The following is a 144,179-nucleotide window of genomic DNA, read 5'->3' as shown; positions in this document are numbered from 1 at the left end:
CTTCAGCATTACTGATCAGGGCATAGACTTGGATTACTGTGATATTGAATGGTTTACCTTGGAAATGAACAGACATCATTCTGTTGTTTTTGAGATTGCATCCAAGTATTGTGTTTTGGACTCTCATTGACTATGAAGGCTAGTCCATTTCTTCAAGGGATTTCTGCCCAGAGTAGTAGATATAATGGTCATCTGAGTTAAATTCACCAAGTCCAGTCCATTTTAGTTCACTGACTCCTAGAAAGTTGACGTTCACTCTTGCCATCTCCTGTGAGTTGCTTCAGTTGTGTCCAACTCTTTGCAATCCCATGAACTGTAGCCTGTCAGGCTCCTCTCTGTCCCCAGATTCAATGGTCTGCAGGAAATCTAAATATTTATATGTGAATTCATTGACCATCAGATCAGATCAGATCAGTTGCTCAGTCGTGTCCGACTCTTTGTGACCCCATGAATCGCAGCACGCCAGGCCTCCCTGTCCATCACCAACTCCCGGAGTTCACCCAGACTCACGTCCATTGAGTCAGTGATGCCATCCAGCCATCTCATCCTCTGTCATCCCCTTCTCCTCCTGCCCCCAATCCCTCCCAGCATCAGAGTCTTTTCCAATGAGTCAACTCTTCGCATGAGGTGACCAAAGTAATGGAGTTTCAGCTTTAGTATCATTCCTTCCAAAGAAATTCCAGGGCTGATCTCCTTCAGAATGGACTGGTTGGATCTCCTTACAGTCCAAGGGACTCTCAAGAGTCTTCTCCAACACCACACTTCAAAAGCATCAATTCTTCGGTGCTCAGCCTTCTTCACAGTCCAGCTGTCACATCCATACATGACCACAGGAAAAACCATAGCCTTGACAAGACAAACCTTTGTTGGCAAAGTAATGTTTCTGCTTCTGAATTATGCTATCTAGGTTGGTCATAACTTTCCTTCCAAGGAGTAAGCGTCTTTTAATTTCATGGCTGCAGTCACCATTTGCAGTGATTTTGGAGCCCCAAAAAATAAAGTCTGACACTGTGTCCACTGTTTCCCCATATATTTCCCATGAAGTGGTGGGACCAGATGCCATGATCTTCGTTTTCTGAATGTTGAGCTTTAAGGCAACTTTTTCAGTCTCCTCTTTCACTTTCATCAAGAGGCTTTTGAGTTCCTCTTCACTTTCTGCCATAAGGGTGGTGTCATCTGCATATCTGAGGTTATTGATGTTTCTCCCGGCAATCTTGATTCCAGCTTGTGTTTCTTCCAGTCCAGCGTTTCTCATTGACCACAGGGGGCTGTTTTTCCCTCAGCTTTAGTCCAGCTTCTCCTGATAAATTCACCAAAATATGAAATTCTTAAAGAAGTGTTTGAAATATAAAATGAGGCTTGTCCAAGCTCCTAGTATTATTAAAATAAAATAAAGCTAGAAAAAGATAAATGACCAAGGAAAATTATGGGCAAATATCTTGAACAGAAAAGAAGATACACAAATGTTCAATAAGCATGTAAAACGGTGATTAGAGAAATTTAAGATGACCCTCCACACATATACAGAATGGTTGAACTCAACACACTGAGAATCCCAAGTGTTAACGAAGTTATGAAGCAATGGAAACTCTGGAAGAAATATAAATTAGAATAATCACTTTGCAAAACTGTGGCATTATCTACTAAATTTTAATGTAATTAGTCTCAGTGATTAGCTATTCCATGGCTAGGTATCAACTGATTATAAATGTAACAAAGTCAAAACCTGAAAATAAGAATAGATAATTAAAACAGTGGTGTATTCATATAGTGGTAAGCTATTCATCGATAAAGGTAAACAGATTACAATGGATAAAGATCAGAAACTGAATACTGGCTAAAAAGAGCCACACCTACAGAAGAAGACATACTGTATTTTTCCTTTTTGTAAATTTCAAAAACTTCCCAAGTAACTTTTATGTTAGCAGTCAGGATCATGTTGTATGTGAGGAGGAAGAGGTAGTGAGTTAGTGCAAGGGGCCTTTTGGGCACATGCAATATCTTTTCAAGTTGTGGTTACAGGGTGTTCATCTTGTGATAGATCACTGAGATGAATATTCATTTTGAACACATTTTCTATGTGTTTGTTATACTTAAGTAGATTTAAAAGGAATACTATTAAGGCAAAATCTCTTTCTGATAAATGTGCATGTACACAAAAAAACAGGCTGGGAGTGTATATTTTGAACAAAGTATGCTGTATGGTAAAATTACCTGATTTTTATATTCTTCATTGTTTTTTATTTTGCATGTTTTTTATACCTTTTTTTTTTTTTTTTGCAATTTTAAAGAAAACTATTAAAAAAATAGAAACAAATACTTCAACTTTGTGTCAGGAAACAAAACTCCTTTTAAAATTTGCTTAAACTTTAATATCTCCTTTCACTTGTTCTTCTTTTCCAGAAGAATGACGTTTAATATATACTATTTTAAAGATGGATATCTGCATTTCTGTTTTATTTAACTACTATGGTTTTAACACTAGTTTTTTTTTAAGTTTTAGTGTGTCTTCAGTGATTTTATTTTGAATTTATTTAAAAAATAGAAGACTTGGCTGGGAACTATCTTTATTAGTCTCTATTAGAAAGTACATTCTAAATTATTAAGAGCAACATGAATGAACTTTTAAAACATAAAATGTTTCATATATTGAAGCCTTTACTTTTTATAAAGTCTCCCACAATCTATGTCACAGAAGGACAATTGTGTTAAATGCATATAAATGATTAATAAAATTTTGTATCCCCTCTCCATTAGTTAGGGGCTTCCCAGGTTGCACAAATGATAGAGAGTCTTCCTGCCAATGCAAGAAATACAAGAGACCTGAGTTAGATCCCTGGGTTAGGAAGATCCCCTGGAGAAGGAAATGGCAACTCACTCATTTTTGCCTGGAAAAGTCCATGGACAGGGGAGTCTGGTGGGTTACAGTCGATAGGGTAGCAAAGAGTCAAACATGACCTACCACACAATACTACATTAGTGTGAGTGTGTGTGTGTGTGTCTATGTGCATGTGTGTGTGTACTTGGTTATTTCTATTGCCTTAGGACAAAGTTTTGTCATAGAAGGCCATAACTAAGGTAGTATTTTTCAAAATATATTTTGTGGGGAGCAAATATTAATCTCAGTGATGTAAACTGAAAGCATTTCCTCTAAAATCAGGAACAAGGCAAGGGTGCCCGTTCTCCTCTCATCACTATTATTCAACATGGTTTTGGAAGTCCTAGCCACAGCAATCAGAGACGAATAAGGAATAAAAGGAATCCAGATTGGATAAGAAGAACTAAGGCTCTCACTGTTCGCAGATAACATGATTCTTTACATAGAAAACCTTAAAGATGCCACCAGAAAATTACTAGTGCTAAGCAATGAATATAGTAAAGTTGCAAGATACAGAATTAATGCACATAAATCCCTTGCACTCCTATACACTAACAATGAAAAATCAGACAGAAAAAGTAAGGACACAATGCCATTTAGCATTGCAACAAAAAAATAAAATACTTAGGAATAATTTTACCTGAAGAGACAAAACACCTATATGCAGAAAACTATTAGACAGTGATGAAAGAAATTAAGACAACACAAACAGATGGAGAGATATACCATGTTCTTGCATTGAAGAAGTCAATACTGTGAAAATGACTACACTACCAAAGCAATCTATAGATTCAATGCAATCCCTGTAAAACCATTGATGGTATTTTTCACAGAACTAGAACAAATAATTGTATGAAAATACAAAATACCCTGGATAGCCAAAGAAATCTTGAGAAAGGAGAATGAAGCTGGAGGTATCAGTCTTCCTGACTTCAGACTATACTACAAAGCTACACTTATCAAGACAGTATGGCACTGGCACAAAAACAAAAATATGAACCAATGGAAGAAAATATAAAGCCTGGAGGTAAGTCCATGCACCTAGGAGCACCTGTCTTTGACAAAGGAAGGAAAAACATGCAATGGAGAAAAGACAGTCTCTTCAATAAGCGGCGCTGGGAAAATTGGGCAGCTATGTGTAAAATAATGAAATTAGAACACTTCCTAACACCATACACAAAAATAAACTCAAAATGGATTAAAGACCTAAATGTAAGACCAGAAACTATAAAACTCTTAGAGGAAAGCATAAGCAAGACAGTCTTTGACATAAATAACAGAAAGATCCTCTATGACCAACCTTCTAGAGTAATGGAAATAAAAACAGAAATAAGCAAATGAGACCTACTTAAGCTTAAAGTCTTTTGTACAATGAAGAAAACTGTAAACAAGGGAAAAAGAAAACTCTCAGAATAGGAGTAAATAATAGCAAATGAAATAACTGGCAAAGGATTAATCTCCAAATTATACAAACAGCTCAATACCAGAAAAACAAGCAATTCAATAAAAAAGTAGGCAGAAGACCTAAACAGATTTCTCCAAAGAAGACATAGAGATGGCTAATAAACACATGAAAAGATGCTCAGCATCGCTCATTATTTGAGAAATGCATATCAAAACTACAATGAGGTATCCTCTCACGCCAGTCAGAATGGCCATCATCAAAAAGTCTACAAATAATAAATGCTGGAAAAGGTGTGGAGAAAAGTGAACCCTCTTGCACTGTTGGTGGGAATGCAAAATGATACAGCCATTGTGGAGAATAGTGTGGAGATTCCTTAAAAAACTAGGAATAAAACTACCTTATGACCCAGCAATCCCACTACTAGACATATACCCTCAGGAAACCATAACTGAAAAAGACACATGTATCCCAGTGTTCATTGCAGCACTATTTACAATAGCTAGACATGGAAACAACTGAGACAAGAACACAAGAGAAGACTCTGCACATGGACATCACCAGATGGTCAAAACCGAAATCAGATTGATTATATTCTTTGCAGCCAAAAATGGAAAAGCTCTATACAGTCAGCAAAAACAAGACTTGAAGCTGACTGTGGCTCAGATCATAAACTCCTTATTACCAAATTCAGACTTAAATTGAAGAAAGTAGGGAAACCCACTAGACCGTTCAAGTATGACCTAAATCAAATCCCTTATAATTATACAGTAGAAGTGAGAAATAGATTTAAGGCACTAGATCTGATAGACAGAATACCTGATGAACTATGGATGGAGGTTCATGACATTGTGCAGGAGACAGGGATCAAGACCATCCCCATGGAAAAGAAGTGCAAAAAAGCAAAATGGGTGTCTAGGGAGGCCTTACAAATAGCTGTGAAAAGAAGAGAACTGAAAAGCAAAGGAGAAAAGGAAAGATATAAGCATCTGAATGCAGAGTTCCAAAGAATAGCAAGAGAGATAAAAAAAGCCTTCCTCAGTGATCATTGCAAAGAAAAAGAGGAAAACAACAGAATGGAAAAGACTAGAGATCTCTTCAAGAAAATTAGAGATACCAAGGGAACATTTCATGCAAAGATGGGCTCAATAAAGAACAGAAATGGTATGGACCTAACAGAAGCAGAAGATATTAAGAAGAGGTGGCAAGAATACACAGAAGCACTGTGCAAAAAAATCTTCACGACCAAGATAATCACGATGGTGTGATCACTCACCTAGAGCCAGACATCATGGAATGTGAAGTCAAGTGGGCCTTAGAAAGCATCACTATGAACAAAGGTAGTGGAGGTGATGGAATTCCAGTGGAGCTATTTCAAATCCTGAAAGATGATGCTGTGAAAGTGCTGCACTCAATATGCCAGCAAATTTGGAAAACTCAGCAGTGGCCACAGGACTAGAAAAGGTCAGTTTTCATTCCAATCCCAAGGAAAGGCAATGCCAAAGAATGCTCAAACTACTGGAGAATTGCATTCATCTCAAAATTAAGTAATGTAATGCTCAAAATTCTCCAACCCAGGCTTCAGCAATACCTGAACTGTGAACTTCCAGATGTTCAAGCTGGTTTTAGAAAAGGCAGAGGAACCAGAGATCAAATTGCCAACATCTGCTGGATCATCGAAAAAGCAAGAGAGTTCCAGAAAAACATCTATTTCTGCTTTATTGACTACGCCAAAGCCTTTAACTGTGTGGATCACAATAAACTGTGGGAAATTCTGAAAGAGATGGATTACCAGACCACCTAACCTGCCTCTTGAGAAACCTGTATGCAGGTCAGGAAGCAACAGTGAGAACTGGACATGGAACAACAGATTGGTTCCAAATAGGAAAAGGAGTACATCAAGGCTATATATTGTCACCCTGTTTATTTAAATTATATGCAGAGAAACGCTGGGCTGGAAGAAGAACAAGCTGGAATCAAGATTGCTGGGAGAAATATCAATAACTTCAGATATGCAGATGACACCACCCTTATGGCACAAAGTGAAGAGGAACTAAAAAGTCTCTTGATGAAAGTGAAAGAGGAGAGTGAAAAAGTTGGCTTAAAGCTCAACATTCAGAAAATGAAGATCATGGCATCTGGTCCAATCACTTCATGGGAAATAGATGGGGAAACATTCGAAACAATGTCAGAATTGATTTTTTGGGGCTCCAAAATCACTGTAGATGGGGATTTCAGCCATGAAATTAAAAGACGCTTTCTCCTTGGAAGGAAAGTTATGACCAATCTAGATAGCATATTCAAGAGCAGAGACATTACTTTGCCAACAAATGTCCGTCTAGTCAAGGCTATGGTTTTTCCAGTGGTTATGTATGGATGTGCGAGTTGGACTGTGAAGAAAGCTGAGCACTGAAGAATTGATGCTTTTGAACTATGGTGTTGGAGAAGACTCTTGAGAGTCTCTTGGACTGCAAGGAGATCCAAGCAGTCCATTCTAAAGGATATCAGTCCTGGGTGTTCTTTGGAAGAAGTGATGCTAAGCTGAAACTCCAGTACTTTGGCCACCGCATGTGAAGGTTGACTCATTGGAAAAGACTCTGATGCTGGGAGGGATTGAGGGCAGGAGGAGAAGGGGACGACAGAGGATGAGATGGCTGGATGGCATCACTGACTCGATGGACTTGAGTCTGAGTGAACTCCGGGAGTTGGTGATGGACAGGGAGGCCTGGTGTGCTGCAATTCATGGGGTTGCAAAGAGTTGGACACAACTGAACAACTAAACTGACTGAACTGATAAGAAGGAATGCATCTGAATCAGTTGTAATGATGTGGATGAACCCCAAGCCTATTATATAGAATGAAGTAAGTCAGAAAGAGAAAGAAAAATATTGCATATTAATGCATATATATAGAATCTAGAAAGATCGTACTGATGATCCTATTTGCAGAGCATCTAAGGAGATGCACACATAAAGAACAGACTTTTGTCACAGTTGGAGATGTAGAGGGGCCAACTATTAATATATTGCTTTATCTCGTTTCTTGTCACACTTCCAGAGTCAACATCACCTCCCTTGCACTGTCTCTCCTTGCCTGGTGTACACTGGACCCTCAGAGCCCACATACCTTTCTCAGCAGTGGTCTCTTATCTAAGAGGTGGCTTTCCTACTTTCTTTTACCCCATTACAATTTCCATTTTCTGGGTACAGCTGTTAGGAGAAAATTATTTTCACAATTCCACACAGTGAGAGAGAGCACACCCTGATGCATTTCCCTACTTTAGAATCCTAGTTGTTTTATTTATTTATTTACTGTAAACAATGAGACTACTGAGTATAGGAGAGATGGAAAAGTAATCATGTCTTTTACTAGGAAAGAATGTAGGGAGATAATATTTTTCTAGATCCACATATCATGCCATGTAGGAGTGATGACCTCCCATCTTGTGTGCCTTCTGCACTGGACTCTCCTGGGTCCCAAAGGCTTTGGTTTGGGCAGTTCAGTTTAGTTCAGTCACTCAGCCGTGTCTGACTCTTTGTGACCCCATGGATCACAGTACGCCAGGCCTCCCTGTCCATCACCAACTCCCGGAGTTCACTCAGACTCATGTCCATCGAGTCAGTGATGCCATCCAGCCATCTCATCCTCTGTCGTCCCCTTCTCCTCCTGCCCCCAATCCCTCCCAGCATCAGGGTCTTTTCCAATGAGTCAACTCTTTGCATGAGGTGGCCAAAGTACTGGAGTTTCAGCTTTAGTATCATTCCTTCCAAAGAAATCCCAGGTATACCTGTGTGTGGCAGATTCATTTCAATATTTGGCGAAACTAATATTGTAAAGTTTAAAAATAAAATAAAATTAAAAAAAAACAAAACAAAGAAATCCCAGGGCTGATCTCCTTCAGAATGGACTGGCTGGATCTCCTTGCAGTCCAAGAGACTCTCAAGAGTCTTCTCCAACACCACAGTTCGAAAGCATCAATTCTTCAGCGCTCAGCCTTCTTCACAGTCCAACTCTCACATCCATACATGACCACAGGAAAAACCATAGCCTTGACTAGACGAACCTTTGTTGGCAAAGTAATGTCTCTGCTTTTGAATATGCTATCTAGGTTGGTCATAACTTTCCTTCTAAGAAGTAAGCGTCTTTTAATTTCATGGCTGCAGTCACCATCTGCAGTGATTTTGGAGCCCAAAAAAATAAAGTCTGACACTGTTTTCACTATTTCACCATCTATTTCCCATGAAGTGGTGGGACCGGATGCCATGATCTTTGTTTTCTGAATGTTGAGCTTTAAGCCAACTTTTCACTCTCCACTTTCACTTTCATCAAGAGGCTTTTGAGTTCCTCTTCACTTTCTGTCATAAGGGTGGTGTCATCTGCATATCTGAGGTTATTGATATTTCTCCTGGCAATCTTGATTCCAGTTTGTGTTTCTTCCAGTCCAGCGTTTCTCATGATGTACTCTGCATATAAGTTAAATAAACAGGGTGACGATATACAGCCTTGACGAACTCCTTTTCCTGTTTGGAACCAGTCTGTTGTTCCATGTCCAGTTCTAACTGTTGCTTCCTGACCTGCATACAAATTTCTCAAGAGGCAGATCAGGTGGTCTGGTATTCCCATCTCTTTCAGAATTTCCCACGGTTTATTTTGATCCACACAGTCAAAGGCTTTGGCATAGTCAATAAAGCAGAAATAGATGTTTTTCTGGAACTCTCTTGCTTTTTCCATGATCCAGTGGATGTTGGCAATTTGATCTCTGGTTCCTCTGCCTTTTCTAAAACCAGCTTGAACATCAGGAAGTTCACAGTTCACATATTTCTGAAGCCTGGCTTGGAGAATTTTGAGCATTACTTTACTAGCGTGTGAGATGAGTGCAATTGTGCGGTAGTTTGAACATTCTTTGGAATTGCCTCTCAGAGATAAAGTTAAATAAATACACAAATGAAAAAGAAATAGGAATAAGCAAAGAAAAACTAATTCAATATTTCTAGGCACATGGATCTTGCTAATGTAAGTTTAGGTGCTTTCAAAGAGTTTACTTTCTTGAGTTGGTTTGCATTCTTTCTTTCCACCCATAATCTAGTTTAGTCTATATTTGACATTGTTTTTGGAACATAATGTAGTATGCACAATAATAAAGTTCTATAGTTAAAATTAAGAATGCTTTAGGTTTAATTGTACATATACAGTGGCTTTGAACAAATTCAGAAAACATCATGAATTGATGGTATGGCTGTATTTTCTAGTTTACCTGAGAAAGGCAATATTATGTTAGTATTAACATTATAATATTAATCTGAATATTAAATTGATCTGAATATATTTTAGGCCTGACCCAGCAATGTATTCATGAGGTATACATATATGAAGAAACTATTTGTTGTTCATCTGAAATTCAAATTTGATGAGGTCCCCTATATTTTGATTTGCTAAATCTGATAACTCTGTGCATAATACCATTATTAAAGTGGTTTCTTCAGAGCAAAATTGCTAAACCTGATTCCAGGTACATGATGAATATCTGATACATGTTATTAAGTGAAATTAAAAATGATAAATTGCAGTACACTGACAAAATATGGAGACTTCTCCAGTGTGCATAATATATATGAAATAGAAGGGTAAAAAAAAAATAGTACCCCAAACACTATTGAAAATAATATTGATTCTCAAGGACTAATCTCAAGCTAGAGGTGTATACTTTATTGCTTAGGTGTCTGTGAAGAAAGGTTATTCAAGAATCAATAAAAGGCAAAAATTTTCATAAAACAGATGAAAATAGAAAATACTGTGGAATCCAGCCATGTCAATAGGTATAGCCAGCTAATTAAGGTGCTTTATACTGTGTTATTTCTTTAGGCACATTAAGAGAATGTTTAAAAGAGAGCTATGAAATGCAATTTAAGGATTTATGGTAAACAAATTTTGCTAATTATATATCTTGTAATTTTTTTAGGTAGTAATTAATGTTAAGTATTGGGGGCAGGAGGAGAAGGGGACGACAGAGGATGAGATGGCATCACCGATTCGATGGACGTGAGTCTCAGTGAACTCCAGGAGTTGGTGATGGACAGGGAGGACTGGCATGCTGCGATTCATGGGGTTGCAAAGAGTGAGACACAACTAAGCGACTGAACTGAACTGAACTGAAGGTTAAGTATTGCAAACTTGAGCTTACTGGTCTGCTTCCAAGTTGCCCTCTTAGAGTGTAAACACATAAGCTTAAAAAAATAAAATCAAAATGCTCCCTTGTAAGATCATTTCAAACCTACTCTCATAAATAAGCACATAACTTGAGAAATGTCATTCATCTATCTAGCTAACAGAATTTCTAGGACTCAGTTTCAGTTTATCTGAACTCAAAACTTAAGGTTTTTTAAATAATAAAATGATAAATAAGATATAGAAAAGATTCAAATTCAGGGATAACTTAGTGTTCAAGAGTTTATTAAAAACATTAAAACCTGATGTTTCATATCTTCTATGCTATCACTTCTTGTTCCCATCCATCTGAAGGCTCCAGCTAAAAGTTGTGTTGAGGAATTAGCTAATCAGCTGCAGGAAAGCTGGTGCCAATGAGTTGTCTAGTTTGTTCTTGAGAGATAGATAGGAAATAATATTTACTAGGAATCCCAAGTCCAGAAAGAATGAGATTGTCATGTCCTGTACCAGTAGCTGGAAGGGAACTATTCATTCAGAATTTCATTTTTTTGCCCATTTATTTGATAAACATCAACTCAGTTTTCACTTGTGCCTGGTTTTCAGTACATAGCTTTGCTAAGCTTATTGCTCTTCATGATTTAATGATCAAATTTTGGTGTCCTATACTGCTATCTCTTTTCATTCTTTATATGACATATCTAATTCTTAAGTCTGTTTCTGTCAGCCTAACTAACTGTTTGAGGCTTTCAGTCAGCTAAGAATTGCTGGATGATTTTCCATTTGCTACCACATTATAGCACAAAGATAAACTGCAAAGAAAATTAACAGTATTTCTCGTATATTAGCTCTTCTGAGTGGGCCTCCTAGGTGGCGCTAGTGGTAAAGAACCCACCTGCCAATGCAGGAGAGGTAAGAGACATGGGTTCAGTCCCTGGGGTGGGAGGATCCCTTGGAGGAGGGCATGACAACTGACTCCAGTATTATTGCCTGGAAATCCCATAGACAGAGGGGCCTGGTGAGCTACAGTTCATTCGGTCTCAGAGTCGAACATGATCAAAGTGTCTGAGCGCACACAGAAAGTCTTCTTGTTGTGAGAAGGGAACTTGAAGAGAGAGAACTTGAAGAAGAAAGATCCCTGATCTTGGAGAGATCTAATCCATATAATTGGAGAAGGAAATGGCAACCCACTCCAATATTCTTGCCTGGGCAATCCCATGGACAGAGGAGCCTGGTGGGCTACAGTCCGTGGGGTCACAAAGAGTCAGACACGACTGAGCAACTAAACAACAAAACAAGACAGAGTCTTTGTAGCAGCTCACTGCAAATTTCACCGTTAAGACCTTAAATTAGAATTTCAGCCTTGTAAGGGAAATCACTTTAAGAATATCTATTTAAATCTTTTGTATCATGCTCTTATTACTGCAATGTATACCACATGGTCTTTCATCACAGGTGTGGGCACATTCAGCCTCAGGAAACCCTAATCACTGGAGGCTCAGTCTACCACCTGCCAACTCTGACCGTTTACACTCCCACTTAAACTTGGCTCATAACTTCTATTTTTGTGACCTTCACTCTTTCATAATAATTCCTTTAATAATTGAAGCCATCAGGTCCTCTTGACTCTTCTTTCCAGCGTGAATACTCTAAACTCATCCAAAAATTCTGTGTGACTTGGTTTCCAGGCTCAGCACCCATCTGTTTGCTCTCCAGGTTGCTGTAGTTTTTGTAAGTCTGCTCTAAAGATGGAATATAATTATTCAGGTTAGTCTCATCAGTACATAGTAAATATGATATCTTCTTCATGTCTGGAAATTATGCATTTATTATAGGATTATACTTGATTTTTTATTGTTCTCATATTTTTGGCACATATTCATTTTAATGTATGAAAAAATAAACGGAATTGGTTTCATGTAAGCTACCGCTAAGTCAAAATAGCTCAAAACTAGGATTTAAATAGTTGTTTTATTTGGATATGAATACAGTCCTATATAATTACATCAATTAAATTCAAGCATGTTAGACATTTGTCAATTATTTCAGCCTTGAAAACTTCTTTTTTGATATGAATTATTTTCTTCAACTGATTCCCTACTTCTGTCATTTCTCTTCATCAACATATTTGATAAATATTTTATTTATACTTTACTTTATTTCAAGCCCACTTCAGTGAAGTGAAAACCATAGAAATTTAACATTTCAATTACTCACTCATTCATCAAATATTTATCTAGCTTTTACTATGTACCAGGCTTGGTCATACATCAGAGAATAACAGAAGTGAACAAAATGGACTTGCGTTTGTAGAACAGAAAGATTATCTCTAGGCAAAACTTGGAGCAAGATTATTTCTGGTAAAATGATCAGCAAGAACAAAAGACTTAAAGGCAGAAAATCCTGGTCTTGGAGTGGAGATCTATATCATTCTCAAATGCAATAATGAAGGTGTTTTGTAACAACAGTTCTTATAGAGTACTTCTTAAGACAAATCACCAACAGAAATGCAATTCTGATGTTCAACTGGATGACCATTCATAAATTTAATTTCTATTAGGTAAGATAGGGAAGTATCTTTACAAATACATCTGTACTCATCCAACTCCATCTTGACTTCTGTACATGGTTTATGTTGACCAGTAGCTTCCATGTTGGCTAGTTCTCATCAAACTCATAGTAAAAAAGTTTGTGTTGTGGTTTTGATGGATGTTTATTTATTTTTCATTTATTATGAAGTATAGTTGATTTACAATGTGTCAGTTTCAGGTGTGTAACAAAGTGATTCAATTTTACATGTATACATATTCTTTTTCAGATTCTTTTCCCATGTAGGTTATCACAACATATTGAGTATAGTCCCCTGTGCTATACAGTAGGTCCTTGTTTATCTATTTTATATGTAGTAGGAAGGCAATGGCACCCCACTCCAGTACTCTTGCCTGGAAAATCCCATGGATGGAGGAGTCTGGTGGCCTGCAGACCATGGGGTCGTGAAGAGTTGGACATGACTGAGCGACTTCACTTTCACTTTTCACTTTCATGCATTGGAGAAGGAAATGGCAACCCACTCCAGTGTTCTTGCCTGGAGAATCCCAGGGACGGGGGAGCCTGGTGGGCTGCCATCTATGGGGTCGCACAAAGTCGGACACGACTGAAGTGACTTAGCAGCAGCAGCAGCAGTATGACTACATTACTTCCAAATTCCTCATTTATCCCTTCTCCCATCTTTCCTCTTCAGAAAATTCGTTTTCTATATCTGTGAAAATGTTTCTATTTTGTAAATAAGTTCATTTGTATCATATTTTTAGATTCCACATATAAGTGATATATAATATTTGTCTTTCGGTGTCTGACTTACTTCACTTAGTATGATAATGTCTAGGTCCATCCACGGTGCTACATGAAACGGCATGATTTCATTCTTTTTGTGGCTGAGTAGTATTCCATTGTGTGTGTGTGTGTGTGTGTGTGTGTGTGTCTTAAATCTTCTTTATCCAGTCTCTGTCAATGGACATTCAAGTTACATTCAGGTGTTGGCTATTGTAAATAGTGCTGCAGTGAACACTGAGGCACATGTATCTTTTCGAATTACGGTTTTCTCTGGATATATGCCCAGGAGTGGGATTGCAGGATTATATGGTAGCTGGTTTGAAAGGATAGCTCATATTAATGCCCCTATTATTTTTACTTTATTTAGGATTCAGACATGGTTTTGTGCATTTGAAAACATGGGAATCTTTGGTATGTGGCTCATCAGAACGAGGTGCAATTTTTTTTGTAATTTATCAGTTGAAACATTATGATGTCTTTACTTCTTGCTTTTATTCCCAGAATATCTGGTGCTGGCATAAGGCACTTATTTTTATATACTTTTTAAATGTTGTATGTATTCATTGTAAAAATATTAAAAAATAAAATAAAAATTATTTATAATACCATCATCAGAGATATCTATAGTTATCATTTTGATATATTTTAAAAAGTGGATTGTGGTATAATCACCTTTCATTTGCTTAACATATTTTCTAAGTATATTTATAAGTTGCCAAACGCACTTCTGTATTATGGCATTAAGGCTGAATTATGTCCACTGTAAGGATATTTCATCAGCATTTTAACCAATAGTCACTATTTTACATATATCTTTGCATAAAACTCTTATGGTTTTATTAGAGCAATTTTCAAGAAATAAGATCATGTTAAGAATTGGTGAAACTTATTCTAAATAACCTATATAATTCTTTCATATTTTTCCTTTTCATTATATATATATAACATATTACAATACAAAGTTGAAAAGTTTATGTTCATTATAGTAGTTAATTATTATTTGATATTGCAGCATACTAATAATTACTGTTGCAAAAAAAAATACTAAACAAAACTCCTTAAAGGCAGAAACTATATATGACTCAATTTTGTAGCCTAAATACTCAGCCAAAGTCTGAAGAGTGGTAGGTCTACTTTTTTGCTTAATGATTGAACATGAATGATTGAAAGCTTAAATTTGAGAAAATAAGCTGAAATTAGAATTTCTAAATCACTGATTCTATATTTAACATAAAAACTAATACAAAGGAAAATTATCAGGAGCATTTATTGAAGTGGACATTTATTTGAGATCTTTTTTTTCGTAACGGACTTCTTAGTGAGGAATGTAATCAGTGTTGAAAATTATCTACTGATGTATAGAACAGTCTTATGGACTCTGTGGGAGAGGGAGAGGGTGGGAAGATTTGGGAGAATGACATTGAAACATGTAAAATATCATGTAAGAAACGAGTTGCCAGTCCAGGTTCGATGCACGATACTGGATGCTTGGGGCTAGTGCACTGGGACGACCCAGAGGGATGGTATGGGGAGGAAGGAGGGAGGAGGGTTCAGGATGGGGAACACATGTATACCTGTGGCGGATTCATTTTGATATTTGGCAAAACTAATACAATTATGTAAAGTTTAAAAATAAAATAAAATTAAAAAAAAAAAGAAAAGTATCGTCTGCTATTTTCTCATGATGAGGACAGAAGAGAAATGGACATGGCACATGACATCATCATGATGCTGAAAAGCTAACAAAAACAATCCCCAGCTGTTTTTAAGAGTTGTAGCTCATTATCATCATGAGGAGACACTTCCTAGTTCTCCTCCATTAGCATCACAAAAGTCAAACATAGGGAATATAGTCTATATTTTATAATAACTGCAAATGGGGTATAACATTTAAAAATTGTGAACCGCCATAAAGAAGGCTAAGTGCTGAAGGATTGATGCTTTTAAATTGTGGGGCTGGAGAAGACTCTACAGTTCCTTGGACTGCAAGGAGATCAAACCAGTCAATCCTAAAGGACATCAAACCTGAATATTCATTGGAAAGACTGATGTGAAACTGTAGCTCCAATACTTTGGCCACCTGCTGCGAAGAGCCGACCCATTGGAAAAGACCCTGATGCTGGGAGAGACTGAAGGTGAAAGGTAAAGGGGGCAACAGAGGATGAGATGGTTAGATAGCACCACTGATTCAATGGACGTAAGTTTGAGCAAACTCTAGGAGACTGTGGAGGACAGAGGAGTCTGGTGTGCTACAGTCTATTAGGTTGCAAAGAGTCAGATATGACAGTGATGGAACAACAGCAAAAACTTACATAATATTGTATAGCAACTATACTTCAATTAAAAAAAAATTCAAATCCACAATTGGAAGAGGATGCTATTTCTAACAGGCCTAATACCAATTTGGGGAAATTACTCAACAGAAATTACAAATTAGGCAGTTAAATATATATTTTTTAATACAGCTTTGTTTTTACTTCCTTTTACAAAACTAACATTGAAGATGTTACATCACATAACATATTGCTTCAAATTTCCATCTTCTTTCCTAAGATATTTACATAGAGGGGATACAGTATCATTTTAATCTTTAAATGGATTTTATAAAATATAATACATTAGGAAGGTAATTTTCATAGTTACTATTTCTTTTCTCTTTAGGTAATAGTGATGCCAGAGACATTTGCCTTATTACGAAAGTCACTGTATTCTCATTGGAGAATATAATGAAATAAGTAAATGTCAATGAATATGACTTAGTCAATATATGTTCTTTTGTCATAGACAATTGGAGCACAAGTGTGCACTGTTTGGTTAAGAACATCGTGTTCCCCTCTAGGGGGACAGATGGGTAGAGAAGCAGTAATGCTTCTTGCATAGAAGAGACAGTCTGTGTCTAAACAGAGACATGAAAGAAAAAGTAATATTTTTCACCCTCTGAGTGTATGAAGTTATGTAAAGAACCAGGCGTCAAGTTTACATACCAAGAACAAGGGTTTGTTCCCGAGTCCACCCAAATATTATTTGCAGGAATTTCTATCTCTCCTATCATTTTTACTATTTCCATTTCTCTCAGACATTGCAAAGTTCTGAGTCTGTTGAGCACTTGGCACACTTGTAATGCCTAATGAAAGGTCTCCAGTGATAAGTCTACTGCTTATTTATTCAGGAACCTGTCCGAATAAATTGGTTGAGTGAAGTATTGCATCTGCTGATTTTTGAAGCTCCTGAACAACGCAACAGAAAGTATGACCTGTAGTGACAATTTTAGATCCAGCAAGAGTTATCACCTGGCAGTCCCCTGAAAAGCCAGAGAAACTATGGTGACACCACATGCCAAGAACTTGAGAACTTTGGAAATCCTTTAAAGGGTCAACCTCAACTGCTATGTGCAATTTGAGAGATGAAAATGAACTGGCTCAAATCCACGTGGGGAATAATGCTTGTTACTTTTGTAATACATTCTTGGTTCCACGTTCCATTTTTTTCTTTGAAGAAGAAAGGAGTCAATTTGCATCTAGTTGTTTTCTCCTAATAATTGCTGTTTCTGAAAAGTGTGTTAGCAGAAAGTGTTTCTGATTTTCATTAGTTTGGCACAGTGTTAATCTCCATGTCATAGCAATTTTCCCCATCTAAACAGCTTGGGAAAAGCATGCAGAGCTTAAAGCAGGGAATGTCAATACTGTACAGCACTGTGTTCCACATACATGGGTATTATATGTAGGATATTACCACTTCAAGTGATTCCATTTCAGTCAGAGATCTGGACACTGATTTACATATGACAAGGGAGACAGGGATAACAAAGAAGAAGAGGAGGAATTCTAGATGCATCTGAAGAGTTCCTCTATTGCTATGGAAACAGAAATATCCTAGCAACAGCTGCTGTGTACGTAGCTGACATGCAGAGCTTAAACCCTTAAACAAGAGCAAAATGAACCATGAAGAAATCTCTAGTATCTATAGCATTTATGCTTTTAAAGGTTTGAAAGGGATAGTGGAAAATTCATATATAAATATGTCAAAAAATATAAAGTTACAGAATCCAACTTTATTTCCCTTCTATCATAGAATCCAGAATATTACTTAACGCATTGTAATAGATACTATTATCCTGATTGCAAGACAAAAATGCCACCTATCAGATAACCAGTACTAATTGAACATCTTTTGGTAAGTTTGGAAGATAATATTCAATCATACTTTAGTATGCATTCTTTGTTCTCAACAATTCTTAGAATATCATCAGTGTAAAATATTTGGAAATATCCCTCTGTAAAAGGAGAAAATTCAGAAAATGACTTAGGGTTTTATTAAAACTTGAAAAACATAATTGTGTCTCTCTTATTTTAGTGAACAGAATAGTTTTCTGTGCTTTAAACATCTGGGTAAGTGCTTCAATTGTTCATTTTACCTGTTTAAATAAATTTTTATTTGTATAAAATGAAAATAACCAAAAATATTTATCATAATTTCATATCACTTTGTATAAGTGGTGTGTTTGTCTATGTGCATGTGTCTATAGTTAATAGTTTTTAGGAAGTAGAGAATATTTTTGTGTAACTTTGAATTATGATGTAAAAGGTAATGAAATTAACATGAATTAAGGGACTTTTTGGAGAAGGCAATAGCACCCCACTCCAGTCCTCTTGCCTGGAAATCCCAGGGGTGGAGGAGCTTGAAAGGCTGCAGTCCATGGGGTTGCTGAGAGTCAGACACGACTGAGCGACTTCACTTTTCACTTTCATGCATTGGTGAAGGAAATGGCAACCCCCTCCAGTGTTCTTGCCTGGAGAGTCCCAGGGACGGGGCAGCCTGGTGGGCTGCCGTCTTTGGGGTCGCACAGAGTCGGACACGACTGAAGTGACTTAGCAGCAGCAAGGGACTTTTAAAGCTGTACTATCAAATTTCCTGGATCACAAGTTACATCTAGAGTAGATCAAATTCTTATTCTGAAGGAAGTCAATACTCAGGAGGGGAGTGGTGAACATGTTTAGTGCATAGCTAACATTTTCTGCTGTAGTTTTTCTTTTCCAAAGGATATATAATACTTCCTCCTTCCCTAGATGTTGGACTGTACTTTCAAAGATTCTTATGTCAAATTCTCATCAAGCGTAATTATAAAGCAAAGAATCCCCTTAGGATTAATCACTTGCTAAAGTCAATACCTCAAAGAGAGTGGGAGAAAGATACTTTATACATAAACTGTAAGAAAAAGGAAGTTTTGAGGCCTTCTCATTAAGATACGTTTATCACTTTTAAGATCTCTTTTTTTTTTCTAATTTTATTTTATTTTTAAACTTTACATAATTGTATTAGTTTTGCCAAATATCAAAATGAATCCGCCACAGGTATACATGTGTTCCCCATCCCGAACCCTCCTCCCTCCTCCCTCCCCATACCATCCCTCTGGGCCGTCCAGTGCACCAGCCCCAAGCATCCAGCATCGTGCATCGAACCTGGACTGGCAACTCGTTTCCTACATGATATTTTACATGTTTCAATGCCATTCTCCCAAATCTTCCCACCCTCTCCCTCTCCCACAGAGTCCATAAGACTGTTCTATACATCAGTGTCTCTTTTGCTGTCTCGTATACAGAGTTATTGTTACCATCTTTCTAAATTCCATATATATGTGTTAGTATACTGTATTTATGTTTTTCCTTCTGGCTTACTTCACTCTGTATAATAGGCTCCAGTTTCATCCACCTCATTAGAACTGATTCAAATGTATTCTTTTTAATGGCTGAGTAATACTCCATTGTGTATATGTACCACAGCTTTCTTATCCATTCATCTGCTAATGGACATCTAGGTTGCTTCCATGTCCTGGCTATTATAAACAGTGCTGCGATGAACATTGGGGTACACGTGTCTCTTTCCCTTCTGGTTTCCTCAGTGTGTATGCCTAGCAGTGGGATTGCTGGATCATGAGGCAGTTCTATTTCCAGTTTTTTAAGGAATCTCCACACTGTTCTCCATAGTGGCTGTACTAGGTTGCATTCCCACCAACAGTGTAAGAGGGTTCCCTTTTCTCCACACCCTCTCCAGCATTTATTATTTGTAGACTTTTGGATTGCAGCCATTCTGACTGGTGTGAAATGGTACCTCATAGTGGTTTTGATTTGCATTTCTCTGATAATGAGTGATGTTGAAGGGTAAAATAACTGGGAGCATGAGTCATTTTAGGCATCTGGTCATGAGCTGTGAAGGTTTGTGAATGTCTTTGATTTGCATTGTGTCATTTCATCAAGAATATTTTTTGTTCTTTGTACTATCTGTAACAGGGAACCAGAGAAGGTGTCAAATACTTTTTGCCCTCTGCAAAAATTCTCTTCCATGTGATAGATACCAATGGAGAGAAATCAGAGCTTATTGCAGTGTTTATATTACATATGCCTCTAAGGAAAAAAAAAGAATATCAATCAGTTCACTAAACTAACTTAAAAGCTTCAGATTAGTCCACTACTGTGAACTGCACTGACCCTTAGGGAGTGGATGCAGCTGACTCTGACCAGGTGGGCCTCACGCCCCCCAGGCTTGCAGTCATGTGCACTGTGGTTTTGCACAAGCTATGACACCTTGGTTGGAAACTACCTAGCAAGAGTGCCAGCTCTCTGTCTCCTTGGCTTTAATGAATTGAGGCAAATGGGCGTCTTGAACTTAAAGACCTTCCCTGGTGACTAATGACAGAAGCAAATTTTAGCTGGGTTTTAAGTTCTCTCAGTTACCACCAGTTCCTAACACCACTGCAAATGAGCATCTGTTCAATTACAAGCATCACACTTTATACCTGACTGTAACTTCCAAATATGTCCTCCTCTGGACTTCCTCTTCCCTGGTGTGTGGGGCCATCAATGTTAGAGACCCCCTCCTTTCGCCCCCGCCCCCAAGGAATCAACCCCATTGCTATAGCCTTCTTCAGAAACTTATGCTGCTTTACTGTCTCACTTATCTCTTGTAACTTCCAGAATCATAATTTTAATATTTAAAATATACTTTCATACTAATCTCAAAGGAACAGACCAGAAGACAGCTATTTAAAACCTATCTTTTACAGAGAGCAACTCAGAAAATTATAGTAAATGGGTGAAAAAATTTTAATACAAAAGAACCTAAACTTTTTTTGTATGTCTTTGCTGGATGATTGGGAAGCAAATATTCTTTTTTTTTTAATTTATTTTTAATTGGAGGATAATTGCTTTACAATGTTGTTGATTTCTGCTGTGCGACAATGTGAATCAGCTCTAAGTTTATATATATTCCCTCCCTGTTGAGTCTGCCTCCCTCCCACCGCATCTCACTCCTCTAGGTCATCATAGAGCACTTGATCTGAGTTTCCTGTGTTACACAGAAGCTCCCTGCTAGCTATCTATTTTACACATGGAAGTGTATATATGTCAGTGCAAATCTCTAAATTCCTTCCTGCTCTTCTTCCCTTGCTGTGTCCACAAGTCCGTTCCCTTCATCTGCCTCTCTATGGAGGCAAATATTCTTTAGCTGCACTGGGAAAATGGCCAGACTGTGGCTCAGAACACTTAAATGTCTATTTGCCATCATGTAGAGGATCATTTGCATGATTCAAAGAACTGTGTTACGTACCTGTCAGTTTTCATATTCAGTGGACACTTGTGTCAGAATTGGAGAAGGAAACGGCAACCCACTCCAGTATTCATGCCTGGAAAATCCCATGGACAGAGGAGCCTGGTGGGCTACAATCCATGGGGTCGCAAAGAGTCAGACACGACTGAGCGACTTCTGTGTGTGTGTGTGTCGGAATTGCCTCTCAGCTGTGATTTGCAGCTCTTACTTTGTAATACCCAGATAACTCATTAGCTCAAGATATATTAGCTCTGGAAGTCTCCAGAACCCTGAAAAATTGTTCTATTTTATTTTAATTTAATGATATCCCCATCCATTACAGGTCACAAAACCAAATCTCTAGGACTCATTGTAGACATTTTCTTTATTTCTGATCTCTTATATCCAGTGACTAAGTCCTGTCAATTTTATCTCCATTAAAACATGTTTTCTCCTGAAGTCCTCTAACAACCTGCTCTGCTACTGTCTGCTCTCCCTTCATCACTTGTCACAGGTGCTACCTGCTGGTTCTAAATCCAATTCTAGGGATGCTCTATCCCGCTTAAAAAATTTTAATGGTCCCTTTACTCCTTGGAAGGAAAGTTATGTCCGACCTAGATAGCATATTCAAAAGCAGAGACATTACTTTGCCAACAAAGGTCCGTCTAGTCAAGGCTATGGTTTTTCCTGTGGTCATGTATGGATGTGAGAGTTGGACTGTGTAGAAAGCTGAGCACCGAAGAATTGATGCTTTTGAACTGTGATGTTGGAGAAGACTCTTGAGAGTCCCTTGGACTGCAAGGAGATCCAACCAGTCCATTCTGAAGGAGATCAGCCCTGGGATTTCTTTGGAAGGAATGATGCTAAAGCTGAAACTCCAGTACTTTGGCCACCTCATGCGAAGAGTTGACTCATTGGAAAAGACTCTGATGCTGGGAGGGATTGGGGGCAGGAGGAGAAGGGGACGACAGAGGATGAGATGGCTGGATGGCATCACTGACTCGATGGACATGAGTCTGAGTGAACTCCGGGAGTTGGTGATGGACAGGGAGGCCTTGCATGCTGCAATTCATGGGGTCGCAAAGAGTCAGACATGACTGAGCGACTGAACTGAACTGAACTGATGTCCCTCATAATACAGCACGTAAGATAGAAAGTACCTGACTTCTGCCTACCATTCCAACCTCCAACCTCATATTTCCCCTCCTTTTTAAATTCTAGGTATTCTTACAGATGAAGTCTGTTTCCTGAACGGTACTTGCTTCACCTCTACCGTTTGTTATTCTAGCTGAGAATCCTCTTTCTTAATCTCTAGTTAGTTTCATTTGTACTTCAAGTGCACCAGTCATATTGTTCTAACTTTTTTTTTTTAGGTGAGTATTGTAAACATATATAAAACTGGACAAAAGAGTACAATGAAATTTCATGTAACAATTACTCATGTTCAGCTCTTAATTCATGGCCAATATTTTTGATATACTTTTTCTTTCCTTCATTATTTTGAAGCAATTTCATTAGTCATATTATGTCTTCTGTAAATGTTTCAGTATACAACTCTTAAAGATAACTCTTTTCAACCAGGTCACTACTTCATCATATAGAATAGCTACTAATAATTCTTTAATATTATAAAATATCCAGTAAGAGTTCAGTTTCCAACTTTGCATGTGTTATCAGATTTAGAAAATTTCTAATTTTTATATGTTCTGTGGTTTGCTTTTTGGATCTGGACTGAAATAAGATTCAAACAGTGCAAATGTCTTATGTATCAATTATCTACAGATTGTCTCTCCAACCTTTTTCCTCTGAAAATTTATTTGTGGAAACAGTTATACTATTTATCCAGGCAAGTTTCCAACTGTCAAGATACTGGTGATTATATCAGTGTTCTCCAATGTTCTGAAATCTCTTTTGTCTGTATTGATAGCTGGATCTAGAAACTTAATACTATTCAAGTTCAATTTTTTGACAAGACTGCTTAAGAAGTTGTATGTTTTTTTTTAATATAAATTTATTTATTTTAATTGGAGGCTAATTACTTTGTAAAGTATTGTAATATTGTATTGGTTTTGCCATACATCAACATGAATCCGTCACGGGTGTACAGGTGTTCCCCATCTTGAACCCCCCTCCCACCGCCCTCCCTGTACCATTCCTCCGGGTCATCCCAGTGCACCAGCCCCAAGCATCTTGTATCATGCATCGAACCTGGACTGGTGATTAATTTCTTATATGATATATACATTTCAATGCCATTCTCCCAAATCATCCCACCCTCTCTCTCTCCCACAGAGTCCAAAAGACTGTTCTATACATCTGTGTCTCTTTTGCTATCTCGCATATAGGGTTATCGTTACCATCTTTCTAAATTCCATATATATGCATTAGTATACTGTATTGGTGTTTTTCTTTCTGGCTTACTTCACTCTGTATAATAGGCTCCAGTTTCATCCACCTCCTTAGAACTGACTCAAATGTATTCTTTTTAATGGCTGAGTAATATTCCATTGTATATATATATACCACAACTTTCTTATCCATTCATCTGCTGATGGACATCTAGGTTGCTTCCATGTCCTGGCTATTATAAACAGTGCTGCAATGAACATTGGGGTACACGTGTCTCTTTCAATTCTGGTTTCCTTGGTGTGTATGCCCAGCAGTGTGACTGTTGGGTCGTAAGGCAGTTTTATTTCCAGTTTTTTAAGGAATCTCCACACTGTTCTCCATAGTGGTTGTACTAGTTTGCATTCCCACCAACAGCGTAAGAGGGTTCCCTTTTCTCCACACCCTCTCCAGCATTTATTGCTTGTAGACTTTTGGATCGCAGCCATTCTGACTGGTGTGAAATGGTACCCCATTGTGGTTTTGATTTGCATTTCTCTGATAATGAGTGATGTTGAGCATCTTTTCATGTGTTTGTTAGCCATCTGTATGTCTTCTTTGGAGAAATGTCTGTTTAGTTCTTTGGCCCATTTTTTGATTGGGTCGTTTATTTTTCTGGAATTGAGCTGCAGGAGTTGCTTCTATATTTTTGAGATTAGTTGTTTGTCATTTGCTTCATTTGCTGTTATTTTCTCCCAGTCGGAAGGCTGTCTTTTCACCTTGCTTATAGTTTCCTTTGTTGTGCGGAAGCTTTTAATTTTAATTAGGTCCCATTTGTTCACTTTTGCTTTTATTTCCAATATTCTGGGAGGTGGGTCATAGAGGATCCCGCTGTGATTTATGTTGGAGAGTGTTTTGCCTATGTTCTCCTCTAGGAGTTGTATAGTTTCTGGTCTTATGTTTAGATCTTTAATCCATTTTGAGTTTATTTTTGTGGATGGTGTTAGAAAGTGCTCTAGTTTCATTCTTTTACAAGTGGTTGACCAGTTTTCCCAGCATCACTTGTTAAAGAGATTGTCCTTAATCCATTGTATATTCTTGCCTCCTTTGTCAAAGATAAGGTGTCCATAGGTGTGTGGATTTATCTCTGGGCTTTCTATTTTGTTCCATTGATCTATATGTCTGTCTTTGTGCCAGTACCATACTATCTTGATGACTGTGGCTTTGTAGTAGAGCCTGAAGTCAGGTAGGTTGATTCCTCCAGTTCCATTCTTCTTTCTCAAGATTGATTTGGCTATTCGAGGTTTTTTTGTATTTCCATACAAATTGTGAAATTATTTGTTCTAGTTCTGTGAAAAATACCGTTGGTAGCTTGATAGGGATTGAATTGAATCTATAAATTGCTTTGGGTAGTATATTCATTTTCACTATATTGATTCTGCCAATCCATGAAACGGTATATTTCTCCATCTATTAGTGTCCTCTTTGATTTCTTTCACCAGTGTTTTATAGTTTCTATATATAGGTCTTTAGTTTCTTTAGGTATTTATATTCCTAAATATTTTATTCTTTTCATTGCAATGGTGAATGGAATTGTTTCCTTAATTTCTCTTTCTATTTTCTCATTATTAGTGTATAGGAATGCAAGGCATTTCTGTGTGTTGATTTTATATCCTGCAACTTTATTATATTCATTGATTAGCTCTAGTAATTTTCTGGTGGAGTCTTTAGGGTTTTCTATGTAGAGGATCATGTCATCTGCAAACAGTGAGAGTTTTATTTCTTTCCCAATTTGGATTCCTTTTATTTCTTTTTCTTCTCTGATTGCTGTGGCCTGAAGTTGTATCGTTTTTATTCCATCAGAGTACTTACTGTTTGATTGCCTCTTTTATGATGCAAGGACCTGTTTACAATCTTGATTCATTAATCCATTGCTGCTGCTGCTGCTAAGTCGCTTCAGTTGTGTCCGACTCTGTGCGACCCCATAGACAGCAGCCCACTAGGCTCCGCCATCCCTGGGATTCTCCAGTCAAGAACACTGGAATGGGTTGCCATTTCCTTCTCCAATGCATGAAAGTGAAAAGTGAAAGTGAAGTTGCTCAGTCGTGTCCATTAATCCATTCAGTTCAGTTCAGTTCAGTCGCTCAGTAGTGTCCGACTCTTTGCAATCCCATGAATTGCAGCACGCCAGACCTCCCTATCCATCACCAACTCCCGGAGTTGGGGCTGCCAAATGGTGCTATCACAATTTTATTAATGCTTCTTTATTTAATAGATTACTTTGGCTCAGACGGTAAAGTGTCTGCCTACAGTGCGGGAGACCTGGGTTCGATCCCTGGGTCTATTCCCTGGGTCAGGAAGATCCTCTGGAGAAGGAAATGGCAACCCACTCCAGTACTCTTGCCTGGAAAATCCCATGGATGGAGACTGTAGGCTACAGTCCGTTGTAGGCTACAGTGCATGGGGTCTCAAAGAGTTGGACATGACTGAGGGACTTCACTTCACTTCACTTTTGATAAATAGAAGTATCTCTTCATCTACAATTTGGCTATCAGTGAGATACAACTTATGTACCTTTATGACAAGTTTCAATTATTTACCATTTTTCAAAAAATAATTGAGCTTCCCTGATGGCTCAGTGATTAAAGAATCCCCCTGCAGTGCAGGAGACACAGTTTTGATCCCTGAGTCAGGAAGATCCCCTGGAGAAGGAAATGGCAACCCACTCCAGTATTCTTGCTTGAAAAATATATGGACTGAGGAGCCTGTTGGGCTACAGCCATGGGGTTGGAAAGAGTCAGACATGATTGAGCAACTAAACACAAAGCAATAATTGACCAGCAATTTAAAAGCATTTTTGTTTGGAATCTTTATGAACTGATGACTGGACACACAGTTTATGCTTTTCAATTCACTTTAGTTATTTTTCTTATTGATGCTCACGTTGGTCAACGGGCATTTCCTTAAGTTGGGTTATGAGCTCTTTTGATTAACATACAAGTCTTTTCTCTTCTTTACATCTGATATAACAAAATGTTACAGGATCAGCTTTATTCATTGCCTGCCCAGAGCTGCTTAATGAGCTATTTTACTTCTCTGAATAAAAGATAAGGAATATCATTTGCCACATTTATACTCCCAAATCAAATTTATGACCACAGAGATTGTACTTAGTTCTTCCATCTTCTCTCTGTATGTTATTATTCCTGCACTGACAATCCCGGTTCTAAAGGATATGACTATGTTAGAATAATTGCTATTTATTTATCTCATAATATAAATGCGATTGTATTAGAATTACAATATAAGCACTAGTACAAACAATGTGATTTCTTAAAAAAGCTTATTTTATTTTTCTAGTTCTTTTATTTTGTCCTTCAGTTCAGTTCAGTTCAGTCACTCAGTTGTCTCTGACTCTTTGCGACCCCATGAATCACAGCACACCAGGCCTCCCTGTCCATCACCAACTCCAGGAGTTCATTCAGATTCATGTCCATCGTGTCGGTGATGCCATCCAGACATCTCATCCTCTGTCGTCCCCTTCTCCTCCTGCCCTCAATCCCTCCCAGGATCAGAGTCTTTTCCAATGAGTCAACTCTTCGCATGAGGTGGCCAAAGTACTGGAGTTTTTGCCCTTAGGGTACATGTATTGATGGTAAATTCCTAATATATTTTAAAGCCTCTTAGTTCAGTTTCTTTCTGTGTGAATATATCACCACCAACTGCACATATAGTTAGGGTTTATTTATTTCATTTTCCTAAGTTTCCTTAAGATATTTTGAGATTTTGAATTTTTAAAATTATAAAATGTTTTCACAATTTAATAATCAAAGCAAAATCTATTTAACAAATCTATTGTCCACCACTATGTGTTCATTTTCTTTCAGTATTTGTTATTAAACATGCACATGCCTATATAATTACCCTAGTTTTTTTTTTTTTAAGATAAATTGTAGCATATTATGCCAACTTTTTTTCCCCTGGCTTTTTTCATTGAAAAATATTTCCATGAAATCTATTCTTAGAATATATATTTCACATTAATTTTTATAGCTTCATGGTAATCCATTGAGTGGCAGTATCATGTAATTCAATCAGATCCCCAGTGATGTACATCTAGATTTCTCTACAGATGCTCCTGCAATGCAGCGTCTAATGCAGAAGACTTTTTTTGTTTTTGCAGTATAACTATCTGTAAGACAGATTCAAGCAAGTGAGCAAGTGAGATATTGCTGGGTCAAAAGATAATCACTGTGTAATTTTGCCAGATATTTCCCCATTATTTTCCATAGAGATTGTTCCATGTTGCATTCTCTCTGAAGAGAAATGAAAGTGCCTCTTTGTCTACAGTCTTGCTAACAGAGTATGTATTTTGATTTTGAACCAAAGGAATAAGTGAAAAGGGCTCTTTGGTGTAGTTTTAACTTGCATATTTTCTTATTCTGACCAAGACTGAATACTTATTCACATGGGTGAAGCCATTTGAATTTCTTATTTTTGTGAATTGACTGCAAATTTCTACAGCCCATTTTATAGGCTCATTGTCCATCTTTTCTTTTAGAAGCACATAATATATGAGTGATATTAATTATTTCTCTATGGTTTAAGTTGAAAACTAGTAACATTACTTTGCTTATGGTGTTTTTAACCATTCAAAATTTTAAATCAAATTTTTGTGTACTTTTTCTTACCTCTGGATTTTGAATCTTTAAACTCACCTTAGTGGCTCAGATGGTGAAGAAATTGCCTGCAATGCTGGAGACTCAAGTTTGATCGCTGGATTGGGAAGAGCCCTTGGAGAAGGAAGTGGCAACCCACTCCAGTATTCTTGCCTGGAGCATCCCATAGTCAGAAGAGCCTGGAGGGCTACACTCCATAGGGTTGCAAAGAGTTGGACACAACCTCATGAGTAACATTTTCTAACACTGTGAATCTTAAATGGGTAGGTTATTTTCATTGCAAATTATTGAGTACTTCATCCAATTTTCTTCTAATACTCATATGACTTCACTTCACTTTTAATTTATCTAATCCCCTTGAAACATCCTATTGTATGGTGTGAGTAATGGAATTTTTTACTTATATACTATCCAGCTATCTCAACATCACATATTAAAAAAGCAACATTCAAAAATCTAAAATAGTTGTTTTATCATATTCTATTTAAGTATATATTTCAGAGTATTTATCTTTTGTAATGGTTCTGTCTGAAAACGCATGAATCACACAGAGTTTTAAGATAGGTGCTTTATAGATTGAATTATTTTAATATCTGGTGAACTTAGTCCTTTCCCTCCCTCTTCTTAAGTTCTTCAGGATTGTCAGGTTTTACAGTTCACTGGTGGGTGTCTTTAACCTGACTGGCAAGACAGGTGTTAGTCATTAACTTTCTACCAGCTCTAAGCATGGAGCTATGATGATGCCGATCTATCTTGAAATTCTGAGTTTTTTTGTTGTATTTTTTTTTTTTTTGGTTTTTGTTGTATTTTTTAATTAAATTCCAAAAAATAAATTTGTAAATCAAGAATTCTGCTAATTTCTAATTTCATTCATTGACCATTGAAGTAGAGGGTATGTTCCTGCAAATTCCTTATTTCCTGGATCCTTAACCTGGTACAGAGAAATAGGCTTTATCTTTATCATTTTATGTTATGAAAACATATCTACAATTTATTTTTGTTCTTAATACATTTTTATAGTGATCAAGCATATTTCTGCTTAGAATTTATGCCATTGCTTAACATGAGAATTTTTTTTGGTCAGCTTTAAAATATACATCTAGATATCAGAACCTTAACTGATAAAATATAACCTACAGTTATATCATGGAAGTAGTCATCAAGTTCTTTGACAATGACAGACCATATTCCAGATAGATAATTTGGATAATCAGTATTCCTCTAGATTAAAAACAATTCTGGAAAAGCACTAATAATTAATAAAGTGTTAAAAAATTAAATTCCTAAATTTTTCAAAAGTGGTTGTGCAGACATTATCTCTACCATCCGTTCAGTTCAGTTCAGTCACTCAGTTGTGTGTGACTCTGTGACACCATGGACTGCAGCATGCCAGTATCTATCACCAACTCGCAGAGCCTGCTCAAATTCATGTCCATAGAGTTGGTGATGCCATTAAACATTCTCATCCTCTGTCATCCCCTTTTCCTCCTGCCTTCAATCTTTCTCAGCATCAGGATCTTTTCCAATAAGTCAGTTCTTTGCATCAGGTGGCCAAAGGACTAGAGCTTCAGCTTCAGCATCAGTCCTTCCAATGAATATTCAGAACCAATTTCCTTTAGGATTGACTGGTTGGATCTCATTGCAGTCCAAGGGACTCTCAAGAGTCTTCTCCAACACCACAGTTCAAAAGCATCAATTGTTTGATGCTCAGCTTTCTTTATGGTCCAACTCCCACATCCATACATGACTACTGGAAAAACCATAGCCTTGACTAGATGGACCTTTGTTGTCAAAGTAATTTCTCTGCTTTTTAATATTCTGTCTAGGTTGGTCATAGCTTTTCTTCAAAAGAGCAAGCTTATTTTAATTTCATGGCTGCAATCACCATCTGCAGTGATTTTGGAGCCCAAGAAAATAAAGTCTGTCACTGTTTCCATTGTTTCCCCATCTATTTACCACGGAGTGATGGGACGAGATTCCATGATCTCAGTTTTTTGAATGTTGAGTTTTAAGCCCACTGTTTCACTCCTCTTCCACTTTCATCAAGAGACCCTTTAGTTCTTCATTTTCTGCCATAAGGGTGGTGTCATCTGCATACTTGAGGTTATTGATATTTCTCCTGGCAGTCTTGATTCCAGCTTGTGCTTCTTCCAGCCCAGCGTTTCTCATGATGTACTCTGCATATAAGTTAAATAAGCAGGGTTACAATATACAGCCTTGATGATTATTTTAACTTAGAAATTATTTAATAACTATGTGGAATGTCTGTATACCAACTCATGTTAGCATAGCTCTGACTTTGTATTTTATAGCTATAGAAAAATTAAATTTCATAGCTATATCCAATTGACTAACCTTTTTTGCAGCCAAAATAACAATGCAAAAGAGAAAGTTTTATAATATGGATTGAAGAATTCTACAATCTTTTCTAACCCCAAAATATTTTCCTTTACCACCTGAAATGGGGGTAAATGGTTTCAGAAGACACATTTCTTTACATGAGACCATAAAAGACTTAGTTAAAACTTCATAGCTGTTTAAATGGCAAAATATAGTGATTCATCATTTTAAATAATAACGGCTTAGCTTGAAAATTAAGCTATCTTGTGCAGTCAGACCGTGAAAATGAAGATATTGGGATAAACAAGTTATAATCAGTCAGAAAAGCAATCAAAATGAAGTACCCGTCTTTAAAATGTGTAGTCATGGTTTATCCACACAAGAGGAAGGAAAAAAGAAGAGGACTGTAGAGAAAGGGGAAAGATAGAAAGATGGGGAGAAAGAAGTCAAGAAAGACTGAACATGATGTCAGACAAAATTAAAATGCATGTCTGAAACACACAAAATGAAAACTTGAGGCAATTATTTCCATAACTGCATATTTACTGAAGCCCTGCAAAGTGAATATACTTAAAATATCCCAATAATTGAGGATATTTTCTGGGGATATAAAAACAAAACATATTTCAAGGTTTCACCTTGAAATGCAGCCTAGCCCCCAACTCATTGAATTGGTTCTTAGTTAAAACTTGGCACTTTGTTAAGTTATAAATTAATTAGCTTGGCTTTCGATACTCTAAGATTAGACAGTGTGACAGCAAGCCATTGCCAAGTTCTTCAGCAGATATGGGGATAAAAATACAGCCCAGAACGCATTAGAGAGCACTGCTGGGCTTAAGAATGACACCTGATTTTTTCTGGCTTGCAGTTCCAGATCATGACCAGAGATGGCGCTGAGTGTACGGGGAACGAAAGGCCAATCCCAATAGGAAATAGGAAACGGGACTGAAGTCCGTGAGCAGGGATCCTTATTTAACCTCGACAGCACATCCAAGATAGTGACTCTGGAGAAGGGACAGAAAAGTATGAAGAACAAATAAAGAACTTGTGTTAGGGGAGTCACATGTTAGAAAGGAGCTAGGAATGAAAATCCTGACAGCTTAATGTGGGAAGAACCTTATGACGCCGGAATACAGATCAAAACACTCAGAGAATTGAGATATGAGCTCTATTTTCTTAGGTTGAATAACCCGTTAGATAAGTTTTTCTAAAGTTTAATAAATTTTTATTTAACAGAAAGACTATAGAAGTGTTCACGCTTTTATATTTTAAAGACACGTGGACAGGTTGTACTTTTTCTGTTTTTAACAAAGAGGAATTCAAAAGCAGTTTGATGTAGTCATAGAGTACTCCCCCCAGAGTCTAGCTTAATTTATTTTAAATTTCCTTCTGGTTAACAAATATTTGGTAAACAAAGATATCCATCTTAAGTGAGAAAGGCTTAAACTACTTACTTTCAGCACCAGGGTGAACTGCTCTTTATGTCCCTTCACTTGTATTTGAAAAAATAGAATTGAAGATTCCAAATAAAAGTGAAGAGAAAAAGTTACTCAGGGGTCTACCAATAAGTGCAGCAACCCTTTAAAATTGTTTTTATTTTTAAGCTTTTGTATTGCTTGGTTGTTGTTCAGTCACTAAATCATGACCAACTCTTTATGACCCCATGGACTGCAGCATGCCAGGCTTACCTGTCCTTCACTATCTCCCAGAGTTTGTTCAAACTCATGTCCATTGAGTCGATGATGCCTTCCAACAATCCCATCCTCTGTCACCTCCTTCTCCTCCTTCCCTCGATCTTTCCCAGCATCAGGGTCTTTTCTGAGTTGGCTCTTCACATTAGGTGGCCAAAGTATTGGAGCTTCAGCTTAAGCATCAGTCCTTCCAATGAATGTTCAGGGTTGATTTCCTTTAGGATTGATTGGCTTGATCTCCTTGCAGTCCAAGAGACTTTCAAGAGTATTCTCCAGTGCCACAGTTCAAAAGCATCAATTCTTTGGCATTCGCCCTTCTATTGCTTAAATCTGTGCTTTCTAAAATTTTTTTTTTTAAAGAAAGTGAAAAAAATTGCTATTAGTTAATACTAGAAACTTAAAAAGTATTAACAATCTAAAAGTTGGGAGTTATGTTTTATTCGGTGGTAATTTTTAGGGCTTCAAGTCCAAGAGGCAGCATCTCAATAGCCCTGAGAGAAATGCTCTGAGGAAGCAAGGGAATATATTGCTGTTGTATGTTATAGAACTCTTACAACAAAGGGCTGGTAGTCAGAACATCAAAAGATTATTATTAATTAAAGAAGCCAGATTTCTCTAGCTAAGGAATTTAGTGCTTTTCTATGTATGGGAAGATACAAGACTGTGGGCTCACTAAAATCATTCCTTTCATCTCAGCTATCTGGTGCCAGTATCCTGTGTTTTGCCCATCCTGAACTTCTCTGGGGCTCACCATAGGGAGTGGCTGCAGTCCTGATGCTGCCAATCACAGGTATTCTTCTCCTTCCTGAGTGTCCTTAGGACTTACCAGCTCGCATTGGAGGGCCACAATCACTGACGACTGTGACATCCTTATTTATTGGTCAGTTCAGTTCAGTTCAGTCACTCAGTCATGTCTGACTCTTTGCGACCACATGGACTGCAGCACGCCAGGCTTCCTGTCCATCACCAATCCCTGGAGTTTGCTCAAACTTGTGTCCATTGAGTCAGTGATGCCATCCAACCATCTCATCTTCTGTCATCCCCTTCTCCTCCTGCCTTCAATCTTTCTCAGCATGAGGGTCTTTTCCAATGAATCAGCTCTTTGCATCAGGTTGCCAAAGTGTTGGAGTTTCAGCTTCAAAATCAGTCCTACCAATGAACACCCAGGACTGATCTCCTTTAGGATGGACTGGTTGGATCTCCTTGCAGTCCAAGGGACTCTCAAGAGTCTTCTCCAACACCACAGTTCAAAAGCATCAATTCTTCAGCCCTCAGCTTCCTTTATAGTCCAACTCTCACATCCATACATGACCACTGGAAAAACCATAGCTTTAACTAGGTGGACCTTTGTTGGCAAAATAATGTCTCTGCTTTTCAATACGCTGTCTAGGTTGGTCATAGCTTTTCTTCCAAGGAGCAAGTGTCTTTTAATTTCATGGCTACAGTCACCATGTGCAGTAATTTTGGAGCCCCCCAAAATAAAGTCAGACACTGTTTCCATTGCTTCCCCATCTATTTGCCATGAAGAGATGGGACCAGATGCCATGATCTTAGTTTTATGAATATTGAGTTTTAGGCCTACTTTTTCACTCTCCTCTTTCACTTTCACTCTCCTTTTTAACTTTCATTAAGTATTTACTGATATGGGAGGAAATACTCTATTTCTCAATATAAAAAGGATTTTAAATGGAAAAGTATCTTTTCCCGCCTTGTCTGTGTACATCCTTCTCCCATCTTTTCTTAGAATTAATAGCTAAGAGCATGCACAATCATGGCCAAAAAGTTACTAAGTGGTCTATCTCTGCTGTGTAATGTGTGGCCTGTCAATCAGCTGCATCATCATCACCTGGGAGCTTGTTAGAAATGCAGAATCTCATGCCTCCTCACAGACTTAATGGATCAAGATCTGTAATTTAACAACTTCCTCAAGTGATATACATGCACCGTGAAGTCTGAAAGACTCTGCTCCAGATTCCAAAGATAGAACTACTAAGGGCAAATCCTTTCTCTTGCAGTTCCACAAGAGGGCTGCTGAAATGGTCTAACTATATTCAATGCCCTTACCCTTAGCTCATATAGAGAGAGAACAAGAGAGGAGGCTGGGTCTAAATCGGTCATCATGAGAGACATTGAGAAGTAGTGTTTACAGTGAGAGACTTTCTCCTTTCTAAGGATGTAAGAGGAGCTCCAAGAGAATCTGTAATAGATATGTATGTTGACAATAAAGGAACACCTTCAGCTCAATCCAAGGCTGGATATTTGTCGATTTGCATGCTCTACACAGCCACACTGGTCCTGCCCTTGGAGTGCAAGGGAGCATGTAAGTTCGTGGACGAGTTTGTCAATTTCCCCCCAGAGTTTAGGGACATATGCAGCACATAGAGACTGTGCCCATTTATGGCCTTCTGATTTTGTACTATGGGAGGCTTCTTCAGGTGATCTGTGATAATAGTGTGAGACAAGATTGTGGTGAATTATGGGAAGAAGGTGGGAGCAACAGTTTCCCAAACCATCTCAGTTCTCTGTAACCTTGGGAGGGCTGCAAATCAGGATGTGTGCAATTTCTGTGGCTCCATGGGGGAGGGGCATAGAGGTCTGATGAGGGAGTATGAGCTCAGGTGACTGATAAGCCTAGCAAGGTTTTGTCCCTTCCAGAGAAGGGATTCTGGGCACGAACCACTGTCATAGCTAACAGGGGACATACAGCTATCTGTGAATGTAGTGTTGCTGACAGAGAGAACTGTGTATCAGGTGAACACTGCTTTATGAAAAACACTCTTACTACCCCCTTGTGGACTGCTTCCACAGCGGTGGTCACCTGAAGCAAGGACAATGAACTCAAGCCAAACCTGGTGGTCACCGTCAGCATTCAGTTAACTATCTTAGATGAGCTTCGTCATTACACTGTCTGTTTTTGCAAGTCTTCCTCTAAAAAGATCTAAACAGAGAAAATGGAGAGAAGAAAGTCCGAGACCATTACATTTTCCTCCATCATGATGAGCAACTGAGTGTGTAGCTCAAATCTGGTTTAGAAAATGGACATGGAAAAGGAAAAGAAGAGCTAAGGTTTAAATTGAGTTTGAGATTGCTGCTTTAAATTAGATTGGACTTTAGTAACTCAAAGCGGCCAGAAAGTTGCAGAATCCTCCCAAGACATAATTAAGGGACAAGAAAGAAGGACTGAGTTTAGCCGAGCTGCAAGTGATGTTAGGAAACATAAAACCGTCTACTGGCATCCACCTACTCTTCTTTAAAGAAAGCTCAAATGCAAATCATAAACATCTTTACATTTCATGGTAAGTCATCGTCTGCTGTTTTTTCCATAGTAGGCAAGATGAGGAAAGTACAACTTTACCACCTACCATCTCTCCTACACTCATATCTCTTGATTTAGAGCAGTTACATTATTGCTTTCTTTTTTTCAACTTATGTGTGTGTGTGTGCTTAGTCACAGACTCCTTGTGACCCCATGGACGGTAGCCCATCAGGATTGTCTGTCCATGGGGATTCTCCAGGCAAGAATACTGGAGTGGGTTGCCATGCTCTCCTCCAGGGGATCTTCCCACCCCAGGGATCGAACTGGGGTCTCCTGCAATGCAAGCAGATTCTTTACCATCTGAGCCACCATTTTTTTCAACTTAGGGGGTACATTTTTAACTTTCCTAAAAGCAATGTAATATTTACTTTTTGTTTAGGAAAAAATGTCTGACTTTGCAAACAAATTGCAAAAAAAGAAAAATGAGTGCCTTTAACCTCTGTCCATGTTTTCTCTTAGCAGCCATTCATTTTTATTCTTTAGTATGGGGCTTTATGCCTTGTCCCGATCACCCAAGAGCTCACTTTCCAGTACCTGGTGATGAAGTCCTGCTGCAAGCATCTGACTCTGCCTGTGGGAATGGTTGGAAAAGCTGGGGAGAAGATGCTTCCAGGACAGTCCTCAGCCAATGACTGACAATAACCAGAGGATAAATTCCCAGCTTCCCTTTCCTTATTTCTCAAGGAAGAAACAAATCTGAGATATATCTGACACCATTTCCCAGAAGTTTCCAATGAGAAAATGGGAAATTTCAAAAAAATAAAACTACAATGAAAATATATATCTAACCCACTCATTCCTACATGAATCTGAGTCTAAAAGTCAGAAGAGTTAATTTGCATAATGGAAAGAAGGTCTTTTCTTTGACTTGCAAAATAGGATAAACAAAAAGTATAAAAGAATTCAGGGAAGTTCACAGTGATCATGAAATTGTGTTGTGAGTTACTATAAATAGAATCATTGCAAGTAAAGGAATTTTTTAAGTCTATTTAGAGCATTTTGAAGGAATTGCTTTTTCAGTTTATGCTTTTAGTCTCTTTTATTTTTGTTCTTCTTTCCTGAAAGCTGGATTTTAAGATATGTTATTGCATTTAAGTTTTAAATAAGTAACACAGGAGACATAAGAGATAAAGTGCAAATGAAGTTTGTTTACTCTTTCTAAAGCACTTTTTAAGAAAGACAAGAAGGAAGGATTTGGAAACACTTATCTAAAACATCTGGCTTCCCAGGTGTATCTAGTGGTAAAGAACCCCCCCTGCCAATGCAGGAGACATAAGGGATGCAGGTTCGATTCCTGGGTTGGGAAGATCCCCTGGAAGAGGGCATGGCAACCCACTCCAGTATTCTTGCCTGGAAAATCCCATGGACAGAGGAGCCTGGCAGGCAACAATCCACTGGGTCGCAGGGTCGCACACGACTGAAGCAATTTAGCAAGCATGCATCTAAAACATCTCTCGGATCACTTATGGATTTTAATTTTTTTCAGATAGTTTTAGTGTGTCAGGTATGCCACAGATTGGTAAGAAGAGACCTCCCACACATACACAAACACTCCCATTTTCCCTTCTATTGTTAAGATTAGACTATGTTCACAATTTCACTCACCAGGCTACAGAAATGTTACTGAGAGGAATGTGATCATGAAGGAAAAAAAGCATATTGGCCTAGAAATCCAAAAAGTACACACAGTTGCAAGTGAAACTGCCAGCAATTTCAGCAAAAGGTCAATTTGTGTTCTGCAGAGCTTTGATTTGGGGCCATAAATTATCACTCAGGTAAAGTCTATACTAGTTATCTGTGTGCTTCCACTGAAGGCAGTATTTCTCAACCTCTGAACTCCTAACTTGGACCAGATAATTTTTTGTTGTCAGGGGCTGCCCTGTGAATTGCAGGATATTGTGACAACCAAAAATGCCTACAGACATTGCTGAATATACCTGGGGAATACATAGTTGAATTAAGGTGGTAGTGTTTTTTGGTCTCCCAGTTGTGTCTGACTCTTCGTGACTCCATGAACTGCAGCACACCAGGCTTCCCTGTCCCTCACCATCTTCCAGAGTTTGCCCAAGTTCATGTCCATTGCATTGGTGATGCCATCCAGTCATCTCATCCTCTGACTCCCTCTTCTTCTGCCCTTAATCTTTCCCAGCATCAGGGTCTTTTCCAATGAGTCAGCCATTTGCATCAGGTAACCAAAACATTGGAGCTTCGGCTTCAGCATCAGTGCTTCCCATGAGTATTCAAGGTTGAGTTTCTTTAATGTATTTAAGGTCTTGTTAAAAACATCAGTAGTTGCCTCTCCTGGTTCTTGCTCTAGAGTGAGAATCATTAAGATGACATCATCCTGCCAGGGGACAAGTGGAATCACTGCCCAGGAACTTCTGAGTTATAGCTGCCTACAGCTCCTTAGAAGAAAAGTTATGACCAACCTAGATAGCATTTTAAAAAGCAGAGACATTACTTTACCAACAAAGGTCCGTCTAGTCAAGGCTATGTTTTTTTCCAGGAGTCATATATGGATGTGAGAGTTGGACCATAAAGAAAGCTGAGTGCCAAAGAATTGATGCTTTTGAACTGTGGTGTTGGAGAAAACTCTTGAGAGTCCCTTGGACTGCAAGGAGATACAACCAGTCCATCCTAAAGGAGATCAGTCCTGAATATTCATTAGAAGAACTGATGCTGAAGCTGAAACTCCAACACTTTGGCCACCTGCTGTGAAGAACTGACTCATTGGAAAAGACCCTGATGCTGGGAAAGATATAAGGCAGGATGAGAAGGGGATGAAAGAGGATAAATTGGTTGGATGGCATCACTGACTCAATGGACATGAGTTTGAGTAAACTCTGGGAGTTGGTAATGGACAATGAGGCCTGGTGTGCTGCAGTCCATGGAGTTGCAAAGAGTTGGACATGACTGAGCAACTGAACTGAACTGAACTGAACTGAACAGCTCCCTTTTGGGGCTTCCCTGGTAGCTCAGCTGGTAAAGAATCTGCCTGCAATGCAGGAGACCCCGGTTTGATTTCTGGGTTGGGAAGATCCCCAGGCGAAGGGAGAGGCTACCCACTCCAGTATTCTTGGGCTTCCTGGTGGCTTGGGTGGTAAAGAATTCACCTGCAATGAGGGAGACATGGGTTCCATACTTGGGTTGGGAAAATCTCCTAGAGTATAGCATGGCAACCCACTCCACTATTCTTGCCTGGAGAATCCCCATGCGGGCTACAGTCCATGGGGTCTCTAAGAGTCTGACATGACTGAACAACTAAGCACTCCTTGTACCCCCAGAAAGGTCATTCCTGCGATACTTCTCCCTTACTACCAAAACTAATCACTTTGATAGTGCTTTGCAGCATGAATTGTATGAAATTAAATACTTGTTTATACCATATGTAAATCACACAATATAATCCTAATCTCTTTTCTATCTTCCCTTTTTGCATACTTTTTCTGCTTCCCATGTTTTTCTCACTTCCCACTTTCCCATTTATTGTGCATGGTAGTTTTTGTAATCGGGAAGATATTCCTGCTGCTGCTGCTGCTGCTAAGTAGCTTCAGTCGTGTCCAAATCTGTGCGACCCCATAGACGGAAGCCCACCAGGCTCCCCCTTCCCTGGGATTCTCCAGGCAAGAACACTGGAGCGGGTTGCCATTTCCTTCCCTAATGCATGAAAGTGAAGAGTGAAAGGGAAGTTGCTCAGTCGTGTCCAACTCTTAGCGACCCCATGGACTACAGCCTACCAAGTCCTCCATCTATGGGATTTTCCAGGCAAGAGTACTGGAGTGGGGTGCCATTGCCTTCTCCAAAGATATTCCTACTATACATTTAAGTTAAATCTGTAGGTCAACTAGCCAATCAAATTACTATGTTTTACAGTGTTTTGCAGTATACAATGAAATCTTCGACCATTTTTCTAAATGCAGTATATATTTCAAATTTACGTCCCTTTGCTATAATTTCTGCTTGTATTTTACCCACTCCACTTTGTTTACAGTTTCTTTTAGTAAATATGTGCAATTTTACAGAAAAATAGCATTATGCCTGCCACTGGAGAGATAAATAGATGTGACAGTCATTTGAAGAACAATAGTAATGCATTTGGTATTCTCCAGTGATAATTGCAAGTAACAGGTCTAAGCTATAAAAGTTTCAAAAGAAAAGAATAATCAGAGTAAGATCTCTCCTCTTGAGTAAAGGCAGGGACAGAGCATCTCTTACTGAATTTATATTCTTTGTATATCTCTTACATCACCTTAATAGTGATAGCCCTTTACCAGTGCAGTATAGTTACACATTTGAAAAACAAATAAGAAATCACTTCTTACCCACTAAAATGGGTATAGTAAAAACTGCAGATAATAACAAAAGTTGACAAAGGCATGTAGCAACTGGGACCCTCACACTTTGTCAGGAGGAAGTTAACTGCAAAATGTTACAGCCACTTGGAAAACAGCTTTACAGTTTCTTAAACAGTTAAATTTATCATGAAATCTGATAATTCCATGCCTGGATATCTACCCAATAAAAATATAAGCAAATCAAAGATTTGTTCTTAGTAGCAACATTTTTCATAATTATAAGAAATGAAAGCAATCCAAAGAGCCATAAGTCAATGGACAAGTAAACAAGAAATCGGTTATATCCTTACAATGGAATACAATAATATCTCAATGCTATGCTATGCTAAGTCACTTCAGTCGTGTCCAACTCTGTGCGACCCCATAGATGGCAGCCCACCACGCTCCCCCGTCCCTGGGATTCTCCAGGCAAGAACACTGGAGCGGGTTGCCATTTCCTTCTCCAATGCATGAAAGTGAAAAGAGAAAGTGAAATCGCTCAGTCGTGTCCGACTCTTAGCAACCCCATGGACCGCAGCCTACCAGGCTCCTCCATCCATGGGATTTTCCAGGCAAGAGTACTGGAGTGGGGTGCCATTGCCTTCGCCGAATATCTCAATAATCTCAGCCAAAAAAAAAAAAAAAAGACTAAATCACTGATTCATGCTACAACCTAAATTCATCTCAAAAGTATTATGCTAAGAAGTCCAATGCAAAAGACATTGTGTGTCTCCAATCCATGCAATATTCAGTAAAGCCAAGTCTATAGAGACAGAAAGCATGTCAGAAATTCCTAGGGTTGGGAGTGAAAGTAGAGTTTGATTATAGACTTACACAGGGCATCCTTCTGGGGTGATGGAAATGTTCCAGAATGAGTTCTGTGATGGTTTCACAGCTCTGAAAGCTTCATAAAGGTGGTTGAGTTGTACAATTAAAATGGGCCAATTTTATGTTATGTAAATTATACCTCAATAAAACTATCTAAACAAATTAGTGGGAGGACAGACTGCAAACAGAAGGACTTGGGTGTGTTTTTCTTAGATTATCTTGGTTCATTTTTGTACCTCTGCATACATCATATGGAATGAATCAGACTGTTTTTTTGAGGGAATCTTTACCAGGCACCTTATTTTTGTACTTGTATTTTTTTTTTCTAAATCATGAAAGTATGATAACACATTTACAAGAGACTCAGAAAATACGAAACAAACTTGCATACATTTCTACTATATATTACAATTATTTTTTTAAGCAGATAAACTAAGATTTTTAGTTGGAATTTTAATATCAAAGTCTCAAAAATTAATGGAATGAATATGTAGAAAAGCAGAAGGATATGGTAGACCTGACAAGCACCATGAACCAATTCAACATAATTAAGATTTATACAAATTTCACACAGCAGTAGGATATAATTTCTATTCAAATTCCCATAGACTATAAACTAGGAAATACTGGAACATATCCAGGGACATAAAACAAGGTGCAAATAGTTCATGGTCTAAAGGTATTGAAATCATGCAGAGTCTGTTCTCTTCTCACTATGGAATTATGTTAGAAATCAATATCAAAAGATATTCAAAAATAACCCACATATTTTCAAGTCCAAGCACGTTATTTTTGAGGACTGACCACAAGTTATTCAGAGTCAAATGTTACATACACAGAACTAAATGAATTAAAAGTTAAATTTATGCATGTTTATATCACATATATTATTTTACTATAGAGATTTCAGAACACTTTTACATAAATGATCTCAGATCATGATCACAAAAATCTTGTGAGGTTGGGGTGGAAAGCTTAAAGATATTAAGTGATCTGTGCAGATTTCCATAATCACTGAGAGGTCTCATTAGGTATCAGGTCATGGTCCTTGTAAATAAAAGTTCCTTATCCAAATTCCTTGCTATGAAGACCAAATGACTTTCCTGTTAGTAGCTGATTAGGTCAAAAGTAGGCATCTGGTCCAAAGGCCAGCTAGAAATTTGTGCCATGGAAGAATATGAAAAGATGAGAAGGACTGATCAGATCATCTCTCCTGGGGATGTGAATTGTGACATAGAGTTGCTGGCTTGGAAGTTGAAGATGAAAAGAGGCTATGAGGTAGAGCAGGGTCTTGTGGATTCCTGGCAAGTCAAAATCATAGGGAAGACAAACTATAGGTGAACCAGAAATCAAGAGGAAAAACAGAGAATGTCACTTGAAGTCATTTGACAAAGGTTAGAAATAAGCAGATATACAGAGGTAGTGTACCACTCCAGTAATGGACATGGGCATGGAATATGCACCTGTATGCTGAGGGCTCTAGATGGCCTTCTGGGCACCTGGATGTTGGACTAAACCTGGGTACTTATTCATTTGTATCCTTACCTTCACCTCACTATATCATCACCATCATCATTAATATAAAGTCTAGCTTTATTTTTTAAACTATACATCTTTTTACACTCAAACATACAGAGCTGAATTATTCATAACTTGAATCGGATGTGGCTTATTGCTTCCATTCTTCTCAGAAAAAAATTACAAGTTAAAATGAAATATTTCCTGCAAATATGCATCTCACATATTTACTCAGCTTTGTTTTGAAATTCGTGCCTCATTAATATTTTAACATAGCTATTGGAGAGAGCACTTCAGTGATTTAGCTGCATGTTGCTTTAATTTTGGAAGTTTTACTTGTGCTACTTCTGTGTTCTACTACAGAATCTAAATCTTAAAAAAAAGATAAATTCAACTTACCTGAGTTTTTAGAAAAGGTCACTAGAAACTTACTGTGCAAAGAAGGTATACAAGCCTGTGAACATGCTCTATTGACTTGTTTGTACTTGATCTTCCTAGGTGTTAGGCTGAGAAATAGCTCATACACAAAGTATTCATTGTTTATTTCTGAATATGAAAAAAATACCTTGACCCATTTTGATGTCCTTGAAAAATGACACTGGTTTTTACTGGTTTAGATTTCTAAAGGTGACTTTATAACTTGTCTGGATAGTTTTCATAGAAACCTTTTTTCTTGTTGTTGTTCTTTACAAATGGCAGCCATTGTTAGCCTTTCTGTATAGTTTATTTTTACCTTTAACATTTTCTCATCTCTTTCTGCATCTGAAGCTGCTTCATTTTTTCCATCTTTTTTTTTTTTTTTTTTGGCATGCCAGAAGTTTAATTTAGGTGTTGTTGGAGAACATTATTTCTCATTTTATAAGGGAGGAAACTGAGTCTTAAAGAGAAGGCACTTGTCTAATAACACATGTTATTAGGCTGCACAGTCTCTACTGGAAGCTGCGACTATTTGACAATAAACTTGTGCCAATGATTTCTCTACTATTTATTGCAAGTTCTTGCAGCCCAACCTGCCAAAATGAATACCAAGCGATGAAGTACAGAATCTTAAATTGAACCCAAATCTCCTAACTGTGGTGTCTATGTTATTTGCAGTACACCCAGCTACTTCCTAGAAATAATTCCATTTTACTTCACTTTGGCTTCACCTAGTGTTTTCATTATTTTAACTTGACCTCTGAGATGGAAAGGGCAGGTACATACTCTACAAATAAGTAAAGCTAGGTTAAGAGAAGTTTAAATGACACACCAAAGATCACAGAGCTAGTAAAAGCTTACTTTCAAAAACACCCAGTATGCTTAAGACATTTTATTCACATGACATCATATATTTAAAAAATCAGAGCAGATTTAGACTCAGATAGAATCTTTGTTCATACCAACACAAGGAGCAGCTTCATTTCAAATCTTTTGTTTAATTAAGCCAGATTTCTTGCTCCTCCTCCATTCCTCTTTGCTGATCCCATGGCGAACAATGGCAAAGAAATCAGAAGAGGAGTCTGTCAGTGGGGATGTACCCCCAGGGGCTCGGGCAGCTCTTTAACAGTGATTGTCAGCAAATCTACATTCTGGGCCCGGGCTTCTCTTCATTTCTTGGGTGTGAGCAAAAAGGACTTCTTCCAAGAAAACCACAAGTATAATATTCACAGTTCAGTTCAGTTGCTCAGTTGTGTCTGACTCTTTGCGACCCCATGGGCTGCAGCACGCCAGGCCTCCCTGTCCATCACCAACTCCAAGAGTTTGCCCAAACTCATGTCCATTGATTCGGTGATGCCATCCAACCATCTCATCCTCTGTCATCCCCTTCTCCTCCTGCCTTCAATCTTTCCCAGCATCAGGGTCTTTTCCAATGAGTCAGTTCTTCTTATCAGGTGGCCAAATTATTGGAGTTTCAGTTACAGCATCAGTCCTTCCAAAGAACATTCAGAATTAATTTCTTTTAGGATAGACTGGTTATATCTCCTTGCAGTCCAAGGGACTCTCAAGAGTTGTTTCCAACACCACAGTTCAAAAGCATCAGTTCTTTGGTAATATTCACAAGGATGCCTATAAGCTGAGTGTCTCATGGGGCAGCTCTCCCAGTGGGTCAGGTGGGTGCTCAGTTTACCAGTGCTCAGTTCCATGATAAGACCATGGAACATCTACCAAAATGTTCTGCATCCCATGGCTACATTTTAGTCCTATTTTTTTTTTTTTTGGTTTAAATTAGTTCCCTTTCTTTCTTTCTTTTTTATTTTATTTTTTTAAATGAATTTTTTAAATTATGAAAGTATGATACACATTTAAAGGAAACTTGGAAAATACAGAACAGGGTTACATATAGTTCCACTGTATATTACAATTATTTAAGTAGATAAATCAAGATTTTTAGTTGAAATTTCAACATCAAACTCTCAAAAATCAATAGAATGAATATACAGAGAAATAGAAAGATACAGAAGACCTGAAAAGCACCATTAACCAATTCAGCATAATTAAGACTTGTGCATGGGCTTCCCCTGTGGCTCAAGCAGTAGGAGAATCTTCCTGCAATGCTGGATGCTGGGTTTCAATCCCTGGATTGGGAAGGTCCCCTGGAGAAGAGACTGGATATCCACTCCAGTAGTCTTGTCTGGGAAATCCCATGCATAGAGGAGCCTGGCAAGTTACAGTCCATGGGGTCACAAAGAGTCAGACACAACTGAGTGACAAACACTTTCAATTTTTTTCACTTAACAGCAGGATACAAATTCTATTCAAGTTCCCATAGACTATAAACTAGGAGACACTGGATTGTATCCAGGGACATAAAATGAGGAGCAAAAATTTGATGGTCTAACCTTATCTTTGACAAAGGAGGCAAGAATATACAATGGATTAAAGACAATCTCTTTAACAAGTGGTGCTAGGAAAACTGGTCAACCACTTGTAAAAGAATGAAACTAGAACACTTTCTAACACCATACACAAAAATAAACTCAAAATGGATTAAAGATCTAAACATAAGACCAGAAATTATAAAACTCCTAGAGGAGAACATAGGCAAAACACTCTCTGACATACATCACAGCAGGATCCTCTATGACCCACCTCCCAGAATATTGGAAATAAAAGCAAAAATAAACAAATGGGACCTAATTAAACTTAAAAGCTTCTGCACAACAAAGGAAACTATAAGCAAGGTGAAAAGACAGCCTTCAGAATGGGAGAAAATAACAGCAAATGAAGCAACTGACAACTAATCTCAAAAATATAGAAGCAACTCCTACAGCTCAATTCCAGAAAAATAAATGACCCAATCAAAAAATGGGCCAAAGAAGTAAATAGACATTTCTCCAAAGAAGACATACAGATGGCTAACAAACACATGAAAAGATGCTCAACATCACTTATTATCAGAGAAATGCAAATCAAAACCACTATGAGGTACCATTTCACACCAGTCAGAATGGCTGCAATCCAAAAGTCTACAAGCAATAAATGCTGGAGAGGGTGTGGAGAAAAGGGAACCCTCTTACACTGTTGGTGGGAATGCAAACTAGTACAACCACTATGGAGAATAGTGTGGAGATTCCTTAAAAAACTGGAAATAGAACTGCCTTATGACCCAGCAATCCCACTGCTGGGCATACACACTGAGGAAACCAGAATTGAAAGAGACACATGTACCCCAATGTTCATCGCAGCACTGTTTATAATAGCCAGGACATGGAAGCAACCTAGATGTCCATCAGCAGATGAATGGATAAGAAAGCTGTGGTACATATATACAATGGAGTATTACTCCGCCACTAAAAAGAATACATTTGAATCAGTTCTAAGGAGGTGGATGAAACTGGAGCCTATTATACAGAGTGAAGTAAGCCAGAAAGAAAAACACCCATACAGTATACTAACGCGTATATATGGAATTTAGAAAGATGGTAACAATAACCCTGTATGCTGGTAAATAGCTTCAGTCGTATCCGACTCTGTGCGACCCCACAGACGGCAGCCCACCAGGCTCCCCCGTCCCTGGGATTCTCCAGGCAAGAACAATGGAGTGGGTTGCCATTTCCTTCTCCAATGCATGAAAGTGAAAAAATAAAGTGAAGTCGCTCAGTCGTGTTTGACTCTTAACGACCCCATGGACTGCAGCCTACCAGGCTCCTCCATCCATGGGATTTTCCAGGCAAGAGTACTGGAGTGGGTTGCCATTACGAGACAGCAAAAGAGACACTGATGTATAGAACAGTCTTTGGACTCTGTGGGAGAGGGAGAGGGTGGGATGATTTGGGAGAATGGCATTGAAACATGTATAATATCATATATGAAATGAGTCGCCAGTCCAGGTTTGATGCACGATACTGGATGCTTGGGGCTCGTGCACTGGGATGACCCAGAGGGATGGTACGGGGAGGGAGGAGGGAGGAGGGTTCAGGATGGGGAACACATGTATACCTGTGGCGGATTCATTTCGATATTTGGCAAAACCAATACAATATTGTAAAGTTTAAAAAAAAAATTCATGGTCTAAAGATATCGAGATCATACAGAATCTGTTTTCTTATTACTGTAGGATTCTGTTAGAATCAATATCAAAAGATATTTCTAGTGCTATTTTTTAAAAATAATAAAAATTAAATGGGAATTAAATCCTCAAGAAACCATGGGAATAAATCAAACCTGGTTTATACTCTTCAGTCCTTATAATCAAATTTCAGGTTACTGAAGCAAAGCAAAGTAGTTATTTGTGTGTGGATACTTTGGGGACACAGTTTGCACAAATGTCCTTTGCAGCCTCCACATCTTTTCTCACTGAGATGGCAGAATAGAGCTAGGCCTCTGCAAGCACATTTCTTTCCAGCATGACAGCCCCTTAATTCTAGAACGGGATTCTGCCACAATAAGACAGAGCTCCTTCTATGAGGGATTTTCTACTTAGCATGACTATGGTAACTTTCTTTCTTTGAAAATAATTCTCTACCTTGTTCTGTTTTGCATATCCTGCTCTATCTATTGCAAACTCTAGCTAATAAATTACCAAGACTGCTTTTCCCTGGGGAAATTAGGTACTTTTTTTTTTTAACAAACTGCCATTTTTTTGAGTCATTTATAAAAAATGTATGTATATGTCTAGATTGTTTGTTTGCAGACGGACAAGGAAAATGTTGGGGAAGTAAAAAGAGTCAATGTTCTCTAACAAATCCAAACAATAAAGCACTCTTTCAGATGATGAAGATGATTTTTCAGGCAGCCTTGATTCCTCCTGTTTTGTTAGGTTGACAGCAGGCAGCTCCCCATGAGCAAAGCTCAGAGGGTGACAGTCTCTGTTATCAGTGGTTTCTGTTGATGATCATGAGATGTGCTGTTTTCACTAGTCCAGATTTTTTTTCCTTTTTTTTCCTGGTACCTGTGATCTGAGCTCCTTTGAAAAAAGGAACTTCCTCTTCTACTATAAGCAGTTTCTTCCAGCACTTCCAGATTGCTGAAAGTTTTTGTTTATAAATAGATACTAGTTTTCATTAAAAGCATTTTGACTTCTGATTATTTTAATGTTTTTCTTTTTCAGCTTTGAAGAAGAATATCACATTGCTAGATATTTAAAAGTGGGATTAATCTTTCATTTCTGGAATCTACTCTAATTATATTGCTTTTGTAATGTAGTCAGGATTTTTGAAACTAACTTTATAAGTAAAATTAATCTATTTTTCTTTGCACTTGCTTATGAGGTCTTGATATTGAGTTGGATCTTGCAGAGTTGGAGCTTGCAGAGTGGACAGAGGGAAGGGAGAATTCTGAGTTCATTCATGCAATGTGTGTGATCTACCTTTGATGCTTGCCAAACATATTGTTGTTGTTCAGTCATGTCTGACACTTTGCAACCCCATGAACTGCAGCACTCCAGGTTTTCCTGTCCTACACTATTTCCTGGAGTTTACTTAAACTCATGTCCTTTGAGTCAGTGATGCCATCCAACCATCTCATCCTCTGTTGCCCCCTTCTCTAGCTGTCAATCTTTCCCAGCATCAGGGTCTTTTCCAATGAGTCAGATCATGATATACGCCAAATGTGTAGTTGAAACTGGTTCTCCCAGAGGGCTTTAGTGGTACCTTCATAGTCCATCCTAATGTCAGGAATCACTCACAGAGCAATTCCTTTGACAAGGTTAAATGTCCCTCTCTTCCTGCTGATCATTATCTCCTTCTCAGTTCCTGTTCATCTAGTGTTACCTCTAGATACTGGACTCTGTTTATTCCCCCAGCTGATCTCACTGAAAAAGACTTAAGCCCTCTTTTGCATGGGGCTTAAGACAAACCCTCTTTTGCATGTTTGATTGTAGGAAATACTAATTTCACTGTCTCAACAGATATTTAAAAAAAGTTCAGGATGCTCACTGCAGCAACTTCTATTTATTCTAAAATTAAAACAGCTAACCACTCTCTTAGATTTGCCAGCTAAATCAGAACGGGGTTTCTTCCATGTTACCTCCAAAGGATTAAGCTGCACAGGAGTGAAATCAAGCTCCAAGAAATCTTAACAAAGTATGAGGCCACCATCACCCTAATACCAAAACCTGACAAAGATCCCACAAAAAAAGAAAACTACAGGCCAATATCACTGATGAACATAGATGCAAAAATCCTTAACAAAATTCTAGCAATCAGAATCCAACAACACATTAAAAAGATCATACACCATGACCAAGTGGGCTTTATCCCAGGGATGCAAGGATTCTTCAATATCCGCAAATCAATCAATGTAATATACCACATTAACAAATTGAAAAATAAAAACCATATGATTATCTCAATAGATGCAGAGAAAGCCTTTGACAAAATTCAACATCCATTTATGATAAAAACTCTCCAGAAAGCAGGAATAGAAGGAACATACCTCAACATAATAAGCACTATATATGACAACCCACAGCAAACATTATCCTCAATGGTGAAAAATTGAAAGCATTTCCTCTAAAGTCAGGAACAAGACAAGGGTGCCCACTTTCACCATTACTATTCAACATAGTTTTGGAAGTTTTGGCCACAGCAATCAGAGCAGAAAAAGAAATAAAAAGAATCCAAATTGGAAAAGAAGAAGTAAAACTCTCACTGTTTGCAGATGACATGATCCTCTACATAGAAAACACTAAAGACTCCACCAGAAAATTACCAGAACTAATCAATGATTATAGTAAAGTTGCAGGATATAAAATCAACACACAGAAATCCCTTGCATTCCTATACACTAACAATGAGAAAACAGAAAGAGAAATTAAGGAAACAATTCCATTCATCATTGCAACAAAAAGAATAAAATACTTAAGAATATATCTACCTAAAGAAACTAAATACCTGTATATAGAAAACTATAAAACACTGGTGAAAGAAATCAAAGAGGACACTAATAGATGGAGAAATATACCATGTTCATGGATTGGCAGAATCAATATAGTGAAAATGAGTATATTACCCAAAGCAATTTATAGATTCAATGCAATCCCTATCAAGCTACCAACAGTATTCTTCACAGAGCTAGAACAAATAATTTCACAATTTGTATGGAAATACAAAAAACCTCAAATAGCCAAAGCAATCTTGAGAAAGAAGAATGGAACTGGAGGAATCAACCTCCATGACTTCAGGCTCTACTACAAAGCCACAGTCATCAAGACAGTATGGTACTGGCACAAAGACAAAAATATAGATCAATGGAACAAAATAGAAAGCCCAGAGATAAATCCATGCACATATGGACACCTTATCTTTGACAAAGGAGGCAAGAATATACAATAGATTAAAGACAATCTCTTTAACAAGTGGTGCTGGGAAAACTGGTCAACCACTTGTAAAAAAATGAAACTAGAGCACTTTCTAACACCATCCACAAAAATAAACTCAAAATGGATTAAAGATCTAAACATAAGACCAGAAACTATAAAACTCCTAGAGGAGAACATAGGCAAAACACTCTCCAACATACATCACAGCAGGATCCTCTATGACCCACCTCCCAGAATATTGGAAATAAAAGCAAAAAGAAACAAATGGGACTTAATTAAACTCTCCTATGCTAAGGGAAGGAAGTATCCCATGCCTGCAGCTGTCTAGACAGAAATGCTCTTCAAAAATCCCTCTCTGACCTCCCGTCTTTGACTGTGCTATACCTTCAAGGAGTGAGGGAGGTTTAAGTGTCTCAAAGTGTTAGTCACTTAGTCTTGTCTGACCCTTTGCAACCCTATGGGCTGTATCCTCTGTCCGTGGGATTCTCCAGGCAAGAATACTAGAGTGGGTAACCATTTCCTTCTCTAGGGGATCTTCCCGACCCAGGGATCCAATCCAGGTCTCTTGTGTTGCAGGCAGGTTCTTTACTACCTGAGCCACCAGGGAAGCCCAATTGTCTCCAACCAGATGTCTAATCATTTACCACTGTAAAGCATCTTGCTTTAGAATGTATTGTCTGTTTTATTGGATTGTTGATTTGAAAGTTCTCTTAAATTCTTTTATATGCATCCTCATAATTGTTTTGCAATCCCTTCACCCTCATAATTGTTTTTAAATATCAGCACATTACTATCAGAAAGTATCATTTTTTAATGATGAGGGTGAAACAGGTGGTTGACCCTGGGGACTTTGCCTTCCCTGAGTGGACTGTGGCTCATGTCTGGAGAGACTATCTAGGACTTGATTTGGCAGATATTTAGTGGTTGTGTGAATTATTTGAAATTGTAGAATGTAGTGTGCATGTGAATAAAATATTGATTTGTATGCATACATATTTCCTGAGGGTGCATAAAGGGTATCTAAGTTTTAAACACAATAAATAGACCAAGAAACAACAAGGAGTGAAGGCAATTCCAGAAACTTCTGGTGAGAATTTTTACAATATTTAATATAGAACTGACTGTGGTCTTTTATGAATATGTCCTAGGATTTTCTTTGTACCCACATAGGGTACTTAGTGACACATATAAATGTCATGGAGGTTCGTGACATTGTACAGGACACAGGGATCATGACCATCCCCATGGAAAAGAAATGCAAAAAAGCAAAATGGCTGTCCGAGGAGGCCTTACAAATAGCTGTGAAAAGAAGAGAAGTGAAAAGCAAAGGAGAAAAGGAAAGATATAAGCATCTGAATGCAGAGTTCCAAAGAATATCAAGGAGAGATAAGAAAGCCTTCTTCACCAATCAGTGCAAAGAAATAGAGGAAAACAACAGAATGGGAAAGACTAGAGATCTCTTCAAGAAAACTGGAGATACCAAGGGAATATTCCGTGCAAAGATGGGCTCAATATAGGACAGAAATGGTATGGACCTAACAGAAGCAGAAGATATTAAGAAGAGGTGGCAAGAATATACAGAAGAACTGTACAAAAAAGATCTTCATGACCCAGATAATCACGGTGGCATGATCACTCACCTAGAGCCAGACATCCTGGAATGTGAAGTCAACTGGGCCTTAGAAAGCCTCACTACAAACAAAGCTAGTGGAGGTGTTGGAATTCCAGTTGAGCAATTTCAAATCTGAAAGATGATGCTGTGAAAGTGCTGCACTCAATATGCCAGCAAATTTGGAAAACTCAGCAGTGACCGCAGGACTGGAAAAGATCAGTTTTCATTCCAATCCCAAAGAAAGGCAATGCCAAAGAATGCTCAAACTACTGCACAATTGCACACATCTCACACGCTAGTAAAGTAATGCTCAAAATTCTCCAAGCCAGGCTTCAGCAATATGTAAACCATGAACTTCCAGATGTTCAAATTGGTTTTAGAAAAGGCAGAGGAACCAGAGATCAAATTGCCAACATCCGCTGGATCATGGAAAAAGCAAGAGAGTTCCAGAAAAACATCTATTTCTGCTTTCTTGACTGTGCCAAAGCCTTTGACCCTGTGGATCACAATAAACTGTGGGAAATTCTGAAAGAGATGGGAATACCAGACCACCTGACCTGCCTCTTGAGAAATCTGTATGCAGGTCAGGAAGCAACAGTTAGAACTGGACATGGAACAACAGACTGGTTCCAAATAGGAAAAGGAGTATGTCAAGGCTGTATATTGTCACCCTGCTTATTGAACTTCTATGCAGAGTACATCATGAGAAACGCTGGGCTGAAAGAAGCACAAGCTGGAATCAAGATTGCCGGGAGAAATATCAATAATCTCAGATATGCAGGTGATACCACCCTTATGGCAGAAAGTGAAGAGGAACTAAAAAGCCTCTTGATGAAAGTGAAAGAGGAGAGTGAAAAAATGGCTTAAAGCTTAACACTCAGAAAATGAAGATCATGGCATCTTGTCCCATCACTTCATGGCAAATAGATGGGGAAACAGTGGACACAGTGGCTGACTTTATTTTTCTGGGTTCCAAAATCACTGCAGATGGTGACTGCAGCCATGAAATTAAAAGACGCTTACTTCTTGGAAGGAAAATTATGACCAACCTAGATAGCAAATTAAAAAGCAGAGACATTACTTTGCCAACAAAGGTCTGTCTAGTCAAGGCTATGTTTTTTCCAGTGGTCATGTATGGATGTGAGAGTTGGACTGTGAAGAAAGCTGAGTGCTGAAGAATCTATGCTTTTGAACTGTGGTGTTGGAGAAGACTCTTGAGAGTCCCTTGGACTGCAAGGAGATACAACCAGTCCATCCTAAAGGAAATCAGTCCTGGGTGTTCATTGGAAGGACTGATGCTGAAGCTGAAACTCCAGTACTTTGGCCACCTCATGCGAAGAGTTGACTCATTGCAAAAGACCCTGATGCTGGGAGGGATTGGGGGCAGGAGGAGAAGGGGATGACAGAGGATGAGATGGCTGGATGGCATCACTGACTCGATGGAGGTGAGTTTGAGTGAATTCTTGGAGTTGGTGATGGACAGAGAGGCCTGGCGTGCTGCAATTCATGGGGTCGCAAAGAGTCAGACACAACTGAGAGACTGGACTGAACTGAACTGAATAACATTTTCAAATATTGTTTATTTATTTGTTTACTTTTGGCTGTTGCTCAATAGAGGATTTTGATACATATCAGTTAAAAATTTTAAGACAACTAAAAGTAATATTAAATATACAAGAAAATATTAATAAAAACAGTAATAATAAAAATAATAAAAATGGCTGAACACCTTCTAGACTATGGAGCAGACACTGTTGGTGCCCTGCACGTACCCCCTTGCACTCACTGTTCTTGTGTGCAAAGATTGTGTCTCACTACAGGCACATTCAGTCCTTGGCTTTGGGCTCCTTCCAATGGTTGTAATCAGCTGAGCCCACTTTAGGCTGAAAAGAGACTTGAAGTGCCAGAAGTTAATAACCTTAGAAACAGCCTTCAGTTGATGACAAATGGGAGTTCTTGGATAAATAATTGTTTCTTTGCTCTGAGCGGAGACATCTCTGTATGTTCTCCCAGTAGAACCCTGATGAGATGGAGTCCCCTTTGCCCTAGAGCCCTAATCCATTTAATAACACATCTTATATTGACTTCCTGTCTCTGTCTCGTTTCCCTGCAATACATACTGGTTCTTCTCTGGGATCATCTCTCAAACCACTTGCACTAAAAAAGCAAAAACAAAAATAGCAACCCACCAACCAATGAAACCAAGACACTTGTTTACCAACATAGCAATTGGGATGTTTAAGAAAGCAAAATAGAAATTCCAAATCCTCTAATAAGTTCACAGCTAAAAACAAATGAGATTTAGAATCTTCAGCATATATTTAGCACATTACATGAACATGTAATCATTTGAACAGTATTTATCCTCTTAAGTAAATTTGAATCTGCTGTTGTATCTCTGCATGGAAAAAAAATGAAGGCACAAGGGTTTGGGTTTCTATGGAAACCTGTACTTTGATTACTGATGGATTTCAAGTGTATAATTTTTTGTCCCACTGGTATAATGTTCGGGGGAAATAAAGGGAAAGAAGACTGCAAAATTATCAGGAATATTTCCTCAGATGCTAATATTTTCAGAACCATAGATTGAAAGATGCTGGAAGACACTTCAAATTAATTTTTAACTTTAATCAATAAATAGTTATTGAGTTCCTATTAGATGCCAAGAACTGTCCCAGTGGCTATTGCAGTTAATAAAAGAGATAAAATTTCATAAAAAAGCTTTAGATATAACTTTACCAAGAAACTTGAGCAATAATTAGGTGTTTGAGTTTTGAGTTATTTGAATTTTGTTATTTTTTCTTACCTGTATTCATAAACTTTTAATAAATGAATTCTTGAGATAGACTTTGAAAAGTATGTGTTTTCTTGGAAAATAATTTTTTAATTAAGCAAGTAGAGAGTTTGTTTCTGTGTTCATCCTTTGCTGAAGGGGATCCTTTGTTCTTTTTGTTGGTCTCCTGACAAAGGTTTTAGGACACAGTCCTCAGTGGTTTCAATAACATCATTTGCAGTGTGACATGTTGAGCCAGTGCTTCTAAGAAGGAATGACAACTTAGAAAACAATACTTTTTGGTTCATTTACCTAATTTCTATTTAGCATAAAATGTCTGATGGTTTCCATGGAAAAGACAAGCAAAGACCAGTATTAACATAGGATCTGGTACAAATAACACGCAATAGCTGAAACTACTACTTACTAGTAGCATATAAATACATGTTTGTTCAATTTTAAATCCAAATGCTATTTTAAAGTTAGACAGTAAAATGTTTTAGACATCAAAAATAACCAATTTTATGGGTTTCTAGTATTTTTTTTACCAGTAGTTTTCAATTTGGTAATTTCAATTCAATTCTTATTCATTCTTTGAATTTCAGTTCAGTTGACACTTTATTGAGAAGTATTCCATAATTTTTATGACTAGGTTAAATGTCCCTTTGTCTGCATACCGCAACTATCATAGATATTCATTTTACATTTACTTGTAAGCTTCATGTGTCTGACATTTGCATAATAATGAATTAATTAATGGATAAATGGATGAATGACCACCTGCTTAACTGAAAGCATTACTCTCTTCACGTCCCTTGTTCCAGCTTATTAAAAAAAGTCACCGTGTTACTAGAGAATTTCTTCTGCTTTTTTCTGCTCACTGATCCATTATATGATTGAGAAATTTCCCTCATGAATTTTCTGAGATCAAAGGAACGTCAACAGGATTCTTAGGTGCATATCAGAAAGTGCTCTTACCTAAAGGATGGGATCAATTGCAGTGAATTACTTTAGCATATGATTTTCTCTAGTAGTAGCTGAGCTTTTAAGTACACAGGATAAGCCTTCCCACCCCCAACCCTGCCCTGTACTCTTAGCATATCTCTTAGTGCCTGGATATTAAATAGGTTACATCAGTTAGCATGTTTTCATTTGCAGTAATAGAAAATTAATGGTTCAAATACTTGGAACATGCATAGGGATTTGTTGGATAACATAATTATAAATATCCAGGTGTTGGGCAAGCTTGAATCTCAGTTTGAACAAGGCTCTGGCTCCATTTCTCAGTCATTCTCTGAGCTATAAACTCCTCTGTTGTATTAGTATCATCTTTATCCTCTTTCGTGTTAGTGAAATGTCTGCAGTGATTCCAGGCTTTACATCTGAACACCATGTAATTTTATTTTATTTTTTTAATCTTTTTTTTGGAAAATCTAATTTTAATTGGAGGCTAATTTTAAAAGAACATAGAGCTTTTGAACGAAAGTCTTGAACTCCACTCTAATTGAAGAAAAATAAAAAGATCAAGTGTGTACTTGATAAACGCTATGAGTTAGAAGAATTGTCATTCATCCACTAATTGGTGTAGGTCACTTATTATGTGTCCCCTCCTTATCCAAGAACAGGGGGTAATTTTAGGTCAATCAGAGCCTTGTCCTAGAGCTGAGGATGTAGCAAATTTTGCTCAAACTAAATGACAGTCAATAGCAGAAGTGTGAAATGCTATTGAAAAGGCAATGAAAAATTCTCACCATTTATTTATAAAAGTAGGAGAGATAAGACATTAAATTGGCTCAAGATATCTTTTCTGACCTAGTGTTCACCATGAAACAAAGTTGTTCTCAAGAAGTTGAATAGTAGGTAGAAAGTTAAAACTTGTTTAGGTATGTTTTTTTATAATTCCAATGGATAATTGTAGATACTGAGTTTAGTAAAAGTCTCTATTTTCTTGCATGTTTCCTGCATCAGGTAAACATAGAAGATTATATAATGATCAGTACTTCAGAGATTCTAGGTTCATTGACAATTATTGTTTAACAAAGTGGAAGTAAATACTACTACAAATGATTGTAGGTTATAGAAAAACTGAGTTGAAGCTAAGTATTCATGTATAAATATAGGCAGCAAGTTAAAATAAATACTTATATTTTATGTACATTTGTAAAATATGTACATTTCAATACATTGTAATAAATTTCTATAAAATGGCACTTTTAGAGAATACCTTTGGTAATACCTAGAAATACCTTTCACATATATAGTAAATGACAAGAAAAGTATCAATAATTGATCACCCTAACAACATACATTTTTTGGCTAAATCAGGAAGACATAAAGGAAAACACAATACTCAGAAATAGGTCAGCAGGAAGTATTATGGAGGGTCTGGGGTTGAGGAAGCGACAGGTATTTCTGGCAGTGAAAATCTAAGATCTAGGAGGGCTGGAAGGATAAAGAATCAAAAAAATTGGAGAAGCTGTAGCTCATAAGTCAACACACTCACTTAGATCGGCAGGTTAGTGAAGTTGCACCTGATCCAGCAATAGCGGAAGATTAGAAACCAACAAATAATATGCTCTCTCTTTTGAGAGAGACCTGCAGAAGAAGCCTAAGTTGGAAGTAGACTAAGATCATGGCTATACTGAAGTATTCAAATGATGATCTTTCTGTGGTGGAGAAGTCCCAAACTGCTCTAAATCCACACACCTGCACTCACCAATTGTATGTGTTGTGCATCCTCGTTTATACTCACCATATTTAGTAAAGTGATTTTGGTTTCGTCAAGGGTGCTGCAACTTCTCTGCATATAGAGATTTAAATAGAGAGAAAGTGGATCATCTGTTCCTAAAATCTCAGGGTTGAGCCCCAATCCCTTGAAAGTAGCAGCGAAAGCAGGGAGTCAGCCTGTGAGACCATGACTATAGTACAGGGAGATTAAAACAGAAATGGGAATTCATTCCCTCCAAGTTGAATAGTGTCTTAATGACAGCCAAAGAGACCACCAAATATAAAAGCACAGTGGAAGATGAAATTCTGGCAAAACTTATTAGCATATAGTGGAGTAGACAAAGGTCAGCAGCTGCAGTATTGGCTGTGGGTGAACTAGTTTTATATCTAAAGCATTCTGCACAAGATTCCCAAATTCCTTATGCTTCACTCTCCTCAGTGTAAATTGAAATTAAGATTACTTCCTTATAAAATCAGTCCTGAGGTTTGAGACCAGGTGTACTGTATACCTAACACCAAGTAAGGACTTCAAATTTAAAGTTATTTATTGTAATAGTACAAACATAAGACTTAAGTACTAATTATTAATCCACTCATGAGTTTGGAAAGTATTTAATGATAACATCAAAATAATTCTGTCATTTTCTGTAGATTTTAGTGAACATCATTTCTTTTTTTTTCATTTTAAAAATTATTGTTTTGGTCATTTACTCTTTGGTTCCATGATTACATTTCATAATGTGGTTTTAAACATTAGTTGTGGAACATAATTTCTGGTCCTGCCATTGCTTTGCTGTGTATACTAGAGAAAGTCATTTAAAATTTATACATTCTTTCCTCATTCATAGACTAATGGCTCAAGCTAAGTGATTGTCAAAATCCTTTCCAGCTGAAGTATTCCGTGTGCCTGTTTTTTTTCCCCTTAATATTTCCCTATTATCAAACTAAGAGAAATAACGTAAGTATCTGAAGCAAACATACACCATTTTATTTCTGATGGATTCCCATTAAAAACAGGCTGATGGATTGATTAAAAATTGTGAGCATATGTTTTCTTTCTTTTTAGATCTGAGCTACTTCTTCATACATTTGGGCAATTGATTAGAGATTATTTTCATGGCTGACTGAATGGTAATAAAGTTACCTGTGGTTCCTGGGATGAATGATTTCCATTCTTATGATTTTAAGACAGGCACCTATATAGGAAATGGCAAACTCTGGAGAGTCTGAATATCAATTAAATGAATGAATACTTGTAGAATTCTTAATAAAAAGTGCCAGGAAGCCCATGACTTCAACACAAGACAAAAAATGATTTAGGAGAGCTAGAGCACAGGGAAAACCTCAGAGAGCCATCTTAGAATATGTTGTACTCTCTGGATAATTTTTTTTCCTCCAAATGCCCAGGGCTTACAAAACTGTTTCTTTTTACTGATGGCACAAGATATCTAAATACAGTAACACTAAAATTCCTGGAGAGGTTAAAAAAAAAAAAAATAGCAAGACAGATTTGTTCCAGGAAGTACAGGTATTATAATTAAAGCCAGATATCAGGTTGAATGGATGAAGACATGTGTATATATGTACTTCTGACTTGGAGGTCTACCCTGTAACAAAGCACATTTTTAAAATTTCAAAATCAAATTGTCATCACTAATATATGGGGAAGTAACTGTTTTTTGTGTCCTGTCAAACTTACATGCTGTAATCCTGACATAGTCACTTGTTAGTTGTAGGAGGATTTTTTTTTTCTATTGTAATCTGATATGGATAACTTTTAATACTTTTTCTTATACTGTTGCATTGTTAAGATTTCTGTTACAATATTAAATGGAGGTAATTGGAAGGAAAGTTATGACCAACCTAGATAGCATATTCAAAAGCAGAGACATTACTTGGCCAACAAAGGTCCGTCTAGTCAAGGCTATGGTTTTTCCAGTAGTCATGTATGGATGTGAGAGTTGGACTGTGAAGAAAGCTGAGCACTGAAGAATTGATGCTTTTGAACTGTGGTGTTGGAGACGACTCTTGAGAGTCCCTTGGACTGCAGGGAGATCCAACCAGTCTATTCTACAGGAGATCAGCCCTGTGTGTTCTTTGGAAGGAGTGACGCTAAAGTTGAAACTCCAGTACTTTGGCCAACAGATGTAAAGAGTTGATTCATTGGAAAAGACTCTGATGCTGGGAGGGATTGGGGGCAGGAGGAGAAGGGGACGACAGAGGATGAGATGTCTGGATGGCATCACCAACTCGATGGATGTGAGTTTGAGTGAAGTCCGGGAGTGGGTGATGGACAGGGAGGCCTGGTGTGCTGCAATTCATGGGGTCGCAAAGAGTCAGACACGACTGGGCGACTGAACTGATCTGAACTGAACTGAATGAGAGAGAACATTCATACCTTGTTGTCGATCTTAGAAAAAGGGTTCAGTCTCTCACCATTAAACGTGATGTTAGTTTAAGGTTTAAGTCGAGGAATTCCTTTCCTTTCCTAGATTTTTTGGGTTTTTATCATAAATTAATAATGACTTTTGTGAGCTTCTTTTCTATATTTATTGATCTTATTGTATAGTTTTTCTGTTCAGTCTATTACTATTGGCCAACCCAAGATGGTATGGAAAAACCTGAATGAACTTTATGGCCAACCAAATATGATAAATTATACTGATTGACTGGTTTATAAGTGTAGAATGATTTTTGTGTTTCTAGAATGAACTCCACTTGGTCATAACATATTATCTGCTTTATATATTACTTGATGAGATTGGTTGATATTTTGTTAAATATTTATAAACATTTATAAAATATATTGGTCATTGTTTTTCTTTTAATGTCCTTGTCTAGTCTTAGTGTTAGGTTACTTATAGAGTGGTTAAGAAGTGTTCCCTCTTCTTCTATACTTTTTATTTTATTTTATTTTTTTTTTAAGAAGAGACTACAGAGAATCTGACAGAATGTGGTCCACTGGAGAAGGGAATGACAAACCACTTCAGTATTCTTGCCTTAAGAACCCCATGAACAGTATGAAAAGGCAAAATTATAGGATACTGAAAGAGGAACTCCCCAGGTCAGTAGGTGCCCAATATGCTACTGGAGATCAGTGGAGAAATGACTTCACAAAGAATGAAGGGATGGAGCAAAAGCAAAAACAATACCTAGCTGTGGATGTGACTGGTGATAGAAGCAAGGTCCAATGCTGTAAAGAGCAATATTGCATAAATTGAAAGTGGTCAAGCAAGAGATGGCAAGAGTGAAAGTCGACATTCTAGGAATCAACAAACTGAAATGGACTGGAATGGATGAATTTAACTCAGATGACCATTATATCTATACTGCAGGAAGGAATCCCTCAGAAGAAATGGAGTAACCATCATGGTCAACAAAAGAGTCCAAAATGCAGTACTTGGATGCAATCTCAAAAACAATAGAATGATCTCTGTTCGTTTCCAAGGCAAACCATTCAATATCACAGTAATCCAAGTCTATGCCCCAAGCAGTAATGCTGAAGAAGCTGAAGTTGAATGATTCTATGAAGACCTACGAGACCTTTCAGAACTAACACCCAAAAAATATGTCCTTTTCATGATAGGGGACTGGAATGCAAAAGTAGGAAGTCAAGAAACACCTGGAGTAACAGGAAAATTTGGCCTTGGAATATGGAATGAAGCAGGGCAAAGGCTAATAGATTTGCCAAGAGAATGCACTGGTCATAGCAAACACCCTCTTCCAACAACACAAGAGAAGACTCTTCACATAGACATCACCAGATGGTCAACACCGAAATCAGATTGATTATGTTCTTTGCAGCCAAAATGGAGAAGCTCTATACAGTCAACAAAAATAAGACCGGGAGCTGACTGTAGCTCAGATAATGAACAACTTATTACCAAATTCAGACTTAAATTGAAGAAAGTAGGGAAAACCACTAGACCATTCAGATATGACCTAAATCATCTCCCTTATGATTATACAGTGGGAATGAGAAATAGATTTAAGGGCCTAGATCTGATAGATAGAGTGACTGATGAACTATGGAATGAGGTTCATGACATTGTACAGGAGACAGGGATCAAGACCATCCCCATGGAAAAGAAATGCAAAAAAGCAAAATGGCTGTCTGGGGAGGCCTTACAAATAGCTGTGAAAAGAAGGGAAGCAAAAAGCAAAGGAGAAAAGGAAAGAGTTAAGCATCTGAATGCAGAGTTCCAAAGAATAGCAAAAAGAGATAAGAAAGCCTTCTCAGCAATCAATGCAAAGAAATAGAGGAAAACAACAGAATGGGAAAGACTAGGGATCTCTTCAAGATATTTAGAGATACCAAGGGAACATTTCATGCAAAGATGGGCTTGATAAAGGACAGAAATGCTATGGACATAACAGAAGCAGAAGATATTAAGAAGAGGTGGCAAGAATACACAGAATAACTGTACAAAAAAGACCTTCATGACCCAGATAATCACGATGATGTGATCACTGACCTAGAGCCAGACATCCTGGAATGTGAAGTCAAGTGGGCCTTAGAAAGCATCATTATGAACAAAGCTAGTGGAGATGATGGAATTCCAGTTGAGCTATTTCAAATCCTGAAAGATGATGCTGTGAAAGTGCTGCACTCAATATGCCAGCAAATTTGGAAAACTCAGCAGTGGCCACAGGACTGGAAAAGGTCAGTTTTCATACCAATCCCAAAGAAAGGCGATGTCAAAGAATGCTCAAACTACTACACAATTGCACTCATCTCACATGTTAGTAAAGTAATGCTCAAAATTCTCCAAGCCAGGCTTCAGCAATACATGAACCGTGAACTTCCAGATGTTCAAATTGGTTTTAGAAAAGGCAGAGGAACCAGAGATCAAATTGCAGCATCCGCTGGATCATGGAAAAAGCAAGAGAGTTCCAGAAAACCATCTATTTTTGCTTTCTTGACTATGCCAAAGCCTTTGACTGTGTGGATCACAATAAACTGTGGGAAATTCTGAAAGAGATGGGAATACCAGACCACCTGACCTGCCTCCTGAGAAATCTGTATGCAGGTCAGGAAGCAACAGTTAGAACTGGACATGGAACAACAGACTGGTTCCAAATAGGAAAAGGAGTACATCAAGGCTGTATATTGTCACCCTGCTTATTTAACATATATGAAGAGTACATCATGAGAAATGCTGGGCTGAAAGAAGCACAAGCTGGAATCAAGATTGCCGGGAGAAATATCAATCACCTCAAATATGCAGATGACACCACCCTTATGGCAGAAAGTGAAGAGGAACTAAAAAGCCTCTTGATGAAAGTGAAGGAGGAGAGTGAAAAAGTTGGCTTGAAGCGAAACATTCAGAAAATGAAGATCATGGCATCCAGTCCCATCACTTCATGGGAAATAGATGGGGAAACAGTGGACATAGTGTCAGGCTTTATTTTTGGGGGCTCCAAAATCACTGCAGACGGTGACTGCAGCCATGAAATTAAAAGACGCTTACTCCTTAGAAGGAAAGTTATGACCAACCTAGACAGCATATTCGAAAGCAGAGACATTACTTTACCAACAAAGGTCCATCTAGTCAAGACTATGGTTTTTCCCATGGTCATGTATGGATGTGAGAGTTGGACTGTGAAGAAGGCTGAGTGCCGAAGAATTGATGCTTTTGAACTGTGGTGTTGGAGAAGACTCTTGAGAGTCTCTTGGACTGCAAGGAGATCCAACCAGTCCATTCTGAAGGAGATCAGCCCTGGGATTTCTTTGGAGGGAATGATGCTAAAGCTGAAACCCAGTACATTGGCCACCTGATGCGAAGTGTTGACTCATTGGAGAAGACTCTGATGCTGGGAGGGATTGGGGGTAGGAGGAGAAGGGGACCACAGAGGATGAGATGGCTGGATGGCATCACTGACTCGATGGACGTGAGTCTGAGTGAAGTCCGGTAGTTGGTGATGGACAGGGAGGCCTGGCTTGCTGCAATTCATGGAGTCACAAAGAGTCGGACATGACTGAGCGACTCAACTGAACTGAACTGAACAGAGAATTGGTGTTCAGTTCAGTTCAGTCCAGTCACTCAGTTATGTCCAGCTTTTTGCAACCCCATGAACTACAGCATGCCAGGCCTCCCTGTCCATCAACAACTCCCAGAGTTCACCCAAACCCATGTGCACCAAGTCGGTGATGCCATCCAACCATCTCATCCTCGATCATCCCCTTCTCCTGTCCTCAATCTTTCCCAGCATCAGGGTCTTTTCCAATGAGTTAACTCTTCCCATCAGGTGGCCAAAGTATTGGAGTTGCAGCTTCAATATCAGTCCTTACAATGAACACCCAGGACTGATCTCTTTTAGGACAGATTGGTTGGATTTCCTTGCCGTCCAAGGGACTCTCAAGAGTCTTCTCCAACACCACAGTTCAAAAGCATGAATTATTCGGTGTTCAGCTTTCTTTACAGTCCAACGCTCACATCCATGCATTACCACTGGAAAAACCGTAGCCTTTACTAGATGGACTTTTGTTGGCAAAGTAATGTCTCTGCTTTTTAATATGCTGTCTAGGTTTGTCATAAGTTTCCTTCCAAGGAGTAAGTGTCTTTTAATTTCATGGCTGCAGTCACCATCTGCAGTGAGTTTGGAGCCCAGAAAAATAAAGTAAGCCACTATGTCCACTGTTTCCCCATCTATTTCCCATGAAGTGATGGGACTGGATACCATGATCTTAGTTTTCTGAATGTTGAGCTTCAAGCCAACTTTTTCACTCTCCACTTTCACTTTCATCAAGAGGCTCTTTAGTTCTTCTTCACTTTCTCCTATAAGCGTGGTGTCATCTGCATATCTGAGGTGACTGGTATTTCTCCCGGCAATCTTGAATCCAGCTTGTGCTTCCTCTAGCCCAGCGTTTCTCAGGATGTACTCTGCACATAAGTTAAATAAGTAGGGTGACAGTATACAGCCTTGACGTACTCCTTTTCCTATTTGGAACCAGTCTGTTGTTCCATGTTCAGTCCTAACTGTTGCTTCCTGAGCTGCATACAGATTTCTCAGGAGGCAGGTCAGGTGGTATTCCCATCTTTTCAGAATTTCCCACAGTTTATTGTGATCCACACAGTCAAAGGCTTTGGCATAGTCAAGAAAGCAGAAATAGATGGTTTTCTGGAACTCTCTTGCTTTTTCATGATCCAGCAGATGTTGGAAATTTGATCTCTGGTTCCTCTGCCTTTTCTAAAACCAATTTGAACATCTGGAAGTTCATGGTTCACATATTGCTGAAGCCTGGTTTGTAGAATTTTGAGCATTATTTTACTTGCATGTGAGATGAGTGCAATTATGTGGTAGTTTGAGCATTCTTTGGCATTTCCTTTCTTTGGGATTGGAATGAAAACGGACCTTTTCCAGTCCTGTGGCCACTGCTGAGTTTTCCAAATTTGCTGGCATATGGAGTGCAGCACTTTCACAGTATCATCTTTCAGGATTTGAAATAGCTCAACTGGAATTCCATCACCTTCACTAGCTTTGTTTGTAGTGTTGCTTCCTAAGGTCCACTTGACTTCACATTCCAGGATGTCTGGCTCTAGGTGAATGATCACACCATCATGATTATCTGGGTTGTGAAGCTCTTCTGTGTATGCTTGCCACCTTTTTTAATATCTTCTGCTTCTGTTGGGTCCTACCATTTCTGTCGTGTATTGTGCCCATCTTTGCATGAAATGTTCCCTTGGTACCTCTAATTTTCTTGAAGAGATCTGCTGCTGCTGCTAAGTCACTCAGTCGTGTCCGACTCTGTGTGACCCCATAGATTCTCCAGGCAAGAGCACTGGAGTGGGCTGCCATTTCCTCCTCCAATGCATGAAAGTGAAAAGTGAAAGTGAAGTCATTCAGTCGTGTCCGACTCTTAGCGACCCCATGAACTGCAGCCTACCAGGCTCCTCCGTCCATAGGATATTCCAGGCAAGAGTACTGGAGTGGGGTGCCATTGCCTTCTCCCTGAAGAGATCTAGTCTTTCCTATTCTGTTGTTTTCCTCTATTTCTTTGCATTGATCACTGAGGAAGGCTTTTTATCTCTCCTTGCTATTCTTTGGAACTCTGCATTCAAATGGGAATATCTTTCTTTTTCTGTTTTGCTTTTCGCTTCCCTTCTTTTCACAGCTATTTGTAAGTCCTCCTCAGACAGCCATTTTGCTTTTTTGCATTTCTTTTTCTTTGGGATGGTGTTATTTTTTCCTTAAACGTTTGGCAGAATTTGCCCTTGAAATCATCTGGGCCTTGTGTTTTCTTTTGTGGAAAGTTTTTAATCATTGATTCAATTTCTACACTAGATATTCAGGTTTCTTTTTCTCCTTGGATAAATGATGATAGCCTGTATCTTTTATGGAGTTGATCTTTTCATCTAAGTTATCAAATTCATGGGCATAGAGTTCTCTTATGCCCTCACTGTCATTTCAATATTCATGTGATCAGTTGTGATGTCCCCTTGAGACATCTAACATTTTGTTCCTTTGCTGTGTTTAGCACCAATCTTAAAGTTTAAAAGTGTAACATTTCATCTAAGACCTTGAATCAGGAAACCATCTGCAAATATAAAATTTCATTTATGATAAATGACTTGTCTTTTGTTTCTATCATTAAAATGATCTAAGTTGTGCCAGACTTTCTCTTTTAAAATTGTAATGTTCTCTTCTGCCCATTAGCTTCTACCTTCCTTTGTTTATCTGAATTGCATTATTTGTGTGCTGCTTCCTGACATTCAGGTCCAATATGTTCAGCCGTTTCAGCTTTATCAGTGTATTGAGATGTGATAGGCCCAGATGCCAGCATTTTATTACAGCAGTATCCTTTGTGTCTGTAATCATAAACGTGTACATGCAAAGGTCTGTAATTGTCACCATTCTAAGCCACAGATTCAGCGTCATTGTTGATATGTCCTCAATATAGAAATTTAACAACCTGTTTTATTCACAGCTGAAAATAATTTCTTTCCCCAAACTACACTTTGAGAAAGATATATGGTATGACAAAATTGAATTAGCAGTATAGTTCTAAACACTCCATTCCCTTCTCTAATACTAACCTTGGCAAACTCTATTTTTATCACATATATATTTTTCTTATCTGCTGATGACAAAATGTTAAAATGTTTACGGAAATTGAATCTAGATGCTTAACTTCATGGCCCTTTCTGTGAAAGATCCATAAAATCTATGGAGAAAACTCAGTTCACATCTGTTCAGATGTTTCGCTGTTCTCTGTTTAACTTTTAAAAAAGTTTGCCCGGTAAAACCACTTACCTAAAAATAATAGAAATATGGGCAAATATGCTTCTAAACTAGGAGAGGACACTTAAAATTGCACCAAGTTGATCGGTTCCTACTTTGTGTTTAGAAAGGAACATAATAGAACACCTTAATTATCTTGTGATTTATTTTAAACTATAAAGGAAAAGATGGCTGAAGATGTCCCATTAAGTTTAAAGCAGTAGCCTTTAAGTATAGCAAAATAAACTATGATAAGGAGAAAGTATCTCATATAGACTGGGACTAAGTATTACAAAGTTTAAATGACTAAGAGCTAATATCCAGAATATATAAAGAATTTCCACAAATCAATGAGACAGCCCAGTGGAATATAAGGGTAATGCACCTAAGAGAGAATAAGAATGGGCAACAAACATTTGAAATCATTCTTGATTTCACTAATTAGGTAAATTAGAATTAAGATACCAACCAGTCTTTCATAGGAAATGAAATGTGACCTGAATGGTAAAACTTTTAAAAGCCTGATAAAACCAAGTATTTGGCAGGATTTAAGGAACTGGATGGTTGGACGGCATCATCAACTCAATGGACATGAGTTTGAGCAAACTTTAGGAGATAGTGGAGGTCAAGGAAGCCTGGCATGCTGCATTCCATGGGGTCTCAGAGTCTGACATGATGGAGTGATTGAACAACAAGGACCTGGAAACACAAATGAATTGGTAGTGGATTCTAAACCAACACAGTTATTCAGGGGAGCAATTTCATGATACTCGATAAAATTGAAAAGTCTGTGTTCAACAAAAGCACAACTCCATGTATAGGTCCTTCCTAGGGATATGCTCACATGAAAGACCAAGGATATATAGAGAAAAATAATGAATGTTGCATTTTACAATTCAAATGCACCAGAAACTACCAGTGAGAGAAATGGTAAGTAAATGACATAAGTAAATTGATATGTTCTTATAATATATTATTTATGTTTAGTTAAATAAGTTCAGTTGCTCAGTCATGTCTGACTCTTTGCGACCCCATGGACTGTAGCACGCCAGGCCTCCCTGTCCATCACCAACTCCAGGAGTTTACTCAAACTCATGTCCGTTGACTTGGTGATGCCATCCAACCATCTCATCCTCTGTTGTCCCCTTCTCCTCCAGCCTTCAATCTTTCCCAGCATCAGGGTCTTAAATAAAGAGGATATATAACTCCATTTTGAATTTGAATAAGCATATAAGTAACCCAAGGGTCTTGTTAAAATATATATTCTTATCCAAAAACTCTAGGGTGGAATCTGAGATACCGCATTTCCAATAAGCTCCTAGAAGATGCTGGTGCCTCTGTTCTATTATCTACACCTTGAGTGGTGAAAGGCTGGATTAATATATGCAAACTAGATATATCTTGAAAATGTTATTTATCAATAAAGTTACTTTATATAGTAAATTATACTATACTATCTGGTATCATTTATCTAGACAAAAATATTACAAAATCTATGTATTCAGAACACAGACAATACCAAATGCTGGTGAGGATGTGCAAAAGTAGGAACTTTCATACACTGCTGAATGCAGAATAGTTCAGCTAATTTGGAAAACATTTTTGAAATTTATAACAAAACTAAATACAATCTTACCATACCATGCATGGTTTGGACTGGATGAAGCACAAGCTGGAATCAAGATTTCCAGGAGAATTATCCATAACCTCAGATATGTAGATGACACCACCCTTATGGCAGAAAGTGAAGAAGAACTAAAGAGCCTCTTGATTAAAGGAAAGAGGAGAGTGACTATGTTGGCTTAAAATTCAACATTCAAGAAACTAAGATCATGGTATCCAGTCCCATCACTTCATGGAGAATAGATGGGGAAAAAATGGAAACTGAGAGACTTTATTCTTCTGGGCTCCAAAATCACTGCCAATGGTGATTGTAGCCATGAAATTAAAAAACGCTTACTCCTTGGAAGAAAAGTTATGAACAACCCAGATAGCATATTCAAAAGCAGAGACATTACTTTGCCAACAAAGGTCTGTCTAGTTAAGGCTATGATTTTTCCATTAATCATGTATGGATGTGTGAGTTGGACTATAATGAAAGCTGAGCCCTAAAGAATTGATGCTTTTGAACTGTGGTATTGGAGAAGACTCTTGAGAGTCCCTTGGACTGCAAGGAAATCCAACCAGTTCATCTGAAAGGAAATCAGTCCTGAGTGTTCATTGGAAAGACTGATGCTGAAACTCCAATACTTCGGCCTCCTGATATGAAGGACTGACTCATTGGAAAGACCCCTGATGCTGGGAAGGATAGAAGGCAGGAGGAGAAGCAGATGACAGAGGAAGAGCTGGTTGGATAGCATGATCGATTCTATGAACATGAGTGTAAGTAAGCTCCGGGAGCTGGTGATGGATAGGGAAGCCTGGCGTGCTGCAGTCCATGGGGTCACAAAGAATCGGACATGACTGAGTGACTGAACTGATACCACGCGACAATTGTGCCTCATGGTACTTTTCTAAAAGATATGAACATTTATGTCTGTACAAAAACCTGAACATTTTTGGCAGTTTTATTCATAATCACCAAAATTTGGAAGCAACCAAGATGTTCTTTTAGACAATGGAATATTATTCAGCAGTAAGAAGGCATGAGCTATCAAACCACGAGAAGACATCAGGAAATTGAAATGCATATTACTAAATGAAAGAAATCAATTTGAAGAGACTATATACTGTGTGGTTTCAACTATGTGATGTTCTGGAAAAGACAAAACTATGGAAACACTTTTAAAAACAAGATCAGTGGTTGCCATGGATTAGGTGTGAGTGGGAATGGATGAATAAGTGGGAACATGGAGGAATTTCAGGATAGTGAAAATGCTGTTTGTAATACCATAATAATGTGTACATGTCATGATACATTTGTCTAAGCCTATAGAATGTACATCACCAACAGTGAACCATAATGTGAAATATGGACTTTGAGTGATTATGATGTGTTAGTGTAAGTTCATCGGCTGTAACCAATGCACCACTCTGGTGGGCAATGTTGATAATGAGGAGTGCTACAGATTTTTTTCTCAGTAGGATGTATCACTTTTGATGAAAAGGGAAAAGAAGAAGAAAGATGAGAAGAGTTAAATATTAAAAAATAATTTATAAAACCTTGAATGTGGTATCTGAATCCTCATCCCTAATTTGAGCTCATGCTTTCTGATCTGAACTGAGCGCATAAAGATGTGGTTTAAAATATCCTTCTTGATTTTACAAATATACAGACTTGAAGTGGACTTGGCCAAAAGGGAGGGGTGTATTTTAATGAAATCTGATTCTGAAGAGCCCATAATTAATTACTTTGCTCTCAAGCATACCACACGCTAACATTTCTCACTGTGGATGTGAGTCCAGGAACCTGGACAAACATTTTCTTTCCATTATTTTCATTTTGTAGTAAAGTATCACAGAAATAATAAATTCAAAGGCAGTGGGACATAAAATTATAAATGTTTTATTCAGATGAAATGAAGATAATATAATAGTTAATTCAAATGCACAAACATGACCAAATACAAGTATACCAGGATACAATCGTTAGAACTGAAATCTCTATTAAATATTAACAGCATTTGGCTTATGTTATCAATTCAGGTAAGCCATAGTATACCATAACAAGCCCTTCAGTAAATGCCATTTCATGTCTAGGAAAACAAGAGTCACTTTTTCCAGTCAAAATTATGGCAGCAACTTGCATATCTTTGAGTGAATGATGTTATGATACAAAGGGATTCCCAGGTGGCAGTAGTAATAAAGAACCCACCTGCCAATGCAGGAGATGTAAGAGACATGGGTTCGATCCCTGGGTGGGGAAAATCTCCTAGAGAAGGGCATGGCAAACCACTCCAGTATTCTTGCCTGGAGCATCCCATGGACAGAGGAGCCTGGTGGGCTGCAGTCCATGGGGTCACACGGAGTCAGACGTGACTGAAATGACTCAGCACAAGCACGCACATGAAGCAAACAGGAATGCCACTTTAGATGGCCCTTCCCAAATAAAGGTCAACACTCGTGCGTATTCCAGGTCCTTATGCTTAGAATATTAGTAATAAACACTTCTGTTGTCTGTTTTATTACTCAGGATTTCTTTCTGTCTGAATAATAAATAAATAAAAATAAATATTAAATACCGTTACTGTTTGACAAAATGGTTGTGTGTTTAATGTTTAGAAGGGTCCCAGTAACATATACACTTTTATTAAAAATTTGGTTCTGATACTGTTTTAAGTTTCTGAGAAGTTGTTTTAAGGGGTCTTTATTGGGGTAAGTTTTATAATATTTGAAGTCTTCAGTATAAGATCAGCTTGGAAGAATCATGCAAAACATTTTTAGTAGGAAAATTAAGGTTCGATGCGCGATACTGGATGCTTGGGGCTGGTGCACCGGGACGACCCAGAGGGATGGTGTGGGGAGGGAGGAGGGAGGAGGGTTCAGGATGGGGAACACATGTATGCCTGTGGCGGATTCATTTTGATATTTGGCAAAACTAATACAATTATGTAAAGTTTAAAAATAAAATAAAATTAAAAAAAAAAAAGAAAATTAAGATGCTCTTGGTTATTCTGAGAATGTAGAAATTAAATTGTCAGTTTTGTAGCAGTTGAGAGAAACCCTTTGTTTATTGCCAACACTGACGTGGAATTAGATCTCTAAACCCCTTTAAAGGTCAGGAGTGTCTGGATGTCTGTGGTAGATGTTGCTTTGTTTTACAGAATGCTGATGCCAACAATATGATTCCAAAGTTTGATTTATTGTTTCTTTAGCCATTGGCTTTCTTTTTTTTTTCTTCCAGTTTCATTAGCTAACTGACATATAGCACTAGATAAGTTTAAAATGTACAATGTAATGATATATATATCATTGACTTTGGGCATGGCAATCCACTCCAGTATTCTGGCCTGGAGAGCCCCATGGACAGAGGAGCCTGGCACACTATACAGTCCACGGGGTTGCAAAGAGTCTGATACAACCGAAGCGATACAACAAAAGCATGCACATGATGCAAAAAGGAATGTCACTGAAGATGGCAGTTTCCAAATAAAAGTCACAATGACAACTGACTTTCCTTGAAGGATAAAGTAGATATAGGGAATGCATCATTTTTAATTGTTTTATAATCTTTGTGCTACTAATTCTTTATAGTTTAATATAAGATAATAATTCAATATGACAAAATAATAAATAAATTAATAAATATAACAAATGCTATTTACTTATAAACTTATTATTTTGTCTTATATTGAACTATTGTCTGGATTGTGTCATGAGAGTTAGACTTGAATTTTTGGAAAGAGGAAAAAAAGAAAACAAATATTGGATATAGATTATTTAACCTTACTTTTCAACTAAAATTCATATCTTATATCCTCTGGTGCCATTTTTCTTGATAGGCTTAGTTGCTAGCTAATTGAAAAACTTTTAAGACCGAGGTAATGTGGAAATTAAGGATCCTTTCAGTCTGTGTTATTAAAAGTGAAAAAACTCTTAAGTTGTCTTCTGCATAGTTTGAGAACAATGTTAGATTGATTTGATCCTTTCTAAAGCTATCAGAAAGAAATGGTAAGTGATATGGGTGACTACTCATAAATGATATGGATTATAACCATTTTTTAGAAATTAAAAAAAATTGGTAATATTTGGGCAAAGAAAATGAAAGCAATGATTTCATAGTAAATAATTTCTCTATTCTTTATTCCAGACTATTTAATTAGCTATACCTAACCTGAGATCCAACCAGTCCATTCTGAAGGAGATCAGCCCTGGGATTTCTTTGGAGGGAATGATGCTAAAGCTGAAGCTCCAGTACTTTGGCCACCTCATGCGAGGAGTTGACTCATTGGAAAAGACTCTGATGCTGGGAGGGGTTGGGGGCAGGAGGAGAAGGGGACGACAGAGGATGAGATGGCTGGATGGCATCACTGACTCGATGGATGTGAGTCTGAGTGAAGTCCGGGAGTTGGTGATGGACAGGGAGGCCTGACGTGCTGCGATTCATGGGGTCACAAAGAGTCGGACACGACTGAGCGACTGAACTGAACTGAACTGAACCTTTGTTATCTGCATTCATAGATAGTGGTCTGTTCAAGGAAAGTGTAGTATCCATAGCACTGTCTGAGAGACATGCATGAAATTTATGCCAGCTGCCACCAGATTTCTTGGGAAGGCTTACACCATGTTGGGTCTGGCTTGCAACAAGGTGCCCAAGGATATAATTATATCTCCAGTGGAAGCCTGACAGTCTTTGCAAGGAATATTATGTGTAGAAGAACCAAGTAATCTCTGTGTTATGTGCAAATTCTGGAGGACACGGGACCTGAGATGGTGAAGGTGTGAAAGCACTGAAGCTCAGCAGTGACCTCAAGGCCCTTCTTTGTTAATAGCTCCCATAAGCATTTCCCAGTAGCTTCTTTTTGAAGTTGTATATATTGATAGTTACATGATCTATGTATCAGAGTTTTAGCGTACACACACACACACACATTTATATATATATATATATTTTTTGGTGCACATTCTCAATGTCCACTTGCCATTGCCAAAAATTCAACACTACCAGAAATTCAAAATAGTAGCTTTAACTTCTGTTTAGTCTGGAAGGTGCCAGACAAAGAATTTCAACTGCTATGTGTCTCCAGAAGATTCATTTCTCAAAGTGGAAATAAAAGTAATTGGGATGGTTCTTCCACTTCATCCAACACCATCCTGCTGTAGTGTCTTCATACTTCTGATGTTCTAGTTTAGGCAGAAGAGGAAACACTGAGAAAAAGAAAATAGGAGCATCTTTTCATAACTGTTTCAGTAATGGAATTTGTTAAGGTGTTTCTGTGAAATCAAGTCTATGTCTCTGAAAATAGGGTCAGGATTAAAAATCAACTTGCAATCTAAAGATTCTTGATTCCATTTTTTGGAACCAGTTAAATTTTAGCAGAATAAATTTTAGTAAAATAACCATATGAATTCTTCAATTATTGGCATTTATTCTTAATTAAAATCATAAAAGTGCATACATAAAGAAAACATTAGAAGCTAACTGAAATTTTAAAAAATTCAACAATTTTTGGTGTTTTAGAGCAGCTTGTATTTAAGTATGTCATTATCCTGAAAGTGATTTAATTACATTCAGAAACACTTCAACTGTACAGGCAATTCAAATGGATTTTAAATTCTGGAAATTTCATTTTATATTAAACAGCATAGAATGGTGTTTACTTAAGGTGCAGGCAGTTGTTGGCAACATGAGTTCATGCTTTGACTGCTAATTGCTGAGTTGTCTGCTGCCAGAATACAATCATTCTCCCAGGAGCTAAGAACAGGCAAGTCTACAAAAAAAAAAAAAAAGTTTGGTATAAATATTTGTTTATCCTGCTACTTTCCACACAGTGAGTATTTCCACTTATGAAGGCTGACCCCTATTTTGCAATCTGGAATACCCTTGGGCCTCTGATTCTTGCATTCTTTGTTTTATAGGAAGGGATTTTCCAGGCAAGAATACTAGAATGGATTGCCATGACCACTTCCAGGGGATCTTCCCGACCCAGGGACTGAATCTGGGTCTCCCACATTGCGGGCTGCTGCTTTACCACTGAGCCACTGTTACATGCTGCTAAAGTGCTTTATTGTCGATAGCTTATTTATGTCTCCAAAGTGTTGGTGTTGACATTTTAAATTTGCTTTTGTTTCTGCACAGCGAGTCTCCACTAAGAGTCAAGTTTCCAGAGTAATGCAGCAAGAGCTAACATTTATTCAGCACTTTATGATTTACAAAGTTCTGATAAACATGATCACATTTGGCACTCGCTAGAATGCTTTGAAATAGGCAGTTATTTCTCATTATACATTAATTCTGTGTTGGGACCTTGACCTATTGTTTCAGTTTCCTCCTGATGCTGTTGCAAATTGTCACAAATTTAGTGGTTTAAAATAACACAAATATGTTATTTTACAGATCTCTGGACAGAAGTCCTAAAGTCACAGTATTAATTGGTAGGGCTGAGATCCTTCTGGAGGATGTAGTGGAGAATTTATTTCCTAACCTTGTCCAGCTCTAGAGATCACCTGGATATACTGATTCATGGCCCCTTTCTGTATTCAAAGGTAACACGGTAGCATCTTCCAATCTTTCTCTCTGCTTCCACTTTCACTTTGCTTTTTTGTTTGGCAAATTACCTATTTAAGAAATAGGATCAAACAATTTGCCTAAGTCATAGAGCTTTTAAGTGGCACAAATGATAGAAGAACCTAGGTTGTCTGATAGAGCATATGTGGCTTACTCACTGTATAGTATGACTTTAGAACAGCACTTAGAGCTTATCAACTATCTCTTTTAAATTGAGTCTCAAAAAGATTCTATGAAATTGTCACATTTTACAAAAAGGGAACCTAAGACTCACAGAGGGTGATGACCAATAAACACAACAGGTGAGTGAATGTTGCATCTCATTTTGTCAAAGCTCCTTTAGTGAAGTATTCAGTGCAGTAAATACTTTTGACTTCCTGGAGAGTAAGTGGGCTCTGCAAACATTGCTAGACATGATGCCTTGCAAAAAGAATTGTGTATTTTTTCTTAGTGAGAAAAGACTAGAGGTAGAATTTTTTTTTCCTTTTCTTAAAAAAACTGCAAGCTAACAAAAATTTATGGAAAACAACAAAATTGAACACCCATGTTCTCACCATGTGTGCATGCTAAGTCACTTCAGTCATGTCCGACTCTTTGCAGCCCTATGGCCTGTGGTCCTCCAGGTTCCTCTGTCCGTGGGATTCTCCAGGCAAGCATACTGGAGTGGGTTTCCATGCCCTCCTCCAGGGGATCTTCCAACCCAGGGATTGAACCCTCCTCTTACATCTCCTGCATTGGCAGCCAAGTTCTTTACCACTAGTGCCATTGGGAAAGCCCATACAGGCCGATCACATCTTGTTATTTTGACACACTTTACTTTTTGTTCCATTTCTTACTTTTTTAAAGAAATAAAACATGAACTTGGAACTCAATACTAAACCAGAGTTCATGTTTTAATCAATTCATGAAAAATTTCCAATCAATTTGCAATTTTGATCTTTTAGTTATTTCAGGGAAATTGGCACTTTATGGAGGTCTCAATCATTATTGTCTGCTCCTATGGTGGCTCAGTGCTAAAGAAACCACCTGCAATGCAGGAGATGCTTGTCTGATTCCTGAGTCAGGAAGATCCCCTGAAGAAGGAAATGACAACCCCAGTCCAGTATTCTTTCTGGGAAATACCATGGACAGAGGAGCCAGGCAGGCTATAGTCCATGGGGTCGCAGGAGTCCGACAGGACTTACAGGCTAAACCACCACCACCACAATTATTATTACTCACACACCTGATGAAGCCTCATCTTTTTTTCTTGAATGGGCATTAAAACTAGTGTCATTGGCAACTTACGACAACATGCTTCCACTACTGGAGTCATGTTTTGCTCATTGCTACACTGTTGAGGCTTTTAGACTATACTTTGATCCTGGAATTATTTCTGATTTTCTTGTAACTCAGTTATAAATTGTAAAGAGTTTCTTGTTATATTTTTGTAGAACTTTAGCTAGACTATCGGAGAAGGCAATGTCACCCCACTCCAGTACTCTTGCCTGGAAAATCCCATGGACAGAGGAGCCTGGTAGGCTGCAGTCCATGGGGTCGCCAAGAGTCGTACATGACTGAGCGACTGAACTGACTAACTGACTGACAGGCTTCACAAGCCTGTGTTAATGTGTTTTATTAAAAAAGCCCCTTTCTGTTCACAAGACATTTGTTCCAGAGAAATTTCACAAAATTAAACATTTTTTTCTTAAGTATCAAGTAAAGACTTTATTAACAAACATTTTGAAATATCATAAGGCAGTTAATTTTACCACAACTCTGTAAGATGCTACAATATTTAATATCTTACATAATTTTATGCTAGTTTCTCTTCTTGCTGTACTCTTTTCTTAAAAAATTTATTTATTTTAATTGGAGGCTAATTACTTTACAATATTGTATTGGTTTTGCCATACATCAACATGAATCTGCCACGGGTGTACACGTGTTCCCCATCCTGAACCCTCCTCCCACCTCATTCCCAGTACCGTCCCTCTGGGTCATCCCAGTGCACCAGCCCCAAGCATCTTGTATCCTGCATCGAACCTGGACTGGCGATTCGTTTCATATATGATATACATGTTTCAATGCCATTCTCCCAAATCATCCCACCCTCTCCCTCTCCCACAGAGTCCAAAAGACTGTTCTATACATCTGTGTCTCTTTTGCTGTCTCGCATACAGGGTTATCATTACCATCTTTCTAAATTCCATATATATGCATAAATATACTGTATTGGTGTTTTTCTTTCTGGCTTACTTCACTCTGTATAATAGGCTCCAGTTTCATCCACCTCATTAGAACTGATTCAAATGTATTCTTTTTAATGGTTGAGTAATACTCCATCGTGTATATGTACCACAGCTTTCTTATCCATTCATCTGCTGATGGACATCTAGGTTGCATCCATGTCCTGGATATTATAAACAGTGCTGCGATGAACATTGGGGTACACATGTCTCTTTCAATTCTGGTTTCCTCAGTGTGTATGCCCAGTAGTGGGATAGCTGGGTCATAAGGCAGTTCTATTTCCAGTTTTTTAAGGAATCTCCACACTGTTCTCCACAGTGGTTGTACTAGTTTGCATTCCCACCAACAGTGTAAGAGGGTTCCCTTTTCTCCACACCCTCTCCAGCATTTATTGCTTGTAGACTTTTGGATAGCAGGCATTTTGACTGGCGTGAAATGGTACCTCATTGTGGTTTTGATTTGCATTTCTCTGATAATGAGTGATGTTGAGCATCTTTTCATGTGTTTGTTAGCCATCTGTATGTCTTCTTTGGAGAAATGTCTATTTAGTTCTTTGGCCCATTTTTTGATTGGGTCGTTTATTTTTCTGGAATTGAGCTGTAGGAGTTGCTTCTATATTTTTGAGATTAGTTGTTTGTCAGTTGCTTAATTTGCTATTATTTTCTCCCAGTTGGAAGGCTGTCTTTTCACCTTGCTTATAGTTTCCTTTGTTGTTCAGAAGCTTTTAATTATAATTAGGTCTTATTTGTTTATTTTTGCTTTTATTTCCAATATTCTGGGAGGTGGGTCATAGAGGATCCTGCTGTGATGTATGTCGGAGAGTGTTTTGCCTATGTTCTCCCCTAGGAGTTGTATAGTTTCTGGTCTTACGTTTAGATCTTTAATCCATTTTGAGTTTATTTTTGTGGATGGTGTTAGAAAGTGTTCTAGTTTCATTCTTTTACAAGTGGTTGACCTGTTTTCGTAGCACCACTTGTTAAAGAGATTGTCTTTTCTCCATTGTATAGTCTTGCTTCCTTTGTCAAAGATAAGGTGTCCATAGGTGCATGGATTTATCTCTGGGCTTTCTATTTTGTTGCATTGATCTATATTTCTATCTTTTTGCCAGTACCATACTGTCTTGATGACTGTGGCTTTGTAGTAGAGTCTGAAGTCAGGCTGGTTGATTCCTCCAGTTCCATTCTTCTTTCTCAAGATTGCTTTGGATATTCGAGGTTTTTTGTATTTCCATACAAATTGTGAAATTATTTGTTCCAGCTCTGTGAAAAATGCCTTTGGTAGCTTGATAAGGATTGCATTGAATCTATAGATTGCTTTGGGTAGTATACTCATTTTCACTATATTGATTCTGCTGATCCATGAACATGGTATATTTCTCCATTTACTAGTGTCCTCTTTGATTTTTTTCACCAGTGTTTTATAATTTTCTTTATATAGGTCTCAGAGAAGGCATTGGCAACCCACTCCAGTGTTCTTGCCTGGAGAATCCCAGGGACGGGGGAGCCTGGTGGGCTGCCATCTATGGGGTCGCACAGAGTCGGACACGACTGAAGCGACTTAGCAGCAGCAGCAGCAGCAGCATATATAGGTCCTTAGTTTCTTTAGGTAGACATATTCCTAAGTATTTTATTCCTTTCGTTGCAATGGTGAATGGAATTGTTTCCTTAATTTCTCTTTCTATTTTCTCATTATTAGTGTATAGGAATGCAAGGAATTTCTGTGTGTTGATTTTATATCCTGCAACTTTACTATATTCACTGATTAGCTCTAGTAATTTTCTGATGGAGTCTTTAGGGTTTTCTATGTAGAGGATCATGTCCTCTGCAAACAGTGAGAGTTTTACTTCTTCTTTTCCAATTTGGACTCCTTTTATTTCTTTTTCTGCTCTGATTGCTGTGGCCAAAACTTCTAAACTATGTTGAATAGTAGTGGTGAAAGGGGGCACCCTTACGTCAATATAATAAAAACTATATATGACAAACCCACAGCAAACATTATCCTCAATGGTGAAAAATTGAAAGCATTTCCCCTAAAGTCAGGAAAATTAAATTTTTAATTAAATTTTTTTAAACTTCTGAGTCAATTGATACAGTTGGAACAATAGCTAATGAAGGAATTTTGCTGAGGGACCATAAACATAATCTCAACTTAGATTCTTTTTGTCTATAATTTCCCTAATTTCTTTTCCTCTAATTTTAATCTGTTAGAAGTCCCTCATATTACTAAGTGGCATAAGATCTAGTCTAATGAATCCTCCTATTATCATTTTACTGTAACTTAATTACATTCACTTGATTATTTAAAAAATGCTGTTTTAACAATTAGAATGTTTTCAAAATACAAGAACTACTACCATGCTAAGATTTGATATTAAGTGTTTTGGCAGATCTTTTATCATTATTATAAAGATTTCAGATCAGTTCAGTTCAGTCACTCAGGTGTGTCCCATTCTTGTGACTCCATGGATTGCAGCACACTGGGCTTCCCTGTCCATCACCAACATCTGGAGCTTTCTCAAGCTCATGTCCTTTGAATTGGTGATGCCATCCAACCATCTCATCCTCTGTCATCACCTTATCCTCCTCCCTTCAATCTTTCCCAGCAGCAGGGTCTTTGCCAATGAATCTGTTCTATGCATCAAGTAGTCAAAGTACTGGAGTTTCAGCTTCAGCATCAGTCCTCCCAATGAATATTCAGCACTGATGTCCTTTAGAATTGACTGATTGATCTCCTTGCCATCCAAGGGACTCTCAAGAGTCTTCTCCAACACCACAGTTAAAAAGCATCAATTCTTTGGCACTCAGCTTTCTTTATAGTCCAACTCTCACATCCATACATGACTACTGGAAAAACCATAGCTTTGACTAGACAGACCTTTGTTGGCAAAGTAATGTCTCTGCTTTTTAACATGCTGTCTAGGTTGGTCATAGCTTTTCTTCCAAGGAGCAAGCATCTTTTTATTTCATGGCTTCAGTCACTATCTGCAGTGATTTTGGAGCCTAAGAAAATAGTCTGTCACTGTTTCCATTGTTTCCCCATCTATTTGCCATGAAGTGATAGGACTGGATGCCATGATCTTAGTTTTTTGAATGTTAAGTTTTAAGCCAGTTTATTTGAATGATCTTAGTTTTTTGAATGTTGAGTTTTAAGCCAGAAAATAAATAAATAAGTTTATTTATTTTCATTGTAAATAATATACCAATAGATATAGGTATGAAAAAACAATCATCCCAAAACTCAATGTCTAGAGGTATGATTTTTATGTACTTTTCAGTTTGAAATCCTTCTTTCTTCTGAGACTGTGTGTGCACAAATTCTACTTTTCACCCCACATACATTCACACATACAAAATGAAATATAAGTTATTTTATTAAAATATTTTATGCATAGTGTAGGAGAGGTAAATAATGTATAAAAAATATGAAAGTGAAATTGTTAGTTATTCAGTCATGTCTGACTCTTTGCAACTCCAAGGACTTCAGCCCACTAGGTTTTTCTGTCCATGGGATTCTCCAGGCAAGAATACTGGAGTGGGTTGCCATGCCCTTCTCCAGGGGATCTTCCTGCCCCAAGGATTGAACCCAGTTCTCCTGCATTGTAGGTAGATTCTTCACTGTCTGAGACACTAGGGAAGCTATATATAAGAAATATAATTATATATAAAGAATAATAAAGCATTCACTGGTGGATCTACTACTTTATTGAAGAAATAAAACTCCCCATATTGTTGAAGTCCCCTGTGTGAATCTTTACAGTTTAATTTCTGTCTCTAACCCCAGGGTTAAGAACTATTAAGAATTTGTGGATATTATTCTCTTGGCTTATATTTTTAATCAGGATACTGTCTAGAACCTGTAGCTAAACTTCATTTATTTTCCATGTCCTTGGATGCTATTGTATAACTACTCCACAGTCTATTTATCCATTCTCCCATTTCCTTGCTGATTTTGTTTGTAGGACAGTGGATTTTTTTAGTTTATTCTTTCAGTGACTATGTAGCTTTATCCAGTCTGCTTTCATATAGAATCTCAGGCTCAGCTGCTTACATTATAGGAATTCTAGGCCTGATGATCATTTCTGCACCAGGTCATGAGTAGTTGGAGCTCCAGGGTCTTTGGTTTACATCTCACCTGAGGGACGCCCTACTCTCCATAGTTAACACCAGTGCCACAGTGAATGGTCATGCAGATTGCAGGTACCATAAACTCCATGAGGTGTCATCCACAAAGGTGCCTGAAAGTGAAAGTCCCTCAGCCATGTCCGATTCTTTGTGACCCTATGGACTGTACAGTCTATGGAATTCTCCAGGCCAGAATACTGGAGTGGGTAGCCTTTCCTTTCTCCAGGGGATCATCCCAACCCAGGAATCAAACCCAGATCTCCCACATTGCAGACAGATTTTTTACCAGCTGAGCCATAAAGGAAGCTCAGGAATACTGGAGTGGGTAGCCTATCCCTTCTCCAGCGGATCTTCCAACCCAGGAATCGAACTGGAATCTCTTGCACTGCAGGTGGATTCTTTACCCATTGAGCTATCAGGGAAGCCCAAACAGTACTTATCACTTACTAAACTTTAGTGATCTTCTCTTCTTTGGTCCTTGACATCCTTGGGACTTCAGCAGTACATTTAAGATACCACTTTGTGTTTATCTGGTTAAAAATCAGTTCACAGCAAGAAATTCAAGAGTATTTAGTCTTCTTTATGGCCTGATGTGATGTTATTTTGTTCATTTGCTTTCCAACTCACAAATTTTTTGAACATCCTTTTGTGACATAACTCTGTTTCTACTGTTTTATCTTCAATTGTTGAAGTGCATTGTACAGATACAGTCTTTTAATTTAACTAATGTCATACTCTCAAATCACACACATGGGATTTCTAAATTTTGTTTATAGTCATAACTTTACAAAAATTCACAATTATTTAGGGTAAATTACCAGATTATCTTCTGGAAACTTTTAAACAAAGTTTTAACATTAAATTAACTAAACATTAGAATGAAATTTAAATATTCTAAACTCTGACCAACTATATATGAAAGATTTTCCCCTAACCTTCACCCACACTTGATATTGTCAATCTTGTCAATAATTATCCAGGTATACTAATCCTCAAAAAATATTCTGTTGTATACACAAGTCGCATTTCCTTATACGTATGTACAAGGAATGTATGTGGAATGTATGTGTGTGTATATATATATAAGTATGTATGTATATATGAATATATGGATGCACTAATAATATTCAGCTTTTAAATTTACTTTTTAATGATTTATATTTTTTCTCATTGAATTATATTAATATCTTTACCAGTTTTTCTACTGGTATTTTTATCTTTCTTTGTAAAAAAATAGTTCTTGTACATAAAATATAATTATAACTCCGTATCTCATTTGTAGCTTGCCATATTTATCTTGATCTTGATGATGCAGGAATTTAATTTTTTCTGGGCAGTTCTATTAGGTTTTGCCATTATGTGCTCAGAATTGATTCTTCTATTAACTAGCTGTTTATTGAGACTATCTTTCTATGTCTAGAAAGGTGCTAAGTGTGAGATGCTGGATTGGAATAAAATAGATACAAAGTAGGTTTTTCTGCATGCCAATATTTCACACAGTTCATTTACATTTCATCTATTGTTTTATGTCATACTTTAATAAATTTATATATTGCCACCATACTTTGATCTTTAATCCATATTTAATTCATTTTGATATAAAGCATAAAATAACCACCAGAGTTATTTTTCCCCATAATCATATCTAGTTTTCCTAGTAATATTTACTTTTTGATTATTTTCCTATCCATTTAATGCCCCAATTTTAAAATATTCTTAGATTTGCCATTGGACTGTCCATGTTACCAAATAGATTTATCAATCTGTTCTTCCACCATCATAAAATTAATTTCATTATGTAACAACATAATAGCTTTTATTTCTTATAGAGCAAATAGCCCCTGTACTCCACTATTCGTTTTTTAGAATTATCCAAGTTGCTCACATCATATGTTTATTATTCTAGATGAACTTCAGAATCATCTTCAAGTTAAAAAGCCTGTGGGGCTTAATTGGCTTTATGTTACATTTAGAAACTATGTTGTGGTTAATTTATCATTTGTGCATTACAGTCTCCCTTTGTCTCCCAAGATCCAATCTTCCTCCTTTTTTATTGTATTACACGCCTAGAGACTGACCTCTGTGAACTACATCCATCGGTAAGGTCCATTTCAAACGTGTATAGGTTGTGGAAGATGCTAGCAAGATGTCAGGAAGCAAGGAATGAGTGTGCTCTGATTATCTCTCCCTTCCTTCCTCTCCCTTAGGCCATCACATGCTGATGGCTACATCTCTTAGCCCTCATTGGACAACCCTTTCCTGCTTTCCAATCTACCTTCATATAATTGCTTCCTCCTCTTGGCCCTTCAGGGCTATGGGAGCTGATGGCTCTGTCCTTGCTAAACCCAGGGGTGATTCATTTGCTCTAATCTGTTCCTCTTAGGTTACCCTTTGTCCTTTCAGTTATCTCTTTAAATGTGCCTTCTGATTCTTGTCAGGACCCTGCTTGATACCTCATTGAAAAACAGATGTTTTCCCACTTTCATTTCATTTTTATCTTGTTTTCCTCAGTAGAATTATAGTTTTTACTGATAAATTTCTACACACTTTTTTCCTCAAGTTTAAGATTTCTTTTAAAATGGAAGCTGCTGCATGAATACTGCTCGACAGTCACTGCTTCCTATTACTTCCTGTTTTTAAAGGTGGTCAGCTACGTATTTGGGAATATTCACATGTGGTTGTCAAAACCATGATGATTTACCAGATAGAAGAAACAGATAAGCAGAAAGATATTCTAATAAGAATGAAAAGAAGGAAAATATAATATTTTGGGTGTAGCTTAGATATTATATTTTGCATTACTTCATCTAAGCAGATGATTAACTGAACACTCCTCTTTTTTTGAATACTAGAATGGTGATAATCAAATGCCTAAAATTCTAGATTAAAAAACAGAAGCTTCCTCATTGATCTGGCCTGGCACATGTTAGGAAATGATTTTCTTTCTGCAACTCTGGCTGTTCCTCTGCCTCCTGTACTGTATTCTTTATCTCCTTAACATCTAATCATTAAAGTGCTTCAGAGTGACTTTCCTGGTGGTTCAGATGGTAAAGAATCTGCCTGCAATGTGGGAGATCTGGGTTCGATCCCTGGGTGAGGAAGATTCCCTGGAGAAGGAAATGGCAACCCACTGCAGTATTCTCGCCTGGAGAATTTCATGGACAGAGGAGACTGGCGGGCTACAGTTCATGGGGTCACAAAAAGTTGGACACGACTGAGTGACTAACATACACTCTTAGTAGCATTCTCTTATGACCTGCCTTACTTCCTTACTTCTGATTTCAGCTATGATTACCCTGCAGCAACAACCTCAACTTTACTTTCTTCCCTGAGACTTTTCCTGACCTTGTTGTAGGGACCTGCCCGTTAAGCACTGAATCTTAACCTGGATGTTTCTGTGAGTAACATTTCATCCTTTCTAGGGAGCCTCAGCTTCTGGGGACAGGAGCTGATGGATAAATTTTTCTCCCAGTCAACCAGTCCTCAGATAGGACAACACTGTGAAGCATTTGAAATAATTTTCAGAAGGCTCCAGTGGATCATCTGATTGCATAAATTCTCCTTGCCTAAGCCAGGCACTAACTCTATAAAATAAGGCTGTACTGGCTTTTCTTCCTTCCTTTTGCTCTCCATGATCTTCCATTCTACTCATGGAGACTCCCTCTTGAATAAACCACTTGCCCATAAATCCTAGTTTCAGGCTCTTGTCAGGGCAACCCAGACTCAGACAGTGATTTCAAGCAATTGCATGAATTAAGTATTATTTAAAAGGTGATAAATTCCAAATGTGTGAATGCTCATTGTGTGCTTGGTTGTGGCTGACTCTTTGAGACCCCATTGACTGTGGCCCTCCAGACTCCTCTGTCCATGGAATTTTCCAGGCAAGAATACTGGAGTGGGTTGCCATTTCCTACTCCAGGGGATCTTCCCGACCCAGGGATTGAACCCAAGTCTCTTGTGTCTCCTGCATTGGTAGGTGGATTGTTTACCATTGCACCACCTGGGTTTTTCTACTCAAAACCTTCCCCTTAGATGCACGTTTGTGTATTGAACTTCTTACTGGACATTTCCACTTGGCTATCTCGTTGTTCCACTCAGGCTTAAGAGTCCCAGGGAAAAAATACTTTTGCATGCACAGTACACATCAGTGAAAAACAATAAGAAAAGTTACTGAAACCACTGAGAGCAGGAGGGCTGAGAGCATAACACAAATCTTCGTAACATCAAAGGGAATTTTTCACTTGGGACAGACTTGGGCAAAGACTTTGCCTTTTATGAATTTTCCAGATGAAGTTCAAGATAACAGATTCCCCCAAACAAATGGTCCTCTTTTTCCTATTTGACAGAAAGATTTGCTTCATAATAAAACCAAATATCATTCCAACTTCCTGCCTTGGTGGAAATTTGGTGTGTATCAGAGTCTTAATGAATGTTTGTCGCCACTTGGAAGAGTTGACCTTGACAGTATCAGTTTAGCATATCGATATGCAATTCATAATTATGGCTATAATAACATCATTAAAGTGTTGCTTTATATCTTAGCATCTAATTAAGGAATGTGACAAAGTAAGTTTTGCATTATTCAAAAACAGATAGTGGTTAATTAGCAACACAAGTGCCTGGACTTCAGAGGGTGTAGTGAAGATTTAATGAAACATAGATTATTAAATAGTTGGAGAGGCTCTACCTAACAAAAATGTAATGCAACAATTCCAAGAAAATTAACTCAGAGCATATCAATAGATCTATATTATCACAGAACAAAGTTTAAATCTCTAGCTTTCTATATGCATGTGAGTGAATATAAAATTTTTTTCACAATGCAGTTAAATTTTCCTTAATATGTAAGAATAACAAAAAGCATGCAATATTGAAATTTTAACAGTAGGAGAGCTTTGTCTGATTTATAATTTCAGTCACCTACATAAAAGCAATAATAAACATTTAAAAATCAAGGCTATTTTTCATTTTGTGTTATGAGTCTATTGATTTTGATATTCCCAAGTATTAACTGTGTATGCTTTTATATACACATATCCACACACACTAGCAGTATAATTTATCTTTCCTATGTTAGAAAATGCAATGAAAGGAACTGCTACTTTGGACTTAATTTTCACCAATAATGATGATGAACTAGTTAGTGAGGTGAAAGTATTGGAAAATGTAAGAAAAGTCATGTTGCCATAGTAGACATTTGAAATAATAAATAAGATTTTACACATTCAGGTAGATATTTTAGTTTTACATGAAAATCTCTTAGAAATTTTATAGAAAAAAAGAGATTTGGTTATAGACTGTAAAGTAAAATATGGCACAAGAATTAAGGGACTTTTAATAAAACACTTTGGTAACACAGGTGATTCCAATAAGAATGAAAATGGGAGAATTACAAATATGTATGTTCTAATGACAGTTCATAAAAGGACAAATAATATCATAAGAAAATGAGCAAGAATAGTCTATACAAGTCAAAAAAATGAAAACTTGTGAGAATTTTTAGGAAAATATCTATATGCAGCAAGACTAAACTTGGTAAGAGTTGGTGGCAGTAATATCAATTAGGCAATTCTATAAGCTTTTCTTAATAGAAAATTATCCTCAACTAGAAGACTACGATTAAAAAAAGAATGTAAATCCAAGTTGTTCTAAATTACTTCAAGTCTGCTTTAAATTCATCAGAGGAAACCAAAGAGTTTGCTGATTCAATTATTTAACAAATGACATATCCTGGTTGGTGGACATTGTGACATGGAAAGCCAGGTGACACTTGACGTTTGCCACAGAGTCTTGAACTCTGGGACAACATAAGCAGAACCTAATGCTTTCAGGACCTGGGCTATGTTCCAACAGGCTGATTTGACTAAAAATTTATCATGTTCTGCAGTAAGCCTTATTTTCTTTTCTTTCTGGCAGGAAAATCTTGACTTGCTGAACTCTTTCTCAAACCTGCTGAAATGTGAGAAAATGGGAATGATCATTCATGAGTATTTCTGAACCACTTCCGAAAGTTCAGAAAAATCTTTTAATAGAATGAAATGTTAAAAAGCAAAAGAGACCAACAGCAGTCATCTCTTCATCCCTCTTCAATATCTATAAATAACACTACTTGATTTGAAAATTAGCTTCATTTCAGTGAGCTAGAGAACATGCTCTACCTTTATAACACTGTATCTTTGGAAAGCTTGAAATATTCTTTCCAAATAAAGGGACTAATTGAATGTAAAGTGAGAATATAGAAAAATGAGAATTTTTTTTCTTAAAAAAGACTGAAGGTTTAAAAATATTTTTTTCTTACTTAAAAGTTTGGAACACTAGTGGGATGAAAACTCTAAGAATGGAATTCAAAAATAAACATTAATAATTGTCAACGACTATCTCAGAAGACTGTGGCCTGACACACAGCTCTGTGTGTGTGTGCGTGTGCATTCAGTCATGTCCAACACTTTGGCACCCCTTGGACTGTAGTCCACCAGGCTCCTCTGTCCATAGAATTTTCCAGGCAAGAATACTGGAGTGGGTTGCTATTTCCTCCTACAGGGGATCTTCCAGATCCAGGAATCAAACCCACGTTTCTTGTGTCACCTGCATTGGCAGGCAGATTCTTTCCCACTGCACCAACTCCACCTTAAGGTTTAAACAAGGACAGTTAAAACAAGTAAGAGTGACTGCTAGAGAAGGAAGGACATTTTATTTTTCAATGAGCTCCAGCTTTTTTTCCAGACATTCCTCTTTTGTGCCACTCCTTCCCATCATAGGTGGAGAATCTAGATGAAATTTATTTCTCTTTCTTTTTTTTTTATCACTCTGTTCATTCCTCCCACTTCTCCTCTCCTCTTTTCCTTCCTCTGCCTTCTCTTTCTCATCTCCTGCTCCTCTCCCTATTGCTTCTCCCTTCCCCCTTTCCTTTCCCCTCCTCCTCTTCTCTATCTGCTTTTCCTCTTCCGTTTTCTTCTCTTTTTAATAAATCTGTTGAAAGACATTCTTTCATTTGGATGACACTTCCGCACCCTCACTCCTTCTTAGGGACTTTGCTTCCTCCTTACCACATTCTGGCAGTGAAGGTAGGCAAGACCCCCTCCACCCACTCCCACACGATTTTGAAGTGACCATGCTTCTCTGTCACATCAAAAAATCACTAAGAAGAACTTTAATTTGGGAGTGAAAAAGTTGGCTTAAAACTCAACATTCAGAAATCCAAGATTATGGCAACTGGTCCCATCACTTCATGGCAAATAGATGGGGAAACAGTGGAAACAGTGACAGAGTTTATTTTGGAGGGTTTCGAAATCAATGCAGATAGTGACTGCAGCCATGAAATTAAAAGACGCTTACTCCTTGGAAGGAAAGTTATGACCAACATAGACAGCATATTCAAAAGTAGAGACATTACTTTGCCAACATAGGTCTGCCTAGTCAAGGCTATGGTTTTTCCAGTGGTCATATATGGATGTGAGAGTTGGACTGTGAAGAAAGCTGAGCGCCGAAGAATTGATGCTTTTGAACTGTGGTGTTGGAGAAAACTCTTGAGAGTCCCTTGGACTGCAAGGAGATGCAACCAGTCCATCCTAAAGGAAATCAGTCCTAAGTATTCGTTGGAAAGACTGATGCTGAAACTGATGCTCCAATACTTTGGCCACCTGAGGGGCAGAACTGACTCATTTGAAAAGACCCTGATGCTGGGAAAGATTGAAGGTGGGAGAAGGGGACGACAGAGGATGAGATGGTTGGTTGGCATCACTGACTCAATAGACATGAGTTCGAACAAGTTCTGGGAGTTGGTAATGGACAGGGAAGCCTGGTGTGCTGCAGTCCATGGGGTTGCAAAGACTCAGATACGACTGAACTGAACTGAACTGAACATCCTCAAATGTCATTATTCTGGTTAGGAAACATTTTTTTTTTTTTGCTTTGTCTTTGAATGATTGTGTCAGCATCATTATTAAAATGGATTTGTGCTTAGGGAAGGGAGCAGCATGTGTGGGAGTATATAGGATAACCTCTGACACCATAGTTGAGAACTTCCAATGACTACCTACCCATATTCTCTGTGGAGGTACTTATATACCTGAGGATTATCCCAGGTTCCCCAGAGCAGCAGTGCCTGGGCTATTGTCTAAAGGGGGAATGAATGACATCCCAACACTGAGAGTCTAACAACTGGCTTCATGCCTGAAAGGTCCTGTGTGTGATTGCTTTTCCTATTCTCATGATATGTTATTTTGTTGTTAATCTCGGAGGAATGCCATCAGTTGCAGAGTAATAGAAAACAACCTCCATCTTACTTTTCTTTCTTTACTGCTGGCTAGTTTCCTTTTGTGTAAATACATCTTTCCAAACAAAGGCCAGTTCTATTCTGGCCAGAGAATGTTAGTTCTGCTCAGACAAATGCATAACAGAGGCTTGAAAGTATCATCCATCTCAGCAGCAGAGTCTTGAAAAAACACTTGTGGTGCCTAGTTTGTGGTTGCTGCCCATTCCTCAAGCCTCCTGTTTTTTCATTCAACTCCTCATATGCTTCCAATAAATTATACTTAAGCCAGAATCATATTTTGTTGCTCAAACCTAAGTAGTTTTGATAGAAACTACTCGTCAATTGGAAGTTTGACTTGTATCAATTTATACAAATCACTTACCATCCATACTGAGCTTTTATCAAGTGAATGTAAATTGTATGTCATTAATAATTATGCTCTGTGAATTTTCCTGGATTCAAAATTATTCTTTAGAGCTTGGTCATCTGGTACTCAGTTCAGTCACTCAGTTGTGTCCGACTCTTTGCAACCCCATGAATTGCAGCTCACCAGGCCTCCCTGTCAATCACCAGCTCCCCGAGTTCACCCAAACTCATGTGCATCGAGTCGATGATGCCATCCAGCCATCTCGTCCTATGTCATCCCCTTCTCCTCCTACCTCCAGTACCTCCTAGGATCAAGGTCTTTTCCAATGAGTCAACTCTTCGCATGAGGTGGCCAAAGTATTGGAGTTTCAGCCTCAGCATCAGTCCTTCCAATGAACACCCAGGACTGATCTTATTTAGGATGGACTGGTTGAATCTCCTTGCAGTCCAAGGGAATCTCAAGAGTCTTCTCCAATACCACATTCAAAAGCATCAATGCTTTGGCACTCAGCTTTCTTTATAGTTCAACTCTCACATCCATACATGACCACTGGAAAAACTATAGCCTTGACTAGACAGACCTTTGTTAGCAAAGTAGTATCTCTGCTTTTTAACATGCTATCTAGGTTGGTCATAACTTTGCTTACAAGGAGTAAGCATCTTTTAATTTCATGGCTGCGATCACCAACTGCAGTGATTTTGGAGTCCAGGAAAATAAAGTCTTACACTGTTTCCACTGTTTCCCCCATCTATTTCCAATGAAATGATGGGACCAGATGTCATGATCTTAGTTTTCTGAATGTTGAGATTTAAGCCATTTTTTCACTCTCCTCTTTCACTTTCATCAGGAGGCTTTTTAGTTCCTCTTCATTTTCTGCCATAAAGGTGGTGTCATCTGCATATCTGAGGTGATTGATATTTCTCCCGGCAATCTTGATTCCAGCTTGTGCTTCTTCTAGCCCAGCGCTTCTCATGATGTACTCTGCATATAAGTTAAATAAGCAGGGTAACAATATACAGCCTTGACGTACCCCTTTTCCTATTTGGAGCCAGTCTGTTGTTCCATGTCCAGTTCTAACTGTTGCTTCCTGACCTGCATATCGGTTTCTCAAGAGGCAGATCAGGTGGTCTGGTATTCCCATCTCTTGAAGAATTTTCCACAGTTTATTGTGATCCATACAGTCAAAGGCTTTGGCATAGTCAATAAAGCAGAAATAGATGTTTTTCTGGAACTCTCTTGCTTTTCCCATGATCCAGTGGATGTTGGCAATTTGATCTCTGGTTCCTCTGCCTTTTCTAAAACCAGCTTGAACATCTGGTAGTTCACGGTTTACATATTGCTGAAGCCTGGCTTGGAGAATTTTGAGCATTACTTTACTAGCATGTGAGATGAGTGCAATTGTGCGGTAGTTTGAGCATTCCTTGGCATTGCCTTTCTTTGGGATTGGAATGAAAACTGATCTTTTCTAGTCCTGTGGCCACTGCTGGGTTTTCCAAATCTGCTGACATATTGAGTGCAGCACTTTCACAGCATCATCTTTCAGGATTTGAAAAAGCTTACTGGAATTCCATCACCTCCACTAGCTCTGCTCATAGTGATGCTTTCTAAGGCCCACTTGACTTCACATTCCAGGATGTCTGGCTCTAGGTGAGTTATCACATCATCATGATTATCTGGGTCGTGAAGATCTTTTTTGTACAGTTCTTCTGTGTATTCCCGCCGCCTCTTCTTAATATCTTCTGCTTCTGTTGGGTCCATACCATTTCTGTCCTTTATCGAGCCCATCTTTGCATGAAATGTTCCCTTGGTATCTCTAATTTTCTTGAAGAGATCTCTAGTCTTTCTCATTCTGGTGTTTTTCTCTATTTCTTTGCATTGATCACTGAGAAAGGCTTTCTTATCTCTCCTTGCTATTGTTTGGAACTCTGCATTCAGATGCTTATATCTTTCCTTTTCTTCTTTGCTTTTCACTTCTCTTCTTTTCACAGCTATTTGTAAGGCCTCCCCAGACAGCCATTTTGCTTTTTTGCATTTCTATTCCATGGGGATGGTGTTGATCCCTGTCTCCTGTACAATGTCATGAACCTCCGTCCATAGTTCATCAGGCATTCTGTCTATCAGATCTAGGCCCTTAAATCTATTTCTCACTTCCACTGTATAATCATAAGGGATTTGATTTAGGTCATACCTGAATGGTCTAGTGGTTTTCCCTACTTTCTTAAATTTCAGTCTGAATTTGGCAGTAAGTAATTCATGATCTGAGTCACAGTCAGCTCTTGGTCTTGTTTTGCTGACTGTATAGAGCTTCTCCATCTTTGGCTGCTAAGAATATCATCAGTCTGATTTGGATGTTGACCATCTGGTGATTTCCATGTGTAGTCTTCTCTTGTGTTGTTGGAAGAGGGTATTTGCTATGACCAGTGCGTTTTCTTGGCAAAACTCTATTAGCCTTTGCCTTGCTTCATTCCGTATTCCAAGGCCAAATTTGACTGTTACTCCAGGTGTTTCTTGACTTCCTACTTTTGCATTCCAGTCCCATATAATGAAAAGCACATCTTTGTTGAGTGTTAGTTCTAAAAGGTCTTGTAGGTCTTCATAGAACCCTTCAACTTCAGCTTCTTCCGCATTACTGGTTGGGGCATATACTTGGATCACTGTGATATTGAATGGTTTGCCTTGGAAAAGAACAGAGATCATTCTGTCGTTTTTGAATTTACATCCAAGTACTGCATTTAAGACTCTTGTTGGCCATGATGGCTACTCCATTTCTTCTAAGGGATTCCTGTCCGCAGTAGTAGATATAATGGTCATCTGAGTTAAATTCACCCATTCAATCCATTTGAGTTCACTGATTCCTAGAATGTCGACATTCACTCTTGCCTTCTCCTGTTTGACCACTTCCAGTTTGCCTTGATTCATGGACCTAACATTCCAGGTTCTTATGCAATACTCAAGGAGCAGTGGCTGTGCGGATGCAGGAGGGCCAAGAGGAGCTACTCCACGTTCAAGGTCAGGAGGGGTGCCCTTGTCCAAGGTAAGGAGCAGCAGCTGCACTTTGCTGGAGCAGCCGTGAAGAGATACCTCACGTCCCAGGTAAGAGGAACCCAAGTAAGATGGTAGGTGTTGCAAGAGGGCATCAGAGGGCAGACACACTGAAACCATAATCACAGGAAACTAACCAATCTGATCACATGGACCACAGCTTTGTCTAACTCAATGAAACTAAGCCATGCCGTGTGGGGCCACACAAGACGGATGGGTCATGGTGGAGAGGTCTGACAGAATGTGGTCCACTGGAGAAGGGAATGGCAAACCACTTCAGTATTCTTGCCTTGAGAACCCCATGAACAGTATGAAAAGGCAAAATGATAGGATACTGAAAGAGGAACTCCCCAGGTCAGTAGGTGCTCAATATGCTACTGGAGATCAGTGGAGAAATAACTTAAGAAAGAATGAAGGGATGGAGTCAAAGCAAAAACAATACCCAGCTGTGGATGTGACTGGTGATAGAAGCAAGGTCAGATGCTGTAAAGAGCAATATTGCATAGGAACCTGGAATGTTAGGCCCATGAACCAAGGCAAATTGGAAGTGGTCATCTGGTAGTAACTTAACATAAATATAGAGGATACCTTCAGGCACTAATATCTTGGATGAAGTTGGGCAGGGGAAAATGAAGTCAATTTTTTTAGAGGCTTCAAGCATAGGGCACAGTTTGCATTCTGGGGTAGAGAACAATTATTTTTGACTTTATTTAGGTTTTCAAACTCTTTTCATTATAGTTAGTTAAATCATCTGTACTGCCAGTTTATAAAATTTGGGAGAAATAACTGACATAGAAATTATTTACATTTACAAAACTAGTAATTATTCTCTGTGGTGGTTTAGCATGTGACATTTAATTTCCTTGCTTAATAATCTAATATTCTTTGCTCAATGACAGCATTTTGATATTTTCTATGGAGCTATCCTAAGGAAATTCATGATTTCTCAGCAGTACACAGCTCTTCTCCATTCTTGATGTATCTTGGGGCTTCAACACAATATAGACATTGGCTGATATATTTCAATAAATAATTGTATGTGTACAAATGGACACCAAAATGAAACTGTTAAAGACACTCTCCACTCCTGATGACCAATCTTTGAAAGAAATTGCTTTAAAAAAGGAAGATGTGGCTACTTAAAATGTTTCTGGATTTTTAGTAGTCTAAGTTATATTCGTATGTGATTTTCTCTGGTGCCTCAATTATGGATATGTGATGGAGGATCAAAAGGCTCTAGACTTTGAAGAGATCTCCTATGGATATAGTCATACAATTCATTGTTCTACTTTCAGTTAAGTTTTACTTAAATGATTGGTATAGTTAGGCGGTTGTTTTTGGTTATGAAAGAGCTCTGATAATTGGTTTTAAATCTTAAATTATGTGTAATTATTCTAAACGGTTTCCTTGACAAGCTCAATTCAATTTAAAATTTTTGTTACTGAGAAGTTACCATATATCTGAAAATACTTTAGTCATTACAGTCTGTGTGTATGGGTTGAAAGAAGAAGGGATTCAAAAATGTGTAACTTCTCACTTCAGTCTGAAGGCTACTTTAATTCTATTTCTTATGTATTGGATTCCAGACAGTTTTAAATTTCTCAAATTTTAAAAAGACATTATGTAAAGGCAATATTTATCAATGTTGTACTTCAGCTTGAAAATACTTACAATGACATTGAGTGGACTTAATATCGTCTCCAGGATTTGCTAGCTTTTAGGTTAATCCTCCATATGTATAAACAAACTTGCTTTTTAAATGTTCAGGATGAATATGGTTCAGGATATATTCCTAATCTGAGCTTCCCTGGTTGTTCAGACAGTAAAAAATCTACCTGCAATGTGGAAGATCCAGGTTTGATCCCTGGGTCAGAAAGGTCCCCTGGAGAAGGGAATGGCAACCCACTCCAGTATTCTGCCTGGAAAATCCCATGGACAGAAGAGCCTGGCGGGCTACATACAGTCCAGGGGAGGCAAAGAGTCGGACACGACTGAGTGACTAACACATATCAGACACATCATATTCCTAAAATAGGCGGTTCACTTCCTTTTCTGTTAATGCTATCAGGTAAACTGTGATAGTTTGGTTGAGCATTGAATTCTAGGTTTAAAACAGTTTAATTGTAGAATTTTGGAGATAGAATCTTATTGTCTTCTACTTCTGATTGTGGCTGATGAAGTTTTGATAACTTATTGTTTTGTTGAACTCTCTTTTACCCTGGAATTCTAAACTTTTCTACTTTATCCCTGGAATTCGTGAAATTTTATCATGGTATGGGTTTTATTTATTCATTTTTAGCGTAATCTCCTTGGCACTCTCAGAGGGTTCCATCTAAAGAATCAAGTTTTCTTTTAGCTGCAAAAAAAAAAAAAAAAGAAAAGAAAAAAGTTTTCTATCTTTTCTATAATTGCAATGTCTCTTTGTGGTCTAAAAATGTGGTCTAAGGAGGTCTTTGAGATGGACCACTTCTTGGAATTTGCATTGTCAAGACATAGCACCCTATGTTTTCTTTCACATTGCTTTTTAACTTGTGATAAATTCATGTGTAATTTTTCTGTAATTTCAACGTTCTCCTTTCTAAAGCCTCTATCTTAAGAAATTAAACTCAGGGCTAATGTTCCTGTACCTGCTGAGAACTCAGCTGAACTGGATCAGTCAACACTTCAGTTAATAAAATTTGATCACCGCAAGGCTAACTCCACATCTTCGTGCTTGTTTGATTCTGGGTTTAGATTTTTTTCTGGAGTTACTTATAATTCTATAGTAGTCATGGTCTCTACCTTTTACTTGATCTTTTATCAATTCAATTTAACATTTCCTTGTACAGGATTTCTTAAAATTTTAGGTTTTCTAGTGGCACCATTTGTTATATTCTAAGTTGTAAAACATTTATCTTCTTCAAAATATCTTTTCTGTATTTGGGGACAATTTCTGCCAAATCTTTGTAAGAAGAGGCCCTAATAGAAGTGTTCTGTTTGTTATTTGGAATAAGCCTCAGTTTAATCATATATTACCCTACAAATTAGGTGTTATTATCCTCATTTGATAGAAAACTAGTGACAAAGTTCAGACCTAGAACTTTGGGACATCTCATTATATATTTTTTAATTAAGCTGTCTTTTTGTTAGACATTGCACTAGAAGGTTCTTTGCTTGTGTATAATTGAATAATCTTCTAGCTAAATAATATGAAAAGGGAGTTAATGGAAGAATATAAGGTAGCCTGAAGAATCAGAGGAACGAGATTAAGATCCAGTCTCTAAAAGGAAAGATAAGAAAAGTGCAGGGGTTTATGTGCTCAGTCACTCATCCATGTACGACTCTTGGCGACACCATGGACTGTAGGCCCCCAGGCTCCTTTGTCCGTGGGATTCTCTAGGCAAGAATACTGGAGTGGGTTGCCATTTCCTTTACCAGGGGATCTTCCTGACCCAGGAAAGGAGCTCTTGTCTCCTGCATTGGCAGTCAGATTCTTTTGCCACAAGCTAATTGACAGTCTTAGTAGAATGTTTTAACTGAGAAGAAAAGACATCTGTTCTTTACAGATTCTGTATTATTTTGCTAAAAATGCAAATTCCAGGGAGACAGATTTTGATTGACTTAGCTTGGTTTGAGGGTACCATCTAACCATCTGCAGGGGAGTGTTGTGCCTGTCTGCCAAGACTGATTCAAGTTGGGAGCAAAGCAGAGCATCAAAGAAAAAAATCAGGATGGTATTATCAGACGAGGGAATTGATGCTGGGTAGGCAAAAGCAACAGATGCTCACTATATACATAAACCCCTTGAAGTCCTGGGCTTGCTTAAATTACTTAACATGCATTCTCAGAACTAGAGCTGTTATTGACATACATTGAGTAAATCAATAGTCACTGAACAAGGCTTCCCTAATTTGTAGAGTCACATACTGTCTTACTGCACTTATCCTTATTCCTGTTTCCTACTATTATCTCACTCCTTTCTATAAGCAGTCCCGATCTTTTGGGCAGCAGGGACGGGTTTCATGGGAGAACATTTTTCCACAGATATGATGGAGAATGGCTTCTGGATGATTCAAGTACACTAAGTTTACTGTGCAGTTTATTTCTATTATTGTTAAATCGCAATAATGCGATAATGTGAGCGATGCAAGTGGCCTTAAATACAAATGAAGCTTCACTTTCCTGCATCCCACTCACCTCCTGCTATGTGAGCCAGTTCCTAAAAGGCCATGGACCAGTGCTGGTCTGTGGCCTGAGGGCTGGGGACTCCTGCGCTATATGACAGGTCGAAGATTGCTTTCTTGGACTATTAAGCAATATTCAGCTAAGATTTTGACTCTGCTTTCCCATTTATCTTGAAGATGGTGACAGAATAAATGATGTAGCAAAGTAGCTCATAAAGCAAAATCTCGGTAATTAAGACTATTTCTGGAAAGGTCAGTCTAAATTAGAGGTGTCTGTCTTATGGACTATTTTCATTCTAAATATCTACTGTAATTAGAAAGAGTACCGGTAAGAAACTCTTGCCAAATAGAATTTTTTAAGGTCAGTTTTAATTGGAGATGTTTTTGTAATTAGCATATTCTAAATACAGCTGCTAAAGTCCCAAGGACATTTAGCCACTTTATTCTTTTAAGAAAGTCACGTACCCTATAATATCACTATTAATTTGCTTTAAATTTTTTCCCCAGAATTTACACATAAATTTATGCCTGTGTCAGGTTGAATTATCATCAATTTTAGTTGATATTTTCTGACTAGATGAGTTTTTACTGTACTGAACAGGAATTAGGCACAACATAAATAAATAAATGGAATAATGTAGCAAATAAATAATGAACATTTATTGTGTATTAGACACTCTTCTAATATTGAGGATGATATAATAGTTAATATGATGACATAATCTGACTGCATGGATATTAGAGTTTAAGGGGAAACTATTTCTCCACACAATTTTCTTCTTGAATTTAGAGTTTGATGCTACTAAAGAAACTTTTTATATCTTTAGAAACTATTCTATTACATAAAAAGTTTACATGTTATTAGCAGCATAAAATATTAAACTATCTCTATACCAACAGTCTTATCCAATATATATTTCTACATTTATGGAAATGTTCTTTTGGATGTGTTGCTTAATAACATAACCATTTGGCTAGTCGTTAACTAGCCAAACGTGGCCATTGAACATGGGAAATGTAGCTAGTGCAAGAAGAGGTGAATTTTAAATTTCACTCAATTTTAGTTGGTTTAAATTTAAATAGCCACAAGACTAGTGACCACTATATTGGACAGAACATATATATTATGTAACATATATTTACTATAACTTGGTCCTTGACAATGCATTCACGAAACAAAATTTGCTAGTCTCAACTTTGTCACACATGCTTATAAAGCCATGAATGATACATACAATTTTAGTTTTCAGAGAGGCCCACCCATTTTAGCTAAGTGAAAGATGTCTGCATCATGCTTGATTGGGTTTGGGAAAATACTACTTTACTTTTGGAATTCCTCTGCCTCCCATAAATATGAGTGGGTCCAATAAAATGAATGTGATAATTTTAAGAATTATTTTTTATTAACTGATAATTATGTACTTTTAATTTTCTAGTTAGTTATGTGGATCCAAAGAAAATCTAAGGATTTTCTATCATTACTCAAATATATCCATCAATCTGAATTCCTCCCTTATATTATGGATATCTGTATCTTTTTTTTAATTAATTTGATTTCATCCTTAACAAATAGCTTTCATCTGATAACCTACAACTCTTCTTTTGACAGCATTTGAGATTTTTGGACTAATACATTATTACATGCTGTGAAAATTTTCATATCTTTAAAAAATCTATTTAATTGAAGTTAATTAGACTTTATCTCTACCTGGTACTTGGATTTTAAGATACTTATACATGAAAACACTCATACACACACAAACACACATGCTGGTGTGATAGTTCACCTCTGAAACATAAGACCTGTTTGTCTAAGAATATAGGAATGCCTAGTGATGGTTTGCCACTTATTGTAAACAAACCCACTCTTAATATTTGAAGTATTAACTCTAATTCTGTTGCTTAAAATTTAGCAGTGTCAAATCACTTGGTTTCCACAAACAGAAAAAGATAATATAGTGCACAAATGTGACCTGCACTCTATGTAGCTTTCCACTTATTTCTTTTTTCCTTGGTAAATATTTAGGAGAGATTACCTGTACATATTGTTAGTTGCTGAGTCGTGTCCAACTCTTTGTGACCCCATGGACTGTAGCCCTCCAGGCTTCTCTGTCCATGGGCTTCTCCAGGCAAGAATAATGGAGTGGGTAGCCCTTTCCTCCTTCAGGGGATCTTCCTGACCCAGGGATTGAACCCAGGTCTCTGGCATTGCAGGCAGTTTCTTCACCCTCTGAGCCACAAAGGAAGCCCATCTGTACATAAGATAGGATTTTTTTTTAATTTAATTTTATTTTTTAACGTTACAATATTGTATTGGTTTTGCCATATATCGAAATGAATCTGCCACAGGTATACATGTGTTCATCCTGAACCCTCCTCCCTCCTCCTTCCCCATACCATCCCTCTGCGTATCCCAGTGCACCAGCCCCAAGCATCCAGTATCATGCATCAAACCTGGACTGGCGACTCATTTCATATATGATATTATACATATTTCAATGCCATTCTCCCAAATCATCCCACCCTCTCCCTCTCCCACAGAGTCCAAAAGACAGTTCTATTCATCCGTGTCTCTTTTGCTGTCTTGTATACAGGGTTATTGTTACCATCTTTCTAAATTCCATATATATGTGTTAGTATACTGTATTGGTGTTTTTCTTTCTGGCTTACTTCACTCTGTATAATAGGCTCCAGTTTCATTCACCTCATTAGAACTGATTCAAATGTATTCTTTTTAATGGCTGAGTAACACTCCATTGTGTATATGTACCACCGCTTTCTAATCCATTCATCTGCTGATGGACATCTAGGTTGCATCCATGTCCTGGCTACTATAAACAGTGCTGCGATGAACATTGGGGTACATGTGTCTCTTTCAATTCTGGTTTCCTCAGTGTGTATGCCCAGCAGTGGGATTGCTGGGTCATAAGGCAGTTCTATTTCCAGCTTTTTAAAGAATCTCCACACTGTTCTCCATAGTGGCTGTACTAGTTTGCATTCCCGCCAACGGTGTAAGAGGGTTCCCTTTTCTCCACACCCTCTCCAGCATTTATTGCTTGTAGACTTTTGGATCGCAGCCATTCTGACTGGCATGAAATGGTACCTCATAGTGGTTTTGATTTGCATTTCTCTGATAATGAGTGATGTTGAGCATCTTTTCATGTGTTTGTTAGCCATCTGTATGTCTTCTTTGGAAAAATGTCTATTTACTTCTTTGGCCCATTTTTTGATTGGGTCATTTATTTTTCTGGAATTGAGCTGTAGGAGTTGCTTGTATATTTTTGAGATTAGTTGTTTGTCAGTTGCTTAATTTGCTATTATTTTCTCCCATTCTGAAGGCTGTCTTTTCACCTTGCTTATAGTTTCCTTTGTTGTGCAGAAGCTTTTAATTTTAATTAGATCCCATTTGTTTATTTTTGCTTTTATTTCCAATATTGTGGGAGGTGGGTCATAGAGGATCCTGCTGTGATGTATGTCAGAGAGTGTTTTGCCTATGTTCTCCTCTAGGAGTTTCATAGTTTCTGGTCTTATGTTTAGATCTTTAATCCATTTTGAGTTTATTTTTGTGTATGGTGTTAGAAAGTGCCGGGGTACAGCCCCAGCTGATCCAGGGTATTCAAAGCGGGGATGGCATCAGCGAGGATCAGGATACAATAGCTTCAATTAGATATTAATTAGAGATATAAAGAGTAATAGAATGAGGATAGGTCAGTAGGAAAATTCAGTGGAGAAAAGAGGCTGAGTAGCTTGGTTTATGCGGGGGACCAATAAAACTTCAAGACAAGAAGTTTGCACCACTTATGTAGGCCGCAGGCGTCCTTCCGTTCTCCCGGAGAGGAGACACTGAGGCCTCCCTGGTCGGATCTTAGAAGCCCAGGCAAAATTAGTAAGCTTGGTGGGTTCCGCGCTCCAGATGGAGACTCAGCCAGAGTGAGAGAGAGAGCGACATGGGGAGACCAGTATTTTGAGAAACTGATCCCAATTCTTTATTTTCCATGGTCTACTTTTATACACTGAAATGTTATGCAAAAGCCATGCGGGGTCAGCAGTCCTGACTTTTATCAAAGTCAGGTGCTTCATACAAATGTATACAGAGGTCTTAGGGGTGTTACATCATCTTCTGGCCAGGGGGCCTGCTGACAATTTATGACCCTCTCCTTGTGATAGCAGTCAGTCAACCAGGACACTTATTTCTCCAGGGGTGATTATTCTTAAAAAAGACTCCACCTTCCGAAGGTACCAGATAAAGTTACATTCCTATAGGGTGAGGGTGTAGTGGGTTTTAATTAAGGAAAGAATTTACTTAGCCTAAGGTCTAACGTGATTTATATCAAAGGTTAATACTTATTTCTTCTATATATTCATTAATGTGTGTAAGGGCAGGAGATGTGGAGACTTAGCAGCAAACATTGGCTTAACAAATGAAAAACCCTTCACCAATACAATTTCTAATCAGCCCATTATACTTATACTAATAGTTTTCTGACTTTTCTAAGGAACCTGTTTTTAGAAGGTTTAAAGCATCTTGTGCCTCTCACGGTTGGGAGGCTGTGAGCAATCACATGTGGCCGGACAAGCCTGTCAGGCAGGCTAGAGAACCTTCAGAGGAGTTTGTAGGTTAAAACACTCTTGTCAGGCCCAGGAGTTTTTATTAACTGGAGCTCTAAGTTAACTCCTTCTCCGAAAGAGGTGGTGGAGGACAGCCCCCCATAAAGTCAGAGGTGTAGGTGAGAGCACAAAGTAGTAAAGTAGGTAGGCTCTGGTTATGGGGGTAGATGCTCGAGGATTTCCAGGGGGACTCCTGAGGCTCGATCCCGCCTTTGCGTATGTTGAGCCTCCTTCCTCATGACCTTTGCCACGGGCGGAGTGCCTCCCGCCGGCTCCCCTCAAGAAAGTGCTCTAGTTTCATTCTTTTACAAGTGGTTGACCAGTTTTCCTAGCACCACTTGTTAAAGAGATTGTCTTTAATCCATTGTATATTCTTGCCTCCTTTGTCAAAGATAAGGTGTCCATATGTGCGTGGATTTAATCTCTGGGCTTTCTATTTTGTTCCATTGATTTATATTTCTGTCTTTGTGCCAGTACCATACTGTCTTGATGACTGTGGCTTTGTAGTAGAGCCTGAAGTCAGGCAGGTTTATTCCTCCAGTTCCATTCTTCTTTCTCAAGATAGCTTTGGCTATTTGAGGTTTTTTGTATTTCCATACAAATTGTGAAATTATTTGTTCTAGCTCTGTGAAAAATACCGTTGGTAGCTTGATAGGTATTGCATTGAATCTATAAATTGCTTAGGGTAGTATACTCATTTTCACTCTATTGATTCTTCCAATCCATGAACAGGTCTATTTCTCCATCTATTAGTGCCCTCTTTGATTTCTTTCACCAGTGTTTTATAGTTTTCTATATATAGGTCTTTAGTTTCTTTAGGTAGATATATTCCTAAGTATTTTATTCTTTTCGTTGCAATGGTGAATGGAATTGTTTCCTTAATTTCTCTTTCTGTTTTCTCATTATTAGTGTATAGGAATGCAAGGGATTTCTGTGCGTTGATTTTATATCCTGCAACTTTACTATAATTATTGATTAGTTCTAGTAATTTTCTGGTGGAGTCTTTAGGGTTTTCTATGTAAAGGATCATGTCATCTGCAAACAGTGAGAGTTTTACTTCTTCTTTTCCAATTTGGATTCCTTTTATTTCTTTTTCTTCTCTGATTGTTGTGGCCAAAACTTCCAAAACTATGTTGAATAGTAATGGTGAAAGTGGGCACCCTTGTCTTGTTCCTGACTTTAGAGGAAATGCTTTCAATTTTCCAGAAAATTTCAGAGGAAGGTAAACTTCCAAACTCATTCTATGAGGCCACCATCACCCTAATACCAAAACCTGACAAGGATGCCACAAAATAAAGAAAACTACAGGCCAATATCACTGATGAACATAGATGCAAAAATCCTTAACAAAATTCTAGCAATCAGAATCCAACAACACATTAAAAAGATCATACACCATGAGCAAGTGGGCTTTATCCCAGGGATGCAAGGATTCTTCAATATCTGCAAATTAATCAATGTAATACACTACATTAACAAATTGAAAAATGAAAACCATATGATTATCTCAATAGATGCAGAGAAAGCCTTTGACAAAATTCAACATCCATTTATGATAAAATCTCTCCAGAAAGCAGGAATAGAAGGAACATACCTCAACATAATAAAAGCTATATATGACAAACCCACAGCAAACATTATCCTCAATGGTGAAAAATTGAAAGATTGGATATTTTAAAAATTGTCTATTCATACTTTTTCTATTTTCTCTTTCCTTCTCTCCATCTCCCTTTGTGTCTCTATGCTTCTCTTGCTAATATGTGCACATATATGCTTAGTGTAAGGCTTTATAGATCTAGATTTTACTGAAATAAAAGTGAATTCATGCCCTCTGAGGCAAAAGGAGTTAGCATCAAATATGATGCTATATAAAATGATGCAAAATAAAGTTTGTTTTGTCATAAAACTAAATGGAATAATAAATACATCTTGAAATATTTAGAATTACTATGAGATTAAAAGTAAGTAATGTATGTCTAAGAAATGTATAGTTCAAAATAATTTTGGTCCTTTAATTTTTAATTTCTTTTCAGTAAAAAAAAATTCTGGAAAAACATTATTTATTTTTGTAAGATCGACTTATCTTCACTGTTTTCAACTTTATTATGCATTCAGTAAAACATGGAAATGATCAAACTTCTTGGAATTATGAGCTACAGAGCTGACAAGCTCTAAGTATCATCTCATATACATAAGAATATTGAGAAGTAGGGAGATTAAGTAACTTGCTTGAAATCTTATATTAAAAATAAGACAAGCTTCTGGGTGTTAAGAATTTCACTCTACATCTCTTCATTCAGTTCAGTTCAGTTCAGTCGCTCAGTCGTGTCTGACTCTTTGCAACCCCATGAACTGCAGCACGCAAGGCCTTCCTTTCAATCACCAACTCCCGGAGTTCACTCAAACTCACATCCATCGAGTCAGTGATGCCATCCAGCCATCTCATCCTCTGTCGTCACCTTCTCCTCCTGCCCCCAGTCCCTCCCAGCATCAGAGTCTTTTCCAATGAGTCAACTCTTCGCATGAGGTGGCCAAAGTACTGGAGTTTCAGCTTTAGCATCATTCCTTCCAAAGAACACCCAGGGCTGATCTCCTTTAGAATGGACTGGTTGGATCTCCTTGCAGTCCAAGGGACTCTCAAGAGTCTTCTCCAACACCACAGTTCAAAAGCAGCAATTCTTCGGCACTCAGCCTTCTTCACAGTCTAACTCTCACATCCATACATGACCACTGGAAAACCATAGCCTTGACTAGACGGACCTTTGTTGGCAAAGTAATGTCTCTGTTTTTGAATATGCTATCTAGGTTGGTCATAACTTTCCTTCCAAAGAGTAAGCGTCTTTTAATTTCATGGCTGCAGTCACCATCTGTAGTGATTTGGGAGCCCCCCAAAATAAAGTCTGACACTGTTTCCTCTGTTTCTCCATCTATTTCCCATGAAGTGATGGGACCAGATGCCATGATCTTTGTTTTCTGAATGTTGAGCTTTAAGCCAACTTTTTCACTCTCCTCTTTCACATTCATCAAGAGGCTTTTTAGTTCCTCTTCACTTTCTGCCATAAGGGTACTGTCATCTACATATCTGAGGTTATTGATATTTCTCCCGGCAATCTTGATTTCAGCTTGTGCTTCTTCCACTCCAGCATTTCTCATGATGTCCTCTGCATATAAGTTAAATAAGCAGGGTGACTATATTACAGCCTTATCGTACTCCTTTTCCTATTTGGAACCAGTCTGTTGTTCCATGTCCAGTTCTAACTATTGCTTCCTGACCTGCAAATAGGTTTCTCAAGAGGCAGGTCAGGTGGTCTGGTATTCCCATCTCTTTCAGAATTTCCCACAGTTTATTGCAATCCACACAGTCAAAGGCTTTGGCATAGTCAATAAAGCAGAAATAGATGTTTTTCTGGAACTCTCTTGCTTTTTCCATGATCCAGCGGATGTTGGCAATTTCATCTCTGGTTCCTCTGCCTTTTCTTTTTTTTTTTTCATTTTTTAAAATTTTATTTTATGTTTAAACTTTACATCATTGTATTAGTTTTGCCAAATATCAAAACGAATCCGCCACTGGTATACATGTGTTCCACATCCTGAACCCTCCTCCCTCCTCCCTCCCCATACCATCCCTCTGGGTCATCCCAGTGCACTAGCCCCAAGCCTCCAGTATCGTGCATCGAACCTCTGTCTTTTCTAAAACCAACTTGAACCTCTGGAAGTTCATGGTTCACGTGAACTGAAGCCTGCTGAAGCCTGGCTTGGAGAATTTTGAGCATTACTTTACTAGCGTGTGAGATGAGTGCAATTGTGCAGTAGTTTGAGTATTCCTTGGCATTGCCTTTCTTTGGGATTGGAATGAAAACTGACCTTTTCCAGTCCTGTGGCCACTGCTGAGTATTCCAAATTTGCTGGCATATTCAGTGCAGCACTTTCATAGCATCATCTTTCAAAATTTGAAATAGCTCAACTGGAATTCCATCACCTCCACTAGCTTTGTTCATAGTGATGCTTTCTAAGGCACACTTGACTTCACATTCCAGGATGTCTGGCTCTAGGTCAGTGATCACACCATCATGATTATCTGGGTCATGAAGATCTTTTCTGTACAGTTCTGTGTATTTTTGCCACCTCTTCTTAATATCTTCTACTTCTGTTGGGTCCATACCATTTCTGTCCTATATTGAGCCCATCTTTGCATGAAATGTTCCCTTGGTATCTCTAATTTTCTTGAAGAGATCTCTAGTCTTTCCCATTCTGGTGTTTTCCTCTATTTCTTTGCATTGATCGCTGAAGAAGGCTTTCTTATCTCTTCTTGCTATTCTTTGGAACTCTGCATTCAGATGCTTATATCTTTCCTTTTCTCCTTTGCTTTTCACTTCTCTTCTTTTCACAGCTATTTGTAAGGCCTCCCCAGACAGCCATTTTGCTTTTTTGCATTTCTATTCCATGGGGATGGTGTTGATCCCTGTCTCCTGTACAATGTCACGAACCTCCGTCCATAGTTCATCAGGCACTCTGTCTATCAGATCTAGTCCCTTAAGTCTATTTCTCACTTCCACTGTATAATCATAAGGGAAATGATTTAGGTCATACCTGATTGGTCTAGTGGGTTTCCCTATTTTCTTCAATTTAAGTCTGAATTTAGCAATATGGAGTTCATGATCTGAGCCACAGTCAGCTCCCAGTCTTGTTTTTGCTGACTCTATAGAGCTTCTCCATCTTCTGCTGCAAAGAATATAATCAATCTGATTTCGGTGTTGACCATCTGGTGATGTCCATGTACAGAGTCTTCTCTTGTGTTGTTGGAAGAGGGTGTTTGCTATGACCAGTGCATTCTCTTGGCAAAACTCTATTAGACTTTGCCCTGCTTCATTCTGTATTCCAAGGCCAAATTTTCCTGTTACTCCAGTGTTTCTTGACTTCCTACTTTTGCATTCCAGTCCCCTATCATGAAAAGGACATCTTTTTTGGGTGTTAGTTCTAAAAGGTCTTGTAGGTCTTCATAGAACCGTTCAACTTCAGCTTCTTCGGCATTACTGGTTGGGGCAGAGACTTGATTACTGTGATATTGAATGGTTTGCCTTGGAAACAGCGATCATTCTGTCGTTTTTGAGATTGCATCCAAGTACTGCATTTCGGACTCTTTTGTTGACCATGATGGCTACTCCATTTCTTCTAAGGGATTCCTGCCCACAGTAGTAGATATAATGGTCATCTGAGTTAAATTCACCCATTCCAGTCCATTTTAGTTTGCTGATTCCTAGAATGTCAACGTTCACTCTTGCCATCTCCTGTTTGACCACTTCCAATTTGCCTTGATTCATGGACCTAACATAACAGGTTCTTATGCAATATTGATCTTAACAGCATTGAACCTTGCTTCTATCACCAGTCACATCCACAACTGGGTATTGGATTTGCTTTGGCTCCATGCCTTCATTCTTTCTGCAGTTATTTCTCCACTGATCTCCAGTAGCATATTGGGCACCTACGAACCTGGGGAGTTCCTCTTTCAGTATCCTATCATTTTGCATTTTTATTCTGTTCATGGGGTTCTCAAGGCAAGAATACTGAAGTGGTTTGCCATTCCCTTCTCCAGTGGACCACATTCTGTCAGACCTCTCCACCATGACCCACCCGTCTTGTGTGGCCCCACAGGCATGGCTTAGTTTCATTGAGTTAGACAAGGCTGTGGTCTTTGTGATTTGTTTGACTAGTTTTCTGTGATTATGGTTTCAGTGTGTCTGCCCTCCGATGCTCTCTAGCAACACCTACCATCTTACTTGGCTTTCCCTTACCTTGGACGTGGGGTATCTCTTCACGGCTGTTCCAGCAAAGTGCAGCTGCTGCTCCTTACCTTGGACGAGGGATATCTCCTCACTGCCGCCCCTCCTTACCTTGAACAGGGAGTAGCTCCTCTCGGCTGCTCCTGCGCCATCACAGCCTGGCACTCTCGGCCGCCCCTGACCTCGGACGTGGGGTGGCTCCCATTGGCCGCCGCATTAGAGGTATGTATTGTAAATTTAGTGCATAATTTTCCAACTTTTTGGGCTCTAACCTACAGGCTGTTTTATAATTTTCTTTGAGTTGATAAACTAAATATGTTTTAAAATTTAGCTTGGTTATTTTCTCTTGACCCTCCTAATATTATTAATAATTAATCTAAAACAACATAAACACTGAAAAACAAGCAATGATTATCACTAGGGGAAAAGCAGTTTAATTTTATAGACTTTTTGGATTTAGGGGTCTTAAGGGGTTTGGTTGTGATATTTAAGGAACTGAAAAGAAAATGTAATAGTTTGTCTATAGCTTTCAGTTCCTAAGAGTCACACATTTTCAGTGGCAATTATACTATGTAATTGAAAGTACAGGCAAATCAGTCAATTATCCCATATGAAAAGACAGCTTGAAGAGACAGGCACAAATAATTTAACTTTGCAGTCAAATACTAAGAATGTTCAAGAAATGTAGACAGTTCACTTGTGAACAGATCAGAAAAAAATGAGATCTAAAGGACCGCTATTATACAATTTCTCATTTTGCCTATAAAAAAGATGATCATGCAGGTTATTTATGGGACAGTGCTAACCACACGAAGACCAGCTGGGAAACAGATGCAACTGAATGCACTGATTCCTGGTGTGTTTCAAGGTTAATGGCCACACACAGCAATGTGACCTCTGTGATAATAATGATATGATTGGAGATCAAGACGTTTGGCCTTGCCACCAATAGGAGAGCCTGCCTGAACAATCAAGTACAACACAGTCTTAATGTCAGACATCTGACCGTTGGTGACATGAAATATTTAGAAGGGAGCTTGACATCTATTTGTCTGAAGTCTCTGCCTCACTGATGAGTAGGCCAATATCTGGGGAAAGAAATAATGTGATTTGGATGAGAGGACAAACTGGAGGAATTCTGAAATTCAGTGAGAACCATGAATTATCTTCTTAACCATTTGGACTTAGTTGTAGCGGATTTGTATTCTAATTTCACATTGTGACACATCACTTAGTGACCAATACAATACTGTGTGTGTGTGTGTGTGTGTGTGTGTTCAGTTGCTTAGTCTTGTCAGATTCTTTGTGACCCCATGGACTGTAACCTGCCAGGCTCCTCTATCCACGGAATTCTCCAGACAAGAATACAGGAGTGGGTTGCCATGCCTCCCTCCAGGGGATCTTCCCTACTCAGGGATTGAAACTGCGTCTCCCGCATCTCCTGCATTGCAGTCCTAGTCTTTACCACTGAGCCACACCAGGGAAGCCCCATACAATATGTGCAGTTATAGCAAAGAAGGGAGGGCCAGACTTTAAAACAGCACATCACTCAGGTTTTATCTAGGTTCTTTCACTTTTTAATTGTGTGTCATTGATGACTGATCTTTCTAAAATATAGTTTAATCATCTATCAGTTGTAATAATAGCATACATGTTGGAACTACTGTGAAGAATGCATATAAAGTGTGTAACACTCCAGAACTGCAGAAATCCTTAGTTGACTGTGACTAGAGGGGCATAACTTTAATTTTTTTTTTCTTTACTATCCTGTAACTTTCTCACTTCTCAAGTGGCAGTTACTATCAGATTTTTATGATTGTTAGTAATTTGTACTATATTACCATCCAGCAATTAAATATTAAATTGATTAAAGAGTTTGTATTGAAGCAACCTAAATGTCCATCAACAGATGGCTAGATAAATATCATGTGGTACAAATACACAGTAGAATATTACTCAGCCATAAAAAGAAATGAAATTATGCCATTTTCTGAGATGTGGGTGGACCTAGAGACTGTCATATAGAGTGAAATAAGTCAGAAAGAGAAAGAATATCATATAATATCACTTATATGTGGAATCTCGGAAACTGTTGCAGATGAACTTATTTGCAAAACAGAAATCTTAAAGATACTAAGGAGGGAAGCGGGGCGTGAAATGAATTGGGAGATTGAGATTGACATACATACATTATTATGTATCATAAAATAGATAGGTAATGAGAAATGACTGCATAGCACAGAGAACTCTGAGAACTCTACTCAGTGCTCTGTGGTGACCTAAATGAAAAGGAAATCTAAAAACTAGAGGATATATGTATACCTGATTCACTTTACTCTACAGCAGAAACTGAGACAACATTATAAAGCAACTATTCTAACAAAAATTTCATTAAACATAAAACTTATTTTTTAAAAAAGCTTGCATCATACGTTTTCTCAATTAATTGTCTCATTGTCCTTATAAAACTGTGGGTTGAAAAAAAGTTCCTCTAAATATTTTTAAGGACAGATAGCTGGACTGATTCCAACCACCTTACCATTTTAATAACAAAAATTGTATTACCCAGACTACACAGGTCTTGTAGGCAGTATACACATCACAAAGGAAACAGAGTGGGGCTGACCGCTTTTAGGGTTACTGCTGTGATTGTAGGTTAGTCACTGAGTTGTGTCCGACTCTTATGACTCCATGGACTGTAGTCCCCCTGGTTCCTCTGTCCATAGGATTTCCCAGGCAAGAATACTGCAGCAGTGGGTTGCAATTTCCTTCTCCAGGGGATCTTCCCAACCTGGTGATTGAACCCAGGTCTCCTGCATTGCAGGTGGATTCTTTACCAGCTGAACCACCAGGGAAGCCTGTTGGCAAAGATTATGTTTACGCAAAACCATCCTGATTTACTGAGCACTCTAACAACTGCTTCTGTTTTGGAGGTAGCATAGTGATGACCATACTATAATAGCTTAGGAATTTATGAGATCAGATTGACTTATTCTGCTACTTCCTGGCTGTGTGAGCTGGCAAGAGGTACTTCACATCTCCAGGTTTTGGTTTTCTCAGCTATAAAAAAACTGTTCTGGAAAATAAGTTTATGTGTATAAACTCCCTCATATAATCTTTGGCACATAGTAAGCACTCAGTAAATGAGTGCCTATTTTAAATATCTTTATTGAAGTAAAAGTGACATATCACAGAATTCACCCATTTGAAACACACATTCTAGTTGTATTTAGTATCTTAACTGCGTGGGGCAACCATCACCACAGTTCCTTTTAGATCATTTTCATCCGCCCAAAAGAACCTGCCATACCCATTAGCAGTTAATCCCCACTTTCCTCATTAGGGATCTGTTCTCCTCCTCTCTCCAAGGTCTAAGCAATCATTTCTTTCTGTCCCTATAGAACCACACTTTCTAAACTTTTCAATATAGTGTATGCTCTTTTGTGACAAACTTCTTTCAATTAGCAAAATGTTTTCAAGGCTCCTCATGTTGTACCATGTGTTAGTACTTCACTTCTTTTTATTCCCCAATATTACTATATTTTATGGATATACAGTATTTTGTTCATTTGTCAGTTTATGACTAATTGGGTGGTTTCTACTTTATGGCTGATATAAAAAAATGGTGCTATGAACATTGCTGTATACATTTTTGTATGGACACATGTTTTTGCTTCTCCTATGTAACTAGAAGTAGAATTTCTGACAATATGGTAGTTCTTTGTGTAACATTTTGGTGCTTGCTCAGTTGTGTCCAACTCTTTGCAACCCTATGGACTCTAGCCCGCCAGTTTCCTCTTTTTTTTTTTTTTCTGGGCAAAATTACTGGAGTGGATTGCCATTTCCTACTCCAGGGAATCTTCCCTACCCAGGGATTGAACTTGTGTCTCCTGCATTGCAGGCAGATTCTTTACCACTGAGCCACTGAGTAAAAATATTATTTTGAGGAACTTCCAAATTGCTCTCCAACATGGCTGCAATGTTGTCACCCATTTTTGATATGTTGATGATCATAGTCAATTCTCAGAATAAATTTGGGATTGTCCCAGGTTTGAGGTACTTCAATAGCTGAGGTAAGAGATGTATCCTTAGACATCATTTGGGAGATTCTTGTCTTCCTAATATGTCTCTCTCTACTAGGGGGCTTGGATGAACTGAACTGCTACTAAGTTCTTTTGCTCTTTTATCTCTACCTCCTAGAGAGCTCAGAACATCAACCCTTAATGAAACAGTTTTAGAGTCAGTGGAATATTACTGGCTTTGAAGAAAATTAGACTATTTGATACTTTTTATTATTAACTTATAACATCAGGGAGACATTGGAAAGCTAAAACATGTAATTGAATTTTATTAAAATATGAACCACTAAGGTGGCAAAATAGCATTTCAGAAATGACCATTTGGTTGCCATAGTACCAAATGAAATAAAAATTCCAAAAGTTTTTAGCAAAACTAGCACAATGATAGTGGTCCGTGGGGATTTAGACACAGAACTATGCTGCTAAGAAACAATGCAATAGGGACAAACCTCCTCATCCTTGCCTGCCAGCTAAATCGCTTCAGTCGTGTCCGACTCTGTGTGACCCCATAGACGTCAGCAGACCAGGCTCCCCCGTCCCTGGGATTCTCCAGGCAAGAACACTGGAGTGGGTTGCCATTTCCTTCTCCAATGCATGAAAGTGAAAAGTGAAAGTGAAGTCATTCAGTCGTGTCCGACTCCTAGCGACTCCATGAACTGCAGCCCACCAGGCTCCTCCGCCCATGGGATTTTCCAGGCAAGAGTACTGGAGTGGGGTGCCATTGTCTCATCCTTAAATAATTTAAATAATAATTTAATTACCAGATATGCCCTACACTTAAGGTAGAGGTTACTGGGTCAAATGTGATTCGTACCATTTGCATTCTCAGTTCGCTTGGCAGTATGGCACTAAGATGGGGCATTCCTTCTCAAATAAGTCATTTCCCCAATAGCCATAAGGTTTGTTAATTAAGTGAAAGTTACTTATATTTAAATATACATACTTTTTTTAAAATTTTATTTTTTAACTTTACAATATTGTATTGGTTATGCCAATATCAACATGGATCTGCCACGGGTGTACACGTGTTCCCCATCCTGAACCCTCCTCCCTCCCCATACCATCCCTCTGGGTCATCCCAGTGCACCAGCCCCAAGCATCCAGTATCATGCATCGAATCTGGACTGGCGACTCGTTTCATATATGATATTATACATGTTTCAATGCCATTCTCCCAAATCATCCTACCCTCTCCCTCTCCCACAGAGTCCAAAAGACTGTTCTATACATCAGTGTCTCTTTTGCTGTCTCGTATACAGGTTTATTGTTACCATCTTTCTAAATTCCGTATATATGCATTAGTATACTGTATTGGTGTTTTTCTTTCTGGCTTACTTCACTCTGTATAATAGGCTCCAGTTTCATCCATCTCCTTAGAACTGATTCAAATATATTCTTTTTAATGGCTGAGTAATACTCCATCGTGTATATGTACCACAGCTTTCTTTATCCATTCATCTGCTGATGGGCATCTAGGTTGCTTCCATGTCCTGCTATTATAAACAGTGCTGAGATGAACATTGGGGTACACGTGTCTCTTTCCATTCTGGTTTCCTCAGTGTGTATGCCCAGCAGGGGGATTGCTGGGTCATAAGGCAGTTCTATTTCCAGTCTTTTAAGGCATCTCCACACTGTTCTCCATAGTGGCTGTACCAGTTTGCATTCCCACCAACAGTGTAAGAGGGTTCCCTTTTCTCCACACCCTCTCCAGCATTTATTGCTTGTAGACTTTTGGATCGCAGCCATTCTGACTGGCATGAAATGGTACCTCATAGTGGTTTTGATTTGCATTTCTCTGATAATGAGTGATGTTGAGCATCTTTTCATGTGTTTGTTAGCCATCTGTATGTCTTCTTTGGAGAAATGTCTATTTAGTTCTTTGGCCCATTATTTGATTGGGTCATTTATTTTTCTGGAATTGAGCTGTAGGAGTTGCTTGTATATTTTTGAGATTAGTTGTTTGTCTGTTGCTTAATTTGCTATTATTTTCTCCCAGTTGGAAGGCTGTCTTTTCAACTTGCTTATAGTTTCCTTTGTTGTGCAGAAGCTTTTAAGTTTAATTAGGTCCCATTTGTTTATTTTTGCTTTTATTTCCAATATTCTGGGAGGTGGGTCATAGAGGATCCTGCTGTGATGTATGTCAGAGAGTGTTTTGCCTATGTTCTCCTCTAGGAGTTTTATAGTTTCTGGTCTTATGTTTAGATCTTTAATCCATTTTGAGTTTATTTTTGTGTATGGTGTTAGAAAGTGCTCTAGTTTCATTCTTTTACAAGTGGTTGACCAGTTTCCCCAGCACCACTTGTTAAAGAGATTGTCTTTAATCCATTGTATATTCTTGCCTCCTTTGTCAAAGATAAGGTGTCCATAGGTGCATGGATTTATCTCTGGGCTTTCTATTTTGTTGCATTGATCTATATGTCTGTCTTTGTGCCAGTACCATACTGTCTTGATGACTGTGGCTTCAAGATTAGAGCCTGAAGTCAGGCAGGTTGATTCCTCCAGTTCCATTCTTCTTTCTCAAGATTGCTTTGGCTATTCGAGGTTTTTTGTGTTTCCATACAAATTGTGAAATTTAAATATACATACTTAGAGAAATTTTGCTTTCTAAAATTGTCTTTAAATTAGAAATCAGCCAACATTATTGTGTTGGCATATCGTTGCTTTACAGTGTTGTGTTAGTTTCTGCTGTGCAACAAAGGGAATCAGCCATATATATGCATATGTCGCCTGTCTCTTGGCCCTCCTTCCCACCACCCTCCCCGCGCCTCATCATCACAGAGCTTCCTGTATTTTATTGCAGTTTCCCGCTAGCTACCTGGTTCACACACGATAGTGTTTATATGTCAGTGCTACTCTCCCAACTCATCCCACCCACCTCTTCCCTCTCTGGGTCCACATGTCTGCTCTCTACATCCGCGTTTCTATTCCTGCCCTGGAAATGGGTTCATTCGTGCCATTTTTAAGGGTGCTGTGGTATTTACTTTACTTGAGAGTAAGTGTTCTAATTTAGTTCACTGCTTGGTATTAACTCTCAAAAAAAAAAAAACAAACAAAAAACTCATTGAGTGGAAATGGTGTGAAAATAAGATGAAGTTCAAGCCAGAAATCAGACAGGGTAAGAACTGGCTGAAAATCTTCCACACTCCCTCTTCTCATTATATCAGCCTGACAAAGTGAGTTAGGTGCTCACTGTAATCTAATGGCCATTGGACACCTTCACTCAATTTTTTTTTTCTTTATAAAGAAAAATGTGCTTGTGAACAACTTTCATGCATTCTACAAAGAATTGCTAGTAGAACCTGAAGCAGAAGAAATCATACCATTTGTTTTTATTTTGGAACCAACAGACTGAGCGCGGTACAGTGAAAATAACTGGGGATAAATGAGTGCACACGCTCGTTTAAGCTGCAACGAAGCCTGCTGTTTCTCTGGGTGTGTCATCCATCAAAGTCGGGCAGATCTGGTTGAATGAGTGTTTGTATTTAATAAGGAAAACAGTTTACAGACCAAGCAATCCATTAATGTCATGGAACACAAGAAAATTTTATTCTCTGCACAAAGTATTTCTGAAAAGGCAATCTAGGCCACAGGCAATTTTGCAAATGTGTTAAACATTTCAGAAAAAATTTTTTCCATTTCACATGCTATGTCTGTGGCTACACGTCAGTCACTGGTATAGAAGAAAGCACTCCAGCAACGATTAAGCACAAACATTTTAAGATGCTAATGCATGCCTCAAGAGAGGTTGGTAAGATGGAAATACATGAATATGTCACCACTTCTGAGGTTGATGTTGTAATTAAAACCCCGTGTAGTAACTGTGATACAATGACTTGCATGAGGTCCAGGACTCTAACAATAACACCATCAAATTAAAAGAGGAAGGTCAATATTATTATATTCTATTGGGTATCAGGGAAAACAGAACAATAATGAAAAGCTTTAGAAAAGATGATTCTGAGTTTGGAGGCTAAAGTAGGCAGAACTGGTCTTGTTTTCCTCTACATTGTTGATATATGGAATACTAATTCAAAGATATCAAAACATGACTATCAGAATTCCCATCACACATGTCAGTCCTCCACCTTCAGGTTCTATTATAATATAGCTTGCAAGCAGGAACAGTTTTGTGCATTTAAATCTGTGCAAAACTGACAGCTATAGAACTGCAATATATCTTAGTTTTAGTACTTGAGAAACCAGAGACAACTTACTGCATCCTTCATGTGGTAAATAGGCTAAGTGTCAGGCAATGTCAGAATGCCACTCCAAGGAGTTCTGTTAGAGATGCTTTCAGTGGTCTTGCTGCGAGTGTCTCTTGGGGGAGTAATTTGAAAATTGAATAACATATGGTTGGGCACTAATTCTACCTCTATTCTTCATGTCCAAAGACATAAAACCTGAGTTCTCAATTGTAGTGTTCCAAACACATTCTTGGCTCTGCCTGCAATGTAGGCGACCAGAGTTTGATCCCTGGATCGGGAAGATCCCCTGGAGAAAGGACTGGAAACCCTCTAGTATTCTTGCCTGGAGGATTCTATGGACAGAGGAGCCTGGCAGGCTATAGTCCATGGGGTCACATAGAGTCGGACATGACTGAGTGACTAAGTGCACACACACACACACACACACACACACACAAACCACATTCTATTAACGCTTGTAGAGCGTGTAGAACAGTGACTGACATAACATGTGCTGTATGTGTATTTGTTCAATGAGAACAAAATGATTTCAGTTTCGTAATTCCCAGAAAATAGTGAATATCTATATTATAAAGGTGATATGAGCATCAGGATCATGGGAGGCAGTCCATGTTTATCAGACCCTCTAATAAATACTGAGGAGTGGCCACTCGACAAGCCATCATGACTTACTACTATTTGGAACTGGAGATGACATGTCACACGGCAGAACCTTGGGCAGGTGCAGCTGGCAAATTTCCTTTAACAATTTGCTTCTGGACATTCTTTGTATTCTGCACTAATCTTTAATCATAACCATTTAATTCAGGGTGACAAAGCATGATATTGGCTGCTCGGATCAATGTCCTGTTCACAAATCCCTTATCTTTATCTGAGTTACACAGAGTCATTGTTGCAAACAGTAGTCTCTGGAAATTCATGCTTCATGAACAGTACATGCCAAGCTGTTTGTGTCAAAGGTTTATTTTTCTTTTTAAATTTTTATTCAAATATAGTTGATTTACAATGTTGTGTTAGCCTCAGCTGTACAGCAAAATGAGTCAGTTATATATATATATGCGTGTGTGTGTGTGCGCATGCACACGTGTGTGTGGTGGTGGTGGTTGAGTCACTAAGTAATGTCTGACTCTTTGTGTCCCTATATGTATCTATGTGCTTAATTGCTCAGTTGTGTCCAACTCTTTGTGACCCCATGAACTGTACCTTGTCAGGCTCCTCTGTCCTTGGGGACTCTCTAGGCAAGAATACTGGAGTGGGTTGCCATTCCCTCCTCCAGGGAATCTTCCCAACCCAGGGACTGAACCCAGGTCTCCTGCATTGCAGGCAGATTTTTTAGCATCTGAGCCACCAGGGAAGCCCATACGTATATATACACATATATTAATATATATATATATATTTAATATTCTTTTCCATTATCAGTTATTAAGGATATTGAGCAGTTCTCTGTACTATACAGTAGGTCCTTGTTGGTTATCTATTTTATGTAGTATGTATATTTTAATCCAAAACTCCTAATTTATCCCTCCCTCCGCATCCCCTTTGGTAATTATACATTTGTTTTCTATCTCAACAGGTCTATCTGTTTTTTGTAAATAAGTTCATTTACACTATTTTTAAAGATTAGGTTCTACTTATAAGCAATATCATATGATATTTGTCTTTGTCCTACTTCACTTAGCATGATAATCTCTATGTCCATTCATATTGCTGCAATTAGCATTATTTCATTCTTTTTTTTATGGCTTAGTAGTGTTCCAGTGTATGTAAGTACCACATCTTCTTTATCCATTCATATGTCAATGGGAATTTAGGTTGCTTCCACTTGGCTACTGTAAATAGTGTTGCTATGGACATTGGGGTGCATGTATACTTCTGAATTAGAGTTTTCTATGGATATATGCCCAAGAGTTTGGTGGTAATGGTTTAAAATGGATGTGTGAGTCTTATGAAGCAGTTTTAGATGAACTCTCTCTCAGTTAAGAAGTTTCTTCTCTAAAACATTCTTACAGATTATAGCAGAATTTATAACATAGTTTCCTTTTTTGCATCTCATGGTATCTCATGAAATAGCACCCTAAGTCACCTGGAGAGAGTGGTCTAGAACTCACTGATCTGGAATTCTGAATCTGATTGCAGTTGAAATCCCTTAATCATAGTGCAATTTGACTTCAGCTTAAATACCACCCACCATGAAATCTTGTACATGTGGTATAGTCTACTGAGTTTATTTTTGATGGATTTAAGTAGCTTAAATATCAACTTTAGAAGTTTTAGTATATGAATGCCAGAGAGTATACAGACTGATAACATATTCAGTAATTCCCAGATGGCCACAAGTTTTGCTGAAGTCCTACAATGGAAGTTCTCTTTTTGGTGTTGAACCAGCAGTCTTTTAAAGTGTCTTAATCTTCTCATGGTTTTCCATTTTTTTTTTTTCTTGTGGGAGTGCATCTCATTAAGAATAAAAAAGTGATTATAGAAAAGGAGTAGGTGGAATTTATATAATATCTTTATTTGGAAATAAATTAAAAATCACTACAGATAAATAAAAAAATTTTCTATAAGAGTCTGCATACTTTACATTAGAAGAAAACTAATGTTGAACCATACAGTACCTTTTTATATAAATGCATCCCCCAAACTGTTGTTGCTTTACCAATGTAGCTTGTTGTTGCTGAGTCATATGCAACTCTTAACAACCTCATGGACTGCAGAATGCCTGGTTTCCCTGTCCTTCACTATCTCTCAAAGTTTGCTCAAATTCATGTCCATCGAGTTGGTGATACTATCTAACTATCTCATCTTCTGCTGCCTCATTGTCCTTTTGCCTTCAGTCTTTCCCACCATCAGGGTTTTTTTCCAAAGAGACAGCTCCTCATCAAGGGGGCCAAAGTATTGGAGTTTCAGCTTCAGCATCAGTTCTTTTAATAAATATTCAGAATTGATTTCCTTTAGAATTGACTGGTTTTATCTCCTTGCTGTCCAAGGGACTCTCAAGAGTCTTCCCCAGAACCACAGTCTGAAAGCATCAATTCTTCAGCAAAGCCTTCTTTATGGTCCAACTCTCATATCTGTACATGACTACTGGAAAAAAAACATAGCTTTGACTATATGGACCTTTGTTGGCAAAGTGATGCTTTTTAATACACTGTCTAGGTTTGTCATGACTTTCCTTCCAAGGAGCAAAGGTCTTTTATTTTCATGGTTGCAGTCACCATCCATGGTGATTTTGGAGACCAAGAAAAGAAAATCTGTCAGTGCTTCCACTTTTCCCTCTTCTATTTACCATGAAGTGATGGGACCAGAGGCCTTGATCTTAGTTTTTTGAATACTGAGTTTTAAGCCTACCAACATGGGTTAGAATTTGCATATTATCTCACCTGTCTCATGAATGGCAAATATAAAACTAAAATGTGAATTCAAGTCAAGTAAAGCAAAACAGACACAGTTTTGTAAGCACTTCTTTTTGCTGTTGCCAGAACTTTAGTACATCCTTTTTTTTCCTTAAAAAAAAAGAAATGATCTGGTGGTCACATCTATCATGTCATTGATTTCAGAAGTCATCAAGTCAATCTCACCAGTGGGTGGTCATTTCATGTTCTCTGACAGCTTCGTGTGAAGGTCCCCAGAAGCTTTGAATTTTGTTCAAGAACATAATCCACTGTGACAGAAAAGTTGTTACCTTTCCTTGTGGAAATCCACTTTTTGTAATAGCTACCTAGATGAGTTTACCATATAATGGTGTCATTGTTACAGTGAGCAATACCCATGCCAGTAACTCATCAACATGTTATTCACTCAAATAAATATGGAGTGAGCACTGATGTATATCAGGTCCTTTGCCATGCGCCAGAGGTTCAATAGTGAACAATGATGTCATAGTCTGTATGTAGGTTATTTAGGAGCTTACAATTTCATGGAGAGTACAGACACTAATCAAATAGCACACAAATAAGGATATGATTAAAGGTATGACAAGTTCTGTCAAAGAAAAATGCAGGAAGCTAAGAATGTCTACAATAAGGAGTTCTGACCTAGTTTGGCACAGTGTATGGCAGAGAGAAAGGATGGGTCAAGGTCGAGGAAAAATCCCCAGAGGGAGTGATGATTGAGCTAAAAGCTGAATGATGAGAAGTATTTAAGAGTGGACATTGTGATATTCTGCCCAAATCCTCTCCTCAGAGCTGAGGCTTCCATTCCCCAGTTGCTGAGAATAGTGGCTGCCGTTTGCTCATAGCTGTGTCCTTCACTGGAAATTGCCCCTGCCCTCGGGGTACTGTGTTACCCATGCTTACAGTTTCCTTCTCTTCCAGGGACCAGTGTTAGAGGCAGAAATCCTAAGGTCCCACCCATGAGTGCTAAGTCACTTCAGTCCTGTCTATGGACTGTAGCCTGCTGGACTCCTCAGTCCATGGGATTTTCCAGGCAAGAATACTGGAGTGGGTTGCCATTTCCTTCTCCAGGGGATCTTTACCTCTGTTTGGAACAACTCTGAAGGATCTTCCTGCCTCCAGATCTTCTGTTAGGATTGTCCATGACCTCAGTTGCAAATGTAGTGTAAATCAAAATATCCCTTTGCACAAGATTCTTGACCTGAGAGAGTTCTCAGACCTGGAATCCCTCTATTGAAGGACAGGCCAGTCTCTAACAGGAAGAAACCTGCAACAGGGTGAGAAGCACATTCAGTAACTTTCCCCAAGGAGGTTTCCAGTCATTTACATGGATAAGTAAGCTTTGGAAAGAGGGAAATACCCACACATTTCCAGTACTCTGAGAACAGAGTCTGAATTGACAGTGATAACAAAGGACAAAACTATTGGTATTACTTAGCTCCTTGTTTGAGTGAGGGCGTGTAGAACTCAGGTAATAAATGGACTGCTGGCCCAAGTCCAACTCACAATGAGTACACTGGGTTTATAGAATTTTTAAATTTTCATTTTTGTGGTCCTTCCCATATGGCGCTAGTAGTAAAGAACCCTCCAGCCAATGCAGGAGATGCAAGAGATGCTGGTTGAATCCCTGGGTTAGGAAGATCCTCTGGAGGTGGGCATGGCAAGCCACTCCAGTATTCTTGCCTAGGAAATCCCATGGACAGAGGAGTCTGGCAGGCTACAGTCCATAGGGTCACAGAGTCAGACAAGACTGAAGTGACTTAGCACGTAAACATGAGTGGAAAATTGAAATGAATATCGTTGTTGGTTTAGTCGCTAAGTAGTGTAGGACTCTTGCAACTGCATGGACTGTAGCCTGCTGGGTTCCTCTGCCCTTGGGATTCTCCAGGAAAGAATATTGGGATGGGTTGCCACTTCCTTCTCCAGAGGATCTTCCCAACCCAGGAATCGAACCCAGGTCTCCTACACTGCAGGCAGATTCTTTACTGCTGAGCTATGAGGGAAGCCCATGAATATCGTTGGTAGCTAGAAAACCTTCTTGTTCTCTTGACCCAGAGCTGGGAGTGCAGTGAAAGCCCTATTATAATACCTTGAAAATGATCTACTTTCTGAGAAAAATAGCATATTGGATACAGTATTACATTCCATGGAGACTAGGTAAGATCAACATTATTTTAAACAATTTGAAGGATGCATGAATAAGGGTCACTGTCATGTCCTCATTTAAATTCATTTGATCTGGGCTCTATTCAGGTTGGATGGATAATGGCAGCTAATGATGGAAAAATTTCACTACGTGGTACCTCTAATTGAAGTTGCTGTGCTAGGTACGGTAATTTCACTAGAGTAGGTGACAGTCTGTGAAATATGGCAAATGGCTTTCTTAGAGATACATTTCTTTACATGCTATCAGAAAGAAGAATTGAAATTTCCTCTCTTAATATCCCAGATAGTTGGCCTGGAGCCTGGAAGGAGAAAGATCAGAAGTTAAGAAGCAAGGTGATCAGAAGGAGAGGCACATGACTGGACTTATTCTGAGTGGGCACAGACTGACATCAGTATCACAGGTTAATGTCCATTGGAGGTGCTACATGACCGAAGCCTCCAGTGTGCTAGTCACTTCTCATTCATTTGGGGCAGTGGTATACACCAAAAATCAATGTCCTATCAGCCAGGCTCTACTGATTGGCCACAGTGCTAACAAAATAGACACATAAATGGAGCAGCTATCATGGCAGAAATGAAATCTAAAACCTAATAGCATCAATTTTCACTCCACAAAGATGGTTTTGCTATGGCTGGTGCCAAAGTTCAACTTGCAAGTATCACAGGCCAACATTTAGCCCTTAAGATGCCCCATGCCAACATGTGCCAACTTAATAGAAAGCTGACTGTTTTCAGATCTCCTTTACTCTTGGAAAGGACATGATTCATCATTAATGGAATTGACACACAGATTGTAGATGGGTTTTCTTCTTCTATACCAGGGTATTGACCAGCATCAGTATTTGAAGATTTCTAGAGATTGATCTGTGAGCATGAGATAACCTCTCCCTAGACAAAATGATAAGCAGACAGACACAGAGTCTCCATCTCTTTGCAGGGAACTCTACTGAAACACACACTAACATGTGTCAGAGACTATCTGGCCATATGAGTCTTGAGCTCCAAGAAGGACTTTGGAGCGTAGAGTTTTGGAACTAGTATTAGACTGAAAGTTCTGGCAATAATTTTAAAGGGACAGACTTTTAGAGGTATATTTTATGACCTCATTTGAAATCTTAAAATTTTCCTCTCATTTGAAGAGAAAAGAAGTGCCCTGGCTACCTATAAACTCTCCTATCTCAGAACCAACCATCAGTAGATCCTTAAATGCAGAGGGAGGAGGGAGATGAACAAAAGTAGGAGGAAGAGTGGAAGAGAAGAATTAAACTTAAAAAAAAAGATAAAAGGAGACTGTGGAAAAGAAAAGATTTAAAATAATATCAAGAAGAAAATGAAACAAAATTTCTGCTTTACAGCATCTGTTCACAAATCAAGGAGAAACACTGAAGCCACACGTGTATTGAAGAGTTCTGACAGTAACATCCCTGCAACACACACACAAACATACTCCTATGTTTCCATACATCCATTTATCTTTGCTCTTCTAGTACAACCACTTTGTCCTTCAGGATATTTTAATATCTTCTCTAGTTTGAAGCAGAAACAAAGGGAACCCTTCTTTATTTGAATTTATTTTCATATTTCTGAATGCAGAATCGAATATGTTTGTTTTGATGGTTGCATGCCAACACTATGCCCACAGCAATATTCTGGGAAACAGGTCCCCTAAGAGAAGTGCTCAGGGTCTATAATTCAATACTGATTTGAGGGAACCGTTTCAATACTGATGATCTTTCTGCAATAGGAAACACCTTGAAATCTGTCCCTCCACTCTACATTAATTCATTTCAAAATGATCCCAAGTTAAAAACAACAACAATAACAACAACAAAACAAAGTGCTCATTTTTTTTTCTGAAATGAATTTAAATTACACATGTGGCTAATAAAAAGTATAAAAGATGGGTTCAAGTTTTAAACAATATTCTACTGTGCAAAACCTTTCCTCTTCATCCATAAAATTCATTCTTCATGGACAAGGTAGTTTAATTCTCCTTGCAGCTACTGCCAAATAATGAATATTGAGTTTAATAGTTTTCCACTTGCTTTGGGATTTAAGAGAATTATTATGTTTTTTCCAGGAGACTTATTTTAACCTTTCAGGGTGAAAAATATGTTATATCCAAATCTAGGCTTTAAGAAGCACTGTTTTAATGAATACCTGTAGTTTCAGATTTTTCCGGCTGGTATTTCAGGAAAGACAGCTACTTTTAGCATCTCAGAATTTTCTTTCTGTTAGGATGTGCCTTTAACCAGTGTCCTCAACATTCCGGCACCAGGGATTGGTTTCCTGAAAGGCAATTTTTCCATGTTCTTGGAACAGGAGTGGTTTCAGGATGATTCAAGTTCATTACATTTATTGTGCACTTTATTTCTAGTATTATTACATCATCCCCACCTCAGATAATCAGGCATTAGATCCCAGAGGTTGGGGACTTCTGCCTTAAACCTAAAGCTGTATGCTTAGGATAAAAGATCCTTTAGAGCAACAACTAGATTTTGCTTTTTTCTCCCTGGAACATCACACACTGTGACAGGCACACAATAACTAATTTTGCAATTAGAACTGATTGCTTTCATTTTGTTTTTTCTCTGAAATAATTTAATTTCCAATGTCTGATATAACATCCAGTAGTCATGTATGGATGTGAGAGTTGGACCATAAAGAAAGCTGAGTACAGAAGAATTGATGCTTTTGAACTGTGGTGTTGGAGAAGACTCTTGAGAGTCCCTTTGACTGCAAGGATATCAAACCAGTCAATCCTAAAAGAAATAAGTCCTGAATAGTCATTGGAAGAACTGATGCTGAAGAAATCCAATACTTTGGCCACTTGATGCAAAGAACTGACTCATTATAAAAGATCCTGATGTTAGGAAAGATTGAAGGCAGGAGAAAGGGATGACAGAGGATGGAATGGTTGGATGGCATCACCGATGCAATGGACAAGAGTTTGAGTAAACTCCAGGAGTAGGTGACAGACAGGGAGGTCTGGTGTGCTATAGTCCATGGGGTCACAAAGAGTCAGACACAACTGAGCAACTGAACTGATTTAACTAGAAAACCCCCCACTTTTGCTGTCCTTCTGTTTCATCTACATGTTGTGGTACTTCTTCCCCTGTGAGCTCTGAAATCAATCCAGAGCCCAAATTTAGGCAGCCTCAAGGTCTTCTCAGGTTTTAAAATGTACTTTTCAGTTCAGTTCAGTCACTCAGTCATGTCTGACTCTTTGCGACCCCATGAATCGCAGCAGACCAGGCCTCCCTGTCCATCACCAACTCCAAGAGTTCACCCAAACTCATGTCCATCAAGTCGGTGATGCCATCCACCCATCTCATCTTCTGCCATCCCCTTCTCCTCCTTCCCCCAATCCCTCCCAGCATCAGGGTCTTTTCCAATGAGTCAACTCTTCACATGAGGTGGCGAAAGTACTGGAGTTTCAGCTTCAGCATCAGTTCTTCCAATGAACACCCAGGACTGATCTCATTTAGGATGGACTGGTTGGATCTCCTTGCAGTCCAAGGGGCTCTCAAAGAGTCTTCTCCAACACCACAGTTCAAAAGCATCGATTCTTCAGCACTCAGCTTTCTTCACAGTCCAACTCACATCCATACATGAACACTGGAAAAACCATAGCCTAGACTAGACGAACCTTTGTTTTGCAAAGTAATGTCTCTGCTTTTGAATATGCTATCTAGGTTGGTCATAACTTTCCTTCCAAGCAGTAAGCATCTTTTAATTTCATGGCTGCAATCACCATCTGCAGTGATTTGGGAGCCCAGAAAAATAAAGTCTGACACTGTTTCCACTGTTTCCCCATCTATTTCCCATGAAGTGATGGGACCGGATGCCATGATCTTCATTTTCTGAATGTTGAGCTTTAAGCCAACTTTTTCACTCTCCACTTTCACCTTCATCAAGAGGCTTTTTAGTTCCTCTTAACTTTCTGCCATAAGGGTGGTGTCATCTGCATATCTGAGGTGATTGATATTTCTCCCAGCAATCTTGATTCCAGCTTGTGCTTTTGCCAGCTCAGCATTTCTCATGATGTACTTTGCATATAAGTTAAATAAGCAGTGTGACAATATACAGCCTTGACGTACTCCTTTTCCTATTTGGAACCAGTCTATTGTTCCATGTCCAGTTCTAACTGTTGCTTCCTGACCTGCATATAAGTTTCCTTATTTTCATAAAATTAGTTTGACCTCACTCTATTCTGTGACAATGAGCCACATATTAAATATTATTGAGCAATTTCTAAATGAGTAACAGCATACTAAATGACATGTTCAAAATAGATGCTTTATTTTGAAGCTATTTCACAGCCAAAGATGTTTTAACATTGTATGTAAAATGTGTTTCTTTTTCCTACAGCGATTTTCTCATCCTGGGCATGGACACATACTAGTGTCCTAGGCTAGCAGTGCTTCAAAGCAATTTCTTCTCTACCAAGTAGTCACCATGTTTACAAGAAAATGAGAAAATGCATTAAGCCTGTCCTCAAAACTTCATCACCTCACTTGTGGAAGAAAAACTCACAAGTATTCAACATTGTCTTCTTCATGATTACAGATATATCTCCTCTTGGAAACCTTTAATAAATCCAAAATGAAAATGTTTCATTTCTTAGGAGGATCTTACACTGCCAGGAGGTTGAGTTTGTTGGTAATTTCTTTTGACAATATATCTCTCTCCAAGCTACTTTCTAATCCAGGTGCTAGAAGCTTCCCCTGGGGATTTAGGTCATCTTGTTTATATAGGGATAAAGTCTAATTCTGGATAAACTAATATATTCATGTGTTCCTCTGTGGGTAATGTATTTACTCTCTGAGGCTTAGTTTTTGCCAACTATTTCCTTTGTAATGTTGCCTAATGATGCCTTCTTCATGGATTATTTTGAAAAAATAAATGAAATAACATAGGTGTGATTGACTGACATGGGAATTTGTACACGCAAAATGCCCATTGAATTTTTATAGTGTTTCCATATAAATCTATCACAAGGAATGCAATGGAATTTGTTAGGAGGTGGATGTAGCTGCTGTTTTCTTCCTGCCAAATGCATGCTCCACAACCAGGGGACACACACAGCAGGAAGATGGGCAAAACAGCCTAGAAATAGGCTAGATAATTTTTCAAATTTTGGCAACAGTGTTTTACCCAATATTCTCCTTTAAGTATAATGCTTAAAAATACAAATTATTCTTTGTTATTGTCCCTCCAAATGTGTCCCTTCTCTACAACATCAGGCCTCAAAACCACCCAAGTATCCTTGACCTCTTCCTGTTCTATTCAGCAGTATGTCAGCCTGGAAGGTTTTGCCTCATACTGATATTATCAAAGATTTGTTTCCTAACACCAGGATAGAAGATTTTAAGGAGATTTAGAGGAATAAATTTTTAATATAAAACAGGCCATTCAGAAAACCTATATGCATGAAATTTTCAGTCATAAAGGACCTGTTTTGATCCACTTCAGTTATGAGCCTAAGGGATTAGATGCTGCTTTAAAGCAGAGAGAGTTGGCTGATAATTCTGCTGACAAATTTTGTTGCATTTTGCAGGAAATATACATTTGGACACGTTAAAGGTAAAGCAGACGATTTTTCTGGAGACCTAGGAATGCTAGCCCAGTGACCATAGATTTCTGAGACACTGAAGGACTCCAGCCTTGTTTCAAGATCATTTTTTTAATTTGCTTTTCATTTTAAAATTTGCTTTCTGCCTTAGGGGAAATGTATTGCTTGACTGTGGGTGCTGTTCAATAACACCAATGCAGTAAGAAACAGCACAGACACTCAGGGCCAGTTACCCCCCAAATTCTTTGATTTCAGCATTTCATCTTTTTTGGCCTCTTTATTGCTCTGCCTACAGGATGTACTGGTGTTTTCCATGCTGAGGAACTGTCAGTTAAATGGCTCATTTTATTAATATTATTGTTTCACCATCAAAAGTCTATGAAAATAACCTTTAAACCCAAGACCATTATGTAATGTGTTTGATTTATTTTTTTTTACAAAAGTACAGTGTTTTTTACAAAAAAAGTACAGTATTTTTTACAAAAGCCTTAGAGTGGTGGCGGTGTTATTAGGGACATCTGTGTGCTCTTTATACCTAACGTCTCATCCAGGCTCACCAGGAATAACAAAAAACCCTCTCTTCTTGTGAATTAATATTAACTGCCTGTTTTTTCCTTTCCCAGCAAATTACCTGCAGAGGAACATAAGAATATATTAGTTTTTCCACAGTGAAGCTATATTCCTCTATAAACAAGTTTCCAGCACATGGATTAGAAGGTGGCTTAGGGACAGATACAGTGGCAAAGGAAGTTGCCAACTGTAACTCATTCAAAGTTATGTAACTGCTAGATGCCTGAACCAATATTTGAATCCAGATCTTTCCAAGAAACATGATGTTTCCATGAGTATTTGTTGATAATTAGTTCGCCGTTTTAGTATTTGCACTTTGGTAAGAATAATGCAATTCACATTAAGATCATGTAAAGGCCATTGACCTTAATGCACTCTACATGCTTACCTGCAGCGATAGTCTCAAATACCATCATCCAATGGGTGTATCCTGAAACAAACAGAGATCAGGGCTCAGCAGAAGCAAATTCCTTTTCAGTACCTTCACCACCTTGTTCTTGATGCAGTCACTTTGCTGCAAGATCATATTTCCATGAAGTAGCAGCCCTACTTCTGAAGAGCCATTTAAAAAGCATTCAGAATCCTCTGCCCCAGAGGCAATCAGTCATAGAGTAGGGCTTTGCAAATGAACCATCTCACGATAGCAGTATGATACCATCAGAGGGAAAGATGTGGAGCATAAGCCATAGAGAGTGATCAGCATCTCGGAATGGTGGTTGGTGATCTCATAAAAGAGTATTATTAAATATTTTGCACAGTGCCTGCCACCCTTTTTTGATATACATGATTTTCTCTGAACTTGGTCTTTCCAATCACACTAGGATATGGGTGGACGTGTCCGATATTGGGTCAGAATAGGGAGGGATGAAGTAGTATGGAGTCACAAGAGGTCAATATAGGGGCCCGATTTACTGATACTGCAGAAAATTGGAAATCCAGAGTCAGAGATGGATAGACAGGCAGGAAAGGAGTAGGCTTACTGTCACATTTGTATCTTTCTCTCCCATTTCTTCCATCACTTCCTAATCTGTGGCCTTCCTTTCTTCTCTATGATTGGAACTTTTTAAAAACGGTTTTCCTTGCCTTAAGTTTCACAACATCCAATATATTAGAACATGTTAAAGAGTCACTCCTCTGTCTAAAATTCTGTATTGGTTTCCTAAATCTTAATGTAGTAAATGAGGACATATATGATCTGGCTTCTACAGACCTTACCATTGTCTCCAGCCACACTCAAGCATGGTTTCTTTGCCAAACTGTAATTAGCTATTTTATCTTATTTTGATTTACTATGCCTATTCTATGGTCAGTGGATTTTCTCATGCTGGTCCTTTTTTATGGACTCTGTTACATTTTTCTGAGCTAGTTCTCCTGATAAATTTCTATTTATACTTTAAGAATCAGCCTTAGTATAATATCTTGTTTCAAGTGTACCCTCACTGCCTCAGTTATAATTGAACATAACTTCTCTACTCTTTCCCTCAAATACCTAATACAGATTTTTAGCACTTTTTAATACTTTATTCACATGTATCTGTTTATAGGCCTATTTCTACCATTTAGTCTTTACGTTCTTTTAAAAACAAGAACTTTTTTTGTTTTTAAAAACAAAAAACATGTTTTTTAATGTGGATGTTTTTATTTCCAAATAAGAGAAGTAAAGTAAAACCAACCTGGGATAGGGAAATGTGTGTGAAGGATGGGGAAAAGCATATTAGCACAGATCCTTCAGAAATCCACGGGGAGAAAGAGAATATATCTTCTTACAAAGAGGACCCAGGCTTTCAGACTCTTTTGTACATTCTCACTCTTTCATCTCTTTCTCCATCTCCATCTTTATTTGTCTATATCTCCTGAATTTGTTTGTCTTTGCTTAAATTTACCCAGGGTCAGACTCTCCTTAGAAATTATAAGATAACTGCTGATAGCCTTGAATTTACATCATCTTTATGACTTAAAAAACAGAGGAAGAGAGAGGCTTTCCCCTTCCAAAGATTTTTAGAGTAAATCCCATGGAGAAAGTGAGTGGCCAGGGTCAGATTCTAAATTTACTGCCATTGTTAGGGTTTGGTGTTACATTATATAATAGTTCACCTGAACTATATAAATTAGGAGAGTGGCCGTTTTTCAAAGAAAGAGAAGCTGAACAAGAGAACAGAAAATGTGTAGTATATAGAAACATGCAAGATAAAGGATTTATTGAATGGATGCATAAGTGGATGTCAGGAATTTTTAGTCTAACACAGAGAAATACATGGATTAATAAATGGGGATTAAGGGATGGTAAAGGGAAAAGTTGTTCCTGAATGTTCAGACACAGCCTGTAAGTTGTATGACGATGATGATAATTTTACCATTCACATATTGTAGGTCACAGAGTTGTGCAGTCATCACCACTATGTAATTCCAGTGCATTTTCATTATTTCAAAAGCAACTCCTTAGCCATTTGCAGTGTACATGCTTTATAATGAGGGATTCCCTGGTGGCTCAGACGGTAAAGCATCTGCCCGCAATGCGGGAGAACCAGGTTTGATCCCCAGGTTGGGAAGATTCCCTGGAGAAGGAAACCGCAACCCACTCCAGTACTCTTGCCTAGAAAATTCCCTGGATGGGTTGAAGAGCCTGGTGGGCTACAGTTCATGGGGTCGCAAAGAGTCAGAAACGACTGAGCGACTTCACTTCACTTGCTTCACAATGAGATCTTGCAGTGCATGCCTTTCTATACTGCACCACTAGAAATTGGGTAGTATAAGCAATGAGGGATTATTAATCAAAGTGAATGGGGGGGGGAATGAAATGATTCTGCTGCTTATGTCCTATTCCTTAGGTCTAAAAAATGTGATCACGTGGAAAGGTTCACTGAATGACTAACTGTGATAAAAATGAAACAGTCCTGAATGCTGACTCCGTTTGTCGAGAATCCAATTTCCTGTACTTTGAGGCTTTTAAAGCATATTTTCCTCTAGGCTTGTCAGAGAAAATTGTTTAAGAATTCAGAATACATCTTCAGTTCAGTTCAGTTCAGTCGCTCAGTTGTGTCCGACTCTTTGCGACCCCATGAATCTCAGCACACCAGGCCTCCCTGTCCATCACCATCTCCTGGAGTTCACTCAGACTCACATCCATCGAGTCAGTGATGCCATCCAGCCATCTCATCCTCTGTCGTCCCCTTCTCTTTCTGCCCTCAATCCCTCCCAGCATCAGAGTCTTTTCCAACGATTCAACTCTTCGCATGAGGTGGCCAAAGTACTGGAGTTTCAGCTTTAGCATCATTCCTTCCAAAGAACACCCAGGACCAATCTCCTTTAGAATGGTAGGATCCAGCTATGCCCTTTACACTTGGTTGCTTTCTCTTAATCTAAGCTCAGAGCAAAAGCAACCAGTGGAGAAACTAAATTATAGTTTGTAGTACAGAGAGAGGAGAGATGCGAATTATACTTTCAGCATCTTCAAACACAATTTCTGCTCAAACATACAGTATGGGTCCCACAGAAGATAATTTAGCCATAATTTCTTATTTAATATCACATGCTCTCCTTTGAAAACTTGAAATTGTAGGATAGTTCAACAGACACCAGTTAAAGTACTGAAGAAAAATGAGTGCCTCTATCAAGTACATAAAAAAGCAGAATGACGTATCAAGTAGGACAAAGGAGTTGTTGAAGTGCTTCCATTAGATAGTTTTGTGATCTTTAGCAATCTACTTGTTCTCTTTTGGCCTCACTTGTGAAGGGACACAGTCATATACAGAGAACATGAGGAATTTCCTATGCTTTCCAGCAAGAAGTGAAAGACTATCAGTTGGAAGTTACAGGGGACACATATATGGAAGACACGCAACACATTGCTTGATTTATGGGGGAACATAAAGATGACTTGCTTAATAATTAGAATTGCTTAACAAAATAAAATGAAGACATTAACTCTTAGAAATGTTCAAGTAAGGTTTATACAGCTACTAAGCCAAAGCCTTTGATTGTGTGGATCACAATAAACTGTGGAAAATCCTGAAAGAGATGGGAATACCAGACCACCTGACCTGCCTCTTGAGAAACCTATATGCAGGTCAGGAAGCAATAGTTAGAACTGAACATGGAACAACAGACTGGTTCCAAATAGGAAAAGGAGTACCTCAAGGCTGTATACTGTCACCCTGCTTATTTAACTTATATGCAGAGTACATCATGAGAAACGCTGGGCTGGAAGAAGCACAAGCTGGAATCAAGATTGTCAGAAGAAATATCAATAACCTCAGATATGCAGATGACACCTTCCTTAAGGCAAAAAGTGAAGAAGAACTAAAAAGCCTCTTGATGAAAGTGAAAGAGGAGAGAGAAAAAGTTGGCTTAAAGCTCAACATTCAGAAAATGAAGATCATGGCATCTGGTCCCATCACTTCATGGGAAATAGATGGGGAAATAGTGGAAACAGTGTCAGACTTTATTTTTCTGGGCTCCCAAATCACTGCAGATGGTGTTTGCAGCCATGAAATTAAAAGACGCTTACTCCTCGGAAGGAAAGTTATGACCAACCTAGACAGCATATTAAAAAGCAGAGACATTACTTTGGCAACAAACATCCGTCTAGTCAAGGCTATGGTTTTTCCAATGGTCGTGTACGGATGTGAGAGTTGGTCTGTGAAGAAGGCTGAGTGCCGAAGAATTGATGCTTTTGAACTGTGGTGTTGGAGAAGACTCTTGAGGGTCTCTTGGACTGCAAGGAGATCCAACCAGTCCATCCTAAAGGAGATCAGTCCTGGGTGTTCATTGGAAGAACTGATGCTAAAGCTGAAACTCCAATACTTTGGCCACCTCATGCAAAGAGTTGACTCAGTGGAAGAGACTCTGATGCTGGGAGGGATTGGGGGCAGGAGGAGAAGGGGACGACAGAGGATGAGATGGCTGGATGGCATCACAGACTCAATGGACATGAGTTTGAGTGAACTCCAGGAGTTGGTGATGAACATGGAGGCCTGGTGTGCTGCAATTCATTAGGTCTCAAAGAGTTGGACACGACTCAGCAACTGAACTGAAGTGAACTGAAGCATATTTACCTGGAGACACTACTTGTAGGAAATTAGCAGAGATGATAGAGTTTAAATAATTCATGTTAAAGTCACTACTGAAAAACTTTAATGACTTTAAAGTTACCACAAATAACAATTATAACAGAGAGTCCATACACACGTAATAAACGTGATAGAAAAATGAAGAGGATCTTGCTTTTGTCAAAGAGCCAGATGTCACTTAATGCCTACACAGAAGTCATTTTTCTTCACAATTCTCTTGAAAACGGAACCCCAGTATTCATTTGATCCTGGGCAACCAACTGCTTCAGCCTGATTTCTCTAAGATGATCATATGAATTCCAGTCCCCTTGGTGATAATTGGTTCAGTAAAGGACACATAATAACAGTATGTCATACAAAAGATGAATATAACTTATTTAGAAGATTTATTGCTGTTGAAATTGGCCATGGGAAAAGGATATACACTCTTCTACTTTGGCCTCTGATGTAAATAGGTGAGGCATTCATGCCTAAAGCCTGTTTTAGGTTACCTCCTTTTTCCTTATGCCATGGGTGTTCTGATAGTTAATTTTCTGTCAACTTGACTGGGCCATGGCTGCCTACATAATTGGTCAAAAATTATTCTGGGTGTTTCTACAAGGGTCTTTTTGGAGGCATTTAAATCAGTAGACTGGGTAAAGCAGATTTCCCTCCATAAAGTGGGTTGCCCTCATTCAATCAATTGAAGGCCTGAATATGACAAAAGACTGATCCCAAGTAGGAGGGAATTCTCCTACATGATGGTCTTTGATCTGAGATATTGGCTCTCCCTGGATCTAAGTTAGCTGCTGGCCTTTGCGCTTGAACTGGAATATCATCTATGCAGATTTGGGGCTTATTAGCTTCATGTGAGCAAACTTTCTTATCACACATCTCTATATGTGCACATCCTATTGGTTCCATTTCTCTGGAGAACCCTGACTAAGAATACAGGTATATTACACAAGGATGATGAGCAAAAGAGAGAAAATGCCTGGTCCTTTGATAATATCATTGGTAAATGAATTAACCAACTCTAACCACAGGTTATATTCACAGTTCTTGTTACCTTATGGAAAGAGAAGGAGAAAGAGAGGAGATATTTGATTCATTTAAAATTAGATCTTCTGTTACTTGTTACTTGCAGTCAAAAACACAACCTAATAGTCACAGAAACTTTGTATCAGGTGTTCTCTGTATTCTCTTTTTGATCTAAAATTGTATAATTTACCTGCTTCACAAAGTCATGAATATAAAATGAAGTATTGTTTATGGGAAAATACACAGAACTGCATAAAACATGGTGAAATTGTCAGGATATATTATAATTTGTTTTGTGATAAGACTAAAATATATCCCAAGGCTCCTGAGTCGACAACATTCAATGTTTGAAAAAAACCCTCAAATGTCTGTAGTAATGAAACAGTGCAGGTACACATGAAGTAAAAGATGAGTTGAAATTCAGCAAAGGTATATTAGGAAAAAGTATTCTTTGACACTAATGAGGTAGAATTTTGACTAGAAGGGAGATAACTTCCGTGAAGGAAAAAGTCCCATTGCAGAGATTGAAAGTCAAAGTGAAAGTCACTCAGTTGTGTCTGACTCTTTGTGACCCCGTGGACTATATAGTTCATGGAATTTTCCAGGCCAGAATACTGGAGTGGGTATCCAGTCCCTTCTCCATGGGATCTGCCCAACCCAGGAATTGAACCGGGGTCTCCTGCACTGCAGGTGGATTCTTCATCAGTTGAGCTACCAGGGAAGCCCATTATTCTATAACTAAAGTAACTAGGTCATCTAAGTTGGAAAAAAGATTAAGAGAGAGAGACATAAAGAGTGTGACAATAAAGGCAGCAGAAACTCTGTCATTGATGAAAAAAAAGAAAAGAAAAGCAAAACCAAAAAATCTTACACCGAGTTTACCACTGAGCTTTCTCTAAGATTGTTCTGTCTAAATGACCCTGATTTTTTTTTTCCACAAGTTGAATGAAGTGAACTCTGAAATGATTCTTAGCAGTTCATGCCCCATAAAATAATGCCATCCCTGATGTTTTTAGGTGCTAGGTTAGCCAGGGCCAGCTGATTTTGTCATTTTTTTGTTGTTGTATTTTTATTTCTGTTGCCTTAAATATGATTTCCCCACATTTTCTGCTCTAGAATGTCCCCGTAAATGTGTGTGTGTATATATATGTACATATATATATATGCACTTCCACCGCTTGTTTCCAGTTATTATTCACTTCCCTCTCATCTTTTCCTGGACAGAAACAGGAAGAGCACATGTAAGTCAGCTTCTAACCTGCTCAGTTTTAAATGTTGACAGAAGTGCAGCTACACTTAAAATATTCTGTTGATGACAAGAACAGATGGTTAATTAATTCCCACCTATAAATAGTCTGAGGTGTATATATGACAACGAAATGGCAGTGTATTTTTCCCTTACTCAGAGATGATTGGGCACGGTATTTTAACAGCTTGTGATAAATTAAAAATACAGTGTCAGCATTAAATACTTTTCAAAGGAATTTTGTGAAGCATCACAGATTGAAAACGTGCCTTGGAGTTGAATGCTTTATGTGACAAAGGGTAGAGTTTATCATGTGCAAAGCACACACCTGTCACAGTTGAATAAACCTATTGAAGGTGCAGTAGGAGCTAATGTTCATCATTGCCTCTTTTCCAGGTCCAGAGTTTCGTGCTGACATGCACCAATTAGTGTCCAGTCAATAGATAGAAATCATACAGCTATTTAAGTACAGATAGTTTCATATAATGGAGAAGGCAATGGCACCCCACTCCAGTACTCTTGCCTGGCAAATCCCATGGATGGAGGAGCCTGGTAGGCTGCAGTCCATGGGATTACTAAGAGTCGGACACAACTGAGCGACTTCACTTTCACTTTCTGCTTTCATGCATTGGAGAAGGAAATGGCAACCCACTCCAGTGTTCTTGCCTGGAGAATCCCAGGGACGGGGGAGCCTGGTGGGCGGCCGTCTATGGGGTTGCACAGAGTCAGACACGACTGAAGCAACTTAGCAGCAGCAGCAGCAGCAGCAACAGTAACAGTTTCATATAAAGAATTGTAAAGTGGATATTAAAGAACTAAAAGGCAAAAATGGGAGGCTTAGATATTATGGAAGTAAAAATTAAGACTCCTAGGGCTGAAAGGACATAGGGAAAAGTTCAATGGCACACAAATTGAACCTTTGACCTCTGAAGAGGGGATCCTGCTCTGTGTACAGCATCTCTAACGAGGCACTAAGGATCTGGTTTTGTAAGGGTTAGAAAAATTCCAGCCTGAAATCAACTGTTACTAGTAAAAATGAATTGCCATCATTCAGTTGAAGAAATTTGCTAGGGTGATTCTAATAAGTTCAGCCAACAAAAAAGGAGCAAGAAAGAAGTAGGGAAAAGTTTGTCCGTTCTCTCCCTCAAGCTTCCCCGTCTCTCCCTGTCCCCACCTCCCCTCTAACAGGGAGCCAAAGGGCAAAGAAGTGTGACACGCAGAGTCCCACCTCCTTCACTACATGCAGAGCATGGAGGGTGAGTTTGAAGCTGAGAGGCCATATCTCAATAACTGGCACCTGGAGAAAGAAAGATTAGCAAGATGTTTACCTTGTCTTCAAGGAATTCTCACTTTTGTAGGAGAAAGATATACATAATCCAATTGTTGTAGTAAGAAGTACCAAAAAATCTACAGAAGAGATATTTATACATGTATATTTTGAATGATAAATTTAAAAATATATGCAATTTTGTTTTGATATTGGTATGTTTCCTTTTATTAGGAAAACATATAATGCAATATATAATATATATTGAATATGATAATTCTAGAGATTAAGTCTGGAATGGACCTTAAGAAGCAATATGATCCTGCTCAACACCTTCATCCAGATAGGCTATTTTGTAGATGGTTTCAGCTCAGATATAGTGATGAGCCTCCCTAGGGTCACTTCTTGGTAAACTGGGAGAGATGGGACTCCTCTCTTCCGCCTCTCAGCACACTGTTTTGTCTACCTTTTCATGTTGTGCCTTTCAAGCTTGGTAGAAAACACCTTATTTCAAATTTTAATATGAAAACCAGTAGTCCCACCAAATATTTCTAATACAGTGCCATGTTACACACGAATGGCAGTGTTTTAAGCTGGACATCCAGAGCTGTTGGTTTTTAAATCTTTATATCTCTCTGACAAGATAGTTCTACTAGTTCGGCTCTGTTTGACATTTGGATCACCCTAACCCACCATCCTCTCTTTAGTTTAAATCTGTCTGTAACTGAAACACATAAATATGTCATAATCTTGTCAAAAGGTGAATCCTAGCATATTTCATCATAAAGCATCAATTGCTGGTAAGTTTATATATATATAATATGTATTATCTATCTATCATCTATCTATCTGTGTATCTATCACCAGTATTCTATTTTATGTCTTTTTTCCTTTCACAGAGCCTATGACAGTCCCTGAACATTGTATTATATATATTTGAGAAGCAGTGTGTTCCTGCTTAAGTGCATGGATACAGGTATCATAAGAAATCTAGCAGGATTGTCAAAACCCACTAGCTCTTCTATGATGTTGACTATCTAAAGCTTGTTCAAGCCTTTCCTCTAGACAGCTTTCTGATTAGTTCATTCATACATGTATATTTACTTAATTTCAGTGGTAATATAAATACTTGATATTCTTCAAAAAATGTTTCAGTTGAATGGATTTATTTATTCATAACTATAAAATTGGATTTTTGCATTTCTGTTACTTCATTGTATCTTTTCTGAGTTTTGAACATGCATTAGGAATAAGAATTCAAACTTTTTATAAAAATAGCAAAATGATAAGACACTTTAAGTTGAACAAACAACCTCATACAAGGAGATGAACTGAGCTTGTCAATGACCCTATTCTAATGTTCTCATCTTTAGGACTTTGGAAGCTAGGAATTGGGATACTTCAGGGTCTCTAGTCTGTTATTGTTTTGGGTGGCTTAGGAAAAGAGAGCATGCATCTATTATGAGACCTGGAGCTACTCTCAGAAGGGGCTTCCTGTGTTTCTTACCTGAGAAAAAGAAAATAGTGAGGACTAAAACAAAATATCATACAGGAGATTTTTAACAACTCCAAAAGAATAGGAATAACAAAACTACGTAGTGCTTACCATGTAACAGGCATTATTTGTATTCATTAACTCATTTAATCCTTAGGAAAATCCTTTGAGGTTGATATCATTAGTGTCAACTTTATTTTATATATGAGGGAACTGAGACTCAGAGGTTAAAAACGCAGCTGACAATCGCAGAACCAGGATTCCAACCCAAGAGACTTGACTCCAGCATTTGTATCCTTCCTCATATACACTATTGCTTTTAAAATACTAGAAAAATATATCAACATTTCCTGCTTTTCAGGTTCAGTGTTTATTTGCCTAATATGTTATTTTATTGATTTCCTGACATTCAAGTTAATATAATCAAATAATATAAGTAATATCTCCATTTTACAAATGAAGAAATGAAAGAACACAGAAGCAAAGTTTTATTTTCAAGTTTGCAAGACTTGTCAGTGTGGACCATGGTGCTAGATCCCTTACTCAGAAATATTGAAGCAGAATTTCTGATGGTAGATCTTAGAACTGGTATTTTATCATTAATTTTGAGCAACTTTTGTAGATACTAAATGTTTCAAAATCACTGCTCTAAGGGCCAAGATTCTTCTAATTTAGAATTATTGCTAAGCATTTTATCTTAGAATAGCACTATTTACATATGTAGAACACTTCTAATCAATTAGTTAATTAACTCAACAAACTTTCAATGAACACCTGCCATCTCTCAAGTACTCCACTAAACTCCTTAGCTAGAAAGTTTAATAAGAAATTGTCCTTGCTATCAAGACCATCAGAAACGAGTAGGAGAGGAAGACAGAAAGATATGAACTTGCAATAGAGCATAGAGATAATAATATACAGTTATTATATATTATATATATTATAACAATTTGATTAAAATTCCAGGTGATCAAAGAGAAGGGAATGCCTAGTTCTTCCTGGAAGAATTTAGGAAAAGTTACAAATAAGATCACATTCCAGCTGAATCTTTAAAAAAAGATAAGATTAAAAAGAAAAGAAAGGTCTTTCTGGGGAGAGTGGAAACCATGTGCAAGAGTATGGAAATATGAAAGAATGTAATGTGTTTAAATTCTTTGGAAGATATTCAACAAGGACAGTTGTATGAGTATGTGTTTAAAATCGGGATAGAGGAATGAAAGCATTTTTTTGTGAGACCATTTTTGTGTTTTGTACTAGCAAATTTTTGCTACAAATAATGATAAACATGACTCAAAATGGTGACATGAAGGTAAAGGTATTTATTATATCACACATCTGGAAATTTTATAGTAAGTGTTGATTAATTCTGCTGTTGCTGTTAAGTCGCTTCAGTCGTGTCTGACTCTGTGCAACCCCATAGACGGCAGCCCACCAGGCTCCCCGGTCCCTGAGATTCTCCAGGCAAGAACACTGGAGTGGGTTGCCATTTCCTTCTCCAATGTAAGTGAAGTCGCTCAGTCTGTCTGACTCTTCATGACCCCATGGACTGCAGCCTACGATGCTCCTCCATCCGTGGGATTTTCCAGGCAAGAGTACTGGAGTGGGGTGCCATTGCCTTCTCCGTTGATTGATTCTACAGCTCAACAATGTCATCAGAGTCCCAGTTTCTGTCTCCTCACTCTCCCATCCAGTGTTTTCTTCATCCTAAGTCTGTATTTTCTCTCATGGTCATAGCCAACCACAATCAGTGTTACGATCTCTCATATTGTAAAGAACTAGGTCATTCTAAATCGGCAGACCAGGAAAACATCCTAAAATTTATACTTGTTAGAGTAACTACTAGAGATTGGTTATCTATTGTCATGTAACAAGTAACCTCAAAACTTATCATCTTAAAACAATACATATTTATTATCCTGCAAGATTCTATGAGTCAGGAATGTACTGTGTCTTAGATATATCAATATATAAGTGGTTTGGATCAGAGACTCTGGCTTAAGGTTGCTCATGGAGCTGCAGACACTTAAAAACCTGACTGAGGTTAAAGGATCAGATTCCAAGATAAGATCTCCTGAGTGGATAACAAGTTTGATGTGGACAGGAGGCTTCATCTTCCTATTAAATGTTTCTTTTTCTACTGGGGTGTTAGTTATTCTTTTACTTCTTATTTATTTGTAAGAGCACTTCTTATTAAAATGCTAGATATTTTTGCATTAATTTTGCAAGCATTCTTAACCTTTTAATTTGCCTTTTATTTATATTTATGAATTTTTTGCAGGAATGCTTAATTCTAATTTGTCATAACTTATTTATCTGTATTTTGCTTTGCAATATTTTTGCCCTTGATCACATACATATTCGGGCAAATTTTCAAAACACTTGTTAGACATCATCAGTTAAGTTCAGTTGTTCAGTCATGTCCGACTCTTTGCAAGCCCATGGACTGCAGCATGCCAGGCTCCTCTGTTCATCACCAACTCCCAGAGCTTGATCAACTGATCATCTAGATCAGTTACATTTATTTATCTTTTTATATTTAAATGGGCATCCCTGATGGCTCAGATGGTAAAAAGTCTGCATGCAATGCAGGAGACCTGGGTTCAATCCTTGGAGAAGGGAATGGCTACCCACTCCAGTATTCTTGCCTAGAGAATCTCATGGACAGAGAAGCCTGGCAGGCTACAGTCCGTAGGGTCACAAAGAGTCAGACACAACTGAGTGACTAACCACACACACACACACACATTTAAATCAACAATGCCATTGGATACACTCCGAGGAAACCAGAATTGAAAGAGACACGTGTACCCCAGTGTTCATTGCAGCACTGTTTATAATAGCCAGGACATGGAAGCAGCCTAGACGTCCATCAGCAGATGAATGGATAAGAAAGCTGTGGTACATATACACAATGGAGTATTACTCAGCCATTAAAAATAATAAATTTGAATCAGTTCTAATGAGGTGGATGAAACTGGAGCCTATTATACAGAGTGAAGTAAGGCAGAAAGAAAAACACAAATACAGTATACTAACGCATATATATGGAGTTTAAAAAGATGGTAATGATAACCCTGTATGCGAGACAGCAAAAGAAACACAGATGTAGAAAACAGTCTTTTGGACTCTGTGGGAGAGGGAGAGGGTGGGATGATTTGGGAGAATGGCTTTGAAACATATATATAATATATGAAACGATACGCCGGTCCAGGCTCGATGCATGATACAGGATGCTTGGGGCTGGTGCACTGGGATGACCCAGAGGGATGGTATGGGGAAAGAGGTGGGAGGGGAGTTCACAGTGGGGAACATGTGTACACCCGTGGAAGATTCATGTTGATGTATGGCAAAACCAATACAATATTGTAAAGTAATTAGCCTCCAATTAAAATAAATAAATTTATATTAAAAAAAACAATGTCATTGGAGCTTTTTTTTTGGGGGGGGTGGGTAATGTGAGTTAAAGACATGTATTTTGCCAAAACAAGTAAAATTTTTTATTATGCACATAAGCAAGTATGTATAAACTTTTTGTATAAGAAGCATTTGAGGTCAGTAATCTGGCTTCTTTGTCTTCTTATTCTTTGGTCTTTGTAATTCTATGTAGCTTTATTTTAAGGAAGTAACAGATACAGTTGATATATGTGATTTTTTTTTGTATAACATAATTTATCAATAATAAAAATTAGAAGCAGCCTAAAGGTGAAATAATAACATTGCACAATTGGTAAATTTTAAAAAGATTGCAATAAGAATACATGTAACTATGGAAATCAGGTATGTAAATAACATTTAATTATTTTGGAAAGCTTCTCAAGATATTTAAGTAGAAATAGTAGACTACAGAGGTATGTGTACACCATAATCTCCCTTTCATTGGTTACATTCAAGTTACATTTTATTTGAAATATATTCTGTGATTTTCAATTTTTCAACATGAATATGTATTGTTGTATTACATTAAATTTAACACATGATACAGATTTTTGATAGATAAATATGTGATTATAAAATCAAAGAGAAACAGCCCTTTTCTTTTGTATATAACTGTGTAATGATTAATTCTGATCTTGTTTCTGATTCTGGATAGCCTCAAGCATACATATCCAGGTTTAGTCACCACAATTAGCAAGCAAGCATGAGTGGCACATAATTGTAATGACAGGGCATTTATTAACTCATTAATATTTATGATGAAACAGAGGTGATTTACTAAATGATTTTCTGAGGCTTCTTCAAGCAACAAGGCAATGGAGATTTTTACATTGGAAGCGTCTCTAAAAAATAGCAAACTTTGGTAGCATTAGAAAGCTAGAGGATTATTCTCATGTTCAAATATAATTTGCAATTGAATTAAATTTGAGGTCTGATTTGATTTCCATGGGAAAATTTTCCCATAAATTACTTCTAAATAATGTTTCAACTTCATATATTGCATAAAATCATTTATAGGTTTATAGTAAAAAATTTTAATCCTTTTTGGCATAATAACATACACATGTTAGATAGAGAGTAAATATTAATGTATGTGAAGTAAGTGAAAGTCACTCAGTCGTGTCTGAGTTTGCAACCCCATGGACTATACAGTCCATGAAATTCTCCAGGCCAGAATACTCGGGTAGGTAGCCTTTCCCTTCTCCAGTGGATCTTCCTGACCCAGGAATCGAACCAGGATCTTCTGCATTGCAGGCGGATTCTTTACCAACTGAGCTATCAGGAAGTGTATACAACTCTATACAGAGCCAGCTTCAGAGGCTAGCAAGCAGTACAGCTGCACAGGGCCCTATACCTAAACGATTTCACCTTTGGTTTAATATTATGCTGTTGAGGTCTGGAACTTTTTTATAATTTTTGAGGAGGAGGCCCTGCATTTTAATTTTGCACCCAACTGTATGCAGGTCAGGAAGCAACAATTAGAACTGGACATGGAACAACAGACTGGTTCCAAATAGGAAAAGGAGTATGTCAAGGCTGTATATTGTCACCCTGCTTATTTAACTTATATGCAGAGTACATCATGAGAAACGCTGGGCTGGAAGAAGCACAAGCTGGAATCAAGATTGCCGGGAGAAATATCAGTCACCTCAGATATGCAGATGACACCACCCTTATGGCAGAAAGTGAAGAGGAACTAAAAAGCCTCTTGATGAAAGTGAAAGAGGAGAGTGAAAAAGTTGGCTTAAAGCTCAACATTCAGAAAACGAAGATCATGGCATCCGGTCCCATCACTTCATGGGAAATAGATGGGGAAACAGTGGAAACAGTGTCAGACTTTATATTTTTGGGCTCCCAAATCACTGCAGATGGTGACTGCAGCCATGAAATTAAAAGACGCTTGCTCCTTGGAAGGCAAGTTATGACCAACCTAGATAGCATATTGAAAAGCAGAGACATTACTTTGCCAACAAAGGTCCATCTAGTCAAGGCTATGGTTTTTCCAGTGGTCGTGTATGGATGTGAGAGTTGGACTGTGAAGAAGGCTGAGCCCTGAAGAACTGATGCTTTTGAACTGTGGGGTTGGAGAAGACTCTTGAGAGTCCCTTGGACTGCAAGGAGATCCAACCAGTCCATTCTAAAGGAGATCAGCCCTGTGTGTTCTTTGGAAGGAGTGATGCTAAAGCTGAAACTCCAGTACTTTGGCCAACTGATGCAAAGAGTTGATTCATTGGAAAAGATTCTGATGCTGGGAGGGATTGGGGGCAGGAGGAGAAAGGGACAACAGAGGATGAGATGGTTGGATGGCATCACTGACTCGATGGATGTGAGTCTGAGTGAACTCCAGGAGTTGGTGATGGACGGGGAGGCCTGGCGTGCTGCGATTCATGGGGTCGCAAAGAGTCGGACACTACTGAGCGACTGAACTGAACTGAACTGCCAGTTATGTAGCTGACTCTGAAGACACTGGTTAGGAAATTTTTGGAGTAAGCAACAATAATTATCAAAACCACAACTGCACCTGGCCTAAGTCCAAAAAAGGTATCTGGAGAGGGGCATATATCACATGTTTTCAGAGAATGGATAGCTTCAGATGAGCTTTTATCCAGGGCTCCCACTGTGGGGTCAGTTGTACTGCTTCCATGCTGGCTTTGTTCTCAGACCCTCCAGCACTCAAATTTTGGAATGGACATGACTGCCAGCAGCTTCTGTGACTGTCTTTTCCATGAAGAAAGACTACCTATGCTCAAAACCTTTAACTCTAAGTTCTGGGCTTCACTCTGGTTGGCTTAACTGAATCTACCTGTAAAAAAAAAAATGAGGAACACTGAGAAAAAAGATAATGATGGTGCTAATTCACTCGGGCCAGAAATGCCTTTGTAGATAGTGCGGAGTTGTCTGTTCCCGCAGCTGCATGGTGCAGGAATGAATGAACCTGCGGACCCCACCAAGAAAAAAGGAACAGGATGCGAGCAGGCAAAACCTGTTTTGATGACTTTACAGAGAAATTAAAAGTTTATTTTAAAAAGAAAAAGGAATGTCATTAATTTAACTTTATTTGAAGGAACTGATTTAGATAGTGTGGAAAGGTTTGTAAGTGATTTCTGCATAAGTTTGCCTTATGTTGTTTGTTATATAGCTGAAACTCAAATATTTGATGATTAACCAACCTGGGTTTAATAAACTGGAAAGGGATGGTTTTACATGTGAAAAAATATAGTAAGAATAATATGCCCCCTCACCATGACGAGAAAAATGAAAATCCACTCACTCTTTTGAAAGAAGTTAAAATAAATATAAGCTAACACTAGGGTAAGGTACTTGGGCAGTTGGGGAATCTGTAACTTACCATAGTTGAAGGCGTGTCAGATTCTCTGTAATTTGTATAGAGCAATGAAGGGTCACAATGTTGAAGCATTCTTCCTCTTGCAAACTAAAATTAGAGGAAGACTTTCTTCTTT

The sequence above is a fragment of the Bos javanicus genome, chromosome 9 (genome assembly GCF_032452875.1).
Source record: "Bos javanicus breed banteng chromosome 9, ARS-OSU_banteng_1.0, whole genome shotgun sequence".
NCBI lineage: Eukaryota > Metazoa > Chordata > Mammalia > Artiodactyla > Bovidae > Bos > Bos javanicus.
Note: the sequence above shows the minus strand (reverse complement) of the source record.